Consider the following 126545-nt stretch of genomic DNA (forward strand, 5'->3'; position numbering starts at 1 on the left):
CAAGCCTCGACGTACTCCCGGACCTCCGATTCCATGGATGGCCACCAGAACCTCCGAGAGATGGCGAACACCGTCCGCCGAACTCCCGGATGACAGGAAAGCAGCGAGGAATGGGCCCAATGAATCACCTGTGGGCGCAAATCGACAGGGACAAACAATCGATTCTCGGGGCACCCACTAGGTGGCGGAGCCTCACCATTGGCTTGCTTAACCTCAATTTCTATCTGCCAAGTCACCGCTCCAACCACACAGGTCAGTGGAAGGATAGGCTCTGGTTCTTTGGCTACAGGCTCAGGATCGTATAGACGTGACAGGGCGTCAGGCTTGACGTTTCGGGACCCCGGCCTGTAAGAAAGAGAAAAAGAAAAGCGGTTAAAGAACAGCGCCCACCTGGCCTGGCGAGAATTGAGTCTCTTTGCCCTGCGTATATATTCCAGGTTCTTGTGGTCAGTCCAAACGATGAACGGGTGCTCAGCTCCCTCCAACCAGTGTCTCCACTCCTCCAACGCCACCTTAACTGCCAACAGCTCCCGATTGCCGACATCGTAATTCCGCTCCGCTCTGGACAGTCGTCGCGACAGGAAGGCGCAGGGATGCATCTTCCCATCCTGCTCAGACCGCTGTGAAAGGACGGCCCCTATACCTTCGTTGGAAGCATCCACCTCTACAACGAATTGCCGCTGAGTGTCCGGCATGATGAGGATGGGTGCCGTGGTGAAGCGGGACTTCAGCTTCTTGAAGGCAGCTCCTGCCTCTGGTGACCAGGAGAAATGAACCTTCGAAGAGGTGAGTGCGTGCAGAGGAGCCGCTATTGCGCTGAAGCCTCTGATGAACCGCCTGTAAAAGTTAGCAAAACCAAGGAATTGCTGAACTTTTTTGCGGCTATCAGGGGTGGGCCAATTGACCACAGCGCTGACTTTAGCCGGATCCATCTGCACCCTTCCAGAGGCTACGATAAAGCCCAGGAAGGAGACGGTATCGGCGTGAAACTCGCTCTTTTCAGCTTTGACGTAAAGTTTATGGTTTAATAGTCTCTGTAATACAGCTGCTACATGTTTTTTATGGGTGTCCAGGTCAGGTGAGTAGATGAGAATGTCGTCAAGGTAAACATACACAAAATGGTCAAGGAAGTCCCTAAGCACGTCATTAATCATGGCCTGGAACACAGCAGGAGCATTAGTGAGCCCGAACGGCATAACCAGATATTCATAATGACCGCTAGGGGTGTTGAACCCCGTCTTCCATTCATCCCCCTCCCTGATCCTGACCAGATGGTATGCATTTCGAAGGTCTAGTTTTGTAAATATTTTGGCCTGTTGTAATTGATCAAACACAGATGACATGAGGGGCAAGGGGTAGCGGTTCTTGATAGTAATGTCATTGAGAGGGCTGTAGTCAATACATGGTCTTAAGGTCCCATCTTTCTTTTTTACAAAGAAAAAACCGGCTCCAGCAGGTGACGAAGATGGATGAATGAGTCCTGCCTTCAGAGATGACTCTATGTAGTCTTTCATGGCCTGCCGCTCGGGCCCTGACACAGAGTACAGCCGCCCCTTGGGAATGGTGGACCCGGGGATGAGGTCGATGGCGCAGTCATATGGTCGATGAGGTGGAAGTGATGTGGCCTTGATTTTATTAAAAACCTCCTTGAGGTGGTGGTAACAGGTGGGTATCGAAGTCAGATCGGGGTACTTGGAGTCTGTAACAGGGTGAGCGGAAACAGAATTTATGACAGTGGTAACCTTCTCCTGAATCTTGTCCTGCAGACACTCTTTCTCACAAAGCTCCCCCCATCCCAAGATCTTGCCCGTAGGCCAGTCTATATGGGGGTTGTGGCGCGTGAGCCATGGATGTCCCAATACCAGGGTGCGTGTTGGTGATTTAAACAAATAAAAGTTCATTAGTTCGCTGTGATTATCTATGGTAATGGCTATGGGTTCTGTGACGTGGGCTATAGTGAATAGAGCGTTACCATTTAAGGCCCTTGCCAGGATGGGTCGTGAGATAGACTCAGTTTTCACTCCCAGTTTCTTGGCTAATCCCCAGTCCATTAAACTCTCATCAGCCCCAGAGTCAATTAAAACGTTCATCTCCATGACGGTGGTGTTGTGTTTTACCTTTATGGCGGTCAAACTGCGTGAAGGGGAACCTGAGGTTGAATACTTGCTTACTCCCCGAGCTGCCTTGACTGGGCAGACGACCACACGATGTCCAGAATCTCCGCAGTAGAAGCAACGCCCCTCCTTGAGACGACGTTGTCGTTCCGCCTGGGTGAGCTGGGTCTGGCCCAACTGCATGGGTTCAGCCTCTCCTACCGTGGATAAGGAAGGAGGAGGTTCGGGAGTCGGTCCCCGGGCTTCATGCCCATCCCGAACCAGCGGTTGTCGGTACCTCTCCAACGATGGTTGGCCCTTCTGATGCCGATGGAGTTCTTGGATCCGGTTATCTGTCCGGATGACTAGGGCGATGAGGGAATCCAGGTCCGCAGGCAGGTCCAAGGGCACCAGTAGCTTCCGTATGGGAATAGACAGTCCATCCAAGAAAGCATCATAGAGGGCTGCGGAGTTCCATCCGCTCTCCGTTGCCAGGGTGCGGAAGCGGATGGCGTAGTCGCTTACCGAGTCGTTTCCCTGCTTCAACCCGCTCAATTCCCTAGCTTTCTCTCTGTCCGTTGACACCGGATCAAAAGTCTTCTGAAGAGCGGTTTGAAACTGTGGAAGCGAGTGGCACAGTGGAGAGTCACACTCCCATTCTGCCGTGGCCCATGCTCTCGCTCTTCCGGTCAGGTGAGACATCATGAAGGCGATCTTCGACCGATCTGTGGTAAATGCAAGGGGGGAATGTTCAAAGTGAATGGCACAGTCTATGAAAAAAGCCTTACAAGATCCTGGTTCTCCGGAAAAGCGCTCCGGGGGTGCCAGCCTGATCCCTGTTCCGACAGTGGGTACCGTCTGAACGGGAGCAACTGCTGTGACTGGAGGCTCCGGCACAATTGGCGGGTTGTGAGTCTGTTGTAGGTGTCCAAGCATATCCTGCACTTGGGATGAAAGTTGACCCAACTGCGTGAACACCGCCACCTGAAACTCCTCCTGGCGGGAGAGTCGGGTCTCGTGAGCGTGGAGCGCGGCCGTTATCTGGCCAGTCCCTGCTGAGTCCATACTGGCCAGAGTGTACTGTCAGGCCGGGACTCGAAGCAGAACTCAGGACTCAGTATGCAGAGATGACAAAGGGGGTTTAATAGGAATGTTCAGAGATCCCTCACAGAGGGACAAACAAAAGGCCACAAAAATTCCTGGACGTAATTCAAATCAGTGAAAACAAAAAACTCTCCAAAAGGAGGAAATAAAAATCGAATAAACAAATCACTAAATAATCACAAAACACTCCGAATGGAGGAAACCTCAGAACTGAGGAAATAACTAAGAAAAGACTAGACAAACAAAAACTTTCTCTCCGAGAGGAAACACAGGCTTACTTGGAAATTCTTCAGTTGAAAACATGAAGCAAGGCACGAGAACAAGTTGACGACGACAACACTCTGGCACAAGACAAGGGGAACACAGACTACTTAAACACATGGAGGGAAATAGGGAACAGGTGGACACAATCAGGAATCAGGGAAGACAATCAGACTTGTGACACATGAGGAAGGGCAAGTGACCTGAAACGAGAGGAGCGTTACTTTTCAAAATAAAACAGGAAATGACAGGACAAAACAACCCCAAGACAAGACGCCCTCACCACGGTGTGACAGCTGGCCATCTAAATTAGACCTTCCCAGGCTCCACGCTGTGCCTGATTCTTGCTGGTAAGGCTCAATAGCATTTAAAGGTTATGTGTCACTAATGTAAATTACTGTACAAAGGGAGAGAGACATTATGCCAAACCAAAAAAACAAAAAAAAAAGACAAAAACAAATTACACTGAGTGTGATTTCATTTATAAAAGCCAAGAAAAGGAGAAAAAACTGAGAGGTTTCTGTCTGACACAATGCTGAATTTGTATACTGATGCTGGAGATGCCTCATCAGAAGCTTCTCTATTCGCTTTTCTGTAGGAATGTTGCTCCAAATGTCAGTAATAGGGAGACATGTGTCTGCGAAGTGCATGACAATGCCAAAATGAAAGCAGAGAAGCTCAAGCATGTTTTATCACTTGCAGTCTCCTCAAGAAAACCTCTAAAACTCCTCTGAAACTATCCAGTGCCTCTTCAGTGCAGTGAAATCTGAAATTCAAGCACTGTGATATGTCACTTTCAGATATTTAATGTCACATGTGTGTCTGCTATACATGCTGATTGCATGTGTTCAACATTTATGAGTTATTAGTTATTTTTATTAACATAAAATGATGACAGTCTTAATTAGCCATGACAAACAAGATAATGTGGTCACTACCAAAACTGTACCATCACTACCGAAACATGGGATGTTCTGTCAAAAATAAAGTGTACTGAATGATCAACTAAGATGTTATGTTGGTGTTTGGTTTGATGCACGTTAAACTAGTGAATCCTTAAGTTTGTAATCAGTATGGTCAACGTTATGTCTTTTACAAAGAAAAATTGGATTCAAAATCCTATGATTCTGACAAATCACACTTTAACAATTTGTTAAATTATATATTTTTTTTTAATCTAACTGTGAATTTTTAAAAATAAACTTTCAGAAAAATATATTAATAAGGTAGATGTAAAGTACATTTTAATAGATCAATATAATATAACCCTTCTTATCATGGGATCATTTCTGAAAATACAAAATGAGAATAAACTGTACAACTACTAGAAATGTCAGAATCAGGATCAGAATCAGCTTTATTGTCCAGGTATGTGAAGACATACAAGGAATTTGACTCCGGTCACTTTGCTCAATGGTACAACAAAAAATAAAGAACAACACTACAAGCATAAAAATAGAACATATGAAGGAAGAATAGAAAAACTGTACAACATAAATAGACTTTCAGAATTAAAAAATAGAATATACATCTGTGCATCTGTATATAGTATATACAGTGAGTATGAACATGAGTATAAACAGTATGAACAGTAGTATGTACAAAATGTAATGGGAGTTATTATGAGAATGGTCACGTGCTCTGTGACTGCTCAGAGTTCATCAGAGTGACAGCCTGGGGAAAGAAACAGTTTTTGTGCTGGGTGGTTTTTGCGTATATTGCTCTGTAGCGCCGGCCTGAGGGGAGGAGTATGAATAGATAGTGTCCAGGGTGTGAGGGGTCAATGGAGATTTTACCGGCCCACTTCCTGACCCTGGACCGGTATAGGTCCTGGATGGAGGGAAGGTCGGTGCCAATAATTCTCTCTGCAGACCTGATTGTCCTCTGCAGTCTGTCCCTGTCCTGTCTGGTGGCTGTTCCAAACCAGACCGTGATGGATGCAGTCAGGACAGACTGGATTATTGCAGAGAAGATGATCAGCAGCTCCTGGGCCAGGTTGAACTTCCTGAGCTGACGCAAGAAGTACAACCTCTGCTGGGCCTTCTTCCTAACAATGTCAGTGTGGGACAGGGCTGGGCAATTCATTTCTACAGGGGGCCACATGAAAAATCTGAAGTGTGTTGGAGGGCCAAACCAAACGATAACTTGAAGGTAATTCTGCTCAATATTAATTTTCTCCCATTGTAAAAAGCAGTAAATTATATATGTTGATAAGCTGCTACTGGTAATCAGAAACATAGAAATTCTATAAATATTTATTTACATTTATGAGTTTTGGTGTAGGTTGAAGAGGAAAATGAATCACAATCGATCTGTAGTTTTGGATATAACGCATTGGAATGTTGGAAACTTTGTCCTCTTTGGAAAACATTGGTGAACCAAGGAAGGACCATGTAGCTACATGAATTATTTTCTGTATCTCAATAAATCTCAATAAATGTTTAACCCTTTAAGATCTGAATGTCCATCTGACCACAAAGGGAGGTTGCTGTATTTGAATTACCGTAACTCCCTGATGGACAATATTCAAGTTGCGCTTTCTAGAAAAAATGCTGCCATAATGGTAATGATGACGCACCGCTGGTGTCGGCTGCAGGTTGGAGAGCAACGATCGCGGAGCCCCAGAAGGAGAGACTTGTCTGGAGGAATTTGTTGGTAAAAACAAAGTTAGTTATACTCTTGAGATGTCACGAAGACCTTTCAGGCAAAAGCACAACTAACCAGTGTTCAGTCACAATGAATATTGTCAATAGCACAAACCATTGTGACTTACGGTATTTCAAAATCGGCCGCTTTGACGGATGCCAGCGATCCGTTCAGGCTTTTGAGGGTTAATAGATGGCAAGAAGCTGTTTCAATCTTACTTTTTGAAGAATTGACGAACTAACAGTGCCATGACGTAAATAACACATCACGGCTCAAAATAAAAGCAACACAGTTGTATTGCATGCACAGCATAAATCTGTGCTTATGACTGACATACCGCGGGCCAGACAGGAATGCCCAAAGGGCCGTAAAATGCCCAGGTCTGGTGTGGGAGGTCCACTTCAGGTAGGAACCTGAATGAGTCCACGGTGGGGACGGTCCTGTTTAAGATGGTAAGGGTAGAGGTGGATGGTTTTTTTTTTCCTAAAGTCCACAGTCTTGAGCGGGTTTAGCTCAAGGTGGTTCTGACTGCACCAGAGAACCAGCTGATCCACCTCCCCTCTGTATGCATAATCGTCCTGTCCTGGATGTGTCCAATGACGGTGGTGTCATCTGCAAACTTCAGGAGTTTCACAGAAGTGTCCCCAGATGTGCAGTCATTCGTGTAGAGGGAGTACAGCATTGAGGAGAGAACACACCCCTGGGAGGCGCCAGTGCTGAGAGAAGCTCATTGACGATGGTGTTGAACGCCACAAAAGTCCACAAACAGAACCCGCACGTAGGTCCCTGCAGAGTCCAGGTGGTGCAGGATGTAGACACATTTAATTCAAGATGTTTCCCACTCAATTCTGTAGAATGACTCACATACAGTCAATGGTTTCTATTCATAGGATCTGAAACCCTTTAGACTCTCGCACTGAATCACTTACAGCAGATGTCACTTAAGTCAGTAAGGGCTCAGGGCTTGAGTTTTTAGAGATCAGATTGGAATTGGGCCTATGTAGGACCCAATTACAGTCCGACCTCTTACGGGCTCACTGATTTAGGGGCGCGTTTGCGTGAAGTCTGAGAGTGTGTGTTCCATTGTCAGATCATCAAGGCAGTAAGTCAGTGAATGAACCTTTAATGCCCCTTAACCGTAAGTCAACATCGGTATCTGTAAGGGAATTCCCCACAGTTCATAGCGTTGTGAAACGAAATACGGAGGATACCATTGGAGCACCTGAAATCTAACAAAAAAAAAGAAAAAAAAAGAATGGTCTGATCGTAATGGGAGGAGCACAAAAGAAGAAATTTATATGCAAGTTTTAACATTGATTGTCACAACTGTGTGAAGTTTGTGATTATTGCACAAACTTGGTTAGATCTGATCATAGGACATTTTACTACCTAAATACATATATTTAGGTGGCAAAAACAACATTTTTTAAAATCATAGCTACACTTATGACGTTTTTAACAAGTCAAACCATTTGAAAATTGGTACAAAATTCAGCAAATGATTCCACTTAAAATAGCGGAGTACCTCTTTCCTTCGTTGGTTTACATGCAAAGCTGCCTCTGTTGGCACTATACCAAGATGGCGGCAATTTTGTTTACTAAATGCGGCCTAAAATTATCAGGTGACAACTGTTTTCCTACTTTCCTATTACGCTCAGAACAAACAACAACACGATTAATTTTCACATGATCTCAGTTCACTTTGTGACCTAATTTGGCCACGTGACATTTAGAGGGGGCAGCACAGCGGCGAGCATTGATGCCTTCCAGCAAGAAGATCTGGCCTTCTGGGTGGAGCTTGCATGTTTTCCCTGGATACTTTTCTCCCACCTCCAAAGACATGCTCGTTACGCTAATTGGTGATTCTAAATTGTGTGAATGATTGTTTGTCTATGTTAGTCCTGTGATAGATTGGCAACCTGACAGCTGGGATAGGTTCCAGCAATCCCTGCGACCCCAGTGAGGATAAGCGGTAGTAGAAGATGAGAGGAGATGAGATGAGAACATGTAGAGGGGCACTGTTTTACACATCGTAAAATCCTCATCCCCATCCTAATTAGAGAAGAGAAATAAGGAATTGACAACTTGACACAACAGAGAATTACTGAGATTGTTAAGAAGAGTATTTTTTTTTTTATTAGTATTTATGTTAGCAACAGTCTGATAAAATATGAGAGGAAGCATGGCTTCTCTTGGCCAGGAAAATGAAAAAAAAAAACATGTGAACCCATGACTGCTTAAGGAAGGAAAGGCTGAAGAAAGGCTGAAGAAACATGTAGAATCTAATAAAACTAGATTAAGATTAGGACATAGAGAATTAAATGAAACAGTGAAATTTACATGGGGCAGGTTTGTGTGAATGTGGAGTGGAGGAAGACAGTGACATACTTTTAATTGTCAGTTGTATAAAGAGAATCTATTTTTTTCCTGCCCTACTCTGACCTACACTCCAGCACAGTAGGTGGCGGTAATGCACCTTCTGAAGAAGAAGAACACGAAGAGGGGGAGGAAGAAGAAGAAGAAGAAGAAGAAGAAGAAAATGGAAGTGTGGGTGGAGTTAAATATTTCAAGACTTAATGGCCGCAACCATGAGTAACGTGGAAGAAATTCGGACTCGAGTTATACTTGGGGAATTTGGAGCCAAAAATGTAAGTGTGTTTCAAACTGTAGTTTTATGACCATAGTATTTGTTGAATACTGAATACTGTAATATTCATCGGATAGCAGAGCAGGTTAACTGAGCTGCATGGGGCTGTCAACTCGTGTAAAGTGCTGAACAGTATGCTGGTCCGAATCGGCATCAGGTTTACAAGGAATTTGTTCAAGGAACAAGACAAACCACTTAAATGAGCATAATAATAAAGTTCAAAAACAGGAAAACATAAATTACTTTCAGAATAAAAAAAAGGGGGAGAAGCTGATATATACCATGAACTTGAACAGTAAGTATAAATGAAGAGTTATTGTGAGAATGCTCAGAGACTGCTCAGAGTTCGTCAGTCCAGGGAAAGAAACTGTTTTTGTGCCGGGTGATTTTGGCGTACAGTGCTCTGTAGAGATGGGCGAATGATGCCTTGTGAAGCTTCTGGGGCTTTTTCCCGATTATACCAAAAAAAGATTCGAAGCTTTAAAGGACCTTGTGTTGTTTGTCTCATTATCTCGGGAAAACGAGCTCCGTTTTCTCGAAATAACGAGTTATTTATCTCGTTAAATTGGGAAAATGAGATCGAGATCTTGATAAATTAAGTAGAACCTTTTCACGTGACGTCAAATAACGTCCGGTTTGCGGCGAAACAAGGTATCCTTACTTCCGCAGATGATTTGGAATCGGAAATGGAATTCATACAATAGGAGACATGCACATACCGCACAATACCGCATACCGTAACTCCAGCCCCCAATTATGAAGATAAGTGTTGTTGTTGTCTTATGTCTTTGTTGTTGTCTTTGTTGAGATGCCAGGATAATAATAACAACATACGTGTATTTGATCATCTATTAGTGTCTGTTTCTAGATTGTTTTGCTATAATAACTGTTGCTATATCCAGTATTCTATTTCACAGCTGTCATCCACAGAGTTGTGCCTGGAATATAGATTGGAATCATTTAGCTTTAATGTGTAATGTTGAATCCTCTCACACCCAACATTGTTTTAGAGCAGTGTCGCTGTTGATCACTTGATCACAGCGAGATCACGCTGTCACAGGTCTATAAGGAAAAACAAGTAGCCTCATTACCTCAGGTTTTTTTCTAATAAAATTATAGGGTTCCGTTTTCTCTTTTGTTGTGTTATGCTGCGGTTGCAGTATTCCACGATGTACCACTGTGGGTTCAGTGTGTTTTTCCTCATGTCAGTATTTCTGGAGCCTCAATTAATGGAGTGCACACTTAACAGTTAAGGCCTACATTAGTTGAGGGCAAAGACTTAGAAAGATACTGTTAACTAGTGTTTACATCCACACTTATAATCACTGTATTATCATATTTCTTGATTATCATATTTTTCAAGTGGCCATTTAACACTATAAGGACCTGATGTCTTTTATCAGACTGTTGCAATTATCACTTCAATTCAACTAACTTTAGATATCCCCATGGGGTCATTTAACAGCACACTGATTATTATTCTGCACTTGTAAATGCATTCACAGAAAAAATAGTTCTGTACACAAACTGTCATGTTACTGTTTAGAAATGATCCAAATCCACTTAGCACATCATGTCTCTGTTTATAGTGAGTATGAGGACATACTTTTGTGAATTATGTTCATGTAGTTCAAATATTGTACAATTAAAGTACCCATTTCATGAATAATATATTCTTTTTTTTAATACTTTATTTTAGTCATCCTCAACCTACCTTGAGAGTGAATGCCAAACTGCATTTCTTTTTTAAAACATCATTTAATTTACACAACATAATTACATGCAACCATTTACAGTACACAGGGTCACAGCTGTGCTCAATATAGGAAACACACTGGGCCTAGACACTGGTACACTGGTGGTGACTGGAAGAAGAGAACGTTGGAGATCTGGATGGAATGAGGAGTGAACAGATGAGTTTAACCCCAGGTCTGGAGGACAAGGAGAGTGATTTCCAACCAAAATGACAGCAGACAGTAGCAGAGTAGAACATATTTATGAGTTGGCAGCAAAGACATGATTGGCCGATTGAAATAGTGGTAAGATATGCCATGCTTTCAAGTCAACTTTATTGTCAATTCTGACTTGTGCAACACAATACAGGATTGAAATTACCTTCCTTAAAGGCCTATGGTGCAGCAGCAACAAAAAATGTAAACAAAATGTGCAAACGTTGAGAATATAGAAATACATATATATACAAAGTACACTTAAGAGAAATATTTCTTGATGGATAGTTTATTGTTGGGCTATGGACACAAGGAAAACAGGGACAGAAAATAAAAGTTTAATTACATCGACATCAGATTTCTGCTAGTGGAAAGCCTGTACAGTAAGCTAAATAGAATAATGAATATTAGGCAGTGTAATCCCCACCTGTACATTATAGCCTGCAGGTTAGCATGCATAGCTTGACCTTACTTTCCCTAGTCAAGGCAGCAACGTAACAGCAACAGTTACTAACAATACCAGGGAAATGAAGATGATAAATACTACACGTGAAATATTTTAGTCTCAATCTTACCTTTAGAAGAAATGCTGAGTTTCATTTGGTGCTGACTTACGTTCCTGCATCTACAGTTTAAGTTTTAAATTGGACGTAGTGCTGGAAGTTGTCTGACATCACTGTGAAAAGGGTAATAATAAGTAAGGGTAAGGATAATTAACTTGAGATCTTGACAAAACGAGCTCCGTTTTCCCATGATAAGGAGATAAATAACTTGAGATCTCAGGAAAACAGAGGAAATTAAGTCATTATCACGGGAAAATGGAAAAAAATAATATTTGCCCATGGCCGCTTAGGGCTTCTGTAAAAGACGGATCCTACCAGTGACATCTAGCGGTCGGCAGCAATTATAGCAGCCAAAAACTTCCCATTGATTCACACTAGTCAAGTCACTCTTAACCAGCTGTGTCAGCATTTTGAAATGTCAATTAACTTATTTGATTTATGTATGGCATAGTTTCTCTGTGAAGTGAGATGAGTATGAATGAGTATTTCAAGATCAGTGTTTTGAAGATATGACTGGGGGTTTCTGAGAGGTGCTTATACAGTTCATTTGACACTACTTATAATGGTAATGACGGTAAGGATTGTCAGTGACAGAACGTGGTTGTAATGTGACACATGGTGTGAAAAGATTCAAGTTAAACAGTGTAGAGATATGTTTTTGGGAATAATACTGACTGACTTATTTGTGGCATTAAAGTGGATATAAAGTGAATATGTGCATGAGATAATTATGCTTGTGTGATGTGTTTGTAGTTGTGCAACACAAGTTTTTATTTAAGAACAACATCTGCTCAATGATGCTTGGCTTCAAACGGCTTCTTCTCTGGCTGACTATTTCACCAGCCCTGTGAAACGTCCTCTCACAGGGCACTGGGGATGCTGGTGTGGACGGCTAGTTTGTGAAGGTATAGGTAAGCTCCCTCGTGGAGGAGCCAATAAATTAGGAGGTAATCTATCCTTGGGAGCAGTTTGTCCTTCAAATGTCTGCATGAGCAAAGAAAAATCGTGAGATCCTTATCATTTCAGTAAGAGATGAATACAAAATAAATACAAAGTTAAAATTACTTGACCTCTGCACTTCTGTAATTGCATTGCTGTACTATTTGATCCATGTTGTGCATCCACATGACTGTCCTGTATGTCCCAGAGGTTGTTGCTTTGGGACTGGGATGGGGCCTCTACAGATGGTAGTGTCTGGGCTGATGCAGGCATTAGAAAGGCACATTCTCTTGTGAGCCTTTCCACTGCTGCCTTACAACTAGTTGTGCTACAGAATCCCAGTTCTTTAAAGCATTGCAAGTGTCAAAGAGGTGACCTTCTCCAGCACTGCAATTTTGTCTTTGGATGTTAGTGTGGAAATTAAGGAGTAGTGTGCCGGAAATCAGATGTGTTACAGAATGACATTGTCTTGATGCATCTTCACCACAGGGATCAGTTTTGATCCGGACACCCTCTTTTCTGTAGACATTCCTACGGTTACCTGGTGAAATGGAGAGATGACTGATAGTGGTTGATGGTGTCATACTCCTCAGCAGAGAATGGGATGAGGGTGGTGTTCAGACTACTGAGTGCTGCACCCAGTGGCTCCTTCTGCTTATACAGCCTCTGAAATGTTGCGAATGTATTGTTCCGGCAGGTTTCAATCTCTTGCAGTAGTTCATGCTCTGATCTTCCCATTTGTCGATGTATCTCTGATAACTTTGCCAGCCCTTGCTGGATCACATCAATAAGAACTGATGAGTCCCATCTTATAAGGACTGGACTGTTCTTTCACTCTATCACTATGTGCCCTATCGCAGACTTTGCTCCTCTACTGGGACACCCTGACTCTTTTCATCAACCAAGTAATCCATACATAGAAAGAAACCAACTCAAACAAGTTCAGGAATTTAGTTATGTGTAATAATGTGAAATGACACAGGTAAAAAGTATTGAAGACGCTTAATGATATTTATTTAATACTTTGTCAGAAAGCTTTGTTGCTCATGACAGCTTCAAGACGTCTCCTATATGGAGAAACTAGTCACATACATTGCTCAGCTGTGATTTTGGCCCATTCTTCCACACAAGCAGTCTTTAAATCTTGAAGGTTCTGTGGTCCTCTTCTGTGAACTCAGATTTTTAGTTCTTTCCATAGATTTTCAGTTGGATTCCAGTCAGGTGATTGGCTGGGCCATTCCGGCAGCTTTATTTTCTTTCTCTGAAGCCAGTTGAGAGATTCCTTTGCTCTGTGTTTGGGATCATTGTTTTGCTGAAATGTCCACCCTTGTTTCATTTTCATCATTCTGGTAGATGGCAGCAGATTTTTATTATGAATGTGTTGGTACATTTTTTCCATCCATCCTCCTTCAATTATATGAAGTTTGCCAGTAACATATGCAGAAAAACAGCCCCACAACCATGATGTTCCCACCTCCAAACTTCATGAATTATTGCCTTAATTGGACTCTAGCAGGACAACATAAGTTCAAATCAATTCAATTTTATTTAAATAGCGCCAATAACAATACAAATTGTCTCAAGACGCTTCACAAAAACCAGCCTGCAACCTCCAGAGCAAGCCTGAGGAGGACGGTGGCAAGGAAAAACTCCCTTTTAACAGGAAGAAACCTTGAGCAGAACCCAGCTCATATGGAGGGACCCATCTGCCGAAGGCCAGCCGGGTAGAAACAGAGAAGATAGAGGAAAAAAAGAACAGGAGAAACAGATAAACAAACTTTTGTCATTGATATATACACCAAGCTGAAGGAAACATGTAGGATCTAGTAATATAGCACATAGCTGATGATCTGTGAGACAGTTTGTTAGTATAACAGGAATCATGGGCAGGTGAATAGTTCATCTAGGTGGGAGTGGATAACTGGAGGAGGCCATGACGACTGGGGCAGATGTAGTTTATGGAGCTCCACAGGTCTGATACACGGCACTCCAGACCATGAAGACTGGGCTGGTTGATGATACCACGACAGCAGATGTAGCTTAGAACTCCACAGGTCAGATATTCAGCACTCCAGACCAGAGACCCTCACAAGAAGATGGAGGGGAGGGAGTGAGACACAGTGGTTAGTAATAGAAAATAAATTATAAGAGAGAGAAAATAAAATTATAAGGTATTAGAGGACAGAAGCCAGAGAAGAAAGAGGAGAGGACATGTCCTCAGTGCATCATCCCCCTGCAGCCGAGGCCTACAGCAGCGTGACTAAGGGATGGTTAAGTCCAGCCCTAACTATAAGCTTTGTCAAAAAGGAAAGTCTTAAGCCTGACCTTAAACGTGGAGACGGTGTCTGCCTCCCGAACCCAAACTGGGAGCTGGTTCCACAGGAGAGGAGCCTGATAGCTGAAGGCTCTACCTCCCGTTCTACTTTTAGAAACTCTAGGAACCACAAGTACACCTCCACTTTGAGATCGTAGTGATCTGTTGGGACAATATGGTTCTGTGAGGTCTTTCAGATACGATGGTGCTAAGACTTTCAAGGCCTTGTATGTAAGGAGGAGGATTTTAAATTCAATTCTAGATTTTAAAGGGAGCCAATGAAGAGAAGCTAATACTGGAGTAATATGATCTCTCTTGCTAATTCCTGTCAGTGCTCTTGCTGCAGCATTTTGAATAAATTGGAGGCATTTTAAAGATCTATTTGGACAGCCAGACAGTAACGAGTTGCAGTAATCCAGCCTGGAAGGCACAAATGCTTGAACTAGTTTTTCCACATTACTCTGAGAAAGAATTTTCCTAATTTTAATGATATTATGAAGGTGAAAGAAAGCAGTCCTGGTCACCTGCTTTATGTGAGAATTAGGACATATCCTGGTCAAATATAACACCAAGTTTTTTAACAGTAGTACTGGAGGCCAAGGTAATGTCATCCAATGAAACCAAGTGATTAGATAATGAATCTCTGACATGTTTAGAGCCACATACAATGACTTCTGTTTTGTCTGAGTTTAAAAGTAGAAAATTACCGGTCATCCAAGCATTAATGTCTTTAAGTAGTTTAACCAAGTGATTAGTTTCATCTGGTTTCATGGATAAATATAGCTGGGTATCATCTGCATAGCAATGGAAGTTTATGCCGTGCTTTCTAATGATATTGCCTAAGGGAAGCATGTATAATGTGAATAATATTGGTCCTAGCACAGAACCCTGAGGAACTCCATAGCTTACTTTGGTGTATATATAGAAGAATTGTTATTTACATGGACAAACTGGAATCTGTCTGACAGATATGATTCAAATCAGTCTAATGTAGTTCCTGTAATCTTGATCACACTTTCAAGTCTCTGCAGTAGAATACTGTGATTAATAGTGTCAAATGCAGCACTGAGATCTAGCAGGACAAGTATAGAGACAAATCCATTGTCTGAAGCCATGAGGAGATTGTTGGTAACTTTAGCCAGAGCCGTTTCTGTATTACGATGAGCTCTAAAACCTGACTGAAACTCTTCAAACAAACCATTCCTGTTTAAATAATCAACCAACTGATTGACAACAACCCTTTCTAAATCTTTAGAGATAAACGGAAGGTTGGAAATTGGCCTATAGTTGGCTAAAACATCTGGATCAAGAGTGTGTTTTTTAAAGTAAAGGTTTAATAATAGAAGTTTTAAACCTCCTTGAGCAACTTAGTTGGGATGGGGTCTAGAAGACTAGTTCATGGTTTAGATGCTGTAATAACTGAAGTGAGCTCAGGAAGATCGATTAGAAAGAAAGAATCAAAATATTGACCAGGTCCTGTAGAGGTTTCAAATGTCACTGTACTTACATCTTTGACAGTTGGAAGGGTGCTATGAATTTTATCTCTAATGCCAACAATTTTATCAGTAAAGAAGCTCATGAAGTCATTACTGCTGAGGGCTGAAGGAATAGATGGCTCAACAGAGCTGTGACTCTTTGTTAGCCTGGCTACAGTGCTGAAAAGAAATTTGGGGTTGTTCTTATTTTCTTCTATCAATGAAGAATAATATGCTGATCTAATCTTACGGAGAGTTTTTTTTATAAGTTGTCAAACTATCTTTCCAGGCTGTGTGAGCTTCTTCAGAATTAGTGGAATGCCAAATTCTTTCCAGCTTTCGAACTGCCTGCTTTGAACTACGCAACTGTGAATTATATAAGTAAGTGCATGTAAACACTGACTAAAATCAGAAATCTCTTTATTTGATTAACACACCCAGATAATGCGATTGGAATTCAATTTTGTTATGTATACACTTGATTAGACTACGATCGGATAAGGTGTGCGCATGCTCCAAAGCCGCTGCGCTGGCGTATAACCCTGGAACAAAAACATCCATGAAAGCTGAACGCAGAAGAAGACGGTAAACGGAGCCGGAGTGCATATCTTCCCTGCACCAAAAGCAGTGCGCGCATTACTCAGGAGATTGAAAGAGCTGTGCTATTATCTGCCTGGTTGTTGTTTGAAATGCCGGTCTGCCTTATGAATGACTCTTATTTATCATAAACGTAATAGATCAACTGAAAAGGGGGCATATTAAAATGGTATTGTCCCACTGAAAAGACACATATCGCCACCTAGTGTGGAGGAGGAAGACATATTCCTGTCAGTTATTCAATTTTCTCCGCTGGAGGAGGACTGTATCTAGACAGTCAAATGTCAAGCATAGCTCGATTAAGCTGTGAATGTATATGCACTGACTGTCAGTACGGTGTTTTTGCGGTGATGTGCAGTGTGTTTTGTCTTCCAAACATGGTGTGTGTTATGGCATCCAAAGAGTTCAATTTTGCTCTCATCTGACCAGGCTGTGTATTTTACAGGCTTGTCCAATTGTTGTGCATCAAACTTTAATCGAGCTTCACCACGATTTTTCTTCAGAAATGGAGTCTTGTGTCGTGAGCGTGGATACAGGTCATGGCTTGTTGAGTGCATTGCTTATTGTTTTCTTTGAAACAATTGTACCTTCTAATTCCAGGTCTTTTCTGAAGCTCACCACCAGTGATCCTTGGCTCTTGGACAATTCTTCTGATAATTATTTTCACTCCTCTGTCAGAAATCTTGCAAGGAGCACCTGGTCGTGGCCGGTTTATGGTAGAATGATGTTCTTTCCACTTCCGGATTATGGCCCCAACAGTGCACACTGGAACGTTCAGAAGTTCAGAAATCCTTCTGTAACCAATGCCATCAGAATGTTTTGCAACAATAAGGTTGCAAAGGTCTTGAGAGAGTTCTTTGCTTTTACCCATCGTGAGATGTTCCTTGTGTGACACCTTGGTAATGACACACCTTTTTATAGGACACCAGTTTGGACTGAACTGGCTGATTTTCATTTTCACTGACAAGGGGCAGGATGGCTTTCTGATCACTGATAGATTTCAGCTCGTGTCTTGGTATTTTTTAACCTCCCTTTCTGTGTGTATTTGATGTTTTTTCCCTCTGTTATTTTACATTATTAAACATAACCTAATTTCTGAACTTATTTGTTTTGGTTTCTATGTATTTCTATGTATGGATTACTTGGGTTGCTACCAACACCTTGTGAAAATTTCATATCAATAGCACCTTTAGAAATATGTTTACTATGAAAAATTGTGAAGTGTTCAATACTTATTTCACCCCCTGTATATTAAAAGGGTTATAGATGTATTGCAGTATTATAGATATTACAATTGTATAAGTAGATGTATTGAGTGGTAAAGTACTAGAAGGGACAGCATGGTGTTGTTCAGTTAAGGTGCCCGACTGCTGAGTTGCTATGTCCTCATGCTTAGCACGAAGATGCCGCAACATAGAGGAGGTGTTATTTCCAAACACAAAGAATTGCGAATTGTCATTTGATCAGGATTATTTTTGGTTTAACGTTAATCAACAAACTATTAGTTATATGATTATTATTATTGTTGTTGTTATTTAGATTTTTGATTTTTAATATTATGTGTTGCTTTTAGGTCCATACAACAGATTTTCCTGGAAACTACCCTGGGTATGATGACACTTGGGACATGCAGAAATTTCAGAAGGTAAGGGTTAACTAAAATTACATTTTGTTTCCAATCAGTAAAGAAAGGTTTATCTTTGTGCTTCCAGCCTGACAGATAATTCTATGAAAACTTTTTGGACACTAAATTGTCAAGGTGAATTTAAAGTGCATTAAAAAACAACTGTTCACTAATGTGTTTAACAGTAGTTAAGGTATGTTACAATAAATAAAATATTTACTGTTAGCTTCATAGACATGGTGAACACTAAAACAAAGATGAGGAATGTAAAGATAAGTCCTGTTAGGTGACTTTGGAATGTTAGGGTTGTCATGGTGACAATAAAGTAGACCAACGCTCCCTGGACCTAACAGCTGGTGTGTCTCTGATATGCTCCTGCCTCCTGACGTCTTGACTTAGCAATAACGCTACAACATGGTCTCAGAAGTTAATTAGTCAGAAGTTAATTAATAGCCAAGTGAGTTGTCAGCTGGAGGTTTGTCATTTTTTTGTGAAAAAAAGTATCTTTTTAGTCTTGGCGTTGCCAACTGCTGCGTGGAAGGAAACGGTTTGTAACTTTGTAGCTTACAACAACATTACCAAGGCATCATCATGAACCAGTTTCAGGTTGCACCACCGGAGAAACTCTCGTTCAAAACAGAGCACTGGCTGAAATGGATCAAATGATTCAACAGATTTTGCATCACTTCAGGTTTGGAAACCCAAGCAGACAAAAATCAAGTGAATGCTTTGATCTACGCAATGGGCCGATAAAGCGAGTGAGTACCACATAGTCAAAGAGAAGTTGGACACTCATTTTGTCAGGCGAATTATCTGACTCTTTCATCAATGCGTTACATTGCCTGGTGGAGCACTGCAGATACGGCGTATTACATGACGAGATGGTGAGAGACAGACTGGTCGTAGGCCTGAGGGACAAACGTCTATCAGAGAGATTACAGCTGGATATGGAACTGACACTACAGAAAGCTGTCACTTTAGTTAAACAGAGTGAACAAGTGAAAAAGCAAAAGGAACTGCTAAACGCTAACTGCAGAGGAGACATGATGAACACACAGCTGGACAGCATGCACGGTGGTGCAAAAACGAAACTTAGCCACGGTCCAAACCAGTGTTCAGTAATGCACAGAACAGACCATGCAAAAGGTGTGAATATGGCCACAATGTCACACACACAATAATGATGAAGAATATGGAGTTTCTTTCCTGGGCTCAGTGTCAACAGAAACAGGGGACAGTGCTGGTCCCTGGATGACTGACAGTGTTTAAAATTGACACAGGCACAGATGTGACAGCCAAACAATCCAAACAACTGTATGACAAGGGTCAGTAAGGTCAACTATCAAAAGCTACATTGGTCAGGAGGGAAGGGCCAGGAGGAAACCCTCTGAAAGTGATGGGCAAGTTCAAAGCCCCTCTCAACAAGAGAAATAAAATAAAGAGACTGTATATGTTGTGGATAGACTGAGGACACCGCTGCTAAGCCGAGCAGCCGCCACAGAGCTGCAGCTGGTCATCAGGCTGGACAACAACAGCCTGGACACAAGCGAGGTGGTGAAGCAGGAAATCCCAAAGCTCTTCTCTGGATTTGGAAAAATGGGGGCTGAGTACCCCATAGTACTCAAGAAAGATGCAAAGCCTTTTGCAGTCTCAGCACCTAGGCGAGTCTCCCTTCCTCTCCTTCTCAAAGTCAAAATGGAGCTAAATCGCATGGAGCAGCAGGGTGTCATCTCAGAAGTGGTACAGCCAGGTAGGGTTGCAGCTATCAATTCTTTTTGAAGTTGAGTATTCTACCAAATATTTTAGCGATTAATTGAGTAATCTGACTTTTTTTAAACAACAATACTGTAATGGTCCGTGTTCACACTGCGGCTGTTCGGGTTGTGTTCAGTTAGGTTGCAGTGTATGGGGTTGTGGGATGTCTCGGGGGGTGGCGTTGTCAGAGACTGTGAAGCCTGTCAGTCATGGCATGGCTTCGATTAGTGCGAAGTAGCCAGCTGGGATTAGCTGAGGACCTGTGGGGGTGTGTGTGTAGGGAGAGAGACGTGACAGAGCTAATGTTGCGTGTTTTACTGTTTTGCTGTTGGTTGCTGCCCACTGTGTTCAAGCTGAAGAATAAAGACCAGCAAAACCAATTCATGCTTCGTAGCTCCATTATTCTGGGTTGCTACAATGGGTAAGGGTTAACGAGGTGTCCATTATCTGAAATTAATGGACGATGTGGAGGCGTGAACCGTCCGAAGCGAATACCTTGGTCCGGGTGAATCCTCAATTCTGATTGGCTGTGGGGTGTACATTAACAAGGGATGATTGACACCCATAAAGACGTTCCGGTCAAATTACCTGATGAAAGTTATAAATCATTGTGCTGGCTCAAACGCTTTGGTAACCGTGGCAATAGAAACACAGACTCTGTCCAGTCAACCAAGGAGGGGAGGAGAGTACAGTGTTGCCAGTTTTAGAGTCTGTGAGCCAGCATTAATCACCACTTAAGAGATGTAAACGTCATTAGCGACACGGTGTTCAAGACAAGTAATGCTGTTTTCAAGGCGATGCTGAAGCGCTACAGGAAGAGTGGGAAAGACACCAGCTTCCACCATCTTGTCTCCCTGAGTTGGAACTTGAAGAAATCAGAAGTTCATCTTTCTTTGGATTTTAACAATTCCGATTCTCAATTTCGATTCTTTGAGGTGTAGGTCAACAGGTCACAAATACTTCAAAAGAGAATTTTTTCATTTGAAAAAGCCTTTACACAGGCCATTTTTATTTATTCACATTACCAGTTAACTTGATAGACTACAGTTTAATTTGGTTGCTGTACTGAAACTAGGGTATTCAATTACAAGGGAGGCTGAAATAACTACAAGTACTACAAGTTGGCAGCAGTCTAAAAAAACAAAGCTGCAGCCGAGGTGGGTGTATATAACCCACGACGACCCAGATTTTTCGCTCCATCGGGTCAAATGACCCGGCTCAATGACTCGGCAATCGACCTGGGATTTTATTGAATATTAATTGTTTTTTTGCTCTGACGCTGACGTACCTGCCTGTTACATTCTGACACGACGGCCTGACAGACTTTATCATTGTAGAAGCCTCTGGTCAAAAACAAGTTTTGGTCTACTCCCATACAGACTGATATCTTCAATCAAATAAACAAATCAAATGTGTTGTTACACGATCATTATGGAAGCACTCTCACAGCAGGTCGACCCACTTGCCTTTGGCGTGCTTTCACATCGGCAAAAGTCCGGGGTCGGACCTCCGGCTGTGAGAGCAGCGTGTCTGTTTTTTCCTCCCTCATACGTCACCGTGTACATTGCAGATAACACTGCAGTTTGTTGATAACCTGAAGAATGGACCAGTTGATTATTATACCTTGCAGGCGAAGGTGTTTTGTTTGTTATGCATCCTCCTTTGGCAGTATATAAGCTTTTCACAGGTGTTGCACTGTGCCAATCTGTCCTTTTTAAAAAATTAAAATGAAGCCAGACTTTCAAGCTTCGTTTTTTGCAGTCCATGTTCAGAAGAGTGATGTTCTTCTTACTAGCGGAGCACCCCGGATGGAGTAATACAAACCCTGGAAACAAACTAGTGCGAGCAACCGAAAAAAAAAGAATCGAAATTCATAACAGTTCCGGAACCAGACGTTAGGAACCGGTTCCTATTTGGAACTGGTTCTAGGTGCCCAACCCTAGGTGCTGTGTGTCACATGGATGACATGCTCATCTGGGGAGCCAGTCAGGCAGAACATGATGAGACACTGAATGACAAATGTGAGTTTTCAGAAAGCAAGTTAGAGTTTCTGGGGCAGATCATCGAGTCAGCAGCTGTCAAATCCATGAAGGAGCCCAGAAATGCCAGTGAGGTGAGACGCTTCCTGTGGAAGACTAATCACCTAAATTCATGCCTTACCTGGCCGAGAAAACTCACTCACTCAGAGAGCTGATCAAGAAATCAAACATGTGGCCTTGGGGGCCACGACGGCGTAAAGAAGGTCCTGACTACTCCTCCAGGTTTAGCTCTGTATAATGCAAATACTGACACGCTTGTCTCGGCTGATGCCTCCTCATATGTCATGGGTGCTGTTCTCCTCCAGTGGCAAAACAGCACAGCAAAGTGGAAACCAGTGGTATATGCATCACGTGCATTCAGCAGCACTGAACGGAGGTATGTTCACATTGAGAAGGAGGCTCTTGCCTCCACATGGGCCTGTGAAATGTTTGCGGACTTCCTCATAGGGAAAACCTTTCACATAGAGACAGAGCACAAGCCTCCCGTCCCACTGCTGGGCTCAAAAAGCCTTGATAAGTTGCCACCATGAATTTGTTCATGCACATGTTCAGGGAAAAAGTCAGTTTTTCCATATCATGTAATTCCTTAATAATTGCAATCCACTCCTCTTTTGACGGGGGCTCTTTTGATAGCCAACTTCTTGTAATAGCTTTTTTTTACTGGCTACTAGCATTATTTTAGTTAAATGTTTATCGGTAACATTAATTGTGGGGGAGATGTTTACCAAGATAAATTGTGCAAAAATCATGATTATTGTCAAAGCTGTGGAAGAGCCATTGAATGACTGTAAACAGGAGTAGATTCGGGTAATCAATTTTCGATTTTAGTTTAGATTTGTACGCGTCAATCAAAATGTTAATTAAATCAGAGCGGCCTTCCTCTGATGTTTTTATATCACGGATGAAATGAGCTCTAACTTGAAGATATCTGAAGAAGTCTTGATTTTCCAAATCATAGATATCTTTAAGTTTTTGAAAACTGTCCAGTTTCCCTTTGTCAGAGATAAAACAGTACGTTGTGATACCTTTCGAGAGCCACTGTTTAAAGCACCAATCTATCTAGGCAAGTTTATAGTCTTTATCATGTGCCACTCATCATAATATCTTGATGTGGTTTAAAATCGATATCAACCTGTATCAACTGCACTCAGATTTATCTTTGCCCACCTTAGGTATTACGGAGATGATGGCATGTCTCCAAGAAGCTGGTGTTTCTCCTCCATTAAGAGCAAAATTTAAACATTTCAATAATGTTGGTGATAGTAACTCTCTAAATGCTTTATACCATTCTGCGGAGTATCCGTCCTCCTTGTTTTGAGTCTCGAGAAAGCATTATCCAACTCTTTTTGTGTTATTTCACTCGTCATTATTTTGTTCTGTTCTGATCCAATAGGATCAGCTCCTTTCGGGTGTGTGTACAAATCTTTATAGTAATTTTCAAAGGAAATTTCCCTTAACTTATGACACATTTTTCATTAATTGTGTCCTTAATTTTATGAATTGCCTTTTCCTCCTGTTGCTTTCTTATCCTTGTTCGCACTGGGCGTGGGCAGTTTGTCAGAATGATTTTTGTGTGAGGCCCCTAGGGGTCAGAGGAAGAGTAAAGCCACAATTATGTTTCTGCGCATGTCCGCACAAGGACCTGACACACGGTCCCTCCGCTAGTGCAAGACATTTATACACTGTTGTGCACTCGCCAGTCTGTCTCATCTCTAACAACTCAACCCAAACACTAGACAGCGCTGTGTCTTTTTTGCCACTTGGGTTCATTTTGTTTCTGCTTCCTGCTTCCGTCTGAAACTGAAATAACATAAGCTACACAAATGTGTGTATCTCCAGACCTCCCTTTCTTGATCCAGATTAATCGATTTGAAAATCACGGAGATGCAAAGGCAGCTTCTTCCAGTTCCTGACTGTCTACTTCTTGGGCCCAATAACGTTGATCAGGGGCTTCTTGACAGCCTTGTAGGACCTTAATGGTCTAAAAGTTGACCACATACAGTGCGGGTGGAGCACTGGACACAAGTTTGGTTTCACCACTGCCGTTAGAGATCCTGTGATGTATTTTTTTCCCTGCACATGCGGATCAAGATGTGGACATTTCTTGCTGAAGGGTCCATGTATGTTTTAGTCATTGGATTTTCCATTCAGAAGAGAAAAAAAATGAAAAATGAGTAGTTATTATCTGATTGAGATGCCCAGATAATGTGATTGAATCAGAGTTTTCAATAATGCGTGTGCACATGCTCCACGACCCCTGCGCTGGCTGACAAAAACGCCCAAGAAAGCCGATCACAGAAGGAGAAGAGAAACGGAGCCGCTAGAAGAACCGTCTGAGGGATAGCACGGATCTTACGGAACTTCTTATGCAAGATAAGAAGTAGCGCGAACTTTACGTACAAGATTAAAAAATGTACTATTATCCGTCTGGTTGTTGTTTGAAATACCGGTTATTATTATATCACATAATAGATCACCCGGAAATCGGGCTGTATTAATATGGTATTATCCCGCTGAAAAGACACGTATCGCCACCTAGTGTGGAAGAGGAGAACAGTTATCCGATTTTCTTGCGCTGCATGTAAACTGGGACAAGGACTGTGGTGACAAAGTCAGATTTTGAGCATAGCTCGATTAAGCTCTGCATGTAAACGCACTGACTGAAACAATTGCAATAAAAGACAAATCACTTTGTCTTTCATTGCATCACAAATCAGAAAAACACTTGCTGAAATGTCCATGAATTTCACTCAACAACCTGGTAAAGGTTGTAATGGTTGTTTTGGATGTTATCAATATCAGGAGCAGGGTCGTAATATTAGTGAATGCTAACAAAATCAAAGTAAAAATGTTTACGACGAGGCTACTTTACGGCCTGCCAATATTAAAAAAACGCCAATGTCACTGTAAATATAGGTTTACACTACAGGTCTGACGGCTCGTTAGCTAGGTCTCAACAGAGCCGGCTCAGATCAATTATATCAGCCGCTCAGACTGCACCGATTATCTGGACAAACTGGTCCTCAGCACTGGTGAGAAATTACCAGACCCAATTCATATTCCAAGTGAGAAATGGATTGCACATATGCCCAAATGGGCAGCTATAATATGGCCCAGCATATACAATTATCAAATTGAGAAACCTACTGTGTACACTAAGGTCAGTTTGCATGCATACAAATCTTTGGACGCGTATAATTATGTACTTTGGGTCATGAGTAAAACTTCAATGGGTTTCGCTCTTTGAGGGCAGGTGTCCTGCCCAGCCAGAAACGGGGAGTAAAGGCAAAACCTTATTATACCTGGGTGTACGTGCACAGGGATCTAGGGTACATCCTAACTGATAACTGCACAAGCATGGCAGGGTAAGTCTCACACAGCAGATATTGTGAGCTTATGATTTCAGTTACTTTTACTAATAGATCTATCCATTGCACCAGTCTCACTTCTTGTTTGTTGTTCGGGTATTTCGCACACTGAATTTACTAATAATACAGCAGTAATTTCACTTTTTTTTTTCCTGCAGAAATAAATTCAACGCAATATTTACATATCCAGTATTTTAATAAAATCATAGCCTAAATGTTATTTTAAAATTACTCCCTCTCATGGGATAATGATAATCCTTACATCTATACATTTCCTTCTTCACTCAGCAATTACAATGGAAGATCTTCAGGCATTCAAAAACATTTGTTCCGACGCTGCTTTACTCACATCCATCCTGTGGCGCGGCACCACAAACATCTTCTTCTCTTGACAAAAGGATGAGATCCCTTTGGGGATATTAAACAGTTTGCATTCATCCTTTTGCCGATTCGTGCAGTTTACAGCACAAAGGCTCCCTGTCATTTTCTTTCTCTGCTGACTCCACTGGTAAACAAATAAGAAATGTCCAGCTTTCTGCCCCCTGGCTGTGCACGCGATGACGCTGACGCTATACATACTCTTACTTTGAAAACTGCAACTTCCGGGCGCACAAAATGAAACAAAAGTTCTGTCTTCTAATGATTTTATTTTTTATTTTTAGAAACAGAAAATGAAAATCAACCATTTTTTTTAAGGTTTTGTCATCCCTCTTGACCCTGGTAATGAAAAATGCTTTGAATTTTAATTATAATTTTTGAATTTTAAAATGAAAATCAAATAACCACTAAGTTTTTGTTTTTTAATATCCTCTTCTGAACGGAAAATCTAATGACCAAAACATACATGGTCCCTGAAGAAACCCTCGGACGCCAAGATCTTGGTTTCTCTTCCAAGCTGTTGGTTTGTCTGTTTTTCTGCAGAGTCTCCAACTGCACTTTCTGGTGATCTGGCAGCAGCTGTACCGTTCCTGGCTGAGAAACTATATGCGAGGCGCTCCTCAGCATGCGACCCAGCAGTCCCTCCAGTCAGTCCGTGTTTATTTGTCTTTTTAAAACAATTTTTAAGTGTGTTTGGCATACTACTGGGGACAACCGTGAAGCTTTTTGCACTTTTTTTGCTTCTCAGCACTGTTGCTGCATCTCATCTGTAATATCATGGAAGGACATTGCATGTTTGGGAGAGTTACTCTCAGCTGAGAACTTCTCCTGTCTTTCCAGTCTTCCACAGCTGGCGCAATCCGTTGAGCTCCGCAGGCTGGCTAAGAAGCTGAGCCATCGGAAACACGGCATTCAACAGAGATTAACGACTCTCCGGCTTGACAATCGCTGCAAACTACCACCACCTCCTTCTCTTCTGCTGTCAAATGTTCAATCTATTTGTCACAAAACATATGAACTGGAGACGTACGCCAAGTTTAAACGGGAAGTAAAAGATACCTGTCTTCTTGCCTTCACTGAAATATGGCTAGGTGATATAGACCAAAACTTTGACCTGATCCTAACTGGTTGTGGAAGCCCAATTCGTATGGACCGGTCACAAGAGATTACCGGCAAAAACCGAGGAGTAAGAGTCTGCTTCTACGTGAACCAGCCCTACTGTAATACTGTATCAGAGAAAAGATATGCACCACTGACGTGGAATTACTGTCTAACTCTCTACGCCCCCTTTATTTGCCTCGCAAATTTCAACATCTCTTTTACACATTAGTGTACATCCACCCGTGAGCAAACGCCTCTGCTGCGATGACGTCACGCATAAACTGGACTCCATCTGCCCGGACGCACCTAAGTTTGTCCTTGGTGATTTTAATCATTGCAATTTAAAAAAGACCTTGAAGACATATGAGCAATATGTGCATCCTACCACAGTAGTGTCTATCTCATGCTTGTGTACAAACTGTCCTTCAGATGTCTGGAGCAGGAGGAAAGAACCGTGAAAATCTGGTCAGAGACTGGGACTGTTTTTATGATGGGTGTGATGATATAAATGATCTTTCTTTCTTTCCATCTCATCATATATTACATTCTGTGTGGACTTGGTAATTCCAACCAAAAAAGTGGTCACTTATCCAAATAACAAGCCCTGGGTAGTTAAAGAACTGAAAGCAGTGATTAATAAAAACAAAAGAATTTTCTATTCTGGAGATCCCCTGGACAAAAAAAAAAACAGTTTCTAGGGAAGTTAAGGTTGAAATAAGGAAGGCTAAAATAAAGTACAAAAAGAAAATTGAAAGCCAACATTGTAGTGATGACCTCAGAGCAGCCTGGAGAGGTATAAAATTTATGGCATTTAGGTAAACAGTGTGGATGATGACAACTTGGCTAATAATTTTTTTTTCTCGGTTTGAAAGATCTGATTTTTTTGGGGGATATTTCCACAATGGGGGAATCTTTGTCACCTCAGGATGGCATTGTAATCACTCAGGAAATGTCACAGATCTTCTTAAGAGAGTTAATATACGTAAGGCTGCCGGCCCAGACTCTATTTGTGGACGCACTCTGCGCCACTGTGCTGACCAGCTCAGCAAAGTGTTTACATCACTTTTCTTAATGTGTGTCGAGAGTGGCCAGAGACCAACTATATGGAAAACATCTACCATAATTGCTGTCTTAAAAAATAATAATCCAAGGGAGCTCAACGAATTTAGGCCATTTGCTTTAATGTCCCTTGTGATGAAGGTCTTTGAGAAAATACTCAAAGAAGACATTGCTTCTTTGATTAATGGCAAACTGGATCCTCTCCAGTTTGCTTATCAGTCTGGGAAAAGTGTAGATGATGCTAAGATTTTTATCAGGTTGTACAAGCACCTTGAAAAACCTAGTGCACATGCAAGGCTTTTATTTGCTGACTTTTCCTCAGCTTTTAATAAGATGCAGCCTCATATTTTAATTGAGCAATCTAATCTAATCTACCAGATCAGATTCTACTGTTGCTCTTAAACTTTTTAACTGACCGAATTCAGAGAGTATTTGCGAATGGCAGCATGTCCTCTGTCATCACCTCAAATACAGGTTTTCTACAGGGCTGTGTCCTTTGGCCTTTGTTATTTATTATGTACACAGACAGCTGTAGGTCTGCGCAAGAGTACTGTCCAAATATGACTCCTTCAGGGGCCCCAATCAGACCACAGCTATGCACTGTCTTCATTTGTGAACTAGTGTGACGATAACTTCCTGGATCTAAATGTAACAAAAACTAAGTAGTTTGTAATTGATTTCAGCTTAAGCCAGTAGCCAGCACCATCCACAGAGATAATGTTGAAATTGTTGAGACATATAAGTACATGTTTGACTCCAAAGTTAAGTTTAATGCAAACACAGAGTCGATCGCTAAAAGGGGTCAACAAAGGATATATCTGTTGTGTAAGCTGAAGTCTTTTAATGTTTCTAAGAACATTTTATGTAACTTTTATCATTCATTTATTGAAAGTCTTTTGACCTTTTATTAGTTGGTTTTATGGATTGTCAGTAAAGGAGAAGAATTCAACTGACAGACCTGAACTCCCTCTGGAAAAAACATGTAGTCCAGAAAGCCAGACAGGTCATGGGCAATCCTGACCATATCCTCAGCCAGGAGTTTCGTTTAATGCCTTCCAGATGGCAGTATCTTGCCCCTCCAAGGAAAACAAATAGATACCCCAGTTCTTTTATTCCCTCAGCTATCAAGCTGCTAAATGCTACTGATAGCAGCAATTAGTCATTTCTTCATTCCAGCCATAATGTGGAAATGTATTTATTATTATTCCCGTCATTTTGTCCTGTGATTCTTTGCACTGTGGTCCGGATTGGATATTGTTGCTACCCTCACACTGATTTTTGCTACTGACGGAGGGAATTGTTTGGTTTATGTGCTGTCCTGCATTTGGTTTGTTTGTTTTGTTTTGTTTTTCACGTGCCTGGAGACTGCAAACTGAAATGCCCTATTTGGGATAAATAAAGTTGTTTGATTTGATTTGATATATCTTCAGGCGTGTTACCTGCTTTATGTTTCTCCACTTGAATGTAAACACAGAAGCAAGCTCAAGACTCAAGTTGTGGGAAAGTTTCACTGAGTGGTTTAAATTGCAACACTGACCGTAATTTGCGAGGATTGGTTGAATTTGCGTTGAAGTTGCAAATCGTGAAATTCTGGAGGGTCTGCCTTCAACTTTAGAATTAAACATCCCTTCAGTGTAGTATTCACAGTTAATATTTACATCCTGATGGAAGTGCTTGTCTTCTTGTCATCAAGAAAAAAAATGACTTTGGATGACATTCACAGGATTTCATTATTCATCATGTTATTCATCTTATTAATTTAAACCAATGAATATGATATGATGTCTCTAATGACTAGCACTTTGGCCTGCTCTGGAGTACCATGGATCTTTATCATTCCCTTCTACAGAATTCTGGCTTGTCTCGTAATTTCGGTGAGGTGTTCATTTATGTACAGTCCTATGCCCTTGATTTCTTTGCATTCTTTAGCAATTAAAGTTTGTTTTTTACTCATAAATCAGATTTTGATAACTTTAGTTTGGTTTTTGTTATGTTTTTGAGGAATCATGTGGCAAGCAGCTATATTGTGACTTTCCAATGGAATGTCTTTGTCAACAAGGAAACTAAGCCCTTGTTGGGCCAGTGATTGAATTTTTATCAGTTTTCCTGTCTTTCTCACTTACAGTCTCACCTCTTCTACCTACTCCAGCAGTCCCACTTATTGTGTCACAACATTGCTCAGCTCTGAGACTTTTCTCCTACATTTCTTCTGCCAATTTCTTTGCCAACATTTTTTCAGTTAATCCAAAAGAAAAAAGTAAAATAGAAGACGGAAAGTAAAACTTTCCTGCAGATATTACAGGTGATCCACTGTTTCAGCATGTGTGGCACATGGCCATCAAAATGCTTTAAAAGTTAACAGAAAATAATCCAATGCTTTAAAGCATTTCAGTTAATAAACTTTACCTAAATCTGCGGATTCAAAGAGATTTTGGTAGATTGACAGAGCTGAATTCCACAGTTTGGAAGCCATCTTGAAACTCAAATGACTTAGAAGGATCAGTCTTTTGAAGCACTTGGAGACTACAGATGTGAGAGCAACAGGCCTATAGTCACTGTGGGAGGTGATATTCTGCTCGGACACTGGAACGATGGTGGTAGTTTTTAGACAGGCTTGCGCAGTGCTCGGTTTACAAACCTGGACAACTTAAGTGCATGTAAACATGTTACTCCGATTAATATCAGAGTTCTCCTTATCCAATTAAGACACCCACATAACGCGTATGACCCCTGAACCAAAAGAAAAAAGTCGATCGCAGAAGAAGTTGGTAAACGGAGTCGGTAGGAGAACCACCTGAGGGACAGGGCACATCTTATCTGCACCATAAGTAGTGTGCACATTACATACGAGATTAAAAAAGATGTGCTATTATACATCTTGTTGTTGTTTGAAATAAATGACTCCAGTTGTTTATTAGCTATATGACATAACAGGACAATCGGAAAGGGGGGCCACTACTCACTCTAGAGTAGGAGCAAAGTCTGCAGTTGGTGATGTATGGCTTGGATGCAGCTGCTCGGCCATGGAAACCCTTTACGTGAAGCTCTCGCTGTTCTTGTGCTAATCTGAAAGTCGCAAAGTTTGGAGGTCTGTTCTGATTGACTCTGCAGAAAGTCTGCTGACCCCGCTTTATTGCTTTATGTGGCCTGCCACTTTGTGGCTGAGTTGCTGTCATTCCCTATTGCTTCCCCTTTGTTAGAATACCACTGACAGTTGACTGTGGAATATTTAGTGTTGAGGAAATTTCACAAATGGACTTGTTGCACAGGTTGCATCCTATCACAGTAACATGCTGGAATTCACTTAGCTCTTTAGAGGGACCCATTCTTTTACTAATGTTTGTAAAAGCAATCTGCATGCCCAGGTGCTTTGTCCTATGCACCTGTGGTCATGGAAGTGATTGGAACACCTTAATTCATCAGAATTTAGCAAGTACTTTTGGCAATAAAGAGCAGCTGACAAGTTCTTGTTTGTTTTCAGAATTTTAGAATTGACGTAGTGCATCTGGATGAGAGCAGTATGGAGTTTGACATGGTGGGGATTGATGCTGCCATTGCCAATGCCTTCAGAAGGATCTTATTAGCAGAGGTGAGATTCCCATTCAGTCTTTTTTGTCATATTTCATTGGTGGCATACATTATATGTATATATTTGACACTGTTTTTTTTTTTTTACCTTTGAAAATGTGTACATAATTATCTTATCTGTCCTGTGTCTGAATGCCTTAAATTTTGTGCATTTTGGGCAGCTTATAAGAGACGAGTTTTTTTATTTTTTATTTGATGCATTACTAATACATTGTAACGGCTTTCCTTGCAGGTGCCTACCATGGCAATAGAAAAGGTGTTTATCTATAACAATACGTCCATTGTCCAGGATGAAGTGCTGGCCCAGCGACTGGGTCTCATTCCCATCAAAGCTGACCCTCGTCTGTTTGAGTACAGGAACGCTGGTAAAACAACACACGAACAACTCGCACATAAAGTCTACAGCAGATTTGTGTTGTAAAGAAAATTAAGATTTTTTCACATTTAACATAAGGTGCTGAAAATCAATGTGACACATTTCAGAGAGATATCAAAAACATAGTATGTGTGCTGTGCTCAGAATCAAGTTCTCAAGCTTTCATGAAATGGTATTCACCTGTCCTTGCTTGAAGTGACACTGATTCATTGTTAATGAATATCAAGTCATCATGCATGGTACTTTAAGACCATGGCCCCTAAACCCCTACTAAACATCACCACCCAACACAGAAAAGGCAGTCATCGAAACATGGAATAAGTTTTATATCAAAGCTATCGAAAACAAGAAATCATGCTAAAATTGATGAGCGATGGGTGTTTTTTTGTTTGTGTGTGTGTATGTGTGAGAGTAATGTGCACTAACTCACGCATATGTGTGTATCCTACTACTCTTCCTGTGTGTGTCTGTAACTGCAATTACAAAGTTACCTGTGTGGGTGGGGAGGTGTGTGTGTTGGTGTGCATTGTTGTAACATAAATGAATGGGACACAGGGATCAGCTGTATTAACAGCAGAGACATCAGAGGAGTCCCTGATTAACGAATTGGTCTCAGCTGAGGCCCAGAGCTGCAGCTCAGAGGTTGCCATGGCAACTCACAGTGGTCGTCAATGACAGCAGAAGCACGCGGATCCGGGACACAGAAAAGAGCTAGATTTCCCTCCTTTTCGCTGGTCTCACATTTTGGCTTACTGTGACAAAACGGTAGCTTTTATCAGAAAAACAAGCAGACCGTGGGCGTCGTAACACCTTCCTGAAGACTGTGATATGGTTTTTGACCTTCTAGAGTAAATATTTTGCACACACTCGCGAGTTAAAGACAAAGGTCCTTCTTCTTTTCTCAGAAAATCTTTGCATTGGAGTGAATGGAGAGCAGACAGGTACTTTACCGCGAACAGAGGCTCGCAGTTTAAATTCTGTACGTCTCACTGCTTTGCTGAGACACAACAAGTTTGTCTACAACTGTGGAAAAAAATCATGTGTCTAGTGTGTAAATTGTGGCCGGGACGAGCGCGGAAAGAGAAAATTTTCAGGCGAAAAAGATCATGGTCATTGAACAGTGATTGATCAACGACGATAAGACCTATCAAAACGAGGATTAATACACCAATACACAAGGCTTGTGTCTACATTTTAAAGTTTAAATGAAGTCTGTAGGTGAAAGGACAATTATTACATTGTGACAAATATGTCACTAAGACATCTTAAACATTATGCCTGGACATCATGCCTGCCTTTAAAAATATGTCATATTTATTTCTCATAACATATATGATCATCTCTCATCTTTTGGCAAGATGGCACCTGTGGTGGCACGCCGTCCACCTCGCTCCTCCTGCTGTCTCACTTTACTGTTTGCTGCTACCTTGTTTCTGCTGTTTCTGCTGCTACGCCTGCCAGGATGCCTCTGCTGTACTGGCATACAATTGCCAGGTTCTCCTTTGAAATTGGAGCTTTGTTCGAGGCCCTACTGCCTCCTGATCGCTCAACTTTTGACCACCTGCGCTGTCTCCCCCAAAGGAATCGCTGCCGGAGGCTGTACCCCGCCTCTGGGCAGTACCCCCAGCGGCTCCCCTACCCCTTTCCCTGGAGAAAGCGCCTCAGACGACAGGGAAAACACAGCGGTGTGCTCGTCAGACTCAAGGCTTACCTGGCTGCCTCTTCCTCCTTCCTGATCGGCCTGCGCATGGGACCAGCTCCTTCTGCCCGGCTCTCAACCGGCAAGAGACTGACAGCAGAGCGGGGATCGCACCAGTGAGTGCGAAGGCGATGGCTCCAGACATACAGGGCGGATCCATCACCTTCGCACTCACTGGTGCCTGGAACTTCTATCCCCGCTCTGCTGTCATTCTCTCGCCGGCGCCACTATTGCGGAGTCCATCATGGCAATTTTCGCCTGCTGAGACGCACAGCAGAGCCAGCCAGCCCAGTGCGTAATCTCAGCATGGCCCTGCTGAACGCTAGGTCAATTGTTAATAAAACTATCCTGTTAAATGACTTTTTCTGCTCCCGCAAACTGGATGTTATTCTTGTGGTGGAAACTTGGGTACCCACTGGCGACAACACTCTGTTCTTGGAACTCCTTCCCCCGGGCTGCTCTTTCTTCAGCTCACCCCGCTCCTTGGGTAGTAGTTTTCAAATCCGATCTCCAGTGCCGTTTGACACAGCCCGTGCTAAGCTACTCCACCTTTGAACTGCAGCTTTTCGAATTTGGTATGTCTACCCTGTATGTCATTGTGTACCGTCCACTGAAATACAGCAAATTTTGCGGATTTCCTGTCCGGGATCGTAGTGAAATACGATCATTTTAATTTCTGGTGAATTTAACATTCATGTATGATGTGAATCCCATCTTCTGAGCAGGGAGTTTCTAAACCTGATCAACTCTTTTGATTTTACCCAGCACATAACTGTCGCTACTCACCTTAGACCTTGTCCTGTCATATGGTTTGTCTGACTCTGTCAATGAAATCTGTGCAACAGCATATTTATCCGACCACTTACCTGTGCTGTTTAGCTTATTACTGCCAGACTCAGTGGACAAACCTACTGCCCCTGCGCACCGCCAGCGCGCTATCACTCCTGTGACGGCAACACAGTTTTCAGCCACTTTCATTGACTCCCCGTTATATGCGCTGGATGAAAATTGTTCTCTTAATGCTGATGACATTCTGCTTCTCTTCGGCTCCACTTGCTCTGAGATCCTGGACTCTGTCGCTCCTCTCAGACTGAAATGCACCAAATGCACCGTTCAGTCAGCCATGGTTAAATGAAGGAACTCGCGCCTTCAGACGCGCATGCAGGTGCGCTGAAAGAAAATGGAAAAAAGATCATCTCCTTTTCTCCTGACAAACTCTTCATAGCTGCTTGTCTGATTACCAGAGAGCGGTCAAAGCTGCCAAAGCTGCCTACTTCTCTGCCGTAGTCTCCAACAGCAGCCGTAAGCCCCAAGTTTTGTTTAATGTCCTCAACTCACCTCATTAATCCCTGTGATGTCCCATCCCTGGTGCCAACTCCTTCTCTCTGTAATGACTTTTTTCTTTCTAAAAAAGCCTCAGCCCTTGGACCCACCCAGCCCTGTGCTAGGCCCACTTTGACCCCCTGTCCCCTGCCCAACTTTCAGATGTTGTCTTCCATCTGCGACCCACTAGATCCCCCTCGAACACTTTACCGCCCAAACTTCTCAGACAAGTTTTTGACTCAGTTGGCAAGAGTATCCAACTTTTGATCAACACCAGTCTCAGATGAGATTTTTTTTTATCCTAGCACAACATTTATGAAAAGTTTCAGTCTGGCTTCAAACCTCGACACAGTACTGAAATTGCCCTGCTGCAAGTCTTCAATGACTTGATTTTAGCTGCAGATTCATGTAACCCCGTTATCCTGGTACTTCTAGACTTGTCAGCCGCCTTTGATACAGTTGACCACACGATCCTGCTACACTGTCTCAAGCAGTCCGTGGCCATTACAGGCTCCGCCCTCAGCTGGTTCAGGTCCTATTTGACCCTGTCCTTTTCCTGTTATATATGTTGCCCTTAGGTGATATCCTCAGGAAGCATACGATTTCTTTTCACTGTTTTGCTGACGACATCCGGGTTTACTTGACACTCAGGTCCTTAAGTAAGGAGGTGCTGCAGCCTCTACTCGACTGTGTGAGCGATGTCAAATCTTGGGTGAGCTCAAAATTTTTAATCTCAATGAGTCCAAGACAGAGGTTATCCTGCTTGGAGGCAATACACCTTCAGACAGCTCCCTAGAGTCCTTTCAACTCCAAAATTTAATGGTGGTTTTCAACAGCCAGTTCACATTAGCCGAACAGATCAGTGCTGTAATTAAGACCAGCTTCTTCCAGCTACGCCTTTTAGTCAAGACCAAGTCCTATTTCTCTGCCGCAGACTTCGAAAGGGTGATTCACGCCTTCGTAACCACTAGACTATATTATTGCAATTCCCTTTACGTTGGTCTGGATCAGTCTTCTATCAACCGTCTGCAGCTTGTCCAGAATGCCGCTGCCCGCCTTCTCACTGGCAAGAGAAAACGCGACCACATCGCGCCAGTCCTACCGTCCCTCCACTGGCTCCCGGTCCAAACAGTCCAAACTCGTGGAAAAAAAAGCATGTTGAATGTAACACTATCGTTTTCTACCCCTATGCTAAAAAAACAAACAAAAAAAAAAACAAAAACTATATTGTCTCCAGAACTGCTACAGAGAAAACAAAACTGTATTTATGCATACATAACAGGGATTTATCCATGGTTGGCTTACCTCCAGTGGAAAAGTTCAACAAATAGCGGACTGGACCTGCCGGCAGGTGTCACACATTGGCAGTCGTGACGTATATTGTGAGCGACAAAAAATTAAACACATTTTATTTTAATGTTACAAGATCACCATAAATTCAAATTTAGAATTATATTTAAAAAACTAACAAACTAAACTAAAATACATTTGAATGCACTGTGGGAGTTAAGTGTTTTTTGATGTTACGACCATGAGTGTGAGTGGTGTGGCATTCAAGTCAGTTGTTCCATATCTCTTGCTTGTTCACTACTGAGTGAACAGTTGCCGCTTCTCTGAGACAGTTACCGTGAAAAACGACTTTGATCAGCATCCTTGCTCAGCACCACTCGCCAAGGAGAGCTGCAGCAGAGGGAAGCAAGAGCTGCGGGTTGCCGACTCCTGATGTATTGGAATCAGTGTATCCACGATTTTAGTCAGTGTGTCGCATATATCATATCATATATCATTATACCGGTGTAATTTTTGAGGGGTGAGGTAGAGTTGGTGAAGAAAGTTATAGTTGACCAGTTTGAATCTGGCATTTATAGTGGCAAGTAGGCTATTCCGACACAGGTCAGACCACAGGTCCTCATGTATTGTAATGCCAAGGTTAGACTTCCACCTCTCTTTTGATCGGTGTATGTTTTGTTTTGGATAGTCTTTCATTATTGTTAAATACACCTGGCTAATAAAATGTTTTGGACCTTTGGTATTGTGAAATATTTCTCCCACTTTTGTCAGGTCAGGCAGTGTCATTTGTTCCCCCCAGCTTTTTTTCAAGAATGTTCTCAGTTGTAGGTAACAGAGGAAGTGTTTGTTGGACAAGTCATATTTTGTTTTTAGCTGTTAAAAGGACGTTAAGGTACTATTAATGTAACATTGTTCAAAGTACATGATCCCTTTATCATGCCAGAGTTGAAAAAATTTGTTATCAGAGAACATTGGTATGAGTTTATTTTTCTATAAGAGTGTTTTAGGTGACAGATCAACCTTCACTCCAATAATTTTATGAACCTCATACCATGTTCTGACCAGGTGGATAGTAAGCGGGTTCTTGCTTTTACTAATAATACTTCGGGGATTCCATTTATAAATCACTTTTCACCTCTTCATCAAGGTCATACATTTCAATTTGTGTCCAAGAGGAGACAGAGTCTTGTTCAAACTGTGGTAAGAGAAACCTCATTTGTGCTGCCCATTAGTAGAATTTAAAGTTGGGGAGTCACAGGCCACCTATCTTGTAATCCCATGATAATTTCTCTAGGCTTACTCTAGGTACTTTATGATTCCAGATTAATCCATTTATGCTTTTATTAAGGGTTTTAAAGAAGCTATTAGGGATTGGGACTCAAATATTTACAGCATCTTAGGCAAAAATATTCATCTTTATACAGCTGACTCTGCCATAAAGGGTGAGGGGTAGGTTTGTCCACCTGTTGAGGACTTTTTCTATTTTTTGGATCAGTACAGGAAAGTTCAGTCTAAACAGGTTTTTCAAGGGGCTATCCACCTGGATACCCATGTATGTAAACCTTTTTTTGAGCCCATTTAAAGGAGTTTGTTTGGCATAGTCCATTCTAGTCAATTTTAGTTAGGGGGAGTATTTCACTTTTTCCATAGTTGACCTTGTAGCCTGATATTATGCTATAACTGTTTAGAAGAGCTTGTAGCTTGGAAAGAGATTGGGTTGGGTCCGTGAGAAATAAAATTACATCATCAGCAAATAAACTAATTTTGTGAATTTGTTGACCAACTTGGACACCTTTTATGTCTGGGTCTTGTCTCACTGCTTGTACCAGTGGTTCTAGTGCCAAGACAAAAAGCCTGGCTGAGAGCGGGCAACCCTGTCTGCTGCTGCTTTGTAGTGTGATATACCATTTGTGGCTATCTTTGCTTGTGGTTTGTGATATAGGGTTTTCACCCAATTAATAAAAGACATGCCAAACCCAAAACTCTCAAGGACCTTTAGGAGATATGGCCATTCAAGGCAATCAAAGACCTTTTTGGCATCTATTGTTTTGGTGTCAGCCAAATGAATGATGTTGAAGAGTCTATGAAGATTATCAGTTACAAGTAATTTCTTTATAAAAAACCTGTTTGTTCTATATTGATAAGTTTGGGGAGGAACCTATTTACTCTATTGGTCAAAGCCTTAGAAATAACCTTAAAATCTGCATTAAGAAGGCTAATTGGCCCGTAAGAGGAGCATTTTGTGGGGTTCTTGTTTTTCTTATGAATAACTGTTATTATGGCCATTGAGGAGGAATTGGGCAGGGTTTGAGTTTCAGTTGCGAAATTTACAACAACCATAAAAGGGGGGACAAGCAGGTCTTTAAATTCCTTATAATATTCAGGGAGAAAACCATTTTCACCGGGCGATTTACTAGAATTTTAAAAAGGAGATGGCTTCTTCGATTTCTTTTTGTGTGAGGAAGGAACTAATCTCCTGTTCCTCTTCCGTCAGTCTTGGTAGGTCAATGTTTGATAAAAATGAATTCAATCATGCTAAGATCATCTGGGGATTCTGTTGTATATTATGAGGAATAGTAGTTTTAAAAACAGTCATTCATTTCTTTTGGGTTTCTATGGAATTGATAGCTCTCGAGGCCTCCTCTGCCTTCAATTGCCAGGCCAGAACTTTCTGTGCCTTTTCTCCCAATTCATAATTCATTCTCTGTTTGGTTCTTAGGATATTTTTTTCTATTCTGTAGGTGTTCCACAGATTATATTTGAGCTTTTTGTTTACTAATGATAGGTATATTTCTCTGTAGTGAGATATTTGATGTTCCTTCTCCAAATGCGAGATTTCCCTCTCCAGATAATTTATTTCAACCATGTGTTTTTTCTTTAAACCTCTGGTGTAAGAAATGATCTGTCCTCTGAAGTAGGCTTTCCTCGCGTCTCATATTACAAAGCTATTGGATGTGGAGGGACAGTTTGTTTCGCAAAAGAACTTAATTTGGTTCCTAATGAACTGACAAAAATTAGGTTTCTTGAGCAGAGTTGGGTTTAGACGCCATCTCTAAATGTGGGAATTATGTGGACATGAATAGAAGGAGTAATGTGGGGTGCAGGTGTCTCAAGGCATCACAAAGATTTAGGTCCTTCATAAAGGCCAATGTGGATCTGGCTGCTTTAGTCCTGGTCACTAGAGTGTTTGAAGACCTATCGAGAACTTCAGAAGTTGAAATCTCCCACTATCAACGAATTCCCAAAACATTCAGACACTTTCAGAAATAATTCTTGAATAAATCAAATACAAGCAATGTTGTTGTAAGGTAAGATGGGTCAGGTTAAATTAAATTACAGTATTTATGTTATTAGTTGTTGTATCTAAAATACTCTCAACGACTATAAGTGAACAAAAGTATAAGCGAGGTTATGACTACTATATAAAGGTAGGTTACACTAACCAAAAATGTCCAGTTGAAAGTTAAATGTCCCATGCGTCAGTGAACGCATCACCAGCAGTCAACCTTTACTCATGTTCATCCTCACCTTCAGGATGCAGTTTATGAATGAATGACATGGCTTCTTTAGGTGTTTTGAAGAATCGTTGTCGGCTGTCGTGGAGAATTCTCAGTGTAGCAGGATGGAGCAATGCAAACGGTAGCTTCTTGGCCACAAGCTCTTTCTTCACCTCTTCGTATTCCTTCTGGCGTTTGGCGACAGCAGGCCTCATGGCAGGGAAAAGCATGACAGGTGTGCCATTATGTTAAATGGTGTTTCTCTCCTTTGAAGCAGCGGTGCACAGGACCCTCTCCCTGTCTTGATATTTCAGAAATCTTATTATGATGGCTCTCAGGTAGAGTGCCCTGTGCACTGCTCGATGATGATGGGGTCGGGGAAGTTGTCAGAGCCCAGAGTGGAAGGGAGCCAGTCAGTGAAAAACTTAACCAGATTCGCGCTTTGACAACCCTCTGGTAGATTAATGACTCGGATGTTGTTACACCTGCTGTAATTTTTGAGCTGATCAACTTTTTCAAGCAGGTATTCATTCTGCTTACGTAGTTCAAGCACTGTTTTGTCCAGACCCTTAAGCGTATCCTCCACATCGCTGATGCGGGTTTCTGTGACTCTCGTGACCAGGCTGTTTATTGTTTTATCCAGATTCATGATAGCACTATTAATCTCCATCAGCTTGGAATCGTGTTGGGTGGCAAGTTTTTGGTTGCCTTCCCGTATCTCTCTGAGAATGTGAGTCAAGGAGCTGAACACACAGGGCGGACAGACTTGACCGTGACCCACCTGTTTGACCAGATAAGTAACAACAGCATTTCCAAATTCACACTTGGCAAGGTTAAGGGTTCTTTACCAAACCGCCTTTTATGCAGCTCTGGAAGAAAGAGAGGACACTGATGAGGGCCACTCGAGACAGTGGCTCTGTTTGGCCTGAGCTCGAGTCAAAACACACACTGTGAACACATTTGGACGATGGCATTTTAGCTCATCATCTGAATATGCAATAGGCACATTAACCACTTCTGGTGTAGGAACTTTATCCCCGGCTATGTTGTTCCCCATGATAAACTCAATGCTGTCAATGGTGAGACAGAAACGAACAACTACTGGGAAGGAACCAGAGATATGTCTGGAATACACACGAAAAGGTGCATGCACAAAACTCGTTCCAGTACGTCTGTGAAGGTTCTCAGTCATCCAGGTCATGGTAATCCAAAAAGGCGTTGAATAAGGTTGAATAGGCTAACTTATCATAGGATAAGGTTTGTATGGTGACTGGGCACTCGGCCTCTGGCTTGCCTGTGAGTGAAACATAGTCTGTAGTCTTGGAGATACTGGGGGAACTGGGGAGGGGGGGGGGCATTATGGTAATTAGTGACTCCAGTTTCTGGTCAAGTAAGTTTCAGGTGGGTGTTACCCACAGAGTTTATTCCTATTTAAACCTCAATTTCCCACTAGTTTATCAGAACTGAAGAAGCTACTCGGATGAGTGGCGAAACATCTTCAAGAAATTCTACAAGTCCAGCTGACCTTATTCAACGCCTTTTTGGACTCGTTCCAGTACATCCTCTGCACCCAAAGGCAGGACACTAGCCATGAGGAATGACTGAATGTCCAAGGTCATGCAGTATGGTGACTGGGTGCTGGGCCTCTGGCTTGCCTGTGTGGGAAACGTAGTCTGTAGTCTTGGCGAGACTGTTTTAATTAAACCCACACCCTTTGGTGGCTTTGCAACTGCTGCCTGCTGTGAATGTGTCACCTTACCAGTGTGCAGAGAAAATTCAGGATTTATAGGCTTACGCTTGGTGAACCGAGTTTTGTTCACTGAATTAATTTGCCATAAATACTGCCTGTTTTGAAGATGACATCTTTTGTATAACACAAAACGTTCAGGCAAACTGTTTTTAAATTCCTCCAAAAGCGACCGTTCACACAGCAAAGCAAAATTGTTGGCCTTGCAGGATGAGCACCACTGGTCAAAGTCAGAAAAGGTCTTACACACGTTACGAAAGTACTATCCATGACTTGCAGTGCAACAGGATGGCCCACACATTCTTATGCCTTGGATCCACTGAAAGTGTCTGTGGCACGATTGCGTTTTGATGCACCACTGCCTTTGTCGCTGCACCATACCCTGCCACACCAGGCACATCTTCGAACAGAGCATCTACTGGTGGACGAGATCACACGAGGATTCAAACATTGCGTGATAATTGATGTCAAGTACTGGGTGTTTAAAAAGAACAATAGTCAAAGAAAACAATTATTTGCCTGTATGAACACTGTTGAAACACGTTGAAGCCAATATAGACATTTTAAAGTAAAGTAAAAGGCTGCACATGGTCTGTTTTCCAACAATGGACTTCTGATCTGAATCGATCTACTCCTATTGACGTGGTTTCCAAGCTTCAAGCGGGAAAAATAGAACAGCCACATATTTTTAGCAGCACAGCTTCTGGGACGCTCTTGGAACGCGCCACAGTATGCCTACTTGAAACACTCACATTGACTTGAATTGCCACAATCTACCATGGAGCTGTGACCACGCCACATACGCGCCCCAGATGATGATATCATGATGATGATAGTCTTTAAGTCACTTTTATGAAAGGTTGTTGAAACAATGACACCATAATATTTAGCAATAGCAAATAATTGCACACAAATTCATCCAGCTTAGAGTCTGCCATGCTATCTAAATACTCAAGTACACACACCAAAAAAACAACCACCTGCTCAGATACCACACACTGGGTTTAAGCACCAAAAAGGTAAAGCTAAGACTAACACAATAGCCAACAAGCACACTACCGATAACACTCACACAACACTCACTCTTCATAACACTCATCACTGAAATTACACAAAAATACAATACTTCTCAAACCTACAAAGTACCATCACTATCGTCAAGCTAACATCCAATTCCTCTTATAAATGCTGACATCAGAATTATCAACAAAGCACTTGCCCACAGACTAGAACAAGTAATGCCATTCATAATTCATCCAGATCAGACCAGTTTCATTAAAGTTCCTCCACTCCTCCAATAACACTCTTTACCAATAAAAACTGGTTATAAAAGTAAGTAAATGAAAATGTAAAAATATGCCACATAAAACACAAATAAGATAACTACAAATCCAATGTAATACAATAGAGTTAATAGGAATTAAAATCATGAAAAAGCTTGATTAAAAAGATGAGCCTTGAGCCTCTTTTTAAAAGTATCAACAGTCTGCAGCCCTGAGGTTCTCCAGTTCCAGTCGGGGGCCATAATAACTGAATGCCACCTCCCCGTGTGTCCTAGATCTAACTTGTGGTATTGTTAAAAGGCCAGTTCCGGAAGACCTCAGGGTTTGCGAGGATTGATACGATAAAAGTAGGTCAGACAAATAAGAAGTCCCAAGACCGTTAAGACATTTAAAAACTACTAAAAGAACCTCAAAATCGATCCTGAAGCGCACGGGGAGCCAATGCAGCGACTTTAAAACTGATGTAATGTGCTCTCGCCCTCTAGTCCTCAGCAGCACACGAGTGGCTGAATTTTGTAGAAGTGGTAAAGTGCTTTTTTATTTTTTTTAGGAAGATTAGAGAGCAGAGTATTACAATAATCCAGGCGACAAAAGATAAAAACATGCATCGGCACCTCAGAGCTAGCCTGAGAGAAATGGGCGGACTCTGGCTATACAGTATTCTTGAGATGGTAAAAACCTATCTTTGTAATATTTTTGATATGCGGAATAAAGCTAAGCTCAGAGTCAAAAATCACGTACAGACTTTTTACAGATTGTGATATCTTAAAATCCTGTAATTTTGGAAAAAAGTTTCTTTCTCTGGTGTTCAGAACCATTGACTAAAACCTCTGTTTTGTCCTGGTCGAAATTCCACCAGGATGAGTTTTATTTATGTCAAAGGGTTTCTTTACACTTTTGTTATTTGTATTCCCATGCCAATATTCAATTCAATTTTATTTATGTAGCGTCAATAGACGCTTTACAAAAGTCAACTTGAAACCTCCAGAGCAAGCCTGGTTGAGATGGAGCATTGGTCATCGGGTTTAGTGATTAACATATGTCCCTTTGTCCTAATAACGCTCCTAATATACCTGGGGTCGAGTGATGAAAAAATGCCTAAATGAATGTGAAATATAAATGATATTAAAGTCAGTTGCAGTGGCATCATATTATTAGCCTAATAGCATAATTGCCTAGGTCATTATGACTTACTGTTACAATATCAGTAACAAATCTGAAAATGTTCACATATAACTCAGGCAATTATTTTATTTGTCTAACGGTATATTACTATTCAACTGGTTTATTCTTCTTTTCCTTTATCAAAACTGGTAACTCATTGTGAACATTCTGAAAAGAAGTGTATCTTTTTTTTCCTGAAAACAGCTTTTTGATACCTTTTTGCTCGCAATCTCACTTTACGTTTTGATGAAAAAATGAATTGAACACATGTACACAGACAAAGCTAGGATTTTTTTGATGGCATTGACATGGTGCCCTATCCCTGGTAGGCCATCATATGGTAAATGCTCTTATATAATGCTTCTCTACCTACTCAAAGGTACTCAAAGTGCTTTTACAGTCAGAGACACATTCACCCATTCGCTCACACAAGCACACACATTCACACACCAGTGCCAGTTGCACTGGGAGCAACTGGGGGTTCAGTGTCTTGCTCAAGGCATATGGCACATTCGGAGGATCCAACCGCTAACCCTTTGGTTCATGGACAACCTGCGCTACCTACTGAGCCAAAGCCGCCACTCCATATCCGATGATGACTTCTACTTCTTTTGATGTGTTGTGACTGTGAAGTCTAATACATGAGCGACAAGGTCGATTGTAATACAGGCATAAAACAGTGTTGATCGTGGTTAGAGCTGTTTGGTATCATATTAGTAGACATGTATATTATTGGACTCTGGACTCACCATGTGAAGTAGTTTCTGTGCATCAATTTCCTGCTGTGCAATACCCCATATTCAGCGTTATTATAGAGCAACAACCCATAACACAGGTTCACTTTTGTTTGTACATATTGTTTTATACAGCGGGTAAAATAAGCATTGAAAAAGTCACAGTTTCTACTGACATGAAATTTTCACCAGGTGTTGGTAACAACCCAAGTAATCCATACATAGAAAGAAAACAAAATAAATGTGTTCAGAAATTAAGTTATGTGTAATAATGTAAAATAACAGAGTGAAAAGGTTTGGAACACGCTTAATAATATAATACTTGGTCAGAAAGCCTTTGTTGGTAATGACAGTTTCAAGACGCCTCCTGTATGGAAAAACTAGTTACATGCATTGCTTAGGTGCAATTTTGACCCATTCTTCCACACAAGCAGTCTTTAAATCTTGAAGCTTCCGTGAGCCTCTTCTGTGAACTCTGATTTTTAGTTCTTTCCATAGATTTTCCATTGGATTCAAGTCAGGTGATTGGCTGGGCCATTCTAGCAGCTTTATTTTCTTTCTCTTTAGCCAGTTGAGAGTTTCCTTGGCTCTGTGTTTGGGTTTTTGTCTTGCTGAAATGTTCACCCTTGTTTCATCTTCATCATTCTGGTAGATGGCAGCAGATTTTTCTCAAGAATGTGTCAGTACATTTGTCCATTCATCCTCCCTTCAATTATATGAAGTTTGCCAGTAGCATATGCAGAAACCTCCATATGCCACCTCCAAACTTCACTGTCAGTATGGTGTTTTTGGGGTGATGTGCAGTGCATTTTGTCCTCTATAAAAACATGGTGTGTGTTATGGTATCCAAAGAGTTCAATTTTGCTCTCATCTGACCAGACTGTGTTCTCCCAGTATTTTACAGGCTTGTCCAAATGTTGTGCAGCAAGCTTTTTCTTCAGAAATGCGTCTTGCCTGGTGAGCGAGCATATAGGCTAGGCCATGGCCGTTGAGTGCATTGCTTATTGTTTTCTTTGAAACAATTACCTGCTACCTGTTATTTGCTAATTCCAGGTCTTTCTGAAGCTCTCCACAAGTGGTCCTTGGCTCTTGGACAACTCTCCTGATGATTCTTTTCACTCCTCTTTCAGAAATCTTGTAAGGAGCACCTGGTCGTGTAAGGGTTAATGCCTGACGAGGTGTCCATTATCAGAAATTAGTGGACGATGCGGAGGCATGAAGGGCATTAACCTGCTTATATGATGGTCACTTACGAAATAAATAAATATTAGGTCAATTATTAATAGGTTAATGTTGTTTTTTACATTAGGGCCAGTGCACTTATTACCGCGTGTGTCCATAGAATCATGTGAAATTTCCATAGAGTCCGCAGATAGTTTCCTGAATCGTTTTTATTGCAAGAAAGATGAACGCTTTGGCATCGCCTTGAAAACAGCATTACTTGTCTCGAACACCGTGTCGCTAATGATGTTTACGTCTCTTAAATGGCGATTAATGCCACCTCTCCGACTCCTAAAACTGTCAACACAACTGTATTCTCCTCCTTCCTTGGTCGACTGGATAGAGTCTGTGTCTGTGTTTCTGTTGCCATGGTTACCAAAGCGTTTGAGCTAGCGCAATCGTTTAGAACCGTCATCAGGTAATTTGACCGGAACATCCTTATGGATGTCCGTTATCCCTTTTTAATGTGCAGCCAATCAGAATTGAGGATTATCCCGGACCATGGTATAAGATTGAATAATGTTCTTTCCACTTCCGGATTATGGCCCCAACTGTGCTCACTGGAACGTTCAGAAGTTCAGAAAAGCCTTTTGTAATCAATGCCATCAGAATATTTTGCAACAATAAGATTGCGATGGTCTTGAGAGAGTTCTTTGCTTTTACCCACCATGAAATGTTCCTTGTGTGACACCTTGGTAATGACACACCTTTTTATAATCCATCAGTTTGGACTGAACCAGTTGATATTCATTTGCCCTGACAAGGGACAGGATAGCTTTCTGATGACTGATAGATTTCAGCTGGTCTCTTGCCTTTCCATGCCTTTTTCCACCTCCCGTTTCTTTGTATGTATGGATTATGTGTTCAATACTTATTTTACTCACTGTATATTTCTTATATTCATTATTATTTAATATCTTATATTTCTTATTGCCTAGTAGTAACGATCAAGAACATGTGGAAAATATGCATATTCTAATGAGCATTGGGAATGTGTGCTGCAGCGCACTGTAGCCATTATAGATCAAATGCTTGGTGTGGACTTACTATTTTACTGGACCCTTGGCAATATAGCAGGATAATTTTTGTTGGAGTTTTATCTGCTCTTGGAATACTGTGATAGTCAGTAGGTGAGTCATATACATTTTTGTGCTGATGACTGTTCTGACATAAGTGTTTACTGAGCCTCCAGATATCATTGTATCCTAAAATGTCATGCCAGCCATTACTGGCAATTAGTGGCACTGGTTTCTGGTTCGTTCAGAAACAAGTTAAGCATGTTTCTGATGTTTCCGACAACTTCCCACCAGTCATTTAGAACAGAAGAAACTACTCGGATGAGCACGTCCAGTTGCCTTTTTTAAACGCCTTTTGGATCCCTGGTTTAGCTACAGATGATATACACATAGAAATGTGGGAAGCTTTTGTCCGCCTTCAACCCTGTGTTTCTCTCACTACTGTAGGACCATTTTGTCTTAATAAATCACCACGCGAAGAGTGCACCAACCACACCACCCAAAGACTTCAATGTAAATGGAACACTCAGAGATGCACCAATCCCTCAAATCCACAAAAAAACACAGTACAAACATTAAACAGACTTTAATGATCCACAAGGGAAATTGCTTGGTCATAGGAGCTTAATTATTACAAAAAGATGAGCGTAATAGCTGGATAGAGTAAGGAATAAAAGAAGTTCTGTAGCATTCATTATGACAGCAGAGCTGAATCAATTTTCTGCTGAGATTGAGCTCTTCTGTCCATCTAATATTTGATGTAGTGGATGGGATGGACTGTCCGTAATGGAGAGCAGTTTATCCAGTGTTCTCCTGTCCATCCTGTACATTCATCCTCTTGTCTGTCCTGTACCTTCGTCCTCTTATCCCTTCTGTGCCCTCGTCCTCATGTCTCTCCTGTACCTTTGTGCTTTCAAGTCTGCCAATGTCACACCTCATTTCAATCTTTTCCGCATATTCAGCTCTGAATTCAGCATTTAATGCCATACAGGAACAATCTTCCAGCATTCAGCAACTATTTATAGTAGTCTTTGTTTGATTTTAATATATCAGTAAACCCCGCTGTTTTACCTGGGGTGTATGGACACTTTTTAATCCACTGCATTTCTTTGAAGAAACCACCATATTCTTTCTTTCTTTCCTTCTTTCCTTCTTTCCTTCTTTCCTTCCTTCCTTCCTTCCTTCCTTCCTTCCTTCACTAGGTGAAGATTCTGCAGAGGAAGAAGGTTCAGAAATAGACACAATTCAACTGCAGCTAAAGATTAAATGCAGCAGGAACCCCAGAGCCAGCAAAGATTCTTCTGACCCACAAGAGCTGTATCTGAACCACATAGGTAGGTTTAAAGTGTACACAAATGAGTTGTAGAGGGTATACACTGACTTCTGCCTGGGGCTGCATCCCCTTGAGTGGCAAAATCATCGCAAAATGTAGCAGTAAATACAGTGAGACCGGGGAAAAGGTGGATTATCAGATCAAATTGAGGACAATTGGATTCAAGAGTGATCCATACGAACTATCCCATAACCAGTCGTCCAGGAACTTTGACATGTGGCCAGAAATCCTGATTTGCATGCAACAGCCATACAATACTGTAGCATCAGACTGGACTTTAAAACGATGACGAGGCGTGATTGCAAATGTTCTGTCTATATATTCCATTTATTGATTTATTGCTGGAATTGAAATGGTAACTATGCCAAAACAACGCCATTGACAAACTTATCTGACAGACATCTTGTGAAGTAATTTAAGGTATGACTTCATTAAAAAAAAAAAAAAAAAAATTTAATATGACCTGACACAAAATGTGAACCCTGACTTCAGGTTTTGATGCCTGGATTCCAGTTGTTCCTCATAATGCAGCGATCCATTTACTTCTCTTTTCTTTGTCTTTCGGGAACCTCTGCAATCATTTCTCCGACTGCTTTTTAAGTCTGTTTGTAAGCCTATCACACAACTGCTTTTCCTCATTATTTAATTTTACAGTTTAGATGGTATGAAAGCCTATAATTCAAACTAATGCGGCTAGTCTTCATACTCATCTGTCCCTTGCACTCAGTTGGCCATATCTGGAGGCTTCCGTTGCTGTGATGCAACGATCATTACCCTTCTCATTGTCTTCGGAATCAGAGTGTTCTGTCGATGTTTTACTTTTTAGTCCATCCACAAACCCGATTTCTACCATTTGTAATTCAACAGTAGGGTTAATGAAAGGCCAAATCCAAACAATGGGGTCTCCCATCTGCAACCTTTGATAGTGGCCAATCATGAGGTACGTTGGTAGGCACTAGTCCCTCTATTTTAAACACAGTGTAAGGTACACCACTGGTATGGAAATAGTATGCACTTTCATGGCATGGGTTTTGACCACAAATTTTTCCCTATATATTACACTCTCCCTCTAAACAGTCAGTACCGACTTAATGAATAGTGCACTTCTGATGGTTACTAAGAGTTTCTATTTAACCGAATGAGTCTCAGAGGAGCTTAAAGAGTAAACGTCTTCAAGAAATTCTACGAGTCCAGTTGACTTTCATTAAACACCTTTTGGATGAATTTTGAATGCAGTTTGAATGGTGGGTTCTTAATAGGAGCTGAGTTAAATTCAAACATGAATTAATGTAATTTCCTCCTTGCTGCCTACCTCCATCTGGTCTCAGTTTATTCCAGGGACATTAAGTGGGTCCCAATTGGGAACCAGTCCGATGTGTTTGCGGAGTCCAGTATTGGACCTGTGCATGATGACATTGTGATAGCTCAGCTACGACCGGGACAAGAGCTGGATATCATCATGCATTGTGTCAAAGGAATTGGTAAGAGATTTTAAGTGTCAGACGCTACTTGACTTAATGCAGAAGTCTCTGGAGACATGAAATAGAAACAAGTGCCTTTATATTGGCATTTTATTAACAAACTGTTGCACTGCCCCATATGTGTTTACGAATCCAAAAGATTTACTTGAAGATGGAAGTTAGTTCTTGACCTTGGTAATGCTTCCAACAGACTGATAGGCTAGTGTACTGGCAAAATGTTCCATATAGAATTTAAGAGTGTATTCTAAAATTGAATGTCATGTATGAAGTTAAAACTTCTCCGGCACTCATCTTAGTCGGAAATCCCCCCAGCATGCTTCAAAAGTAGTAGTACTCGTATCATTTTATTCCAAATATGGTAATATTTTTTCCCTTTCTCATATTGAATTTATGATATTCTGTGTTTAGGCAAGGATCATGCTAAATTCTCTCCAGTTGCCACAGCCAGTTACCGCCTCCTTCCGGAGATCACCCTCCTGGAGTTGGTGGAGGGAGAGAAGGCAGAGCGCCTAAAACACTGTTTCTCACAAGGAGTTATAGACCTGGAGGATGCAAATGGTAATCGTGGATTAATCTGAAATTTTATTTTTTATTAAGTATTTTATTTTCAGTCTGCAGTAACATCCTTAAGGCTATAAATGTATTTTTGTGCTGTCCAACTCAGGGAAGAAAGTTGCCAAAGTGATGAACAGTCGTCTGGATACATGCAGCAGGGAAGTCCTCCGACATAGTGACCTGAAGAATGTGGTGAAGCTCGGAAGAGTGCGAGACCATTTTATCTGTATGTTCATATTAAAAAATAAACGGCATATTGATAATGTGTATGTCAGAGCAAACAGGCTCAAATACAATATTCAGACTCGATAAGTTAATTTTTAATTTAATCAACTAAAAATCAGGAAGAACATTTTGGAAAGGATTTTATGTTTTAAACATGCAATAAAGTTCCTTTCTGCTAAGTGTGGAGAAAAAAAAACTCCTGAATATCCTACAAAAATAAACATTAAGTGACCACCAAGATATCACATGGCAAGGAGCTGTCTTGGCCTGTCTGAAGGTAGCAAAAATTGCTTCCAACCCCTCTAAAGCAAAATTGAAAGCAAAAAAGAAGTTATGTGCCAGACTATTTTTTGGCCAGGCATTATAAGGCATTATTTCCTGGTGTTCTCAGTGTAAGATAAAGTCTAAAACTATATTAAATCCAATAATCACAATGACATTTTCTGTTCTACACTTGCCAAGTCATTATCTGATGATCTCTCTCTCTCTCTCTCTCTTTTTTTTTTTTTTTTTTTTTAACAGTTACTGTTGAGTCGACTGGCATCTTGTGTCCTGATATCTTGATCACAGAAGCCATCAAAATCCTCATGGCGAAGTGTCAGAGGTTTCTCAATGAGCTGGGCTCCTCTAACATACAGTGAAATGAAACCCCCTACAGAGGATGTGTTAAAGTGTGCCACTTCATATCGGGCCTTAGATACTTGATGCCATGCTCTCAGTAGAGTGTTCACACATGTCTGTTTTGATGACAGTTGCACTGACTTATTAAAAAGATCATATAATGGTTACAAATGCATACCTTTGACATTATTATTTTCTTTGCCACAGTTTTCCATAAATAAACATAAGATACATAATATTCTAATCAAATATTCTTGTAATATTCTGCTGTATTCTTGCTGTTCGTGAAAACAATAGAAAGCAAAGATAGTTTTACAGGATAGGCAGTGTACCGTGGTGGAAAAAAGTTTTCAAACACCCCATGCATTTGTGAAGTATTGCATTAAGAATCCCTCTTAGGTCCTCAGGTGCCATTAGTTTTACTACAGTCACAGACAAAATACTAAACAAATCATAAAATGGCCATTAAATACTTAGATAAGAACCGCCAGTGATCCATTAATGAAGGCACAGCATTTTTCTTTGTTTTTGGTCTGCATTTGTCTACATAGTTATACACCGTTGTATGAGATTGATGCAGTTATATTCTTGCAGCTGAATATTTTGTTACTTCAGTGTGTGTGTGTGTGACCACCACCAGCCTTCACTGGGAGCTATCTTGTTGATCTTTATTGAGTGTAGTAGCCTTGTGTGGCAGGGAAGGCAGTGCTACACCTCAATGAATAGAGGGAGAGAACAAAGGACAGAGAAGATATGGAAGGATGGACAGTGGAGGAGAGGCATGTGGTACTGGGTGGAACTGGTTGTGTGTAGGGTCCTCTGCTTCCCAAGTCACCTCAGTCAGGTGTGATGGGCCCAGGAGAGTGCTGTATAGATCTCTGGAGAGATGGGAGAGTCTAGGGGGGTAAGTGTGTCCCAGTAGAGGAGAGAAGTCTGTGATAGGGCGCATAGAAGGATTTTTTTGTTGCGTCGACATAATACCAATTATACCATGGTATGGGTGAATCCTCCATTCTGATTGGCTGCAGGGTGTACATTAAAAAGTCATAATTGAAACCCATAAAGACGTTCCGGTCAAATTACCTGATGACAGTTCTAAATGATTGCACTGGCTCAAATGCTTTGGTAACCGTGGCAACAGAAACACAGAACATAAGTATTTCACAGTTTATTTATCACAACGGCAATACAGTTGACAAAAAAATGGGTGATTTTATAGTTAACTTTAACCTATTTGGTGGATTTGATAATTGTGAAGACTGGGATGCAGCAGAAGAGAATGTGAAAAGAAGAAGGAGATGACACTGGAGGAACTGGACAATTTAGAGGATTAACGCAAATAAAACTACGAAATGGGCAATTTAAATGCTTAAAGACTTCCTGGCTTAGAAAAATATGGACTTCAACTTTGAGAGCTACACTGCCACTACTCTCAATGACATTTTGCGGCTGTTTTATGCCTCTGTCCAGTCGACCAAGGAAGGGGAATACTTAGTCTGTGAGCCGGCATTAATCGCTACTTAAGAGACGTAAACATCATTATCGACACGGTGTTCAAGACAAGTAATGCGGTTTTCAAGGCGATACTGAAGCGCTACAGGGAGAGTGGGAAAGACACTAGCTTCCACCATCCTCGTATTCCTGAGTCGGAACTTGAAGAAATCAGAAGTTCATCTGCGCTGTCTCTTGATGCCCCTTCTTGATTCTCCTCGTCAGAAAGGTGTGGTTTGATATCCAGCTGTGTTTGGCTCGGCGTGGCAGGGAGGGGAACCTTGAGCTTACGATGACATACTTCATCATCCAAAGAAACGAGGGGAATACGTCAATCTAGCACATAATCCTCAAACAAAAAAATCATAACGATCCGAATGACCCACACAAGGAAAACCTAAGAGGTTTCATGTTCGCCATGCCCAGTGATCCCCTAGGTAAACTATGACCCGTACGAATAGGGCTTTAAACTTTTGATCAGCTGATGAACAGCCTTGAAAAATATTGACTTGGTGTGGTGAAGTGACTGGTTCGTGGTTAGGGGGGAACAACACAATGGGTTGGTCAGAAAAAGGCACAAACACAGCACTGCAAACATTTCATCAGCCTGGGGGTTGACGGTAGGTCGAAGGGGGGTCCTCTAGCGTGAAACGAGTTTAAAATAGGTCTAGGTTGCACCTTGACCACAGACAAACTCGATGAAAAAATAATGTATACAACCAATCGGGGGAGAGCCCTTCTAGCCAATCAGAGTCGAAAGGGGCGGGACCTTCTCCTACCATCCTGGCTGCAGAACACGATCGGCGGAGCGCGAGCTGAGATGCAAGTAGAGCATGTAAGAGCAGAGCAACAGTTTTTTCGGTAAGTTCATTAACATAAAACACTGTAGACGGTTTATATGTGTTCTTATGCAAGTTTCTGTGTTTTAAAAAGTGGCATTGATCGTGCGTTATGTGTTTAACTGTCGAGTGTATTTCAAGCTAACTGCAGCCTCTGCAGTGTGCTTTCTGCCTAATATTTAGATATTTTTGGACTATTGGAGTTAAGAAATCCAGACATAAATCAGTGAAGCACTTGTACAGATTATCTGACATGGAGATGTCCAGAAAATACATTTTTCCCCAAGATAATTTGAAAATGTGAAATTATCTTCATCAAAAAAACAATGGTAGCCTAATCTATTGAGTAGCTGTTGTAATGTACCGAGGTGACGTTGGTTTGATATTGGTTATTCGACAGATATTCAAAATAAGGAACGGTGGCTTTTTTTTTCAATACCTCCAAAGCCATGTGACCAAGTGACTCCAAGGCAATGCAGAATAGTTCTCCTATGTAGTACCAACCACACACACCTTTTTTATTCTCTATTTTATATGATTTTTTTAAAGGAAAAAACATTATTTTTTATAAGGAATGGTCTCTTTTTTTCAGTACCTCCCAAGCCATGTGACCTAGTGACTCCAAACCAATGCAGAATAGTTATCCTATGTAGTACCAAACACTTTTTACACCTCTATGTTTTTACATCTCCTATGTTAACAAAATCATATAAAATAGAGTGTGCATACAATGGGTGTAAAAAAGGTGTGTGTGGTCGGTACTACATAGGAGAACTATTCAATTCAATTCAGTTTTATTTATATAGCGCCAATAACAATACAAATCGTCTCAAGACGCTTTACGAAAACCAGCCTGCAACCTCCAGAGCAAGCCTGAGGGCAACGGTGGCAAGGAAAAACTCCCATTTTTAACGGGAAGAAATCTTGAGCAGAACCCAGCTCATATGGAGGGACCCATCTGTCGAAGGCCAGCCGGTAGAAAAGAGAAGATAGAGAGAAAAGAAGAACAGGAGAAACAAGATAAACAAACTTCTGTCATAGATACATACATCAAGCTGAAGGAAAAATGTAGGGTCTAGTAATATAACACATAGCTGATGATCTGTGACAGTTTGTGAGTATAACAGGAATCATGGGCAGGTTGGTGAATTGTTCATCTAGGTAGGAGTGGACAACTGGAGGAGGCCATGATGACTGGGGCAGATGCAGTTTATGGAGCTCCACAGGTCTGATACACAGCACTCCAGACCATGAAGACTGGGCTGGTTGATGAGGCCACAGCTGCAGATGTAGCTTAGAACTCCACAGGTCAGATATTCAGCACTCCAGACCAGAGACCCTCACAAGATGATGGAGGGGGAGGGGAGAGTAAGACACAGTCTTAGCCTAGGGACACAGTTCCCCCTATTCAAGGACAGGTAAGTATCAGCCATTATGGTAATTACCCCAGTTTCTGGTCAAGCAAGTTTCTGGTGGGTGCTACCCACAGAGTTTTCTCCTATTTAAACCTCAATTTCCCACTAGTTCATCAGAACTGAAGAAGCTACTCGGATGAGTGGCGAAACGTCTTCAAGAAATTCTACAAGTCCAGCTGACCTTATTCAACGCTTTTTTGGATTAAGACACAGTCGTTAGTAAATTATAAGAGATAGAAAATAAAACGATAAGATATTAGAGGACAGGAGCCAGGGAAGAAACAGGAGCCAGGGAAGAATTCTGCATTGGTTTGGAGTCACTAGGTCACATGGCTTAGGAGGTGTTGGAAAAAAAATACACCGTTCCTTATTTTGAATATCTGTCGAATAGCCAATATCAAACCAAAATGTAGACATTCAGTGGATTGTGAATATAAAAATTTGACTCCCAATGCAATGTCTGATTGAAATTGTCTGCTTTGTTAATCAACAATGCATTTTCTATTTAAAATCTTTATTTATTTTTTTATTTTATCATTATCTGGGACTATTTGGCCTATGTAATTATAACCACAAAGCAAAATATGTCTGTTTCATGAAGTGACATTCATGTGATGTATGTAGTATGTACGTAGGTGAATTAGATGGTAAAACACTTAGTCTACAATTTCCCAAGAACAGATGTGATCATCAAGAGGTTCCCACTGTATATACAATAATGTATGAGAAATAAATAGCAAGCTTACACAAATTATTAATTGTATTTAGTCACAAAATGCATTTAGGCTGTATTTCCATGTAAGCTCTTATTGATGCATTGAATTGTACTTTAAAACGTTATTAATATTATTTACTTTCTTTTTTTTGTATAGATATGTATGTATAGATATTATTTTTGGCTCAGAGAAATCTATAAATGCATAACCTAGACTGCCAATTTGACTGAATTATTATGCACTTCTATTACTATTATTTTATTGACTATATTTTATTTCATCCTTGTATTTTTGAGCAGGCGGAGGAGAGAGAGGGAGCCAGAAGAAGCGATTGTGAACGCCTCTGTGAAAACAGTTTTCAACTGTGTTCTGATTTGATTTGTTAGGTTTGTTCTTGATGTTGATCAACATTGGTGTTGACAAGGCACAGCAGTGGTCGTTATTTTATTTTATTACTGGTAACACAGCTTAAACTGTAACTGTTAATCTGAAGTGATATTGGTCACGTTATTTTTCAACCCGTTCTCATTCCCAAGGCGTAATATACCGACGATTTGTCACGCCCATAGACGTCTGATACGGACGCAAAGGTACCCTTCCACGTCTGTATGAGATGCTCTGGGCTCTCAGTTGACTTCAATGTAGTGAGGTTGGCATTTTCGTTATGCACACAGAAATATATGAGGATCACTTTTATTTTTCATGTTTACGACAGAACCTTTAAATATTTCCAGTTTAACAGTTTACCTACTACCTATAGGTGGTTCAGTAATGACTGCAAACACTCCAATCAAGACTCACTTATTGTTATTAATTAAATGTATGTTTTGGAAAGCATTTGATGTAGTGACATGTACATAAGTGGCTCATTCCAAAGGTTAGTCACACTATCAAAATAGTGTGACTCCTGTTAGTGCCTCTCTGTTGTGCAGGACAATGTGTGTGTGAACTGTAATATCACAGACTCTGTGGATCCAGAGTAGCCAACATATTGTCAATATGAGAAGGCCTGGCCTCTTTCCACTTTAGCAGGACTCCGTGTTTCTGATCTCCCAGTCAGTAGCAGCCAACTCAGACGACATCTCGCAAGTCACTGCTGCATCCTCTTCTCCATCCTCCAACAACTGAAGGAGCTCCTGACGAAGCACTAACAAAAAAAATAAAGAAACCCTGCCACAAAGTGAACTAAATGCTGTAGGGCTTAGGACTGCACAGCAGCCTATATACTTCTGCCTAACTCAACTATAACAACAACTATAAATGTCAACTTAAAAAAAGAAATCAACATATCAATGTAGGTAAAGTACCTTTTGTTGTGTTGACACTGGCAACATCACAACTAGGTCCTTCACCTGGACATTGATGCTGATCAGTTGACACTGAAAAAAAGAGATTGAATATTTACTTACTGAAAATCTTTGGTGAATAAAAATTCATGTGAGCATGAATACTGACCATGTGCCAAGCCACTAGTACTTCGACTGGATGACGGCCTTTGAGGAATAACATCTCTCGTCTGTCGTGTTTTTTCCAGCGCACTGGTCATGTCTGAGGTTCACCCTGTGCCTCATTAAACACATAAGAAAAAATTGCAACACTTAAAATACAGTCCGTGATTAAAGCATTATTTATTCATGATTTTTAAACATCTTAAGTTATTTTCACAGAACTTTAATGTATACACAGTCATATATATACTGTATATATATATATTAAATCTAAATAATACAACTTTGACTCCCCACAATAAATTAGACAAGAATGTTTCCCCTGTAAAAACTGTTTACCCTACATCTTTTAAAAATAATGTTACATCCATATCCTGAAGAAGTTCGTCGGCACCCTGAAGCTCTTCCTCTAGCTCAAGATTTTTCAAACTAAAGAGGAAAGACATTTTGACAGAACTCAGTGACACAAACACATAACAAAGCAATTCACATGACATAACAACACAGATAATAACAATGGTGGGGCTATTTGGCTATTTTGCAACATACAACTCCTTTAATGTTTGTAATAGATTTAATCCATCATTGGTGGAATAAATAGCTAATGCTGCAGTAGCCACGTGTAGTCGTTACTCTATTTAGCAAGCATGCTGAAGGACGCAGTAGTCATTTTTAAAGGTCTTAAACTGCTTCCAAAATCAGACGCCTTTGAAGCTTTTCTGAAAAAAAAAATTTTTTTGAAGTGAATCAAGCTAATCTGTCTTTCTAAAACATTTATCACTTTCTCAATGTAGTCATATATTTTTTACATACCTGCGTTACAATCAACCAATCACTTTCTTCTCCTTTGTGACTTCGGTAAATCTGTTCCCTTTCAGACCCTGAATCAGTCTGGAAAACACTGATTGCAGAGCGTTTCATACAGAGGTGGAAGGGTACCTATTGCGTTAGTATCAGACGTCTAGGGGCGTGACAAATCATCGTGGTCGAGGATTATGGGTAGTGTAGGCTTTCCCGCTATCCAAAACATGAATAAAAGTTTATTTCTCAGAACCGAAGGAGGGAAAATTAAAAGTGATGGCCACAACATGAAGCTACTTTATTGTTGAATCAGCAGTGATACTCGGATGTGTTGACGATGTCAGTAAAAGAAATGCTTAAAATAGTGAGAAAAACACTTCCGGGCAGAATGTCCTCCATTCTCCAATCAGATTGAAGCTCGCAGCGTCATATCTCACCACGAACGGGTTATTATTGTAGTGAATGGAGGACTGGAGCCTTTGCTCTAAGCGCCTCTTACCGCCGCGAGCGGTTTACATTGAAGTCAACTGAGAACCCAGAACGTCTTATAAAGACGTGAAAGGGTACCTTTTGCGTCATTATCAGACGTCTAGGGGGGCGTGATAAATCGTCGGTATATTACGCCTTAGGAATGAGAACGGGTTATATTTTTACAGTTTTTGGACTGTGCTCTGATTTGATTTGTTTAATAAAATGTTAAAAATTGCACTTTTGTGTTGTTAAACTTATAATTTCCCCCAAAGCTAGTTCTGTTAATACATTGTATTTATATACATGTGTTTATTGATAACAAAATAATGTTTTTAATATAATTTATTATTCATTAAATGTATGTGTTATCTATATGTAAATACTGTTATTGTTTCACAGTTAATAAGTCAATTTGAACAGATAACATTTCGACCTTTGACAAACGTTAAAACGACGTCTACACCGAGACGCAGCCAGGAGGTTTAAAAGTAATGCTGAATTGCATGTTGAAAATACGTCAAATCGCAACGTCAACATCTCCTCTACCTGCATTGGTCAACCTCTTTTTAACTCCACTGCAGAAACAACATCTAAAACTCGACACATACAGCTTTAAAAAAAAAAAAAAAAAAATATATATATATATATATATATATATACATATACATATACATATATATATATTTACACTGGATTATTTTTACAAGGTGAATAATGCGCGTTTAGAAGATGTCTAGGTTACAACGTGACGTTGGGGAGAAACTGTTTACGACAGTTAAAAAGACGTCAAGGTAACGTGACGTCGTTTCAATTTGCATTTCAGCATTACTTTTAAATCTCCTGGCGACGTGTACGTTTAGACGTCGTTTCAACTTTTATTAGACGTCGAAATGTTTGCAGGGAGAGAATCCATTTCATTCTCATTTATTGTTTATGCTGGCTGTGTTTTGATCGAAAGGAGAAAATGAAAGAACAACAAAATATTAATCCACACTCCAACATATGAATTAATTAGATAGTTAATCTAAGCAAACCCAGCTCAAATTTAATAAGGGGTAAAAATTAGCGTCTTATAAAGATAAGATAATACTTTATTGATATTAAATTATCAAATCAATCCAAGACGGCGGCAGATAGCAGCAGAGTGGCAGACTGCTGCTTCACCTCCGTTAAACTACACTGGGAGACCGCCAGATTGTCATATATGGCATGGAATCTGGGCGCTGGCCTCACTAATATAATATGGTAAATGGTCTTGCTACCCAAAGGTACTCAAAGCGCTTTTACAGTCAGAGACACATCCACCCATTCGCTCACACACGCAAGACACTGAACTGAGAGTTCAGTGTCTTGCTCAATATGGCACGCTCGGGGGATCGAACCGCTTCATGGACAATCCGCTCTACCTACTGAGCCATAGCCGCCGCAGGGTATACACATGTGGGGAACCTGGCGTTCTGCTTGTAAGCGTGAGACCCTGATTGTGAGTTCATCTGGAACACCGGCTGTCGGCCTCCCGCTGGATTCGTGAAGCCAGTAGGCCTACGCCATATTCTCTAAAGTCCTGTATGATGGCCGAGCACGGTGGGTGCAGCGTGAGCGGCATCGACACTCAACAGTCTCTGCGTCGACAAGGCGAGACTCAGCAGTCATTTTTTGCGTGATCCTGCTACTTGCCAGTCAGATGATCCTGAACTACCTCAGCCAGCTGTTGCTTTCGTCGGCGCAGGATTTCGAGGTAACACTCTAGCAGACATCATGTGTGATTGCAATATTGGTCAAATGCTGACAACTCCAGTACCGAGCAGACTTATCCCAACTAATTCCACACAAACCATCTCGTGCCTTAAACAACAGCAGATGAAACTGTTCCAAACTGTCGCGTTCACGCGTGTTGTGGGATGCGCAAACGAAACCGAAAGGCATTTTTGGTGTACAGTTAAATATACTAAGTATCATCTCAAAGACGGAACAACTTGAACAATTACTGATAGACTCTAACATCGATTACCTATGCCTCACAGAGACTTGGTTAACTCCTATAATCCCCTCATCTGTCCTCAATGTCTCCTGATATATAACGTGTACAGACGGGATAGAAGTAAAGGAAAAGGGGAAAATGTTCTGATATGTGAAAGACAGTATTCAAAGTCAACAAATGGCTTTTCCTGAGAATACCTTGGAATACGTGCGGGTGTCCTTCACTGTTTTTGCTTTTCAGACAAAATTCAAAGTGTGGCTGAACGCTGGGAACCTTTTTTATGTGCAGGCGGATGGTCAGGTCTTAAAGGACAACATGAAAAAAACGGAAGATATTCTTATAGGTGACTTCAATTTAAATTGCCAGGATAAAAAAAAACGTAGAAAGAAGCTTAAAGATATTGCCAAAACGTTTCAGATGACCCAGATGATATGTAAACCCACCAATAACTAATAACAAAATCTTCTCAAACACTCATAGATTAAATTTTTACAAACAAGCCAGACAGAATTAAAAAGATTTATAATCTCATTACTGGGTTATCAGATCATAATCTTACTCTGGCTTCTAGAAAGTTAACAAAAGTACATTATATAAACCAAAACTCAATGAGGGAAAAATCAAGTATGCCTTTTATCTCCCAAAAAGACATGGCCCTCATTGAAAATGACATAAAACAATTAAACTGGAATGACACCATTGGTAATATGTCCTGTGAGGAAGCTTGTACTGATGTCAACTGTTAAAGATATTCTTCTGAAATAAACAAAGACAAGGGGCAAAAAACAAAAAAAAAAAACAAAAAAAAAAAACGAAATTTACCCTGGTTTAATAGTAATCTCTGTGAGTTAATGAAAAAAAGAGGTGCTTCACTCAAAAATGTCCTGAAATCAAAATTAAGTACTGATCACTTGATTTTTAAAGGTCTCAGAAATAAAGTCATATAACAACTTAGATTGGAAAGGAAAAATGTACAAATAGAAGAGTTAAGCTTAAGATAAATGGCTGTATCCAGAATGATGGCCATATTGTTAGTAAATGTTTTAATGATCATTTTATAAATTCAGTACAAGAACTGAGCTGAACCTTTCCAAAAGTTCAACTCCCACAGTCCTTGGCCTGTGATGACTTTGCCTTTAAGTTATCTCCTATTAATGCGGCAAAGGTTGAAAAAATTATCCCAACCCTGGCTGGAAAATAGTAAAGCCAAAGATATACATGGTCTTGATACAGTATTTTTAAAACAACACAAGGCATCCATTGTGCCACCTTTAGTTATGATTATAAACAAATCTATCGATGAGAGCATTTTTCCTAGTGTGCTTAAACCTGCCATAGTTACACTTGTGTACAAATCTGGTGATACACAGGTGGTCAGCAACTACCGACCTATCAGCATCCTCCCAGCCATCTCAGAGGTCATTGAAAAGGTCGTAGCAGAGCAACTGACTGCACATTAGGCTTCTATGTCCCTTTTACATCCAGTGCAGTTTGGTTTTAGAAAGAAACATCCTACTGAAACAGCTTGCTGCTACTTCCTTGAGGAAATTAAACCCAGTCTAGATGAAGGAGGAGTGGTGGGGGCAGTCTTGATCTACGCAAGGCCTTGATACAGTCAATCATAAGGTGCTGTTACATGAATTAAGAAATTATGAACTCTCTATGAATGTACAAAACTGTGTGAAATCTTACCTAAGTGGTAAATACCAGTGTGTACGAGTGAATGGTACACTATCTCCATTTTTAGCATCTACACTGGGAGTCCCACAAGTCAATTTTAGGGCCACTACCTTTTTCGTTTATACATTAACGACTAGCGTTCTGTCTGCAAGGATGTTAACGCTATAATGTGCACCGATGACACTGTATTGTATACTCATGGGAAAAATGTAGCAGAGGTGGCTGTGAAATTAACAAAAGCAATGAACAAGGTTAGCGGTTCTTTATACAATTAATGCCTCATGTTAAATGTGGAAAAAAGTGTAACTGTGTTCTTTACAAATAGGTGTAAACTTAAAAGTTATCCCAACATTGTAGTAAAAATGGGCAAAAAATAAAACCTGTAGAACAATTTAAATACCTGAGGTAACATTAGATTCAACACTTAGTTTTAAAGGGCATGCCAAAAAGCTGAGTAACACGTTGAAATATAATTTAGCTAATTTCAGACACATAAGAAACTCTGTCACCCTTGAGGCATCAAGTACATACCTAAATGCAATGATCAAGCCCCATTTTCTGTATTGTATTACATCCTGGTCTCAGGCATGTAAACCAGTTACAAAACCACTAGAGTCACCATCATTGTCATATACTTGCCAAATATGGTATTTTGAGCTTTGAAAACTTGATTATACCCTCAAATGTTCGTTTACTTCACAAAATTATTCATAATGCTTATACCCCCCCCCCCCCCCGAAAAAGTTTGTGACACTCTACTCTGAAAACACAGCATGACTAACTCGATCTGTTACGAGAGGTGAGTGAAGCATTCCTCAACATAGAACTCAGTCTGGCAGCTCTTCTTTTTCATGTGTGGAAGTCAGTGGAATGTCCTTCCTACAGAATTTATTTTATGTACAAATCCCCACATATTCTCATGCTTCTCAAAGCGCTGGTTACTCAGTAAGCAAGTTTGCACTGTTGAGTTACATGTGAGTGTGTGTATGTATACGTGTCTGGTTATAAATATGTGTATGAGTGTGGTTATTAGAGGAATATGGGGATAGTTGGACTGTTATATGTGTATGTACTTGTGTATGAATGTGTGATGAGAGTAAGAGAGAGTATGTGCTGTTGATACCATATGCACTTCATGATTTGGCGCTCTTGTTCCCTGCTTTTACTAGTGTATTCTATCTATTATTAAAATATTATGATCATCATGTCACTTATCTGTCATATTTCAATTATTTTAATACTGTATTTTCAATTCAATTCAATTTTTTTATATAGCGCCAATAACAATACAAATCGTCTCAAGACGCTTCACAAAAACCAGCCTGCAACCTCCAGAGCAAGCCTGAGGGTGACGGTGGCAAGGAAAAACTCCCTTTTGACAGGAAGAAACCTTGAGCACAACCAAGGCCAGCCGGGTAGAGACAGAGAAGATAGAGAGAAAAGAAGAACAGAAGAAACAAGATAAACAAACTTCTGTCATAGATACAGACATCAAGCTGAAGGAAAGATGTAGTAAAGATGTAGTAATATAACGCATAGCTGATGATCTTATGTGACAGTTTGTGAGTATAACAGGAATCTCGGCCAGGTTGGTGAATTGTTCATCTAGGTAGGAGTGGACAACTGGAAGAGGACATGAAGACTGGGGCAGATGTAGTTTATGGAGCTCCACAGGTCTGATACACAGCACTCCAGACCATGAAGACTGGGCTGGTTGATGAGGCCACGACAGCAGATGTAGCTTAGAACTCCACAGGTCAGATATTCAGCACTCCACACCAGAGACCCTCACAAGAAGATGGAGGGGGATGGGAGGGTATGGAGGGGAAGGGAGAGAGTGAGATACAGTGGTTAGTAATAGAAAATAAATTATAAGAGATTAGAGGACAGGAGCCAGAGAAGAAAGAGGAGAGGGCATGTCCTCAGTGCATAGTCGCCCTGCAGCCTAGGCCTATAGCAGCATAACTAAGGGATGGTTAAGTCCAGTCCCAACTATAAGCTTTGTCAAAAAGGAAAGTCTTAAGCCTGACCTTAAACGTAGAGATGGTGTCTGCCTCCTGAACCCAAACTGGGAGCTGGTTCCACAGGAGAGGAGCCTGATGGCTGAAGGCTCTACCTCCCGTTCTACTTTTAGAAACTCTAGGAACCACAAGTAGACCTGCACTTTGAGGTCTTAGTAATCTGTTGGAACAATATGGTTCTGTGAGGTCTTTCAGATATGATGGAGTTAGGCCTTTCAAGGCCTTGTATGTAAGGAGGAGGATTTTAAATTCAATTCTAGATTTTAAAGGGAGCCAATGAAGAGAAGCTAATACTGGAGTAATATAATCTATCTTGCTAATTCCTGTCAGTGCTCTTGCTGCAGCATTTTGAATCAATTGGAAGCTTTTTAAAGAGCTATTTGGACAGCCAGACACTAACGAGTTACAGTAATCCAGCCTGGAAGACACTAATGCATGAACTAGTTTTTCCACATCACTCTGAGAAAGGATGTTCCTAATTTTGATGATATTACACAGGTGAAAGAAAGCAGTCCTGGTCACCTGCTTTATGTGAGAATTAAAGGACTTATCCTGGTCAAATATAACACCAAGGTTTTTCACAGTTTTTCACTGGAGGCCAAGGTAATGCCATCCAATGAAACCAGGTGATTAGATAATGAATCTCTGAAATGTTAAGAGCCAAATACAATGACTTCTGTTTTGTCTGAGTTTAAAAGTAGAAAATTACAGGTCATCCAAGCATTTATGTCTTGGAGGCATGCTTGGAGTTTAACCAGCTGATTAGTTTAATCTGGTTTCGTGGATAAATATAGCTGGGTATCATCTGCGTAGCAATGGAAGTTTATGCCGTGCTTTCTAATAATATTCCCTAAGGGAAGCATGTATAATGTGGTCCTAGCACAGAACCCTGAGAAACTCCATAGCTTACTTTGGTATATATAGAAGAATTGTTGTTTACATGGACAAACTGGAATCTGTCTGACAGATATGATTCAAACCAGTCTAGCGCAGTTACTGTAATCTTGGTCACGCTTTCAAGTCTCTGTAGTAGAATACTGTGATCAATAGTGTCAAATGCAATGATTGGTTTCAATTTACCTGCCCAGGGACTGTTGTGATAGACTATTTACGATCTGTTTATAATCTACTTTGACACAAACCGGATACTTCGACTGCAAGTTTGTACCTGTAGCTCCGCTACTTTTCTTTATTTCCTCTGGCAACAGTAACAATAGATACTTTGACATTCCACTCTGGAGTTTCAAAAAAAAAAAGCATTCATGGAACGTCATGGAATATTACAACAACCTCTTCACAGCTCTATCCTTCGTTGATGAGATGACCAAAAGAGGCTACAGGAGCTGTGGCACAATGCAAGAACGCCAGTTCTATCATTTACACCAGCAAAGATGTTCCGGACAGACAACACGGGGTGCTGCTGAATATCTTGTTGAAGGGGAAAAGCTGATCGTGAGATGGAATGACAACAGTGTGGTGTTGTGTCCAACATGGAGAGAGAGTACTCGGATGTCGAGATTCAAAGATGGAACAAGCAGAAACATGTAATGGACAGAGTGAACCAGCCCACAAGCATCAAGGACTATAATACACACATGGTGTTGACCAGTGTGTGAACCGCTACAGGATCAGCATCCGGTTCAAGAAGTGGTGGTGACCATGCTATAGCTGGGCACTGAACAGTGCTCTGGTTAACAGCTGGTGCTACTACAGGTACATGAAACCAGGGCTGGACTGGACTCTGAGCCAACCTGTGCAGCTTCAGAGAGGGTGTGCCGCCCTGGTGGTTGATGTAAGCTACTACAGTAGAGTTGTCCATTTTCACTAAGACATGACGACGGACGAGGAAATGTCTACACTGCTTGCAGCTCCAACACATTTATGTGAGCCTGAGCCATCCCCTTGGACCAAACCATGTTGTCATGGTTACCCTGGATGTCACCATCCCCACTGGTACCCCTGAGGTGAAAGCAGATGGATCTCTCCACTGATGGAGAGCCGTGATGCACCTTGCGGGAAAGATGACTGCGTAGACATAAGCGGAGGGATGCAACCCAATGCTGAAAATCTCTCATCATGAGAAGCACTAATTGCACTGATGACACGACTTTCTTTAATAGTGCGAGACACCGCGTGAAGGACACTATTCTCTCTGCCGATAGCGTAACTCGATTAGAGAGGGAGTTTATCGTGAGTCCTAAATATTCCGTGCATTGAGCCGGCTCCAGAGGACTCTTTGTCCAGTTTATATTGAATCCAAGATGACTTAACACTGTATTGGAATCTATGACTGCTCTCGTGAATGGGAGCATATTAAATAGTCGTCTATATATGAGAATATTCCGATGCTGCTGTTTCTCAATGGGGTCAGCACTGCCTACACACACTTGCTGAATATCCTCGGAGCTAGTGATAGACAGAATGGGCTTTTCTGAAATTTGTAGGTTACATCTTGATATGCAAACCTGAGAAACTTTATGTGTATGGGATAAATGGCAATGTGAAAATATGCATCTGAAAGATCTATCGTCACAAACCAATTGTTTGGATGTATCAAGCGACAGAGCACTTTGTGTGTTAACATGCTGAATGTGTACTTTCGCAAATGTTTGTTTAATACATCCAGGTCTAACATGGGGCGAAGAGATGCGCTCCCTTTCTTTGGAATGAGGAAGTAATGGGAGTAAAAACCCTGTTGCGCTTCCTCGTTCGGCACCTTTCTGATTGCTTGTTTGTTTAACAAAGTTGCAATCTTGTCCTCCAGTACCCTAGCTGAATCTCCGTTGGCCACTGAAGTTATCACACTGTTGAATTTTGGTGGTCTTACAGAAAACTGCTGTCTGTATCCCTGAGAAATTGTCTTTAATACCCAGGGATGGACTGCGCATGCGCGCCACCTTTCGCTTCGAACGGAGTGGACTCATTGTGTCACACGAAGGTAATGTCATCCCCGTGGTTCAAAGAGAGCTGGTTCCTTCTGGGGACAGATCGAGATTGTGTTTTCCTCCTTATTTGAGTTTTTTGATGTGTGTTTGGGGGTCTGTCTTCCCCAAAAAAGAACCCGGTGCTTGGTACTTCCCTGTGCTTCTTCTTTTTAAGGAAGGAGAAGGTGATGGAGAAGACCGTGTTAGGATAGTCGCTTCTTCCTCCCCTCTCTGGGGTGGGACAAACGGTTCCTGCCAGCCACTGCTGCAAAGGAATGTTAACCCTATGGCCTTGGATTCCCAGCCTTGGCCTGTTGGTTGGGGTGTTGTCTCGCTGTGTGTCTCTGTGACCTGACACCACCTGGCTTTCCTTTTACTGCTGCAGCTCTCGCTGCAAAGCCAGGTCTGGACATCTGGGGTGGGTGAGGAGTGGGTTTTCGAGGTAAGCAGAGGTCAAAGGCTTCTCCCTCCTGCTTCCTACCGGTGCTTGTCTCTCTCATCTTCTCCAAAGCCGTGCTAAAGAGACCCTTGGTGGGGTCATAGGGTGCATCCATGACCTCGGCCTTCTGAGAGGTACCTAAGCCTGACAGGTTCAGCCATAACACTCTCTCACCTGAGACTGCAAGCCCCATCACACGACCACAGCCCTGGACTGCTCCTCTGGTTGAGCGCAAGATTAAATCGTTCACAATGCATATTTCATCCCAGAGGGCTGGGTTAGTTGTCCCTGAATTCAGCTGCCGCCCCATCTCCTCCAGGATCTCACCCTGATAAGCAGACAACAGTGTGACTACATTGAGTGAACACACCAACTGCGCAGAATATATGTACATTCTCTAATAAATAGCTGCAATGACGTGGTCTATTTTATTGGGCAGAGAAATGCAAGAAGAAATTGAAATGGATTGGCGGTTAGGGTGGAGGTGATAACCCACTGAAGGTTCCACTGCTGGGGGTTCAGTCAACCCCAGCTCACCCATACCCTTAATCTCTCGCTTTGAGCAGCCCTTGGTGGGAAGCTTGCACTTAAACGGGGCAGACCAATAACGTCTCATTTCCTTCATGCATGCAGGGACTGCTGGTAAAAGTTGTTTAGCTATGGGCAGAGCTGCTGGAAGCCTCTTACTAGAGTTGAGCCAGATACTCGGCTGAAACGAGTATCCGGTATGGATCGAGCACTTTTGCGAGTACGACTATTGTACGAGTAATACCAGTCAATATCTGTGCTCGGATTGAATGAAAATCCTCATTGGTTATCTGACTGTGCCTGCATTCTGTGATAGGCGCCGTGCCGCACCCCTCACCTACACACATACACATGTGTTGCTGTGTCCCGCTCTGCTCACTCTGACACACAACAGCTCTCTCAGGTTCACGGTCTTTTCCGTTAACGTTTACAATTTCTTCAGCTTCAAGTTTGTTTTTACTCCAGTTTGTACTTACTTATCAACCAGTGGAGTTCTGGTAAACGTGGGTTCGTTCGGACATGGTGCAGATTATTGTGCATTGTGGCTCTGGCTGTCAGAGTTTTTTCTTTTTCTTTTTTTAACTGTTAGCTGGCTCTAACCAGTTTTTTTTAATTCATGCCAAGTGTCTGACACTGTCTTGTTGTATTTCATTAAAAAATAAAGGTAGCAGTGGTATAAATATTACAATTAAGCTGCCAATTAAGCTGACAGGATGCCTGAGAATTGCCAAATAGAAATCCAAGCTAGCCTGGACGTGCTTTAGGGAGCTTGTTGAAGTTTCTCACGGAAATAAAGCGAGAATGAGTAAAGAGGGGGCGGTTGATAGTGATAGTACAAGGGGGTTTGGCCCAGGCTTCCGTAGTTGGTCAAGCCCAAGGCGATTCTCCATAGTGAAACACCGACTGAAGTTAGAAAAAGAACTGCAGGCAAGATGGTGGCAAGTCAGCCATTCAAGGAATCAGGGGTCTGGCCTTCCATTTCCTATAGTCCATACGTGTTGATGTTTCCTTATTACTTGTCTCCCTTGCAAGATCCAGTAGTTCATCCGTAGGCTGGCAAGAACTCTCTCTGGGCCAGGAGGTTGGCCCAGAGAGAGTTGGCTGTCTGTCGGCTGTCTGTCATAATCCTTGATCAGCAGCTGTGTGATATAGTTTGTTGGATCTGAGACCACAGAGTGTATGTTCCTATAGTCCAGATCCTCACTTTAGCGCAGCCGACCTCCCACTCTGATTAGGTTTGTGGTGTGGTCAAACTCAGGAGCCAAGTTATTCAAGGGACTTTGCTTTGGAATGGGGTTGTTAGCCTGTAGCAGAGCATATTCTTTTGGGAATTCAGCCGTTGTGCATGCTGGAGGAGAAGAGTGTCCATATAGGGTCTCTCAGGGGGCTGAGAATTTGCAGCCAAGGATGGAGAAATGTAAATGAAATGCCAACCACTAAACCCTCCCAGCACTGGAACTGCAGTAGGTTTAGGGGAACACTAGGTGGCAGTACATGAGCAGTACCGCAAAAGGCAGACTTCCTTAACTCCATGACCTCTTCAGTAGAAGGTGAGGAGGGATTTAAGGGCCACTGATGCGGAGGTAAGTACAGGAAAGGAGGACCCTGATTCCATCAGTGGGGTGCAGCAAGTTCTGTGAGGGTGTTTCCCCTGGTAATGTCATCTGCAGGTTTGCTAGATAAATTTGTATACCAGTCTGAAGCAGCAGTATTCTCAAGGATCTCTATGATACGATGAGCCACAAAGATCTTGTACTGGCAGGACTCTGATTGCAGCTAGTTTAGAACAGTGGTGGAGTCTGTCCACATCACAAGATGGTGGAGAGAGAGAGTAAGCTCTGTTTTCAGCATCCTTGCTAACTGGGCTCCAGTGAGAGCAGCACACAGCTTTAGGGTATAATGATCTGCCGTCTTGGTGCCACTCTCAAACCTGCCATGACAAAAGAGACATAAACCTGTCCATTGGAGTCCACTGTCCCTAAATAGGCAACAGAGCCATATGCTGTTTCAGACACATCACAAAACACATGCAGTTCTTTAATCACTGAAGGATCTTGGTCGTCTGTGAGTCCATAACACCTTGGGAGTCTGATCCTAGACAAGTGTGGAAGCTCCTCCACCCATAACATCCAGGCCTTTACAAAGGCATCAATCAGGAAGGCAGGGGTCATCCCAGTCCCGCTCCTTAGACCACAGCTTTTGAAGAAGAACTTCTGCTCAGGTAGTAAATGGGATGACAAACCCCAGAGGATCACACTGCATAGCCAGTATCCTGTAAACATTCTGGATGTTGAGAGGCTGATAATTAACTGGTCTATGTTTGTATCCTGGAGTGAAGAGCAGTACCATACTAAACCCAAGGCTCCTTCCCATGGGTCAGTGCGGTTTTGGATGAGCCACATTTCAGTGCTTTAGAAGTCAATGGATCAGTACATTGTCAGATCTCAAAGCCACCAGATGCAAACCGGTGTCAAGGAGACTTCTGGCCTACTGTCAGGTTCAGCAACCTAAAACATTCATAAACATTGCACAAAGAAGAGAAAGACAAGAGTTCCTTTTTACTTGCGAGGAGAACGGCAGAGATACGTTCAGTTACATCTCCTACCGCTCTGAAGCGTACCTCGCCGGACCCTCTCTTTATTTCCTTAGGGAGGTCCCTGGTTACAACAGAAGTTGCAGCGCTAATGGGGAGGGAAGCACATAGCTGCAACTTCTCAAATGATGGTCACGGTATCCTTTAAACAAAAATGGGAGAAGGAGTCAGAAGAGACCTGGGGTCCATTTCACAAAGCAGGTTTGTGAAAACTCTGAGGTTATCAACCCTGAAATGAGGGAAACTCTGAGTTTTCTGTTTCACAAAGGGAGGTAACTCAAACCAGAGAAAGCGGGGTAACTCTATCCTGTTTCACAGAGAAAGGTAACTAAAGCTCTTGGTCAGTTACCGTAGTAACAGACTCTATGAACCTAACCTGGTCGGGACCAAGTATTTCTTAATAAAACTCAAGTTTCTCTCTGTCTCCACCCTCTTTCAGCCACACATGCCATTTGATTTCCTCTTTCTTTCATTCATTCAGCAGGTGAGTTTTGGCGTAGCCTTGTTTTAGTTTCAGTCAGGTTTTAGAGCTCATCATAGTACAGAAACGGCTCTGGTTAAAGTTACCAATGATCTCCTCATGGCTTCAGATGTGGCTTCCCTTAACTATGCTGCTATAGGCCTAGGGTAGGCCTATAGGCTGCAGGGGGATGATGCACTGATGCATGTCCTCTCCTCTTTCTTCTCTGGCTCCTGTCCTCTATATCTTTTTATTATCATTTTATTTTTCTCTTATAATTTGTTTTCTATTACTAACCACTGTGTCTCACTCTCTCCTCTCCCCTCCCCTCCCCCTCCATCTTCTTGTGAGGGTCTCTGGTGTGGAGTGCTGAATATCTGACCTGTGGAGTTCTAAGCTACATCTGCTGTCGTGGCCTCATCAACCAGCTTGATGTATGTATCTATGACAGAAGTTTGTTTATCTTCTTTTCTCTCTATCTTCTCTGTTTCTACCCGACTGGCCTTCAGCAGATGGGTCCCTCCATATGAGCTGGCCACCATTGCCCTCATGCTTGCAAGGAGGTTGCAGGCTGGTTTTTGTGAAGCGTTTTGAGACGATTTGTATTGTTATTGGTGCTATATAAATAAAACTGAATTGAATTGAATTGATTTGTTTTGCCGTCTGTCAGAAATCATTAAAAAAAAAAGTCAGTCAGTAGGCTATATCAGAAGTCTATTAGGACACATTCATTAGGCACAGAAAAATATATCTATAGGCCTATTACATTTTATTAAGGCACTTGTGTCATGGGGGGTGGACTCAGAGGATGAGCTCCCACCAGGGACTCCCTCGGCCAGTGGCCTTCCAATATTCTGGCTTAGGGCTCCTCTGCCTCCTTTAGAGGTGGCGGTGCTGGGCCACAATCCGTTTTACGGGCATCTGCCTTCTTCCTGTTGGCTGAGTAGAAGTCTGAATTAGTTTAAACCGGCTTAATTATTTAACAGAACATGATATAGATGAGAAGACATTTATGTGTATAAAAACAGCATTATGTTGTGGATAAAACAACTGCACAGTCCAATAGCCACTTAATATTTACATAAAAATCAGGGCCCTCCATGCCGAGGTCTGACCTGTTTGAACAATGTTTTTATATTTCATCTTAAGCTGGTGCCAAGTGGGCTACTCCCCCGCTGGATTACACCTATGAAATAAATGAATAGGCTCCCATTCAAGCAGTTTTCCCCGGTAATATTATTGTGATTTTAAACAATTACATTCAAACTTATGCACTGACCCGAGCAGCAATGTTCTCCCTTTTGCAGTTGCAGAGGTGTTGCACTTCTTTCTAAAAGCATGTTGAAACTCACTGTATTAGGATTTCTACTTCATAGCCCTCCTCTTCCTCGTTGCCATGGTGAATCGTTGAAATGGGGCTCCATTGATGCTGGCTTTTTAGAGTTGTGGCGCACGCGCTTTACTCCGGGTAAAACTACTCCGAGTTGATTAAACCAGTTTTCAGTTTCTGAAAACGGAAACTCATAGATCAACTCAGAGTTCAGTTCTGGATAGAAATATGTGACACACGCGACCACTGCAAATTCAAGATCTTTAAGAGAGTTCATCTGGAAAATGTAGTGAGATTTTTCTTAAGTCCGAAATTAACAGCACTGCAAACAGGCACACAGAGCCGAGGCTTCTGCTGGAAATTGGAAATGGAAATGGAAACAGTCCTACATAAGGACAGGTACTTGTTGAAGATTCTTTTTGCAAGTGGTAGGAAAGCCATAACCAGAAGGTGGTTGCAACTATATCTGGGATCATTCAAGAAATTTACTGAATGGAGAGAATTACTTTTGTTTTAAAAAGCATGATTTCAGTCGGAGAAATGTAGGAACGCCACACCACCTTACAAAGCGGTCGACCAGGTCACTGTACTAAGCCTCCCTCTCCTCCTCAACACACCCCACAATTGCCGTGTCATCAGAGAATTTCTGCAGATGACATGACTACTGAAAGTCTGCAGTGTATGTGGTGAAGAGGAAGGGGGACAGTACAGTTCCCTGGGGGGCCCCGATGTTACTAATCAGACCATCAGACACACAGTTCTGTAATCTCACAAACTGCTGTCTGCCCGTCAGATAGTCATCGACCCAAGTGATGAGGGGAGCACCAACCTGCATGTTCTCCAGTTTGGCCTTCAGCAGTCTGGGCTGGATGGTATTGAAGGCACTGGAGAAGTCGAAGAACCTGATCTGAACTGAGGTGTTGAGTCTGTCCAGGGAGGAGTAGGCCTTCTGCATCAGGTAAATGATTGCATCATCAACCCCAACATAGGGCTGATATGCAAACTGCAGGGGGTCTTGTGATGGGCACATCAGCGGTCTGAGGTGTGCCAGGACCAGTCTCTCCAATACCCTTCCTGATGTGAGAGGTCAGTGCTACCGGCCTGTAGTCTTTCAGTGCAGCAGTATGTCCTTTTTTGGGCACTGGGACAAGGAAGGAGGTTATCCAGAGCACTGGCACTCTCTGAAGGTGTTGGCTCAGGTTGAAGAGGTGCTGGAGAACTTGACATAGCTGACTGGAACATGTCTTCAACATGGGCGGTTGTTGTTCGGAGAAGCAGTAGAGGGGCTGCAGGAGGTGTGGAGGTTGGAGTTGAACCTATTGAAGAACAAGTTCAGCTCATTAGTACGTTGTTCACCCCCCTCCACTGCTCCCTACCTCTCCTCTGAAAGGGTTAGGGGATCTCTCTCTCATCTCTCCACTCCAGACATCCCTGGTGTTGTTTTCTTCCAATCTGTGCTCCTGTTTCCTCCTGTAGCTCTCCTTGCTCTCCCTGATGCTGCGTTTGAGCTCCCTTTGCACTCGTTTGAGTTGTGCTTGGTCCTGTGATCTAAAGGCCCTCTTCTTCCTGTTGAGAAGGGCCTTCAGGTCGCTGGTTACCCATGCTTTGTTGTTTGGGTAGCAGCAGACCTCTTTAGTGGGGATGGTGTTGTCAATGCAGAACCCAATGTACTCAGAGACACAGTCTGTCATGCCATCAATGTCCTCACCATGTGGCTCATAAAGAGCATCCCAGTCTGTGGCCTCCAGCGCTCGACGCAGTGTATCCATGGCCTCAAGAGAACATTTCCTCACTGTCCTCACTGTGACTGGGTGCTGCTGAACCACAGGCTTGTATGATTGTGAGAGCAGTGGTGGCAGGGAAGTTGAGCTGTACGCATCCTTAACATTTGCGTACAGCAGGTCCAAAGTCTTATTTTTACGGGTGGCACAATTGACAAACTGAAAGAAGTTTGGGAGTGTGGATGACAGAGACACATGGTTAAAGTCACCTGTGATGATGATGAAGGCCTTCAGTCAATGTGTAGTCCAGCAGTCACAGTGTGGATGATGTGACACGCTGCTTCGGCGTTTTCAGATGGAGGAATGTAAACAGTGATGGCGATGACACTGGTAAACTCCCTCTGCAAATAATATGGACGAAGTCTGACGGCAACAGACCTGCTCTTTAACAGAGACGTGCCATGGGGGGACACCACCTGTTGTTCACAAGCACGGTAAGACCCCCTCCTTTCTTCTTGCCAGTCGTGATGGTGTCTCTGTCGGTTTGAACCATCTGGAAGCCGGGGATGGCGAGTCCGGTAACTGCTTGTGCAGCCATGTTTCCATGAAACACATGATACTGTGTCTGTACTGCCTCTGTGTCTTGACGAGTGCTTCCAGTTCATCCACTTTATTCACCAACGACCTCACGTTTCCAGTGATAACTGCAGGGATGAAGGGCTTAAACTTTCTCTTCTCCATCCTTCGTTTCACCCCCGCTCTGCAGCCTCGCTATCTCCTCTTTTGCTCCTCCGGTATGGTAGGTCTCTCTCCAGCCAACATCATGGTATGCCTCAGGGCCATCAGCTGGTCGCAGGTGTAAACAATGCAGATGGAGGGGGAGGGGGGAGAGTGAGACACAGCAGTTAAATAATAATAGAAAATAAATTATAAGAGATGGAAAATAAATTATGAGATATTAGAGGACAGGAACCAGAGAAGAGAGACTAGAAGATATGTCCTCAGTGCATCATCCCCCTGCAGCCTATAGACCTACCCTAGGCCTATAGCAGCATAGCTAAGGGATGGGTAAGTCCAGCCCTAACTATAGGCTTTGTCAAAAAGGAAAGTCTTAAGCCTGACCTTAAAAGTAGAGACAGTGTCTGCCTCCCGAATCAAACTGGGAGCTGGTTCCATAGGAGAGGAGCCTGATGGCTGAAGGCTCTACCTCCCATTCTACTTTTAGAAACTCCAGGAACCACAAGTAGACTTGCACTTGGAGATAGTAGTGATCTGTTGGAACAATATGGTTCTGTGAGGTCTTTCAGATATGATGGAGCTAGGCCTTTCAAGGCCTTGTATGTAAGGAGGAAGATGTTAAATTCAATTCTAGATTTTATAGGGAGCCAATGAAGAGAAGCTAAAATGGTTGTAATATGATCTCTCTTGTTAATTCCTGTCAGTGCTCATGCTGCAGCATTTTGAATCAATTGGAGGCTTTTTAAAGAGCTATTTGAACAGCCAGACAGTAATGAGTTACAATAATCCAGCCTGGAAGACACAAATGCATGAACTAGTTTTTCCGCATCACTCTGAGAGAGTATTTTCCTAATTTTGATGATATTACCAAGGTGAAAGAAAGCAGTCCTGGTCACCTGCTTTATGTGAGAATTAAAGAACATATCCTGGTCAAATATAACACCAAGGTTTTCACAGTAGTATTTGGAGGCCAAGGTCATGCCATCTAAAAAAACCATGTGGTTAGATAATGAATCTCTGACATGTCTAGGGCCAAATACAATGACTGTTTTGTCTGAGTTTAAAAGTAGAATAATACATGTCATCCAAGCCTTTATGTGTTTAAGGCATGCTTGGAATTTAACTAGCTGATTAGTTTCATCTGGTTTCATGGATAAATATAGCTGGGTATCATCTGTGTAGCACTGGAAGTTTATGCCATGCCCTCTAATAATATTGCCTAAGGGAAGCATGTATGATATGAATGATACTGGTCCTAGTACAGAACCCTGAGGAACTCCATGGCTTACTTTGGTACACATAGAAGAATTGTTGTTTACATGGACAAACTGAAATCTGTCTGACAGATATGATTCAAACCAGTCTTATGCAATTCCTGTAATCTTGATCATACTTTCAAGCCTCTGTAGTAGAATACTGTTTATTAGTGTAATAGTGTCAAATGCAGCACTAAGATCTAGCAGGACAAGTATAGAGACAAGTACATCATCTGAAGCCATGATTGGTAACTTTAATCTGAGTCGTTTCTTTACTATGAAGAGCTCTAAAACCTGACTGAAATTCTTCTAACAAACCATTCCTGTTTAAATGATCAACCAACTGATTGGCAACAACCCTTTCTAAAACTTAAGAAATAAAAGGAAGGTTGGAAATTGGCCTGTAGTTGGCTAAAACATCTGGGTCAAGAGTTGTTTTTTTTTTAAAGTAATTGCTTAATTACAGCAGTTTTAAAAGACTGGGGCACATATCCTGTTAATAAAGATGAGTTTATCTGATTTAATATGGAGTCTTGGACCCTAAGAAACGGTAGAGAGAGCTAACCTTCTGCAGTAGGCTGGGGCTCATAATATAGCCAGCTACGAAAAAGGCAAGAAAAAGGCTCAAAGACACATTCTGAATCAAGATAAATAACCACAGGTTTATCTTTTACATTATGTTTAACATCCATGATATTAATTAATAATCTAAGCGTGTCAGAAAAAGAAAATCTACCAGACACAAAGCCATTTTGATCTGGATGCACTAGAGCTGTAATATGCTGACTTAGTCTGGAAGCCAGCATCTTTGCTACCACCTTCTGATTGGAGGTTAACATACTAAGAGGTCTATAGGACAAAGTGTCAAAATCGTCTCTCCCTTTCTTAGGTAGGAGCCTCATAAAACGATTGTGGAAATAAGTGGCTAGCAATAGAGTGTTGAATCATTCCGTGTAACAATGGGGCAACGAAGTCCGTAAAGGACTTACAATTATATGCCTCACAATTAGACTTTAGACATATTAGACATAATTAGACAATTAGACATAACTTGGAGTATAGATCAACTCAAATTGCTTCTGTCTGAGTTTAAGTATTTGATTATTATGTCAATTGGTCTATATATACCAATATGGTCAATCAGAATAGTATTATATTCATTCTTCGGTTTCATAATTCTGTTGTCAGTAGACAAAGATGAAATGTAAACCTTCTCAGCTTCGGACAGTAGTACCTCTACTTCCCCTAGCTGTTTACATCTCTCCTTCTTCTTTCGAGGCTTCGTACAAAATAATCTTGCCTCTCAACACAGCCTTGTAACATTCCCACAAGATGGAATTGTTCACAGTGCCGTTATCATTGATAAACAGAAATTCATCCATGACTGCTTTGATATATTCATGAAAATTACTGTCTTGAAATAATAGTGGATTGAGGCGTCGTAAAAAAAAAAAAAAAAAAGTTTTAGGCAGGTGCCTCTTAAGAGACATAGTGAGAGGACTATGATCAGAAATTAAAATACCCTGATATTTTGTTTGCATCACATTTGACATTAACTTTAAATCAATAATAAAATAGTGAATACGATTAGGGCTATATGTTTTATGCACATAAAACATGCAGCATCTGTTGGATGCTGAATTCTCCATATATCCATTAAATTACAAGTTTTGATCAAATTATTCAGGGTACCTACTGAATTAATACATGGAGGTGGACACGTTGACATACGATCAAGATAGGGATCGAGATAAAAGTTAAAGTCCCCCCACAAGTTACAGTGTGGAGTTCAGATCTGGTAATAAATTAAAAACCCTCCAAAAGAAATAAGGATCATTAACATTACTACCATATAAATTAAGACAAGTAATAGGAATTGTTAATGTTGTCTGATACAATCAGGTATCTGCAGGGTCAGGAGTAAGCTGAGACAACTGAAATGGAACATTCTTCTAAATCAATATAATAATAATACATTTTATTTGTATAGGGCTTTTCAAGACTTAAAGGCACTTCACAATCATAAAAACACACTTTGAAAGAAAACTTTGTATGCATTAAATACACAATGAATGAAAAAGAGAACAGTTGAAGTGGACACGGTGTGGAGGCTACACATTTAAAGCAATCTTAAAGAGATGAGTTTTTAAAAGTGATTTGAATGTGTTGGGGTCGGAGAAGTTTCTTATGGTGGATGGCAGGGAGTTCCAAAGGAGAAGTTGATGATGGCAGTGATGAGTGGAGAGAGGACAGGAAGGCCGGTCTTGATGAGTTTTGATGGGATGGGGTCCAGAGTGCAGGTGGTCGTTTTCATGCCAGTCATAAGTTCATGGAGGGACGCAGGAGAGATGGGGGAGAACTTGGACAGAGGCTTGGCTGTGGAGTGGAGGGAGCTAAGGGGTCGGGTGGGATGTGGAGGAATTAAGGCCGTTGTGGATGTTGCCTATTTTGGACTGAAAAAAAAATGAAAGGAAGGCCTGACAGTTTTCTGATGTGAAGAATTAGGCAGTGTTGTCATGGGGCTTCAGAAGGGAGTTTATATGGTGAACAGCGTCTTAGGGTTGCCGGAGCTGGACTGGAAGATGTAGGAGTAGTATGTTGACCGGGCCAAGTTGAGGGCATTTCTGTACTTGTGAATGTGGTCTGTGTAAGGCTGGAGATGAATTGCCAGTCTGGTTCTTCTGTGGAGGCGTTCCAGTTTGCATTTCTGTGCTTTCATTTGATGGAGTGCAGGGGTGTACCAAGGGGCAGAGTGTGTGAAAGAAGCAGTTTTGGTTTTGTTTGGGGCAAGATGGTCCAGACAGGAGGAGAGAGTGTTGCTGTAGTGAGCAACAAGTTCGGAAGGGTTACTATGTAGGGGTGGGGGGGGAGCGGCCAGGCTGCAGGAGAGAGCAGTGGTAAGGGCTAAGGGAGTGATGGATTTTATGTTTTGGAAGTTTGTGGTGCGTTTGGTTTTGAAAGGAGGGATGAGGATGATTTTGTCCAGTTTTAGTAGCAGGTGATTGGAGATGTGAAGGTTGTGGCCAGACGACGGTGATATCTGAAGACCGGAGGAGCAGACTAGGTCAAGGACGTGGCCACAGTTGTGTGGGGTGAAGTGGTGAAAGCTCCCTATATTGTGGATGACTTCAACATCCACAATATAGCAACCCCCCAAGCTTTAGACAGTATAGCAACACTCCTAGCTTAGATGTAAACGTAGATTAATATACATTACAAAGTGTAAACCACTTTGATATAAGTCTAATTCAGAAGGTTTAATGTGAGTCTCTTGTAAAAATATAATGTCTGCTGACATAGTAACATATATTAATGCCCCAACAGTTTTATTCTTTACCATTTCTGGGATTGCAAACATGCAGTCTCAAAATAACATACATGATAGACTTAATGAAAGAAAATAAAAGATGAAATATTCCCCAGTCTGGCACACACAACATAAATCCAGTCCCATCTATCCCAGCCCATCCTAAAGCCATGGTTAACCCCCTCTACTACAGACAGAAAGGCAGCAATGTGGGCCACCCACAATGATACTGACAATCAGCAGTATTGCAGTCATAACCCTCTATTTGTTATAGCCTATATGCTCAAAGGATGAGTAATATAAATCACCATTGTTACCATCTGGCTCATGGATGGCAACAAGAAGGGAGGCCACACACAGTAACTTTATTTAACTCCAAAGCAAGGTAACTCTAAACTAAGTAATGGGATGTGTAAAGTATACAAGGCATCAGGGGTGTTAGCAGTGTATGGATGTGTGACAATATGGTGTAAAGTATGTTGTAAGGTGCAAAAACTAAACAAAGAGAAAACAAAGGCTCTGCAGCAGATTCTGCTGCAGGCCCAGGTGTGTGTGTGTGTGTGTGTGTGTGTGTGTGTGTGTGTGTGTGTGTGTGTGTGTGTGTGAGAGTGAGAGAGAGAGAGAGAGAGACACCCTGAAACCCAGCCTTTACATGTGCAGCTGAAGCCCAACCCAAAAAGGGCAGGCCCAGGCAGACGCCCTTCCCAGCTCTACCTGTGTCTGGAAAACAAAAGACATGATCAAAGAAGGTAGATTGGGAGAAATTATGATCCTAACTAGGATCTCCCAGTCAACTACAGCAAAACACAAATGTAAGAAAACTAAGGAACACTTAACTCTGGTATACTACTAAAACCTGAAAGTTTCTACAACCTGCCTCTCCCAACTAACACACTCCCTCACCAACCTTGGTTCCTGGGAAGCAGGTTAAGAGGAAGTGGCAGAGAAACGAATTGAAAGAGACCCTGCAGGGAGGAGAGGAAACAAAAGACAGGCAAGTCAAACCAGTGATCGAGACATGGCATCAGCAACTGAATTTTCCGTGCTGTACATGTCATATGTGTCATAAGTGAAAAGGCTGTAGGAAAAGACACCAACGCATCAACCGTTGGTTTGGATTTTGGAGTGAATGGAGAAAAGTAAGAGGGTTGTGGTCAGTATAGACCACTTAAGGACTCGCTCCACTGCCCACATACACCTCAAAATGTCTCAGTGCCCAAATGAGTGCCAATGCCTCTATTTCAAAGATGGAATAGTTCAACTGTGAGGTGTTGAACTTTTTGGAGAAAAAACTCACCGGGCAGTCAACACCTTGGTCGTTAGCCTGCATGAGAACAGCCCGTGCTCCCACCTTGCTAGCATCCGTATACTGTCAGTGCGTTTACATGCAGAGCTTAATCGAGCTATGCTCAAAATTCAACTTTCTCACTACAGTCCTTGTCCCAGTTTACATGCAGCGCAAGAAAATCAAATAACTGTTCTCCTCTTCCACACTAGGTGGCGATACGTGTCTTTTCAGCGAGTTAATACCACGTTAATACGGCACGATTTCCGCCTGGCCTGTTACACGATATAATAAACAAGAGTCGTTCATGGGTCAACATTTTCTCCAATTGCACAAGAGTCTCAGAGTTTTTAAGACGACCTCTTAACATGCCATCGTCAGGTGTACACAAATCTTCCTCAGCATCAGCTACATGACCAGAAGAGATGGATTTCTGACCCACTGTAGCTACTGCAGCAGCACAGGAAGTTGACGAACCAGGCCCTGGAGAACGGGAAAAGTAGGGTTTTAACAGATTAATATGACACAACTGTACCGACTTCTTCCAGTCAGGAGTTGAAATCACAATTCAGATCAGACACTTTCTTAGTCACCATATACGGGCCACAAAACTTAGAACTTAGAACTTGGAACGGAGAACCTGATAGAGGCAAAAGTGTCAAAACTTGATCGCCAGGGCTAAATACCTTTCGTTCTGCACGTCGATCATGGAGACCTTTCATTTTTTGTTGAGCTGACTGTAGATTTTCTTTTGCCACCTGGTTAGCACGATACAGACGCTGCCTGATACCATTAACATAATCAATCAGGTTTCGTGGAGCCTCCTTTGCTTCCCAATCACTGTGTAATGAGGCTAAGGGACCTCGCACAGTATGTCGAAACACTAAGTCGTTAGAGCTAAAACACAGACTCTCTTGTGACACCTAACTGGCAGACAACATCAACCAAGGTAATCCCTCTTCCCAGTCACGATTGAACTCAGTGCAATATGCACGAAGGAGGGACTTCAGAGTTTGATGGAACCTTTCTAAAGCTCCCTGGCTCTGAGCATGATAAGCACTGGAACGAGAATGCTTGATCTGCTTCAATACTTCTTCAAACATTTTTGATGAGAACTTAGACCCCTGATCAGACTGTATAACCTTTGGAATACAAAAAGTGGACATGAACTGTGTCAAAGCCTTCACAACAGACCTTGTAGTTATATTTCTCAATGGATAGGCTGATGGATATCTTTTCGCTTGACACATGACAGTAAGCAAAAAGTTACTGCCTGATGTGGAACGGGGCAAAGGACCCACACAGTCGACAATCAAATGCTCAAATGTGTGTTCAGCGACGGGGATAGGATACACAGGGACTGGCTTGATTACCTGATTTAGTTTTCCAATCAGTTGACAAGTGTGACAAGTTTTAACAAAGGCCAAGATGTCTTTTTTTAAACACGGCCAGAAGAAATGTTGCAGTACTCGATCGTAAGTCTTGCGTACTCCTAAGTGACCCGACACCCCATCATGAGCAATCTGCAGCATGTCGTAGCTTAGTGGACAGAACAATCTGCACTATGTCATCCCCCACAATACACTCCCCATGAGGAACCCACTTTCTCACCAGAAGTCCATCTTGGAGGAAATAGCCACAGGCTGCACTCTCTACTTCTTTGTCGGGGAACACCTGATTATACAAGGCCTGTAGTGAAGGATCCTCCTTTTGTTCCTTAACAAGATCACTGCAAGACACAGACAAGGGATACGCAGGCACAGGGAATACACGACTCATAGCCCGTGTCACTGCACCGGTTGGAGAAACTGTAGAGGGAAGAGACGCATTACTTACTACTTGAGGATGGTTTAACACTTCGAGCGGGCACGTCCGACCACACCAGATCACCAACCAAGTCATTTCCTAATATGACCTGTATGCCCCCATAGAGAAAGACGGACGCAGTCCCATGACCACGTCACCCTCTAACAGATCTGAGATTAAGGACAGTTGATGGAGCAGAAAAACTGGTCAAACCCATCCCCAGGGATGGGAATCCACAGCTGAGTCAGGAGTTAAGGGTAGTACAGAGTCTACAATAAATGAGTCGAGTGCCCATGAATCTCTCAGTATCTTCACAGCCACTTTACTGTCACTCCCAACTAGTGAAACATAACCCTCTGTCACAAAAGCCTCATAACCAGGGTCAACCTCATCAGCCAAAGGAGGGGACAGACAGTTCTCACTATATGGACACACACTCAAATTCTCTGAAGGGGAGGTATGCACCTGCACAGCAGCAATAGCACGGCTCCTCTCCTCTGCACCCAAGGATGCAGCAGCTTTGCCATGAAAATCCCTTGCTTCTTTTTCTTCAAAACTGGACACTCATTATGCCAATGACCTTTCCCAAAACAGTAATTACAGACACGATTTGAGTCCAATCTATGCTGTACCTGGCCAACTCTACCTTCAACTCCTTCCTTCCCTTCTGACACCCACTTATTGGAATGAGCCACCACCATGTTGTCTCAATGACCAAATAGGCCACGACCACGGTGCTCACCAATCTGAAGATCTGGAAATCTGATTTCCTTTGTGTGTCAGAACAAACTCATCTGCCAGCTTAGCAGCATCTGAAATAATCTTCACCTTTTGCTCACTTATATATGTTACCACATGATCAGGTAAAGTATTTTTAAACTGCTCAAGCAAAACAAGCTCCTGCAGATCTTCTAAAGTCTGTACCTGAGAAGCACTACTCCAGCAGTAGAAATGAGTGGCCAAATCACGAGCGAACTCAGTGTGAGACTGTTTCTCTCTTTTGAACTGTCTGAATCGCTGACGGTACGCCTCTGGCACCAACTCATATGCCCTGAGTACAGCTGATTTCACCAACCCATAATTACTACTGTCAGTAACACTCAAGGCCGAAAAATTCTCCTGGGCCTTACCAGTGAAAACACATTGAAGTAGCAAGGTGCATTCAGCATCAGACCATTTTCTTGCCTCTGCTAAACATTCAAACAGCACAAAAAAACGTTACTCCGATTTTAATCGGACATTTTACATGCACATAAGTTCTCCTGTTATAGTCCGATTAAGGCAATAATTCGTTTTTTTTTCACGTGCATGTAAACGCACTCAGTGGTGTTAGCAGTGCATGGATGTGTGAAATAAGGTGTAACGTATGTTGTAAGGTGCAAAAAGTAAACAAAGAGAAAACAAAGGCTCTGCAGCAGGATCTGCTTCACCTATGCACTTGTATTTACGATCCTGTAATAACACATTTGATTCGTTTGATTGAAAAAAATGAACCAAAATTTCTCCCCTTCAGAGATCAGTCTTTATGAGAATTGACCAAAACTTGTTTTTGAGCTGAAGCTTCTACAGTGATACGGTTTGTCAGGCCGTCGAGTGACAAAATCAGAATGTAACAGGCAGATACATCAACATCAGAGCGAAAAACCCAGGACGATGTGGCATTCCTGTTCACAACGAAGTCGCGTCGAACCAAGCCCATTTGGCAACCTTTCACAGGTTTTCGCTCGATGGTCATACCCAAGACTGATCTGAAAAAGGGGTTCATTCCTCAAAATGGTTGAATTTTTGTTAGTTTTGTAAAGTGCTGAAGTGGTTTAACAGATTTATGCAGAAACAATCAGAAAAAATATGTTTTTATAGAAGTTTTTGGACATGGACTTTTTGTTCGCAAAGGTTACAAGAGAGTGGTAATCATTTTTCAGTGTTCTGTTGACCTAATAGAATATATATATATTTTGTTTTTTTCTTCAAAATTTTCTGTAGAGATAGACTTTGTCAACAATGTCCCTAAGGTTGCCTGAGGGTTAAGATTACCAGATGTCCCAGATATGTATGAGGCTGTTAATGATGTGGAGTCACAAAAACGCGCACATGCTAAATTAAAAAATAAGTGGTCCAATATCAAGTTGGATATAAAGTGGAGGAAGGCTGCAAAGTGTTGCCAATACAGTATTATGACAGTTTCCCAGGATCACCTCTAAGTGTCGCCAAAGGATCAACAGCTGTAGACAGGGCAAAACTGAGACAAACCTTTATGTTCTTTTTGCTCAGCAGTAATTTTCATCTTGGCACTCTGCAATGCAGGCCCGTTTTGCCCAGTCTCTTTCTTATGGTGGTGTCATGAATTCTAACCTTAACTAAGGCAAGTGAGATAATGGCTGTCACTGTGGTTTGTACATTATATGCAAGCATTGTAACGATGTGTCACTTTTAGGAAAATGACTGTAACTCGTCCAGGATGGCATGATTTTTTTTTTACACATGTGCACATATATTCAAGGCCTTTTGGAACATCTTGACGTAACTAATCCCTTTTGACCGCTAAAGAGCACAAAAGCAACTTTTTCTGAAAACTAAGAAAGACAAATGATTGTGTGTTTTTTCTGCGTTGGTAGGTAAGAGGAAACTTATTTTGGTTCAGGGGCCACGTACAGCCCAATGTGATCTCGGGAAACATATCGTATCACAGTGTATTAACATATAAATAACAACAACTCCAAATGTTAACTTTTGTTTTAATGCAACGAAGTTATGAAATGAACAATACTATTGCAAAACATGTAATGAACAACTGGAAATTCCTTGAGAAAATGAAAAAGTGCAATTTCTGTTCTGGGTCTTAGTGTTATATCAACACTCTTACTAAAACTATGTGAATTATTTTTATTGGGAAAATTACAGATACTATCTTCTCACAAATATGTCCTGCAGGCGAAATTGGAACCGTTGGCGGCACCTGGGCCATATGTTTGACACTCCTGTCACAAAGGACATCGCATGAAAACGAGTTTAACACCAATTAGATCTTACTGGAGTGGGGACGGATGTCTGGGGCCGGCTTAGCTTTGGGTCTGAGTTGCGTAGGGTGTTTGGGCCCCTTAATATTTGCTTGGAATTCTAACTCCCTTTTGTTCCACCTTCCAGTTTTAAGAAATGGCCTGCGCTCTCCAGTGAAGCGTCACATCCGCCCTGCTCCTTCGCAAAGCAAGATGGCGACTATCGTAGAGCGAGTTGATGGATGTGTCGGATCTTTGGATTCAGACACGGTGTCATTGAGACAGTCCATCCCTTCACCGGACCAGCCCCACCAGAACAACCCTCTGCTAGGCCTTCCCATTGTGGCTATTGAGACGATTCTCAATTTTTTGTCCTATGATGAAATCAGCCTACTACGCTCGGTAAGGAGAACAAAACAAGTGGGCTAGTTGGTGAACAAAGCTAATTCTAGCAACACACACTGCTTATATTCGGATACTAGTAGCCTACTGCAAAATCTTCGTAGAAATGAAAATGCGGATGGTATTAAAGGGTTATGTTGAAGTTTGTGCATTCGTCTATCTGCAGTTATGGCCTGTAGTGCTGATTGTGCTGTGTTTTAATTAGCAGGACAAACGACCTAAGCACACGATAATACGATAACGTAAAAAACGAAACGGACAGTTTTAAATCCTATTCTGGTTAAGTTTCACTCCCGATCACACATTTTTCGGACTTTATGTGGCATTTTTTGAGAAGTTAGAGTTTCGCATGAAATCGCTCACTGGTCTGGTTTTACACGACCTGCGCGTTTCATTTAATCTCCTCTTACTAGCTCCAGCTCCGCTTTTCTACATCATTGATTGAGTGTTACATAAAGGTGTTTCTGCTCTGCAAGAGACCTTTCCCCCTGTAGTAAGGAAAAAGAGGTCGTGATTCATGTGGCAGAGACAATGCCCCTCTAACTAGTGAAACACATTGCTCTTGTAACGTTACGTTCCTTAGTTTGTATTTGCAGGCTGTCTTAAACGCTAAGTCCTATCTAAAACAACGCTGTTTAGACGAGTACGGGCTGTAAATGCGACAACAGACCGAAACTGACACCCAGGTACATGTATGCAACTTGCATGTGGTACAAACAATGAGTTAGCAATGCAAGAAAAAAAATATTGATGGGAAAGTCAGAAGCCTGCCAACGTTAAAGGATAAAGCTAAAAATAAATTGAATGGGGCATGCCTGGTTCTAATATAAAGTTGGATTGTACTCACATAACAGATCTATGCAGAGCCCATGCCATAGCAGGCTACATCTGTGAAGGCATTTATACTTTTGCATTTTGACACCTGTATTTCCTTGTGACTGAAGGAATCATAGGATACACTGCAATAATTCAAAGCTTGGTTCGGTTTGTGGATTTAATAAACTCAGGAAATAACACCGTTGGAAAAAAACAGCAAGCACTGAGAATATTTGCTTGTCTATGGTTCATATATCAATGTTCTGTATACAAACAACATATTAATAGCTTTGATTTATATAGCGCCCTTCAAGGTACCCAAGGTGTAGGCATCTCAGCTACTGGCCCTACTGTTAGCTACTGTTAGTGGCTCACAAATCACATCTGGACAAAGATCTGGTCTGTGTATTCTCACAACATGTGAAATAATATTGTATAATAAGAAATGTACTGCTTTGCTGTGGTTTGGCCTTGACCCACACTGTACAATCAACCATTGACCTACTGACATAATAGATGACGTACTGTACGCTTCACTTTTTATTTGTGAAAAATACTTCACTGTACTCCGCTCTAAACTGTTGTGGAGAGAACTTGGTAAGACATCAGTTGAGGTTCCAGCCACTGCCAAGTTAACAAAGTTCAGATGTTCCTTTTTGGTTGCTGATGAACTATCCAGAGAGAGCAGGGTAGAGGGTCAGCGCATTGCTACTATGGGGATTATCCAAAAATCGTGTCCAGCCTTGCAAAAGTGGCTTTATTTATGATGTCACTGGGTTTGGGATCCCACAGGACATTCTTGCAGAAGTGGGGGCTTTAACCTCCCTGACCAAAGCCCTTCTCCCCTAATAGCTCAGTTTAGATGGCCAGTCAGCTTTAGGAGGACTCCTGGTGGTTCCGAACTTCCATTTACGGATGATAGAGGCTACTGTGTCCATTGGGACCATTGTCAACTATAGGACCTTGTATAGACACGTGTGTGCCTTTCCCAGTCATGTCCAACCAACGGAATTTACCACAGATGGGCTGTAGAAACATCTGAAGTATGACCAGTGGAAACAGGGTGCACCTGAACTCAATTTAGAGCTTCATGGCAAACGTTGTGAATACATGTGGTTTTGTAAATCAAGAAATTTGCAAAAACCCGGACAAGGATGAATTGAATCCATTTTGGAATAAAGCTGTAACATGAAAAAATGTGGGAAAAGTGAAGCGCTCTGAATACCTTTCGGATGCACAGTAGACAGGAAATTGCCGTTGCTGTCATATATCATTGGATACACAGGTTTGTCTTAGATAATGTGAAGAAGAAAGAAAATTCCTCAAGTGCTTGTCTGTGTACAACAAACAAAGTGAATTATGTTTGAAGATTTTGCAAGCCCGATTTTTTTGACTCACCACAGTAATCTTGTTTTTTAAAACATGTACACAATCCAAGAAGTGCCCTTGCTAATACTCTCTAGTAACTGCAAATATTTAATCTCCACTAAAGTAGAGATTGAGCCATATTTTTCTATAGCTCTATTTTTTTCTATGTAACGATTTGGTAAAACTGAAATCTCTAAATCTTATGATGTTATGACACAAGAGGCTGTGGGCTGTTGATAAAGACCAAGACTTGTGACAGGGTGTTCTGTTTGTTGCAAGCAGAGGTTTTGTTTATTTTGATACATGTCAAAGTACCTGTTTGCCTATTTTTCCTGATTGGTCTTCTCCAGGTGTGTAAGCGCATGGACATGATCTGTCAGCGTGTCCTGAATCAAGGCTTCTTGAAAGTTGAGCGTTATCACAGCCTCTGCCAGAGACAAGTCAAAGCCCAGCTACCAAGGTCAGTATCACACTGGCACAAGCTCTGCATGAAAAAAATATGTTATTGCTCTGTAAGTATTTCCGCACTGTGACATGACAAAAACATCTGAAAAGACATTTTAAAGAGCTTATTATTTTGGGCTGGATTTTGCATCATTTTCACTGAATGGTAGAGCTTGACTCTACTGTTTTAAATGTCAAGTTGACAAAGTTAATAAAATCGACCGATGTTCTTGTTCGTTGCCGGTGAACCATCTAGTGAGAGAGGAAAGGTAGAGGAATTTGTGCAGTGCTGCAATGAGGATTGGCCAAGAATGCTGTCCAGCTTTGTCAAACTGGCTTTATTTTTATTTACGATCACACTGGGTTTGAGATCCCACAGGACTCGATGCAATTTTTGCAGAATTGGGTGTATTTGACTTTGCTGCGGATGGAAAGAGACGCTGGTCAAAAAAAATAGCAAGATTTAGCACCAACAGAAAGAAAGGACTGACAAAAATAAAATCAATAAAATCTGGGGACACCTTTGGATTGAGGCAACACACTTGCTCTTTGAGATCGAAACTGCTCTGCTCATATTAATGTATTCAATAAAGTACTAGACATAGAATTTTATAGTTGGTAATTAGGTAAAAATTTGCGAGCAAGTTAGCATGGGCACACAAAGCTGCCCACTTCAGCATGCTGAAAACAATTCATTCAACAATAACTATTTTAACAAACAAAGGATGGGTACAGTTAGTCTAGGACCCATTTATATATTACACAAAGTTGTGGGCGGTTGCACCGTGTCATGTTGAGAAGAGGACGCCTTGTAAACACAGTGCAGTTCTCCACCCTCAAGTTTACTCCGTGTTTGATGAGGTGCTTTATAAGGTTGCTTGTATTCCCTGTCTATTCCCTGTCCGAGAGCAACCCATTCATATGTTTGACAAATGTTTGTAAAAGCAGTCTGCATGCCTAGGTGCTTGATTTTATACACCTGTGGCCATGGAAGTGATCGGAACACTTGAATTCAGTTATTTGGATGCTTGAGATAATATTTTTGGCAATATAACGTACATTAACTGCATAGAAATATAATTGAGTAGACAAACTTAAGCAAAATGACTAAAAAATACTTCAGAAAGTGTTTGCATAATAATCGTGTGTTTTATTTATTTTTTTTGTTTAGTTTTTTCAAAGGGAAACATTGTCATTATGGATTGCAGACTAAAAAATAACAAAGTGAAAACATTTGGATTAAATGTCCATTCCGTTCTTCTGGGCAAAGTCCTCTTAAGCCCCGTCAGACTTGAGGTGTGTCTATGATTTGCCATGTAAGTCGTCTCTTTCGACGTACAGTCTTGCTGTAAGCTTAAGTACATAATGTGGAATATCATGTGAAACATTTCTTTTCTATAGAGAGCTCATGTTTGATACAAAAGAGCAAATATTAAATAGCAATTTAAAACTATAAACAATGGTAGGAGAAAACTGTGTCACTGTTATTGGCACCCTTGGCAGTAAATCAGTATGGAAACACTTTGTGACTCACCTGTGGTAAACCACAAATGAGAATCACCTGTGATAAGTTGTCTGTGCTCATGTGACATTAATTAGCAAATGAATGATGACTTCCATGTTTTAAAAAGCCAGCTGTTATCCCCTGTTCCTTTGTCACATTGATGAAGACAAAGGAAGACATGTCTGAGGAGATCAGAAGTGCAATAATTAGCAAACACAAGACCTCTAAAGGGAATAAGGCCATCTCCAAATACCTTGGTATCCCTGGTTCCACAGTGCGTAATGTTATTAAGAAGCTTGCCAAGCATGGAACTGTAAGAACTGTAAGAGAAAAATTGATGACAGAAGTCTTCGAAGGTTGGTGCAAATGCTGGAAAAAACACCATGTCAAACATCCACAGACCTGAAGGCCAACCTGGAACAGTCTTAGGTCCTGGTATCAACAAGTACCATACGCCTCACACTAAACTAAACAGGGCTTCCTTCATTCGAAGGCCAAGGAAGACACTATTGCTGAGGAAAAGACATTAAAAAGAACGACTAATCTTTGTCAAAGAGTACCTGGACAAACCACATTCCTTCTGGGAAAATGTTCTGAGGACAGATGAAACAAAAATAATGCACACCAACAGTTTGTTTACAGACGGCGCAATAAAGCCTACAAGGAAAAGAACACCCTACCAACAGTTAAGCATGGTGGAGGATCCATAATGCTGTGGGGCTGCTTTGCTGCATTTGGTACTGGAGGCATTGACTGTATCACGGGACTCATAAAATCAGAGAATTATCAAGAGATTTTAGAGCGAAAGAAAACTTGGTTTGAGTCAAAGATCGTGGGTCCTCCAGCAAGTCAAAGACCCGAAGCACACATCCAAAAGCACTCGGGAATGGTTGAAGAGGGAAAAAATGGACTGTTTTAAAATGGCCAGCAATGAGTCCTGATCTCAATCCAATTGAAAATCTTTGGTATGAGCTGAAATCTGCCATTGGGGAAAAGAAACCTGCAAATGTTGAACAGCAATTTGTTTTTCATAATCACCCCGTGTGAGAGTGATGTGTGCCTATGTGCTGTAAGCCACAAAAAACATTCAAAGATTGTGGCCAGTATAGATGCTGTTGCAAAAATCCAAACTTTTTTTCGTTAAGTGAGTGATCTAAAACCTATTCGCCGCACAACACAAGTGGTACTCAAAATATTTTGCCAAGGTTGGCAGGTCTGCTGTAGAGTTATTCCTTTGGGAACTCTATTTGGCTGACTCATCCATGAGTTTCTTCTCTAAGTACTTGGTGTGCAGATGTAGCTCCATGGCGTGATGCATCTAACTATACTGGCTGATGGTCACTTAATTTTTTTTTTTTTTCAATTATCTTTAACATACACTATATTGTTAAAAGTATTGGTTCCCTATCCAAATGACTGAATTTAGGTGCTCCAGTCACTTCCATGGCCACAGGTGTATAAATTCAAGCACCTAGGCTGCTTGTGTTCTCCAAGGAGAACAGTACTTGTCTGGTCTGACTCCATTGTGCCAAGTGTGAAGTTTGGTGGAGGGAGAAATGAGGTCTGGTGTCAGGGCTTGGAGTGAACTTTTTGATCTACTTGCTAAGTGACTAGTAGATGAAAAAAGTTACTCGTGAGTAGGGATGTAATGATGTGTCGCAAGAGAGTTAAAAATCAAAACAAATGTGTGACAATTCAGAATAGCTGAGATGGAAAATGAATTGCCATGCACTTTTTAAACAGCTGAGGTGTAATCTAATTTTGAGTTCACTTGATCGACGTCATGTGTTTGATGTTGTGCATCACTGTCAGGTATTTAGACACCACGAGGTATGCTGATCTTCCTTGAAAAAACAGCAACTTGCAAATCCCAAATTAGGAAGACATGCAAACCTTATTTTGTTTATTTCAAGAGATTTCACTTGTATTATTTATTTAGTTATTGTGATGTGGGACTTCTTTAAAGATTTTTCTTTTATTGAATTTTTTATTAAGATAAAACATAATTTCAGTTGCACTTTTAAGAAGAGGACATATGTGTTACATGTGTACATCCTACCTCAGAAATGTGTTTTTCGTCCGAGAAATACTTGAAGGAATCTTTTTCCGTCATAATTGTCTGCAAGCTCATTCTGTTAAAAAGAAAAAAATGTGAGAAAATTGTATTGTTTACCCAGTATCGGAAATCATATCGAATCGTGAGTTGAGTGTATCATTACATCCTTACTCGCCAGTTTTTTTTCTAGCAAAATCAAAAAGTCTAGTAAATCAAAAAGTTGCTTTACTATTGTATATCAACATCACTAGCAGTCATTGTAGTACCTGTTCTTATATAGGCTACAATTCTCAATCAATAGTGTACCATAATATTTGTGGAAAATATGAGAATTGCATGATGTGTTCAGGTATAATTGTAAATGCAACATTTATGGAGGGCAAAATGGCACCAGGCCTTTGCCTTCAAAATAACACACACACACACACACACACACACACACACACATACACACATACAGCAGGTGTATAAATAATGTGTTTATTCTGGCCTGGATAAAAATGTTCAAATGAGAATAAGTTAATTTAAAAACAAGCAGCATTAACTTTAACTGTCTTATTAAGACTACAACAACATGGCCTTTCTTAAAACAACTATAAGACACCAGCTTAAAACAGCAGTTTTTAAAATATAAAGAACTATACAGTGTGTGGCTCAGTGCCAATTGTCCTACTGGTTGTCCTACCATCAGTGATAGACTGACCGTAGGTCAATGTGGACAAATGCCACAGTGAGCGGCCGCTCAACGGCCAATTGTCGGACAACCCCTCCGCTCGAGTTTATATATTGAATGAAAAAAATCCTGGAATAAATAAATGAACATAGCGGTCATGTTATTGGTGGCCACAACAATAAACAAATGACTGGTTAACTGGAAACAAAATAGGCTTACATTATGGAACATTTTATCCCCAAGCTGTGCCTCTCACCACTGCGCCACCCCCCCCACCCCCCACCCCCCAACCCTACTGTTGGAGGGTAAACACATCAAATAGGGACACTGTCTGCACGGACGGTTCACTGCTTCCCTAACAACAAACCCTGGATCAACAGTAAGATCAAGGAGCTGCCCAGCAGAACCAGAATGGTTGTTGTTTGTAATGCTGGTCTGCCGCATGAACGACTCTCAACCTGAAAGCGGGCCGTATTAACATGGTATTAACTTGCTGAAAAGACACATATCGCCACCTAGTGTGGAGAAGGAGGACATGTTCCCATGAGTTATTCGTTTTTTTCCGCTGCTTGTAAACTGGGACAAGGACTGTAGTCAGAAAGTCGAATTTTGAGCATAGCTCAATTAAGCTCTGCATATAAACGCACTGACTGACTGTGGACAAGGTGAGGACCACACAAAGCAGCTGGACCAAATGGTGTGTGCGCCAGGCTTCTGAAGGACTGTTCAGCTCAACTGGCTGTGCCCATCCAGTACATCTTCAACAGAAGCCTCCATCTGGCGAGGGTACCGCTTCTGTGGAAGACATCATGTCTCGTGCCGGTCCTTAAAGTTAGGTGGCCGGTTAAGATGAATGACTACAGATTGGTGGCCCTCACCTACCATCTGATGAAGACCCTGGAGAGACTGATTCTTCGCCGTCTGATGCCTGGGGGTGAACCACTTCCTCCTGGATTATGGACTACCTGAATGAGTGACCGCAGTTTGTGAGGTTGCAGAACTGGGTATCCGAGACAGTCATGAGCAGCACAGGGGCCCCCCAAGGGATGGGGCTGGCACCGTCCCTCTTCACCCTATATATGTCTGACTTCCAGTACTTTTTTTTATTTTTTATTTATCCTCGAAGGGCAATAAGGAGGGCGAAGAGTGGTACATAAAATAAGAGCAAGAGAACAAAATAAATAAAAAAAAAAAGGATAAAATCTCAAAAGTGGGTGGGGAAAAATGGCATGTTATGTACAGTGGCAGGCCTGCTGCCAGTAACAGAAGAGTGAGATAAATTGTGAAAAATAATATCAAGGGCAATATGTAAAAAATGAAAAACAGCAGATAAAGTATGACAAATAAATAAAGTGAGGCGCGGATAAAAGTAAAAGTCACATTGTAGTTAAAGTGACAAGGACTCATCAACTTCTGCAGGTACAAGTCCAATCCCCGTCAGTCAACATTGATGGAGTTGACACTGAGGTGGTTGGGACTTACAGGTACCTGGGTGTCCACCTTTATAAAAAAAAAAGGATAAAGTCAAACTAGACTGTGATATGTGACGTACATTTGTGTCACACATGGTGAGACTGCGTCACTATGAGGCATGGTGAAGATGGAAAGGTCCATGAAGCAGCAGAATGAGAAGACTTGTCAAAAAAGGTGCCGTGACAGTGTATTTGCAGCGCCATCATATTGAGGGAAAGGTGATGACAATTCTAAGGGCCCACAGCCCATTAGAGTCCACACCTAGCCCTCAGTAGAATCTGTGTCTGATTAATTACACATTATATTAAGAATCATGGCAGCGCTCTGTATCCGAGGAAAAGAGGAGATTTGGCTGCAGATATCGGGCTTGTCCTACAGCTCTTTGAGCTGTAGGGCAAGTTATATATCAAAACATGGTGTTTGATCAGGATTGGTGTGCTATTACTTTTCTCTACGAAATCCAAATTTTTCACAACGTAAGTTGAGTGAATGACTCATAACTTAGAGTTAACGGCAGTTTGACATTGTTTGCAACTTTTCTCTTTCCACACTTGTCCCGGCCACAATTTACACATTAGACACAAAGCAGTGAGACGTACAGAATTTAAATGGCGAGCCTCTGCTCAGTCACATTCCTTTCTGTTCTCCATTGATTGTAATGCAAAGATCTTGTGAGAGAAGCAGAAGGGACCCCTGTTTTAAACTCTCATGTGTCTCCAGAATAAGAGAATAAGAGAAAAAAACTATCAAATTCTTCAGGAAGGTCTTATGGCATCCATTGTCCAGCGAAGAGGGAGAAAGAGTTGTAGGACGCACACACAAACACAAAGCACGCACTACTGTCTCACACACAGGCTAGCTGTGCTAACCGTGACCCAACTGTGCTAAATGTGGGTTTTACTGTACTGATTGTGCTAAATGCAGACTAACTGTGCTAAATGCGGGTTAAGTGTGCTAACCGTATACTAACAGTGCTAAATGAGAGCGGCAAGTGGGTGACAGTTTTAGGGTGGGTTAGGGACACCGGTGCGTGATCACTGATTATAATAGGATGTATACTGGTGTTAATTCTTTGTACAATAGAGTTGTTTGACAGGAAAAAGTCAATTCTAGAAAAAGAGTGGTGAACTGCGGAAAAGAAGGTACATTCCCTCATTGTAGGGTTTTTGATTGTCCAACCATCCTAAAGTCCAAATTCATCCATGTATTCATTGAGAACTTTAGCAGATTGTGATTTTTTTGTGCATGCCAAGTTATAGGACCGATCCATAGAGGGATTCAGGACTGTGTCCCCTCCAATGATTATAGTTGCGGTTACTGATATGTCAGTTAATTGAGAAAAGACTTTGTGGAAGAAGACCGGATCATCGTTATTTGGGGCATAGATTTTTACAATTGTGTATAATTGATGATTGACGCCTGAACAATAATGTGTCTGTGGTTGTAACAGGATGAAACAAAATTGGTTAAAATTTATATTTTTTTCTGAATCTTGTAGATGAGTTTCCTGAATGAGTAAGAGATCTACTTTTAATTTGGAGATATGATCCATCATTTTATTTATTTATTTTTTTTTTTGACTGCGAGCGATTGACATTTATACACCATCTGTGTATAAACGTTGGGCAGCTCGATCCAGTGCTTGTACACTTGTGCTTCTAGTCTCTTTCAGAATAATAATAATAAGAAAATGTAGAAAAAACATAGCTGCATGCAGCAACGAGGGGTCCAAGCAGTTATGGACTCCATACAGCAAGATAACGCCATGGGGAGATTCAAAAAACCCGGCCGTCAGCGGTTCATATGAAAAGACACTAGAAGCAAGAATGCCTTCTACCGAACAGCCCGCCACAACTGTGGAAATCTGCGCAGACACGCACATTGCGGTGGCCATCTTGGGAATCGCGCAATGCATTGTGGGACGTGTAGTTTCCGCCGCTCCCTTCCACAAGATGTGTTTTCAACGATCTTTATTTGCATTCATTACATTCGCTAGATACAATCGATGTGCCGTGTGCGGATGTAGCAATGATTGCCGATGTAACTCCAAGTAAATGTACATGCTTATGTCCGTAGATGTCTTGTTAAATGTTCCTAAATTGATGAAGATGTTTTATATTATGTAACTGTTATGGACGTGTTGAATGTATGTGTAAAGCTTTTGAAAATTAAACTGCCGTATGTTGTTACCAGCTTATGTAAGGATAAGAAAGCAATTGTGATCATTATATCATAAACTGTAATGTGTTATTATTAAATATATCATTAACACTGTGTTGATTATTTATATCAATCCGTTTTGATAAATGCCTATAAGCCTTTTAATGGCGTGCACATGATCTGCATTTTCAATTGGACCAATTTATATAGTATCGTAAATATATGTCAGGTATTTCTAATAAACCAAAGGGATTTAAAAAACGGTTGAGAATTCAGTGAGTAATGATGATTGTAATTGTTGATAGACCTCTGCCTCAGTTCACTAATACAGTCAGTAAATTGTTGCAGTAGCAACGAGCGCCATCTGCCGGGCCCTAATTAGAGGCTCGTGTGTTACTTGTATTCAGGGGTGCGCATGCGCACTGACGTACGGCTAAGTGTATTCTCTGGTCTTTCGCTCTGAAGCAGTTTCTTGTCCGAGCTGTTGTGTATCATTAAAGTTGAACAAAATAACATGAAACACAACTGCTGCTTACTCTCCCACTGATTGTGATTGGGACATGATGCAACGAACGTAAAGACATTAAACGTGTGGTACACGTTTCAAAGGCTGGGCGAACAGGTGACCACCGGGCTCTCTCCGAGGGGAGGGGGGGAAATTTTCAGAAACAAACGACTTACATCGCGAAAAATTAATATTTCAGCAAGACAAGTAATAGCACTAATGTGGTGAGTGAACGGCATCTGGGAATGTAATTCCCGTTGTAAAAACACATAGCGGTCGGTAGCCACGGAAATTAAGACTCCCAGAATGCATTCCGCACTGGGAAAATGGCCGCCCACCCGGTGTCCCATTCATTTCTATGGGGAGATTTTTGGCAGTTCAGTAATATCAGCACGTAAAATTACGAGCAGGCATGGCGCGAATGACGCCCTCTGGGCATCAAAGCTAATTAGAAAACAGCCGAGATGTGCGGCCTTTGAGCTCCCCCTGGTTGTACGGATGTGAAAAAAATGGGCCAGCACTGGTTTATATAAAGAGACAGTAGAAAATGTGTGGTCTTTCAGCTCTCCCTACTGGGAAATAAAAAGCAGTTTAGGTCTACATCCAAATACAATACAGTATATGAGGCAACGCCACACTTTTACTACCTGCAGCGCCCCCGAGTGGCCTAAAGACACCAAATTTTGCATGTGTACTTGGGACGGGCTCTGGAGACGTGTGGCTAAATTTCATTTCTATACGTCAAAGCGTTCCCGAGATATGACCTCACATCCCGTCTGGAACCTTTGCCACCTATTTCGATTGGCTATTGCGAACAAACAGATTGGACAATGAAAACGCCACTAAGTAACTTTTGTGCGGCTCGGTCTTAAGATAGTCTGTGCCGATTTTCGGGAGGATCAGACAAAATCTGCAATCCGTGAAAATTTTAAAGGTTTTTGACAAAATCCAATATGCCAAATCCTTGCGATTGCGTGAAAACTTTAGCCAGATCCTGAAAGGGGACATTCCACAGTATCATCAAACATGAAAATGTACTCGGAAATCCTAATACATCAAGAGAAAAGAGCAAAAGAGCAATTTTGTTAATTACAACGCCCCCTAGTGCCTGAATGACACCAAATTTGGCATGTCTCCATGGGGTGGGTGCTGGAGACGTATGGGCAAATTTTATTTCGATATGTCAAAGCGTTCGCGAGATATGACCTCACATCCCGTCTGGAACCTTCGCCGCCAATTTTGATTGGCTGTTGCAGGCAAACGGATTGGAAAATGAAAATGCCACTAAGTAACTTTTGTGCAGCTCGGTCTGAAGTTGGTCTGTGACGGTTTTCGTGAGAATCAGACAAAATTTTTAGGCGCGTGAAACTTTTTAAAAGTTTTTGACAAAATCCACTATGGTAGCCAAATTCTTAGGATTGTGTGAAAAGTTTTGCCAGATCCTGAAAGGGGATATTCCACAGTATCAGCAGGCATGAACATCTAGTGGGAAGTCCTAACACTAAGAGAAAAGAACAAAAACGCAATTTTGTTAATTTCGGCGCCCCCTAGTGGCCGAATGACACCAATTTTTTATTGCTCATTTTGGAGGTAGTCCCAACGTGTCCGACCAAGTTTGGTCTTCAAAGCGTCGCCGAGATACGCGCAAATTTCCTGTTTGGCGGCGTTGCCGCCGACAACGATTGGCTTACACCAAAACTTGGCATTAACTATCAATGGGGCACCCTATAGTACGTGTGGATGTCACAAAGTCATTTCAAATACAAACCCATCAAGAGATATGAGCAAAAAAGACGTTTTTCTAATTACAGCGCCCCCTAGAGGCCACATGACACCAAATTCATCGTGTCCACTTGGGACTGAGTCAGGACCCATATTCTCAAATGTGATGTCAATATGTCTCACCGTTGCCGAGATATGAGCTCACATCGAAAACGGCGCCTTCGCCGCCACATTTGATTGGCTGTGGTGGGTGTACACATGCGACGGCGAGGACAGCAATTAGTAACTTTTGTGCGGCTTGGTCTAAAGATAGTCTGTGCCAATTTTCGTGAGAATCGGACAAAATTTGCGATGCGTGAATCTTTTTTTAAAAAGTTTTTGACAAAATCCAAGATGGTGGAAAATCTGTCATGACGCATTTTGACGTCATAGGGTAGGCTGAAGTCAGCATCATCCAAGGATCACAAAGATATCTTTGTAAATTTCAGACGTACAGTTCAAAAGTTACGTGCACAAATGTACTTCCAACTTTGACCCATTGGTGGCGCTAGAGCGTACTTACTGGCAACATGTAACTCAGGCAAATTAAAAATCCTACTGTCCTTAATCAATGTGCAAAATTTCACAACTTTTTACCATAAGGTTCTATGGGCTGCCATAATAACACTAACAAAAACAATGGGGTTTCTGCAGCTTCGGTGCTTGGACCCCCAATAAGAAAATGTGGATAAACAATGGGGTTCCAGCAGCTTCGCTACTTGGATGCCCCATAATAACACCAACAAAAAAATGGGTTCCAGCAGATTGGACCCCAATAATAACAATAAGAAAATGTAGAAAAACAATGGGTTCCAGCAGCGAAGCTGCTTGGACCCCAATAATAACACTAACAAAAAATGGGTTCCAGCAGCTTGGACCCCCAATAATAATAATAACACTAACAAAAACAATGGGGTTCCTGCACCTTCGCTGCTTGGACCCCCAGTAATAACACTAACAAAAACAATGGGGTTCCTGCACCTTCGCTGCTTGGACCCCCAATAACACTAACAAAAACAATGGGGTTCCTGCAGCTTTGCTGCTTGGACCCCCAATAACACCAACAAAAACAATAATAACACTAACAAAAACAATGGGGTTCCTGCAGCTTCGCTGCTTGGACTCCCAATAACACTAACAAAAACAATGGGGTTCCTGCAACTTCGCTGCTTGGACCCCAATAATAACAATCACAAAAAAATGGGTTCCAGAAGCTTGGACCCCAATAATAATAACACTAACAAAAACAATGGGGTTCCTGGACCTTCGCTCCTTGGACCCCCAGTAATAACACTCACAAAAACAATGGAGTTCCTGCAGCTTCGCTGCTTGGACCCCCAATAACACTAACGAAAACAATAATAACACTAACAAAAACAATGGGGTTTATGCAGCTTCGCTGCTTGGACTCCCAATAACACTAACAAAAACAATGGGGTTCCTGCAGCTTCGCTGCTTGGACCCTCAATAATAACACTAACAAAAACAATGGAGTTCCTGCAGCTTCGCTGCTTGGACCCCCAATAACACTAACAAAAATAATGGGGTTCCTGCAGCGAAGCTGCTTGGACCCCCAATAACACTAACGAAAACAATAATAACACTAACAAAAACAATGGGGTTCCTGCAGCTTCGCTGCTTGGACTCACAATAATACTAACAAAAACAATGGGGTTGCGGCAGCTTCGCTGCTTGGACCCCCAATAACACCAACAAAAACAATGGGGTTGCGGCAGCTTCGCTGCTTGGACCCCCAATAACACCAACAAAAACAATGGGGTTGCGGCAGCTTCGCTGCTTGGACCCCCAATAACACCAACAAAAACAATGGGGTTCCTGCAGCTTCGCTGCTTGGACCCCCAATAACACTAACAAAAACAATGGGGTTCCTGCAGCTTTGCTGCTTGGACCCCCAATAATAACACTAACAAAAACAATGGGGTTCCTGCAGCTTTGCTGCTTGGACCCCAATAACACCAACAAAAACAGTGGGGTTCTTGCAGCTTCGCTGCTTGGACCCCCAATAACACTAACAAAAACAATGGGTTTCCTGCAGCTTCGCTACTTGGACCCACAAATACACAGTAACGTTAAAATACGTCAATGTTATTCTAACGTTGCATTGAATCAGTAGGAAATTAAATGTTAGCATGTCATTTGCCATTAATTGTGTACAAGTACGACACAGGGTCGCCTTTCAGTGCAGCGTGAGGTCTTTTTTTTTTCGTCAGGCAGTTTCAGTGTCGTTGTCTGTGCAGTGACGTGTCGAAGAAAACGCCAAAAAACAAGGAAACAAATCAAGGTCCTTAGAATCACCTCCCTTTGCTTTCTTCCACCTGTGCATAAACATCCAGCTCGATCCAGTGCTTGTACACTTGTGCTTCTAGTCTCTTTCATGTTTTACTAATTTGTTTATGTTGTTGTAATTTAAACATAAATAAATTAACCAAAATAATAAGTTTTGTATGTGGCCACATAAAATCAGACAAATGATTAAAGTGATTAAAAATAAAGTTAAACATCCGGTAAAGATGACAATTGATGGCTAAAATAATAATTTAAACAATTCTCCTGGGGATTAATGATTGATCCTATATAAATAGATACTTAAATATAGAAATACATATATTGGGTCATGTAATTAGTCATATAATTATATTTTGGCATAAAAAGATAAAAATAAATGAGACTTTAAGACCTTCCAGCAGTGTTCATGTGGTTTTACATGTAAACAGAGTTGTGAAATCAACGCAAAACAATCGTGATTATCGTAATATCGTGATAAATTCTCTGACAATAATTGTACTAAGGAAAACTGTAATCGTGATATCCCTACTTTACACTTCCGCCTAGTGCATTTTGTGTGGTTATCATCACTTTGCAAGAGCTGCAGTCCTCCATTTTCAGGTAAGACCATTTTAATTATTGCTATGAAACATACTATTTCTAGTCGCTGTGGAAGTTGACTGTTGTTTTGCTTTTTATTAACTTGCCAAACATATTGACTTACCTGTCCTGCAGCTGTCTGAATTAAAGCAGTAGTTTTGTCGCTTTGTGTTTAACTTTACACAACGTAATGTTTCCCGCCGTAACTAGCCCGACTTTATCCAGACTTCAAATCACAGTGGTCGCTGTAGGCCACACTCTTTTCAGTTTGCGGTGAGGAACGCCAAGTTAACTATTCAATGTCCTCATTGTTTCCTTTTTTCTTTTTCTCTCCCCCCCCCCCCCAATTTGTCTTATTTTCATCTACAGCTTGTTGCATTTACTGTACCTATATGATAGTGTACATTTGCAGAGACTTTCTGTGAGTGGTTGTTTTTCTACTGCAGTCAAGCTAGTCTCCACGATATTTTGTGCTTTGCGGATATACAGTTGTGCTCAAAAGTTTACATACCACGGCAGGGTTTTTGCTTTCTTTGCCTTTTTTCAGAGAATATGAATGATAACACAAAAACTTTTTTTTCCACTCATGCTTAGTGGTTGGGTGAAGGCAATTATTGATAATCAACTGTGTTTTTTATTTTTAAATCGTATTGACAAAAAAAAAAAACATCCAAATGACCCTGATCAAAAGTTTACATACTGCAGCTCTTAATACCGTGTATTGCCCCCTCTAACATCAATGACAGCTTGAAGTCTTTTGTGGTAGTTGTGGATGAGGCTCTTTATTTTCTCAGATGGTAAAGCTGCCCATTCATCTTGGCCAAAAGCCTCCAGTTCATGTAAATTCCTGGGCTGTCTTGCATGGACTGCGCGCTTGAGCTCTCCCCAGAGTGACTCAGTGATATTGAGGTCAGGAGACTGAGATGGCCACTCCAGAACCTTCACTTTGTTCTACTGTAGCCAATGACAGGTCGACTTGGCCTTGTATTTTGGATCGTTGTCATGTTGGAACGTCCAAGTACGTCCCATGCGCAGCTTCTGGGTTGATGAGTGCAAATTTGCCTCCAGTATTTTCTGATAATGTGCTGCACTCATCTTTGCTTCAACTTTGACCAAGTGCCCTTGTAGCTCACACATCTCCAAAACATCAGCGATCCACCTCCGTGCTTTACAGTAGGAATGGTGTTGCTTTCATCATAGCCTTGTTGACTATTCTCCAAATGTAACATGGTTGTGGCCAAAAAGTTCAATTTTGGTCTCATCCTGGCAGTTGTGGCCAAAATTTTTGTTGGTCTACCTGACCTTGGTTTGGTTTTAACAGAGCCCCTGATTTTCCATTTGTTAATCAGTGTGAATACTGCTGACTGGCAATATCAATTCCTTGGGTATCTTTTTGTATCCCTTTCCTGTTTTATACAGTTCAACTACCTTTTCCCATAGATCCGTTGACGATTCTTTTGCTTTCCCCATGACTCAGAATCCAGAGACGTCAGTGGCTGGATGAAAGATGCAAGAGTCTGTCTGGATCCCAGAAACTCACTCAGCTTTTATGAACACACTGATTACAAGCAAACAGATCACAGGTGAGGATGTTACCTTTAGTAGCCATTCAAACCCATTTGTGTCAACTTCTGTGTATGTTATCAGGCCAAAATCGCCAGGGTATGTGAACTTTTGATCAGGGTCATTTGGGTAGTTTCTTTTGTCATAATGATTTGAAAAGAGAAAACACAGTCGTTTGACAATAAATGGTTTCGCCCAACCACTAAGCCTGAGTGGAAATTTTTTTTTGTGTTATACTTTCATATTCTCTGGAAAATGGTCAAAGAATCATAGATTCTGCCAGGGTATGTAAACTTATGAGCACAACTGTACCAGCCATTATGGTAAAATTGTCATTTTGAAGTTCAACACCAAAATTGCCTGGTATTTTATGTGTGTCATGCTGAGCTGGTGCACACTTGTTTTGAAGACACAGAGTTTACATTTAATTGCCACCTGAATTTAGGCAAATCAAATCTGTTACACGCTTTTACCATAATGGCTGGTATATGCACACACTGCCAATGGTGCATCTCAGGGGCATTACAGCATGCAAAAGATATTTATCATTATTCCGTTGTGAAAGACTATACTGGTAATTTTGGATGTTTAGTTTTTCCATTAAAATGCATTGTTATTTTTTTTTTAAATATTGTTAGAGTTTAACAAGATTTTGTTTTGCTTGACAGTGTGTGTTAAGAAATACAGCTGGAATCCAGAATTTAGCCAAGGAACAACTGCAGAGGTCATAAACGGTCTATAAAATCATCATAATTGTGATTCTTTGGTTGAATGGTGAATGAATACATAAACCATTTTATTTTCTCTCATCTCCAGGATGAGTTTCACAGAATCACTATACTGCACTGTGAAATGTCAAAACTGGATGAATACACGCCCAGGTTTCTGGCACTCTTGATGTTCTGGTGGTATTCATTATTGAGTTTTGTATTTGCTAATACTTTATTTAATTGATTTATTATTTTTTCCCATCAAAACTGATGGAATATCATTACTTATTGTTATTTACTTAATCTGTAGTAATATGCACTACTGTTATTATTACATTGTGACATAGTTGCAATAGTTTGTATACACTAATCAGCAGGTTAATGTCGGGCACCTGGTAGATATGTTGGCATTAATTAATATTTGTTTCAGTTGTTTTCGGTTTTCTTCCATTTGAACATATTTACAAAGAACACTGGCCTGTGTATATGAAGTTCCTTCAACTTTTGTTAAGGTAACCTGAGACTCTTTCTGAGTGGGTGCTTCAGATCAACTTCAGTGTGCAGCACCCGTAGTGTATTCAATCTCACAGACTGGGTGCTGTTGGAATTGATTGAGTCATCCTAAGTAATTATGTTTCTTTGTTCCAGGTTGTGCCAGCAGAAGGTCCAGTGCTGACTCTATTAAAAAAGACTTTCAGTGTATCAGGGCCACTTTCCTGCTGCTTGGCTTTGGTATTGCAGCCGGTGATCAGCTTCATGGCTTTCCAGATGTCCAACTTCCTTCTGTAGGCATCCTTACACTCCCTCAGTTTGACTTTCAGTTGCCACTGTATCCTTTAACTAATCTCTATCTCCAGATCTGAAGGCCTCCTTCTTCTTGTTCAGCAGATCCTTCATCTGACTGGTGATCCAGGGCTTTGTTGTTAGGATAGAAGCAGACAGTCCTAGTAGGGATTACTGTGTCTTCACAGAAATTTATATATTTAGTGAGTCCGTCCTCGTTCCTATGAGGCTAGCAGAGCTCATCCCAGTTGGTGGTCTCAAAGCAGTCCTGCAGAACTTCACTAGCCTCCTGACTCCTGACTGAAATTTTAGGCTCCTAGCAGTCCCAGCATCGTTGTGACCCCAGAGGTTGTGCTTGATGGTTTACATGGTGCAACCCACAGATCAACTCTTGGAAGAGTGAAACGTAAGTTAAAACATGTTGAAAGAGAAAAAAAGGTCAACTCAGAAAGGTCATCTCTCTTTGTCCCAACTAGTATGTTTTGGGAAAGTCATATCTGATACCTTGAATGAATTTCTTCAAATTTTGCACAAACCGTAACCTTGACTCGAGAGGTTTACAACCCAAAAACTTTAAAGCCCTAAAGGTGCGACAGCCATGTCAGACAAGGGTGTATTTTTGAATATAATCATTACATTTCTTGTCTAAAGGTTAATGTTTAATTTACACAATGTTTTTGATGTTTCAGGGTGCAGATGGTGGTGTGTCACAGGACCTTACTGTAGCAGTTGAAAATCTGCAGCGCTAAGATGGAAACATCATGAACACTTTTGAAGTCTTCTAAAAAATGTTCTTCAAGCTGGATTGTTTAAGTACAATGTTTGATGAAGTTTGAATTCAGCATGCACTCCCTTTTATTGTTGTGGTTTTTAAATTAAAACATGTTGTGAAAGATCGAGCAAAATGGATCGATTATTAGTAGACTACCTCAAGTGAAAGTGAGAGAGGTCACAGAGTCTGGGGTGAACAGAAAATGGAGGAAGTATGACTCTGATTAATTAGTTTGGATTTTCGTGTATTGGTCCTGACGATGCATGCACATCTTTATCGAGCTATGCTCAAAATTTGTCTTTCTGAATGCAGTCCTTGTCCCAGTTTACATGCAACGGAGAAAACTGAATAAATGATGGGAACGTCGTCCTCCTCCACACTAGGTGGCGATATGTCTTTTCAGCGGGTTAATAAGGCCCTTTCCAGTTGACCTATTATGTCAAATAATAAACAACTAGAGTCATACATGAGGCAGACCGGCATTTCAAACAACTGTGCATAATGTGCGCACTATAAGATGCGTGCAGATAAAAATCTCTCAGGTGGTTCTTCTACCAGCTCTGTTTACCTTCTTCTGCGACTGGCTTTCTTGGATGTTTGTCCTGAAATCAATTTCCAATCGCATCATCTATCTTAGTTGGATAAGGAGAACTCCAGTATTAGTCATGCATTTAGATTCACTTAAGTTGTCCAGTTAGAGTCGGATTAAGGCAATAATTAGTTTTTTTCACATGCATGTAAACATACTAAGTGTTATTTGCAAAGAGGTCCTAGTTAACGACAGTATGCGACCATGTAAATTCCACCGGCTTATTGAAACTAAGCACCAAAGTTGAAAGACTAAGTGGGTGTGGCACATACAAAGTATCGACAATTTTATTAACATTTACTTAATATTTTTGTTTAAATATAACTTACTAATTCAATACAATATAATCAAATTTTAGATCTACTAAATTATATTACGTCCCACATTGCTGCCATATTTTTTTTTGAGTAAGCACTGGTCACAGTTTTTGCAGTGTGGATGAGCAAGTTGGTGTGTAAAAACTTAACTAGCGTCCACAGAGCCCTGACCTCAACCCGATAGAACACCTTTGGCATAAATTAGAGTGAAGAAATCGAGCCACCATATCATTGTGTCATTAATTATGTCATAAATGAATTACACAATGACAAATATGACTTATGACAAATTAATTAATTGTAGGCTAATGAGAACTAGAAAATGCCCTCTGGGAAATTTTGAAAGGGCCACGGGGGACTACTGCAGGGGGTACCATCTTTGTCTACATGGGAATTAGCACACTTAGCCTACATTTAGCACAGTTAACCCACATGTTGCACAGACACACTTAACTCATATTTATCACATTTACCTTACAGTTACCACAGTTAGCACAGTTAGCCTACATTAAGCACTACATTTAGCACAGTAAGCACAGTTAACCCACATTTGGCACAGCTAACTCACATTTAGCACAGTTAACCCACAAGTAGTACAGTTAGCCGACATTTAGCATGGTTAGCACAGTTATGGTTAACACAGTTAGCCTGTGTGTGACAAAGTAAAGCATTCTTACACACGCATGTTTGTGCGCACGTCACAGCACAGTTAGCAGTTAGCTTTCGCCCGCACATGTGTATTTGTGTGTGTGCGTCCTACAACTCTTCGTGTGTGTTTGTGTGTGCGTCCTACAACTCTTTGTGTGTGTGTGTGTGTGTGTGTGTGTGTGACTTTAATCACAAAGTTACCTGTGTAGTGTGTTGTTGTAGCATAAATAAATGTACTATTTATAAGTAGCACTAGGCTGAATTTAATATACAACACATATAGTAGTGTCTTTACTTAATCTCTCCATCAGTTTGGAGGTCCTTGACCTGAAAAACATTGAAGACCCCTGGACTAAAGGACATACGTAGAATCTAATAATACAAGATACAGATGATGTTATGTCACAGTTTGAGAGTATAAGAGGAATCATGGGCAGGACCTCAAGTTTTTGTGTTGTTGTTTTGTTTGTTTTATAAATGGCAGACTGGTCTGTTTAATACATCATTGTATGTTGTCAACCTCTACTTTGTCAAACTCTAATTGATCTCATATGCAATCATATTGCTCTGAATAAGGCTGTGCTACAGCATAACACTTTATTGTTGATTAATTAATTGTTGCCATGTGTGAGGCTCACACAGATGGAAACATTTACAAAAATAATACCCATTGTTGTGTTTATCATGAATTGTTTGCAGGCGAGAGTCAGAGAGGAGAAACCATTCACTAGCACGGCATGCTGACATCCTCGCTGCTGTGGAGACACGGCTCTCACTGCTCAACATGACTTTCATGAAATACGTTGACTCAAACCTATGCTGCTTCATCCCTGGAAAGGTTAGTTCAGCTGCGTGTGGCAGACAAAACTACAGCATCAAAAGTCTTTTAAACAAGTGTAAATATTAGTTTTTTGTCCGATTTGCAATACCCAGATCATATGCTGTTGTGTGTTATAAGGTGATAGATGAGATTTACCGTGTGCTGCGCTACGTTAACTCCACCCGAGCCCCCCAGCGAGCTCATGAGGTTCTGCAAGAGTTAAGGGATATTTCATCCATGGCCATGGAGTACTTTGATGAGAAGGTTGTCCCCATTCTGAAGAAGAAGCTTCCAGGGGCTGACCTGTCCGGCCGCCTCATTGGCTCTACACCAGGTAATTGATGACACGTCTCTTGTAAATTGTACAGCCTTTGGATGAAAAATGTTAACAGTCAAATCATCACTAAATGCTTGTTTTAAGTATGAAATGTGCAAAAGTGCAGTCTTGGCAATGAATTGACATTTGTTCGTATATAAATAACATGGATGCATTCAGTATCTTTTACAGTTTTATTGAAGGAAGAGAGATGAGGAGAGACTCTGAGCCTGCTGTATCTTAGAAATACGTATAGGTTCATCTTAACCAAGAAAGTGCACGGTTTAACAGTGCCATATAAGGACTTTTCACTTGAAATGGTCACTAGGCTTTAAGTCAAATCACCCTATCTACTTAAATGAAGGAGAATATAAACGATATGAGATTATATAGGTAATTAGTAAATTATAAATTAGTAAATTATTTTTGCTAAAATAATTATTTTCATGTGCAGACATAAGCATTAACTGAACTAAGATTAATACAATGTCTAGTAGCAAGTTACTTCTATTTTGCAGTGATGTTTGCAGTAAATGGGAAAAATATTTTCTAATAAAATTTCAGCAGGTTTTTGCAACTTTTTTTGCGGCTGCCTCTAAATACTACAATCTTAGGGGCCTGTGGCTCAGTAGGTAGAGCGAATGGAAAGGTTAACGGTTCGATCCCTGGAGTGTGCCATATGCCGAAGTTCTCTTGAGCAAGACACTGGACCCGCAGTTCCTCCCAGTGCAACTGGCACTGGTGTGTGAATGTGTGTGTGCTTGTGTGAGTGAATGGGTGGGTGTGTCTCTGACTGTAAAAGCGCTCTGAGTACCTTTGAGTAGGTAGAAAAGCGCTATATAAAAGCAAGACCATTTACCATTTATGTTTGAAAAAAAGCTGAGACTGTGCATAAAATCAAAATGTAATGCAGTGATTTACAAATAATTTAATCCTGTATTTAACAGAAAATAGTATAAGGACAGCAAAACAAATGATAAAAACAACCATGAAATGTTATTTTAAAAATACCAAAAAATTAAAAGATTTATTTCCATCCAGTGTTATTTCCGTCCAGTGTTGCATTAATTTTTCACCAAGAAAATGGTGATGATGGGAGTCTGACCACTGCTCAAAGCCTTCCATCACATCCCAACCTCATTGGGGTTAAGATCTGGACATTCTGCCAACTGCAGCAATCCCAGATCACAGCACTGCCCTGGCAGGCTCGTACAGTAGACACTAGACATGATGAGTGCATCACTTCATCCGTCTCTCTTCTTAACCTGATGCACCATCAATCTGAAATAGGGTGAATCTGGACTCATCAGACCACATGACTTTCTTCCATTGCTCCAGAGTCCAATCTTTATGTTCCCTAGCAAATTGAAGTCTTTTTTTTCCCCAGTTATCCTCACTAATTTTGTTAAAGTTTTGTTAAAGCTACACAGCTATTCACTCCCAACCTCTTGAGTTCCCTTTGCATTTTAGTGTGGAAAGTCTTTATTATCATTTCTTTTATATGCTACTCTGTCCAGCTATATAACAGCTCACTTTTTTACAACAACTAAACTACTATGACAAAGCAATTTCCCATGTGACTCATTCAAGTCTGTCTAAGTCTAAAAACCTAGCCCTGAGTTCTACTGTTGTATTTCTTCGCGTTGAATTCACCAAACTTTTAAGTGATCGCCAGGATCAGGATTTCTTTCCGACCACATTTCTTGCTCAAAGACGGTGGTTCCCCACTATCCTTCCATTTTTTTTTTTTTTGTTTTAACAATTTTGAGTTGAACAGGTCTTAAGCCAATTTTAGTAGTTTATGCTTCAGTCTCCTTAGATGTTTTGGTGCATACCAATGATTTGATCTTTCTCAAACAGACGACCACCAGATGTGTCTTTCAGCATGAGAAGCTACTCATTGCATTAGTTGGGGTTAAATAACTTGATGCCAGCTGAAAGATAATCGCCCATGCAGTAATTATAATAGGAGGGTTGTATCTATTTGCTTAGATAATCCAGATGGCAACTTTTTTTGGCCATGTAGTGTATGTAGCCTATATAAATCTGCACCATCAACACAGCGTGTTGTAAGATGTCAATATAACCAGGTTAAAAATCTGTGATGTCTTAATGTATTGCAGCTAAGAGTCTAGTAAATTTGAAAAGGAAATTCCCTAGCAAATTGTTGATTTAAAGTCTCCTTCTCTCTGTTACCATGTTTGCTGAAGTTGTAAATTGACTCCTGTTGAGAGGGTGTGGGCCGTCCCCCTGCTAGGTTAGCAGGTGTTTTTCAGATGAGTGTGCATTGCTGTCGTACTTTTGTTGAATTGCAGGACTGACTTAAATAATATGCATGTCACGGTCTTTCTTTTCATTGAAGTACCCGATGAATTGCTGCTAGTTTGCTGTAATGACCTACTAAGATCTGTCTTCTTGGAGGCGTTTGTGTTGTTGATGTCATCGATGACTAGTTGTCATTACACTTAAAGCATCATGGTACAGGACAAAAGTCAACCACTAGTGCATATTTGGAGAAGCATATATCACATGCTGTTATAGTAACTCAATGCATTGATAAAAATAAAATAAAAAAGTGTTCATTTATCAATGACAAAGGGTTAGTATTTGTCATTGATTTGGGGGACTTTATTTTTTTCACAAGGCAACAAATTAATTGAAAAAAATCTGAAGTGTTGATCTAGAAGAGCAGCATTATAAGTGACCGCTGAATGTCTGTCTCATTCCTTCAGTGGCAGGTCCATCTACCTCCTTGACTACCATGTCCCTGCTAGCCAAGAACACGCCTTCGCGTTCTGAGATGACCAAGGTGCAGCAGCAGGTCAAGGTGAATGGGGCGTCAATGACAGTACTGCGGAGGGAGATGCAAGAAATCCGTGTCAAGCAATTAGAGCAGCAGAAACAGCTACAAGACCAGGAACAGAAGCTGCTGGAACAGACACAGGTGATTGGTGAACAGAATGCCCGCCTTGCTGAGCTGGAACACAAACTCCGCGAACTGATGGACAGTAGTTCTGCTGCTATGGGAGGACCTAGGCCCACCCCAGCTGCCCCCTCTACATCTGGTAGTTCTGCTGTGTCTTCCACCATGGCTAGTACATCTGCAACTGTGTTGGCAAATGGAAGTGTGGCTACAGCCTCACCAAGAGAGGCAGAAGGTGAGGGAGGGTTATCACTCAAACGCACAAGAAAGAGCTCAGACCTTCCACGTCAGTCTAAACGTCTTCGCAGCAAGAAATGAGAGACTTTGTCATATACTAAAGTTGTCTTTTTGGTTTTAAGGTGTGACATGCGATACGGCAACCTCCCTAGGTAACTTATACATATAATAAAATTTTCAATGTTTTAACACATCATCAGTCATCGAAGACTTAGCAGGATAGGGCCAACATTTTGTTTCTTACAGTTAAACTATTCCAAAGGTCTGTTAAAGCCTGGAGTTACATTGTATTTTTCGGCTTATCAACAAATTCCATGAAAGCACACAAAACCAGTGTAAGTTGAAATTTATGTTATTTTGTTTTCCAGATTTGATAATTTCCCAAAGCACTTTAATATTCTAGTTTCTATCAAACAATTTTGTGTATCTGTTGGAGACATTTGGCGCTGTGGTAAGGTGATTTTTGGTACACTATCCATTTCCACATACATATATTTCAGAAAATATGTAGCCAAATGGAACCAAAAAAAGGTGTATGCAGAAGTCTAAGCTTATATGATGCCTACCCCTTTTCATCGTTTATATCATCTCACCAAGACAAAAACATCAGAAAGACATAAAAATTAACAAATAATCACCAGTATACCAGGGAAAAAAGGAAAAGAAAAAGTTGACACTGCAATCAGTACACCTAATGTGGACAAAGTACTACAAGGATCAAATACATGATTCCTAAAATCAAAAACCAAAAATATACCAAATAACAATAACATCCCAATGTCAGAAAGTGCAACAGTGCGACCAAGTGACATGTTGTTGCTCTGTCTTGCAAAGGAGTAAGGTGACTTTGATCAGTTCATGGTTTGTTGGCCATGCACATGGGATTTGTTGACTTGAAGAAAAATATAGCATTTCCTGTTATATTTATTGAAAGTTACATTATAATGATGGTACACATGAATATACTGTTCTGTTAGACTCATTAGAAATTTAGAAAATCATTCAAACTAGCTAATCGTAGTCGCATTGTACATGTGACAAGTTTATGTTCCTAAAATAAAACTGACCAAAATAATTTACTCCAGATACATATGCAGCTAAACAAAATCTTAGTACTAACTTGAATCAGATTCTCATATGGGTCTACATACATAACCATTATTTTGTTTACACTAGCTTCTCCATAAGTTTGGCAAGTGCAATATAAATAATAATCATGTAGTCATTTTTTTTTGTAGTAGCTTGCATGTTCTCTCATAAATTGCTGGGTTAGTGCTAAGTCATCACAAAAAGGACAGATGGGTGTTCAGGTAGCATTAGTCAGAGCGTCACCTGGCGACTCTTACCTTCACTGCCTATTGAAGGGCATAAACTGGAGGTTAACATTTGTAAATGGTTTTCTTTTCCACTGTGCCTCAGAAACCCCTGACAGATGGTAGTATCATAGTCCTCTGATCCTTTAAAATGCAACAGTGACAACAGAACTTGACGGTCTGCTGTGTTTGTGAAAAGACTACTTTTAGCCCTGGTGTGCCTGAAAGTACCTGATGTATGTGCTTCACATTTATGTAATGTTAATATATGTATTGTGTAAAGAAGGAAAAAAAGAAGGAAGGGGGGGGGGGGGGGGGCTCCTTGAGGATCATACCAGTATTTTTCATAATTAACATACTTATTATACTCACTACAAGCTACAACTCAATAATGATGAACATTTTAGAAAGTACACTATACCGTATGTTACTGTTTTTTTTTCCTATTTCTGGACAGCCATGGATTTCAGTTTAATTGATGATTTAATTTTCATAAATACTTACCATGTGTCTTCCTTCTGCTAAAATTGGACAATAAAATAAAAGAAATGGAGTCAGCACTTGCACAGTCATGTTTAACATTACCTACAATTTCTAGTTGAAATCCCTCTTAATGAGGCTGACAAAGTATTCTTTTTCCACTAACCTTTTCCCAAGCTTCCAGCCTGCTGTTTCATTTATGTAAATAGTTAAGACTGAGTAGATTTGGAAAGGTCTGCGACCAGTTCGAACCTAAGGTCAGTTGCTATCTTTTATCAACTCTTTCACAGACATTTTATAGTGCTTTCAGGTGCATTCCGTTGGTCCAATTTCCAAGGCCAAGAATCCACTTGATGTCCAGAGACACTGGAGATTTAACACACTGTGAGTAAAGTCATCATATGATCTTTCCTCAAGTCTTTGATTGCTGCAGTACATACTGTACTGGCTACACTCACACTAAATAAGTATAGTAAAATGTGGCAGAATCTATGGTTCTGAAAAGTAATAGTGTAAATTATTTGAAATAAAAAACAATTTGCACATGAAATTATAACAAAAATTATATGGAATTACACATTTCTTACTTTCTTTCAAATGCCATGCAAATTGCTTTTAGATTAGAAAAATGTATATTTTTTATACATTCTCTCGCTTGAAGTGGCGTCACTGTTGTCACACCAGCTTACTTTGAAATTGCATCTAATTTAAGAGAGGTACCAGAACGCATGGCTGGTTTACAGCAGTGCTCAACAGAATGGCTGCAAGTGAGTGTTTAGTTACTCCATGTGTTGTTTTAAGAGTCATGCACCAGCTACCTTCTCCTCTCTTGCCACATACTTTCCTTGTGAATACTAGATTAGCTGTGGGCCCATATTTTGACTGCACTGTTGTTTTATTTCTATTTGAAGCATTTCTGTGGAAAGTTAGGTAAAGAGGTTTTTAAAGGCAGTTCACAAGTAGTTGTGCACTAGTGTGTATTATAATATCTGGGCAGCAAAAACAAGATGATGTTATTTAGTGGCTTAATTTGAGACTGAGTCTCAGTTTAGAAAATTGTACTGTAATCTTCATGTATTCAAAGTGTAGATTGTTAATTATTCAATGTCTGTATACCAAGAAAATTCAAGTTGGCCTTTTTCTGGCCAACTGTACAGTCTGTTGCACACAATGCTCTTACAAATGTACAAATCAAATATATTAAATCTCACTACATGTATTCACAAATCTCTGTATGTTTACACCCATTATGCTTTATTTTACTTGAAATACACTACCGGTCAAAAGTTTTAGAACACCCTAATTTTTCCAGTTATTTATTGCAATTCAAGCAATGCAAGCCCAATGAATAGCTTGAAATAGTACAAAGGTAAGTACTGAACAGCCGAGGTAAAAAAAAAAAAAAAAAAGGTTTGATTACCCAAAACTGAAAAATAATGTGCATTTCAGAATTATACATATAATACATATATTTTTTCAGGGAGCATGAAGTGGGTCAACAATTTAAAGCTGTTCTGCAGCAATAAAGGTTGAATCAGCCTTGAAAGCTGGTGCTACTAATTCCTACAGGTGTCCAACTTTTCTGGATTACTTACAACCCCCTCTGTCTGCATAAAAGCAGTGTTGCAACACACTGTAATACCAGACCCTCATGAGCATCAGGTGAACAGTATTGTACTGCAGAGAGTAGTGTGTTGCTAGAAAAATGGTGAAAAAAAGGCAATTAACAATGGAAGAGAGACAGACCATCATAACACTTAAAATGTAGGTCTTTCCTACAGGGAAATTGCAAAGAAAGTCAAGGTGTCAGTGAATACAGTTTTCTTCACCATCAAAAGGCACTCAGAAACTGGGGGAAACTCTGACAGGAAGCGGTCTGGCAGACCCAAAGCTACAACTAATTCAGAGGGAAGTTTCTGAGAGTTAACGGCTTGCGTGATAGGTGGCTCACAGGACAACAGCTTCAAGCACAGCTTAATAGTAGTCATAATAAGCAAGTCTCAGATGTGAAAACAACAAACTGTGAAAACAAGACTTGCAGGTTTGACAGGACGAGTTGCAGCACGAAAACCATTGCTAAGATGTCAGAATAAGACAGAGGCTCTCCTGGGTCACGAAACACCGCCATTGGACTAGAAGACTGGAAAAGGGTATCATGGACTGATGAATCAAAATTTCAAATATTCGGTTCATCATGCAGGATCTTTGTATGCCGTCGAGTAGGCCAGAGGATGGTTCCACAGTGTGTGACATCAACTGTCAAACATGGAGGAGGAAGTGTGATGGTATGGGGCCGTTGTGCTGGATCCAGGATCGGTGACTTGTACAGATTGATCGGCATCCTGAACCATATAGTCCCGAAAGAGCAGAGGGTGCATGGGACATCACTGATTGCTGTCATAATGTCGTGAAAAGATTTTTCATCCATTATTACAAAGGATAAGATGTTACAATCCCTTGTGCCACGGTCCGAGGCAAAACACATTTAGAATCCCAGTCCAACTGAAAAACCGACCAGCCAAAGTAATAGAGGGAACAATGTCAAGATATTTCAATGAAACTGATGAGAAATCCACTCGTTTCAACAGACTGGAGAAACGAACTGACAGTATGCACACTATCCTGTCTCGGCACACTGAGGAGATAAGAAATATCTGCACCGAAGCGGTTAATCTTCAGGAGCATGTTGCCAGTGTGGAAAAGTCAACAGCTTTATGTCTGAAGAATCTACAAACTCACTAAAGCAAACTGATTGAAATGGAGGACAGGGCACACAGGGATAACCTGCTCATATTCAGCCTTAAAGAGGGAGCCGAAGGCACCAATGCTCGTACTTATCTAATAGAGAAGATTGCTGAATGGTTCCCTGTCCTCGGACCCACTGATGAGGTGCCACCAGCTTGGACATCTATCCAAGCCAGGTCCTGGCAGGGTATAACGTCCGCGCCTGCTGATTATTATTATAGTGCCTCTGTTACACAGATAGAGACTGCTTACTCAACAAAGCAAGGAAAACTGAGCCATGTTGTGCACCTATTCTATGCTATTAGTTTATTAAATATAAATAGTTAAAGTCTAGGTCCAGGTCCATAATCCCATAATCCCACCAAGATCGATTCTTTTTTTTCTGTATTTATGTATCTGTTGAACTCCAACTTAAATCAGTGTGAACAACATTAATATTATGTAATGGAATTCACGGGGCTTTAATTCATCCCAGAAGCGTTCAAGTACTCTGGAGTTCCTCTATAGGTAGAATATCCACTTTGCATTCATAAAGGAGTCCCACTTTCTTGACATGGGTGTTCATAGATTTTTTTATCCACTAGCCTCCATATTAATAGATCTCCTAGAGTAGCAGCTCTTGATGGGGGGTAATTTCAGTGCTGCTTGGCTCCATGACCTTGATAGAACAGGAGCAGCAGAAAGCAAAGATCAATGACTGGCATCTGTTGCACTAAAGAAATGGTCTACTGATCATGTTGTGATTGATATCTAGTGTGTGATGAATCCTTCGTCCAGAGAATTTTCCTTTTTTTTTTTTTTTTTGCTCAACATAAGACTTTTTCAAGAATTAATTATATTATTTTAGGCACTTTTTTTAAATTACGAGCTTTAAAAAAAAAAAAAAAAAAAAAAAAAAAAAAAAACGGGGAACGTGTATGTATGTATATATCTTGCTGCCAAGAACCTCCTACAGAATGGTAAGTGCCCCAACAAATATATGCTCAAGCGTACATTGCACCCACAAGGTGTCTGCTACATTGCCTGTACTTATAACAGTTAAAAAATAAATAAAAGCAAATCGGGTGGTGGGACACCAGCTGACATTACCCCTGCAGAGGACAGAGCCCTAGAATTGAACACAGACAGGCCTGTGGTGGACGGGATCCTTGGGGGGACAGACTCAAATATAAGTCCCTCCCAAGAATATGCCACGCTGTTTATACAAGATACATTCTTCCATCTTTAGATGGAACATATACAACCATGTATATTGAATTCATTTGGAGTATCTGACTTTAAGGGTGCATTATTAAAATGTTGCTTTGTCCTGCAATGTTTGTTCATTTAATCGTCATCAATCCGTTTGCAAGCTAGCTCGCCAGCTATGGCTTGCCTGCTAGCTTGCTACCTATGACTGGCCTGCTATGACGAGTGTATCGTCGACAATACGTTCGGACAGTTTTTTCAAAAGATTAATTAATTTCTGAACCATTTGTGATAGAGATGAACCGTAAACTGCATTTGAATCGCGTGATTTTCCACTTTCCGAGGGTCCTTTATTATTGTTGATATAAGATAAATGTTGACAAAATGCATTTGTTTGCTGTTAGTTGCTGATGTATTCTGGGTGTATACTAGACCTTTAGTTGTAAATTCCGTCTATATTGTCATGGTAAATGAGTTGTAACTCACAGAAGAAAAAGTATATTTGCACAAAACTTCACATGTAGCTTAAAAACACCTTAGTACAGCTTTTCCAAATGAAAAAAATCGAAAATTCCATGGTTGACTGGGGAGATATTCAACATAACACTTTTTTTTTTTTTTTTTTCACTCCAGGTAAACCTCTTCTTTGCTCCTGTTAAACCTCTTCTTTCCTTTCAGGGTACAGTGCAACTCCAAGCAAGCCACTCCAACATTTCAAGTTCACCTGTATTACAGACTTTACAGTAAGCACACGGCCATAGTCTTCTCTCTCTGTGTGCCCCTGCTAATATTTACATGTAAGAATTAATAAAAAAAATATGAACAGATTTAAAATATAAAAACAAGAGGTGTATCTCATGTAGCCAGTGGAGTACTATGATCCAACACTGATTTTGAGTTAATTGATCACATGACCTGGAAGCTATTGAGCTAAAAAAGAATATGAACAGATTTAAAATGCAAAAACAAGGAGTGTATCTCATACATCTTATTTTTTTATATGTAAATATTAGCATTTTAGCTTAATAGCTTCCAGGTTATGTGATCAATTGACTCAAAATCAGTGTGGGGTCATAGTACTCCACTGGGTGCATGAGATACACCTCTTGTTTTTATATTTTAAATCTCTAAATATTTCTTTTTTTTAAATACATTTTTATATGTAAATATTAGCATTTTAGCACACTTAGTTAGTTTACGGTTAGCAGAGTTAGCCTACATTTAGCACAGTTAGCCTACATTTAGTTCAGTCAACCCACAAGTCGCACACTTGACCCACATGTAGCACAGTTAGCACACTTAACCCACATTTATCACAGTTAGCTTACAGTTAGCACAGTTAGCCTGTGTGTGAGAGAGTAATGCGCACTTTCACACGCATGTTTGTACATCCTACTACTCTACTTGTGTGTATTTGTAACTGTAATAACATAAAGGTACCTGTGTTTGTTTGTGCATGTGTGTGGCACGCTTGCGCACGCCTGTATGTGTTTCTATAATTACAAAGTTACCTGTGCGGGTGGAGAGGTGTGTGTGTTGTTGTAACATAAATGTATGGGACGCAGGGATCAGCTGTATAAACAGCAGAGACAGCTGATTAATGAATTGGTCTCAGCTGTGGCCCAGAGCTGCGGCTCAGGGGTTGCCATGGAAACTCACAGTGGTCTTCAATGACGACGGAAGTGTGCGGAGCCGGGACACAGAAAAGAGCTAGATTTCCCCCCTTTCCGCTGGTCTCACATTTGGGCTTACTGTGACAAAACCAAGCAGACCATGGGCATCGTAAGATCTTCCTGAAGACTTTGATATGTTTTTTGTCCTTGTAAATATTTTGGACACACTCGCGAGTTAAAGACAATGGTCTGTCTCCTTTTCTCAGAAAATATTTGCATTGGAGTGCATGGAGAGCAGACAGGTACTTTACTGCGAACAGAGGCTCGCAGTTAAATTGTGTATGTCTCACTGCTTTGCCGAGCACATTGTGAGAGACACAACAAGTTTGTCTACAACTGTGCAAACAATCGTGTCTATTGTGTAAATTGTGGCCGGGACTTGGTGGAAAGAGAAAAATTTCAGGCGATTTCACACACGTTCTCTCACTCAAGTACCAACATTCCGCACGCTCTAAAACGAGTTTTTTCGAAAAAGATCATGGTCATTGAACAGTGATTGATCAACAACTATAAGACCTATCAAAACGAGATGATAATACACCAATACACAAGGCGTGTGTCTACATTTTAAAGTTTAAATGACGTCTGTAGGTGAAAGTATGCCTGAGCAGCAGACCTTGGAAAAAAAAAAATTTCGGCCATGTTTTTTTCCAGCAGCTTCACTGCTTGGATCCCCAATTATAGCTGCAAGCAGCAATGAGGGGTCCAAGCAGTTATGGACTCCATACAGCAAGATAATGTCATGGGGAGATGCAAAAAACCAGGCCGTCAATGCTTCATTTGAAAAGAATATGGAGAACCAAAATGTGCGGACTTTGAGCTCCCCCTAGTGGGAGAGGTGTCAAAAAGAGAGTCAGTAGCGGTTAATATGAAAAAACAATAGAAAATGTGGCAACTGGCATTACTGGCAACATGTAACTTAGTCAAATTAAATATAGGACTGTCCTTAAGCTATGTGCAAAATTTCACAACTTTTTACCATACGGTTCGATGGGTTGCCATAGACTCCAATGGGGAAGAAAGCGGAATAATAATAATAATAATAATAATAATAATAATAATAATAATAATAATAAATATAGCTGCATGCAGCAATGAGGGGTCCAAGCAGTTATTGACTCCATACAGCAAGATGACGCCATGGGGAGATGCAAAAAACCCGGCCGTCAGCAGTTCATATGAACAGAAATTAGAAAACAGCCGAGATGTGCGGCCTTTGAGCTCCCCCTGTGGGAGAGATATGAAAAATTGGGCCAGCAGTGGTTCATATGAAGAGACAATAGCAAATGTGTGGTCTTTGAGCTCCCCCTAGTGGGAAATGAAATGCAGTTCAGGTCTATATCCAAATACACCAAGTGACATGAGGGAACGTGACATTTTTGCTACCTGCAGCAGCTCCGAGTGGCCTAAGGACACCAAATTTGGCATGTCTCCTTGGGGCAGGGTCTGGAGACGGATTATTAAATTTTATTTCGATATGTCTAAACGTTCCCGAGATATGACCTGATATCCCGCCGGGCCGATATGTGTGGCTTTTGAGTTCCCCCTGGTCGGACAGATGTGAAAAAAATGGGCCAGCAGTGGTTCATATGAAGAGAAAGTAGAAAATGTGTGGTCTTTCAGCTCCTCCTAGTGGGAAATGAAAAGCAGTTCAGGTCTACATCCAAATACACCAAGTGACATGAGGGAACGTGACATTTTTGCTACCTGCAGCAGCTCCGAGTGGCCTAAGGACACCAAATTTGGCATGTCTCCTTGAGGTGGGTGCTGGAGGCATATGGGCAAATTTTATTTCGATATGTCAAAGCGTTCCCGAGATATGACCTCACATCCCGTCTGGAACCTTCACCGCCAATTTTGATTGGCTGTTGCGGGCAAATGGATTGGACAATGAAAATGCCACTAAGTAACTTTTGTGCAGCTTGATCTGAAGATGGTCTGTGACGGTTTTCGTGAGAATCAGTGCCGACAACGATTGGCTAACACCAAAACTTGGCATTAACTATCAATGGGGCACGCTATAGTACGTGTGGATGTCACAAAGTCATTTCAAATACAAACTCATCAAGAGATATGAGCAAAAAATACGTTTTTCTAATTACAGCGCCCCCTAGAGGCCAAACGACACCAAATTCATCGTGTCCACTTGGGACCGAGTCAGGACCCTGTCCAATGTGATGACAATATGTCTCACTGTTGCCGAGATATGAGTTCACATCGAAAACAGCGCCTACGCTGCCACATTTGATTGGCTGTGGTGGGCGTACAAATGTGATGGCGAGGACGGCAATTAGTAACTTTTGTGCGGCTTGGTCTAAAGATAGTCTGTGCCGATTTTCGTGAGAATCTGACACAATTTGCGATGCGTGAAACTTTTTAAAGGTTTTTTGACAAAATCCAAGATGGCGGAAAATCTATGATGACGCATTTTGACGTCATAGGGTAGGCTGAACTCAGCATCATCCAAGGATCACAAAGATACCTTGTAAATTTCAGGCGGACGGTTCAAAAGTTACGTACGCAAATGTACTTCTAACTTTGACCCATTGGTGGCGCTAGAGCATACTTACTGGCAACATGTAACTCAGGCAAATTAAAGATCCTCCTGTCCTAAATCAATGTGCAAAATTTCACAACTTTTTACCATACGGTTCTATGGGCTGCCATAGACTCCAATGGCAGAAGACAGAAGAATAATAATAAAAACTAACGAGGCAATTCTGCTTGTGCCGACTAATTCCGAAGTCGACGTCATATCGCAACCATCTGAGGTGGTCATAATGCTGTGGCAGGTTGTCTGAGATCCAGCATTGTGTCGGTAGACAGACCAGAACCACAGGTGGGCCACGAGTGTCGCATCAATAACGGTCCCCGTTCCATTGTACTGCTGTAATGGCCTGAGTGGTCATAATGTTTTGGCAAGCTTATTTGAATGTGCGGTCAGTGTTGGGTGCACGTTCGGATGTGCGGAAGGAGCACGTGGTCATACGCTACAGTGGGGTGTTTGTGGAGTGAAATATGGCCTCCTGGGTGACTCAGCAGTGAGTAGACATATTGAGTACATACACAGCTGTTGTGTTACTGAAAGCCTCCCTCCTTAAGTAATGCTGCAAATCTCAGATCTGCCGTTTTTCATCATAATGGATGTATAAGGTGTTCCTAATAATTTGGCCACCTGAGTGACTCAGCAGTGAGAAGCCATATTGAGCAGGTACACACCTGCTGTTAATTAGACCCTCCTCCCTATATAATGCTGTCACTATGAGGACTTCTGTAATGGCCTGAGTGGTCATAATGTTTTGGCATTGTCTGAGACCCAGCATTGTGTTGGTAGACAGACCAGAATTGCAGCCGGGCCACTAGTGTCACGTTAATAACATTCCCCACCCCACTGTACTGCTGTAATTGCTTGAGTGGTCATTATGTTTTGGCAGACATATTTGAATGTGGGGTCAGGGTAGGCTGCGCAGTTGGGTGTGTGGAAGGAGCAGGTGGTCATTTGCTACAGTAGAGTGTCTGTGGAGTGAGATTTGGCCTCCTTCTTCTTCTCTGTCCATGTCTAAGGTGGTCACAATGATTTGGTGGTGTGAGTGACTTAGTGTTCCATTATGATGGCCAGCAGGTACACAGCTGTTGTGTTAATGAAATCCCCCCTCCTTAGGTACTGCAGCAAACATCATGAGCAGGTACACACCTGCTGTTAATTAGACTCTCCTTCCTATATAATGCTGTCACTTTGAGATCCTCCCTCCTCCTCCATTGCTGTGAGCTCCTCCGTGTGTGTGAGTTTTGTAACCATGGTTACGGCCCCTGCCCTGCTCTCTCATAGCTTACATAAGAACTTTAGTTCTTATGTAAGTGGGGGGTAGCTATCTCTGTACCATAGGAATTGGCCTCCGAACAAATGTTGATAACTCCCGAACGATAGGTTGTACAAGGAACATGAATGTTGGTTCCACGCACGTACGGCGAAAACTGTGGCCGCTGTGACGAGGGAGAGAAGACCTTGCGTTGCCGTTTTTCACAGAAAATCTGATCTCTTTTTAACATGGAAGCGGATGGGCGGAATGTTGGTCGCACACTTTGCTCGGAAGAGCCTAGAGTCCAAACCGTAGGACTTACATAAATCAGATATGCACCATTGGAAAGCCAACAAAAATTCCTACATTTTTATGTAATTTTTATTTCTATAACTCCAAATTTGTGGCCAGACAACTTTGAACAACTTTTTTTCGGTTAAAGCAGAAAAATCCTCTCGCTAGAGTGCGATTAGAGTGCGGCCATTGGGTCCCATGTTAAATGACATCACTGGTGGAGTTCAGTAGTAGAGTAAAAGAACTCAGTTACTTTATTAATGCTGGAATCCAGAACTAGAGTAAAAGTACTCAGTTACTTTATTTATGGTGTGGTTCAGTAGTAGAGTGAAAGGACTCAGTTACTTTATTTATAGTGGCGTCCAGAAGTCGAGTAAAAGTACTCAGTTACTTTATAACGGGTGGAGTCTAGTACTAGACTAAAAGTATTCAGTTACTTTATAACGGGTGAAGTCTAGTACTAGAGTAAAAGTATTCAGTTACTTTATTATTGGTGGAGTCCAGTACTAGAGTAAAATTACTCAGTTACTTTATTAACGGTGGACTACTGTACTAGAGTGAAAGTACTCAGTTACTTTATCAATGGTGAAGTTCAGTAGTCGAGTAAAAGTACTCAGTTACTTTATTAATGTGGAATCTAGTACAAGAGTAAAAGTACTCAGTTACTTTTTTACGGGTGGAGTCTAGTACTAGGGTAAAAGTATTCAGTTACTTCATTAATGGAGGAGACCGGTGGTTGAGTAAAAGTACTCAGTTACTTTATCACGGGTGGAGTCTATTACTAGAGTAAAAGTATTCAGTTACTTTATTAACAGTGGAATCCAGTACAAGAGTAAAAGACAGAAAAAAGACAGAAACTGTGGATGGGTTGTTTTGTTTCCCCAATGTACAAGTCTATACATTCCTCACTACACTGAACAGCATACACTAGATTAGTCTGATTTTGTCTAGGTGTTTTGTCTTTGGGGTGAACCAAACGCATGGCCCAACACAGGAGAGCCAGCTCATCAGGGAACAACTCCGCAGTCCACCTCCACCTGAAGGACAAAGGACACTACTTTGAAGATACCAACCTCAAAGTCCTGGCCAGAGAGGACAGGTGGTTTGAGAGAGGAGTAAAGGAAGCCATCTATGTCAAAGTGGAAAAACCTTGTCTAAACAGAGGAGGTGGACTGAGATTTAATTTACCATCTATTTATAATTCAGTCTTGACTTTTGTCCCCAAGAAGTTTCAACACCATTCACACCTTGAGCCTCCAGGCTCCCACTGACAATAGCCTTGTTAGAGCTCTATTCATAGAGTAAATAGCCTAGGCACACAGTTCCCCCCATTCAAGGACAGGTAAGTACCAGTCATTATGGAAATTAGTGACCCCAGTTTTTGCCCAAGCAAGTTTCGGGTGGGTGATACCCACGGAGTTTTTCCTATTTAAACATCAATTTCCCACTAGTTTTTATCAGAACTGAAGAAGCTACTCGGATGAGTGGCGAAATGTCTTCAAGAAATTCTACAAGTCCAGCTGACCTTATTCAACGCTTTTTTGAATGAGGGATGGTGTACATGAGAATCGGAAACGTCCACTTGGAGCTACTGCATTTCTGCTCATGCGGATGACATGGGTGTTCCATAAATGTGCAACTCGCTGCAGTTCTTCCTATGTAGAAAGAAAAAATATCATGGACAACATTGTTACTTATAGGCATAGGATTTTTGACAGCTGCACTCTAAGGCCTGCTGGCTGCAACATTGTGTAATCTTGGTGAAAACAAACAATTGCCGAAATGAGCTATTACTGGCTCAGCCAGACTTGAGGACTACAAGTATCCAACCGTAGATGCTGCTGTCTATATATTTATAACTGTTTACATATCCTATTTATAACCTGGTTACATATGTATAACTATTCTACTTCCTACTGACTACAAGCATCTTATCTGACACACTGTCTTGTACTTGACCACTTAATCACTTTTATTCAACACTTTATTTAGTCAAACGACACTTTTTGTTATGTTTATGTTTTTTTAATGGCACTGAAATTTTGTTGTAGCAATACAATGACAAACAAACTTCCTTGAATAAATTTTTTGATGGCCTCTTATGCATGCATGTGCTCTCTCGCTCTCTCTCTCTCACACCTGAGATGGACATGTGTGGCACCCTGGACAATAGACATTATTTTTTTGATTATCCTTGTTGCTTGTTTGCTTGTAGACCCACCTGATTCCAGACAGACTAGCCCAGTTGCTACCTTTCGCCTATAGATGGCAGTAGCAACCTACGTACACCGAAAGGTTTTAGTTTGTCATAGGAGTCAACACGTTATAACGTGATAAATATATCGTTATAACAATAAACTTTTCATGTAATTACGTGATACTGAGCCTATTTTTTTTTCTGTTTTTTTTTTTTTTTTTTTTTTGTTTTTTTTTTTTGTAGCGTGGCAGTATTATGCTTCCGCATTGGCAACTAGCTGTGACATTTCCGGTGGCATCCCCAGATGCCATGGCCGATGCCACTGTTTTAGTGGAGATGTCATGGCCGATGCCACCGCAGATGATGCTGTCAGGGGAGATGCCATGGCCGATGTCACGGCCGATGTCACTGCCAGGGGGGGATGCCACGGCCGATGCCATGGTCGATGCTATGGCCGATGCCACTGTCAGGGGATATGCCACGGCCGATGCCGCTGTCAAGGGATATGCCACGGCCGATGCCGCTGTAAGGGGATATGCCATGGCCGATGCCATGGCTGATGCCACTGTCAGGGGATATACTACAGCTGATGTCACTGTTTAGGGGAGATGTCACTGCTTCTGCTATCGTGATTTTAGTATTATTTTTCAAGGTTTTGTTGATTAACCCTTTGAATACCAAGCAGTTTTGGGCCGTTTTTTGTTCTGTCACATTTTTACTCACTGTGGTCTAATGTGTGTGTGATATTTTATTTTGTGAAGATTTAAAAAAATGATGAATTAGTGTATACTATACACTTAAGGTACCCTGAAGCGTAGGAACATAGAAAAAAAACATTGGTTATGTAACTACGTGCACACAAGACTTGGAATGAAAGACAAAAGAATTGGTGAACTAGAACTACATTATTACAACCTATTAGATGAATTTAATCTTTACAAAATACTATTTATACAAACACAAACAAACTTAGGCACTCAGGGTTCTTCTTCTCAATCTGTAATCACACTGTTGTAAATCACTCAAACTCTGTCCCACTACCGGACACTCATACAAGCCCCCTCCCCCCTCCAGCCACATACACACACCCTGGCTTGCCTTTGGACATACACATACATGCTCACAACTCCTCCTGCGTTTCACACTTTGAATGAAAGAAGAAAGGCTGAATTTGCACTGAAACAAGGCTGTAAGGCAAATAGAGCCTGTTCATTGGTACTGAGCAGTTCAGTAAATTGTTGAAGCGCTTTTATTCGTCTAATTTAATTAATATAGAGCGAACAATGTATTTTCTACAAATTTTCAAGGACGACATTAGACTCAAAGTGATGTTCTAAAAATTTAATGAAGTTATCTAATTTTCTCTGGCATTTTTTATTATGTTACGGTTGGTTTGTCAATGCCAGTCATTTAAATATAAGTAGTATTTTCAGCCCGGAGGAGGACTCTGGGATTCATCCTCAAAGTAATCAAAAACCATTTAGTTATTTCTACGAAACAGTCGTTTGTTGACATGTCTGTAAATACTTGCTATCAAAAGCCTGAAACCACTACAGATTCATAATATACATGATTTTCAATGCAGTTTTATGTAAGATAGTATTCAGATGATTCATCGTAACCCAATGGAAAATTGATGCATGTGGCACAACAGGAAATGAGAAGCACTTATGTATTAAACAAACTGAGAGTAAACATAACATGCAGCATTAAATGGAAGTCTTTAAATGCTTGATAAACTCTTTAGTAGTATTATTCAGTCTTAGCAAACATTTGCTAACTGATGTTGTTCGACATGCATAATAAAACATCACAAAA

General features: G+C 41.2%; 2 protein-coding genes and 1 long non-coding RNA gene across 7 annotated transcripts; 2 read left to right on the forward strand and 1 right to left on the reverse strand.

The window, feature by feature from the left end:
- The first annotated feature begins 8601 nt into the window (after window positions 1-8601).
- Window positions 8602-51240, forward strand: polr1c (RNA polymerase I and III subunit C). Of its 3 annotated transcripts, none has more exons than XM_047602548.1 (9): window positions 8602-8752; window positions 18162-18233; window positions 31394-31501; window positions 31733-31865; window positions 48053-48184; window positions 49512-49664; window positions 50073-50222; window positions 50329-50445; window positions 50967-51240. In XM_047602548.1, exons 1-9 carry the CDS (start codon window positions 8681-8683, stop codon window positions 51083-51085), a joined length of 1056 nt encoding a protein of 351 aa, XP_047458504.1. In that variant the 5' UTR covers window positions 8602-8680; the 3' UTR covers window positions 51086-51240. The 3 variants fall into 3 exon arrangements, with proteins under 3 accessions (XP_047458504.1, XP_047458507.1, XP_047458506.1); XM_047602550.1 differs by lacking the exon at window positions 8602-8752 and adding an exon at window positions 9493-9513; XM_047602551.1 differs by lacking the exon at window positions 48053-48184.
- Window positions 51241-54940: 3700 nt separating this feature from the next.
- LOC125018558 lies at window positions 54941-59363 on the reverse strand. Its single transcript, XR_007113964.1, has 3 exons — window positions 56982-59363; window positions 56834-56905; window positions 54941-56673 (listed from the first exon to the last, which is right to left on the reverse strand). It is a non-coding gene; the product is annotated as an uncharacterized LOC125018558 (long non-coding RNA).
- Window positions 59364-59592: 229 nt separating this feature from the next.
- On the forward strand, window positions 59593-114057 carry fbxo28 (F-box protein 28). 3 transcript variants are annotated; one of them, XM_047602655.1, is made up of 7 exons: window positions 73009-73160; window positions 74279-74417; window positions 85460-85713; window positions 88248-88357; window positions 107441-107579; window positions 107700-107895; window positions 110610-114057. In XM_047602655.1, exons 3-7 carry the CDS (start codon window positions 85525-85527, stop codon window positions 111116-111118), a joined length of 1143 nt encoding a protein of 380 aa, XP_047458611.1. In that variant the 5' UTR covers window positions 73009-73160; window positions 74279-74417; window positions 85460-85524; the 3' UTR covers window positions 111119-114057. The 3 variants fall into 3 exon arrangements, with proteins under 3 accessions (XP_047458612.1, XP_047458611.1, XP_047458610.1); XM_047602656.1 differs by lacking the exons at window positions 73009-73160; window positions 74279-74417 and adding an exon at window positions 59593-59984; XM_047602654.1 differs by lacking the exon at window positions 74279-74417 and having other exon boundaries at window positions 73012-73160.
- The last annotated feature ends 12488 nt before the right edge of the window (window positions 114058-126545 follow it).

This window comes from Mugil cephalus, chromosome 13 (genome assembly GCF_022458985.1).
Source record: "Mugil cephalus isolate CIBA_MC_2020 chromosome 13, CIBA_Mcephalus_1.1, whole genome shotgun sequence".
Lineage (NCBI taxonomy): Eukaryota > Metazoa > Chordata > Actinopteri > Mugiliformes > Mugilidae > Mugil > Mugil cephalus.

Excerpts from the sequence above, each read along its gene's own strand:
- polr1c (XM_047602548.1), top strand. The coding sequence starts at position 8,681 with ATGGCCGCAACCATGAGTAACGTGGAAGAAATTCGGACTCGAGTTATA. Across the intron at positions 18,234-31,393 it reads ACATGCAGAAATTTCAGAAG|AATTTTAGAATTGACGTAGT; the intron begins GTAAGGGTTAAC and ends GTTTGTTTTCAG. Across the intron at positions 31,502-31,732 it reads GAAGGATCTTATTAGCAGAG|GTGCCTACCATGGCAATAGA; the intron begins GTGAGATTCCCA and ends CTTTCCTTGCAG.
- fbxo28 (XM_047602656.1), top strand. The coding sequence starts at position 85,525 with ATGGCGACTATCGTAGAGCGAGTTGATGGATGTGTCGGATCTTTGGAT. Across the intron at positions 88,358-107,440 it reads GTCAAAGCCCAGCTACCAAG|GCGAGAGTCAGAGAGGAGAA; the intron begins GTCAGTATCACA and ends AATTGTTTGCAG. Across the intron at positions 107,896-110,609 it reads CCTCATTGGCTCTACACCAG|TGGCAGGTCCATCTACCTCC; the intron begins GTAATTGATGAC and ends TCATTCCTTCAG.